The sequence below is a fragment of the Polypterus senegalus genome, chromosome 14, assembly GCF_016835505.1.
Source record: "Polypterus senegalus isolate Bchr_013 chromosome 14, ASM1683550v1, whole genome shotgun sequence".
NCBI lineage: Eukaryota > Metazoa > Chordata > Cladistia > Polypteriformes > Polypteridae > Polypterus > Polypterus senegalus.
Genome location: NC_053167.1, coordinates 65,608,934 through 65,742,168, shown reverse-complemented (window position 1 = coordinate 65,742,168; position 133,235 = coordinate 65,608,934). Strand labels below are relative to the sequence as shown.

General features: G+C 37.9%; 1 protein-coding gene and 1 long non-coding RNA gene across 7 annotated transcripts; one reads left to right on the top strand and one right to left on the bottom strand.

Moving 5' to 3' along the window:
- Positions 1-14,445: 14,445 nt before the first annotated feature.
- LOC120514370 lies at positions 14,446-25,438 on the bottom strand. The gene is made up of 3 exons (XR_005630447.1): positions 25,250-25,438; positions 14,757-14,872; positions 14,446-14,480 (listed from the first exon to the last, which is right to left on the bottom strand). It is a non-coding gene; the product is annotated as an uncharacterized LOC120514370 (long non-coding RNA).
- On the top strand, positions 23,562-80,874 carry sec16b (SEC16 homolog B, endoplasmic reticulum export factor). Of its 6 annotated transcripts, none has more exons than XM_039734697.1 (25): positions 23,562-23,630; positions 30,236-30,621; positions 32,469-32,560; positions 33,527-33,653; positions 35,047-35,140; positions 41,028-41,169; positions 41,478-41,629; positions 44,938-44,999; positions 47,608-47,746; positions 51,425-51,667; positions 54,114-54,211; positions 56,422-56,503; positions 57,635-57,752; positions 59,993-60,104; positions 60,189-60,294; positions 61,970-62,107; positions 67,553-67,666; positions 69,724-69,808; positions 72,491-72,733; positions 73,040-73,089; positions 74,800-74,904; positions 75,014-75,115; positions 75,528-75,639; positions 77,879-77,939; positions 79,139-80,874. In XM_039734697.1, exons 2-24 carry the CDS (start codon positions 30,299-30,301, stop codon positions 77,890-77,892), a joined length of 2,853 nt encoding a protein of 950 aa, XP_039590631.1. In that variant the 5' UTR covers positions 23,562-23,630; positions 30,236-30,298; the 3' UTR covers positions 77,893-77,939; positions 79,139-80,874. The 6 variants fall into 6 exon arrangements, with proteins under 6 accessions (XP_039590631.1, XP_039590635.1, XP_039590633.1 ...); XM_039734701.1 differs by lacking the exon at positions 23,562-23,630 and adding an exon at positions 24,225-24,291 and having other exon boundaries at positions 60,038-60,104; XM_039734699.1 differs by lacking the exon at positions 23,562-23,630 and adding an exon at positions 24,225-24,291 and having other exon boundaries at positions 75,531-75,639.
- Positions 80,875-133,235: the final 52,361 nt, after the last annotated feature.

The window sequence follows — 133,235 nt, the reverse complement described above, 5'->3', positions numbered from 1 at the left end:
GCAGTTAATTGTAAACACGATGCTGTGACTTTCAACCACATTTCGTTACTCCAGAGGAGGTTGTCTCTCTGTTTTTAATAGCCAGTGCTTCTCCATTAACTGGCCAAAACAATCTGCAGATTAGCTGCTCCTGATATCTATCTTTCTCCGGCCTTTAACCTGCATAACATTGTGTTTCTTGATCTGCTGCTTGTATATTTCAATCTCATATTCAGTGCAAGTGACCTTCTAATTTATGATAACTGTAACAGGTAATTTTTTAATGATTCAGCACCATTATCTACTTACTCATATGCCATCCAATTAGCGGAGTTGTTCATCCTTCTTCATTACAGGGATGTGGATGTGCTTAATGCCATAATAATCTTGTTATTGTCCTCAATGTAGATCCCATGAGGTGAATTGGAATCACTGCCCACGTTCTCATGCAACACTTTGCCTGTCTTGGCAGACATGTTCTCCAGTCACTTCTTGTGCATGGCCACATTGAAAAGATGGACAGACCACATTGAAAACATAAGTGAGCAATACCACATGGTCAATCCAGCACAATAGGAACATTTTTCATGCACCCACCTAAATATTTGGTGTAGGTCTGAGGCAATTTCTTCTCAAGAAGTAGCTGACTAAGCTGATCGATGGAGTTCTGCTGGTGGCCACAGTAACATAACAGGGTCCAATCTGTTACCTCCTCTTCTTTTACATAGTGGCTTTCATTCCATCACTCTAGACTTTCCAAGAAATAAGCCTGAATATAGGCAGTACTAAAAATAAGCTGCCTGGATAATAAAAGGACATCCATTGCCCTACCTGGTGTAGAAACTTTGGGCATGGAATTGGAACCACTTTAGGGATGTAGATCAATACACATAGAAGAAGACTGGTAGTGTGATGTGTTCCATTTACCACCTGCCAAATCTTTATATACAGGTGCATGCTTGACAGGTTGTGGATGAAGTGTGGTGGTGCCTATGTGTGTGGCAGCTATTGCAGTAGCTATTACTGTAGATAGCGAAGTGGTTGTATTAAACACGTGCCAATGTCACACCCTAACGCGGGTTCATTTTCTGCAGTTGTATTCTTGAATAGAAGCGCACTTGTTCTGTTATATTTGTACCTTTTGTGAAAGTCTTTATTCGATATTTGGAAATCAGGCCTAACAAATTAGACACTTCATGTCAACATTTTGCCAATGAGAAAGAAAAAACTTAAACCCTTAATTTGTATTCCTTTATGAAGAAGGGCTGACCTCTGCTACTATCAGAACTTCCCTGAAGAATGTAAGATCTTTATGGACTATAAGAATGTTTAAGTCAGTTCTAAGAGAGTGGGTGCAAATACGAAATTGTATTCATAGGGCTTCAAATAAGCATTTTATTTATTCTGTTTTGAGACATTTGGTATGACATAGAATTAAGATTTACATGTATAACCTTCTCAGAATAACTGCTAGGGAGTTTTCTTTTCAGAGATATAAAGAGAACGTTTTACTTTGGGTATTCTGTAAACCTAAATCAGTCGACTGAGGTTGAAAGAGGCGATCTCACATTCTCTCTACTCACCAGAATTAGAATAAAAGAAATTATTTTACTTTTAATTGAGTTTAAGTTCTTCCGTTGTTTCCGACTTCAGCGCTCACAGGTTTGGCAAGCCCACCTGGGGAACGGAGAGACAGCCAAGTGACGCTCCTTGAGCAGGATCGTCCAGAGGGACGATAAAGGACTGACACCCGGCCGGGTCGGGGAGGGACCAGATCTGGAAGCAGGACTGGCCTGCCTCGAGCGACTCCTGCATGGGAACTCCTTGACCTCCTCTGATTCTTCCTGAGAAAGTCGGGGTAAACTGGGAACTTCAGGGGCGGGAGGAAAAAGTTGTGGTGAGTGAACCAGGAAGAGTCCGACCAGGGGGAAAAGAAACCAGGCAGTGGAGTGGACGGGAATGTATGAATATAAGCTCTCGAAATAAAACAGATGTAAAGATTATGAATGTTAAGGACATGAGTTAGTACCTCCTAGAAATAAGAGAGAAGTCTCTTTAGAGCTTAAAGTAAAATAAAGGAAGGGAGTGGGAAGAATAGATAAATAACGCTTCGAACATTTAAGTGATCGGGAAAAAAGCTTGCTATTTATGGAGGCGGGACTCTTTGCTCTAACGGTCTGGTTATATTCTGAACTCAACGGGTCACTCAGGGAAATGATCACCTTAACATGGCGGTAACCAGCGGCCGGGAGAAAGCTGTCCGGTCTACTAATCAGGTTGTTCGTCCCGGTGGACCGGGAACAGGAGGACCGGGGGTGAAGTGACAATTGGGGCTGGTTTAGCAAAGAGTGCGGAAAACTCACTGACCATGGGGAAAACTAACAGAAGCCGGTTACAACTCTTTTACAGAAACGAAAGCATGAATTCGCATTGCTCATCTGTGTGACGAATAGAATACCAATTGATTGAACTATTCTGTCTTCCTAGGGTGTTACTTCCACTGTTTTATTTGGCACCAGAACGGTTTCCTTCACGTTGGAGAACCGAGTGAAGGTCGCAATTGTGAACAAGGAATAAGAATCGGTGATAGCCTGAGGCTGGTGCTTTACCCGTCGGAAGGTGCTGAGACGTGGATTAAACCTCTTGGAATGAGGCAGGTCTTAAGGAGACTTATAATTAGAAGGAGAGGTGGAGATTTAATAAAAGGAAAGTACCTCCCGATGAAAATTCGCTAAAGAAAGAGATGGAAAAACAGGGTGAAAATGAGGCCTCTGTTCCGGATTATTTATTTTTAGGAAAACATGCCAAGGAAAAAAAAAAAAAAAAAAGCTCAAGACACATAGAACAGAAAACTGATTTGAGTTAAAAAAAAAAAAATTATGGCAGGTGGAATGAACAGAGCAGAGACAGATGGCCAGTGAGGCTCTGGTGATGCTAGTCAGACTACAGGAAGTTAGGTGAAATTTGTACTTTTCAAGATAACAAAGAGAGAGATTCAAGATATGAAAAGCAATTAAGATAAGGCAATAATATTGAAAATAAGCAATAACAAAACAAGGTAAGGTCAAATGGCCAGGAGGACAGAAAAAACAAAAAATAAATTTCAGTTAACCTGGAGAATAAAACAGAATCTGCAGTGGTTCTAATGCCAAAAGACCACCCAGACCCCACTTGGCACACATACATACAAGTCTAAAACTACAGAAAAAAGTATAACAGAAAGGATTACTATCATTCCCAGCATTCCGCTTTAAAAAACAAGCAGCACCAAACAAAGTGCCTTACATAGAGGTAAGGATTTCTAGAGACCTTTATTGGTTGGCAGTATGCAGCTGTTCAGAGGTGTCTTCTGACAGCCCTGACAAGTTCTTCAACATCTGCACTCCTAGTACTCTGTGGCCATAAAACACCCGCCATTAACTCCACCAATGAAGGTCTCAGGCCCCGCTGAAAAAGGAGGATGGCAGTCACTGTGCCATGGTGACTGGAACTGTGAAACCAAGGAAAACAGGTTGGAAACCACATGGATATGAACAAAACTAATTTATGCTGGCAAGAAGTGGACTACTGGTCAACAAAGAATCAAACTTGTACAACATAATGTGGAACCTCATATTGCTTCATGGAACATTTGAACTATGCACAACGTTGGCCATTATTGCTCAAGAACTGTTGGCTTGCAAAATCACCATCACTACAGTATCAGAATTAAGTCCTCATTGGATCTGGATTACTCAACATCCAACCACCATCATCTGACAACTCGATAATTCTTTTTTACTCTGGCAGCAATAAACGCAGAGATGGGATTGGCTTTATTGTAGATAATCAGGCGGCCAGAATTGTGATCTCCTTCCAACCTATCTCCAATCGACTGCTGACAAACACTATCAACGGTACAATCAAAACCCTTATCCTCTTTGTCTATGCACCTACCGAGAGGAGGAGTCAAAGGATGACTTCTGTGACCAACTCCAACACATGCTGGACTTCATTTCCCAAATGGAGATCATTATTCATTCATTCCGTTCATTGCTCTAAAGACATTCAAGCAATGCAGGGACTAGACTGTGGCTCTGACCACTACCTCCTCCATGCCAAACTCTGGTTTCAACTTAGACCAGACCAAAAACCCGCTTCTTTATCAAGCAAGATTAGGCATGACTGAGAGACCCAGCCACTAGCCAGTTATTCCAGATCACTCTGTTGTGAAGAAGAATAAAAACCTTGGAAGAAGTTTTCCCTTGCCCGGACGCGGGTCACCGGGGCACCCCTCTGGAGCCAGGCCTGGAGGTGGGGCTCGATGGCGAGCGCCTGGTGGCCGGGCCTGCACCCATGGGGCTCGGCCGGGCACAGCCGAAGAGGTAACGTGGGTCCTCCTCCCCATGGGCTCACCACCTATGGGAGGGGCCAAGGAGGTTGGGTGCAGTGTGAGTTGGGTGGTGGCGGGCGGGACCTTGGCAGTCTGATCCTCGGCTACAGAAACTGGCTCTTGGGACGTGGAATGTCACCTCTCTGAAGGGAAGGAGCCTGAGCTAGTGCGCGAGGTCGAGAGGTTCCGGCTAGATATAGTCGGACTCACCTCGACGCACAGCTTGGACTCTGGAACCAATCTCCTTGAGAGGGGCTGGACTCTCTACCACTCTGGAGTTGCCCCCAGTGAGAGGCGCCGAGCAGGTGTGGGCAGACTTATTGCCCCCCGACTCGGAGCCTGTGCATTGGGGTTTACCCCGGTGGACGAGAGGGTGGCCTCCCTCTGCCTTCGGGTGGGGGGAAGGGTCCTGACTGTTGTTTGTGCGTATGCGCCGAACAGCAGTTTGGAGTATACACCCTTTTTGGAGTCTCTGGAGGGGTTGTTAGAGGGCATACCTTCTGGGGATTCCCTCGTTTTGCTGGGAGACTTCAATGCTCACATGGGCAATGACAGTGAGACCTGGAAGGGCGTGATTTGGAGGAATGGCCCCCCCCGATCTGAACCCGAGCGGTGTTTTGTTATTGGACTTCTGTGCTCGTCATGGATTGTCCATAACGAACACCATGTTCAAGCATAAGGGTGTTCATATGTGCACCTGGCACCAGGACACCCTAGGCCTCAGGTCGATGATCGACTTTGTGGTCGTGTCGTCGGACTTGCGGCCATATGTCTTGGACACTCAGGTGAAGAGAGGGGCGGAGCTGTCAACTGATCACCACCTGGAGGTGAGTTGGCTTCGATGGTGGGGAAGATGCGGTCAGACCTGGTAGGCCCAAACGTGTTGTGAGGGTCTGCTGGGAACGGCTGGCAGAGTCCCCTGTCAGAAGTAGCTTCAACTCCCACCTCCGGCAGAACTTCAACCACGTCCCGAGGGAGGTGGGGGACATTGAGTCCAAATGGGCCATGTTCCGTGCCTCTATTGTTGAGGCGGCTGACCGGAGCTGTGGCCGCAAGGTGGTCGGTGCCTGTCGTGGCGGCAATCCCGAACTTCGTTGGTGGACACTGGCGGTGAGGGATGCCGTCAAGCTGAAGAAGGAGTCCTATAGGACTTTTTTGTCTCTGGAGGCAGCTGATAGGTACCGGCAGGCCAAGCGGAACGCGGCTTCGGTTGTTGCTGAGGCAAAAACTCGGGCATGGGAGGAGTTTGGAGAGGCCATGGAGAACGACTTTCGGACGGCTTCGAGGAGATTCTGGTCCGCTGTCCGGCGTCTCAGGAGGGGGAAGCAGTGCAGAGTCAACACCGTTAATGGTGGGGATGGTGCGCTGCTGACCTCGACTCAGGACGTTGTGGGTCGGTGGGAGGAGTACTTCGAAGACCTCCTCAATCCCACTAACATGCCTTCCAATAAAGGGAGCCTGGGGACTCTGAGGTGGGCTCTCACATCTCTGGGACTGAAGTCACCGAGGTGGTCAAAAAACTCCTTGGTGGCCGGGCCCCGGGGGTGGATGAGATATGCCCGGAGTTCTTTAAGGCTCTGGATGTTGTAGGACTGTCTTGGTTGGACATCGGGGACAGTGCCTCTGGATTGGCAGACCGGGGTGGTTGTCCCCCTCTTTAAAAAGGGGGACCGGAGGGTGTGTTCCAACTATAGAGGGATCACACTCCTCAGCCTCCCTGGAAAAGTCTATTTGGGTGTTCTGGAGAGGAGGGTCCGTCGGATAGTCGAACCTCGGATTCAGGAGGAACAGTGTGGTTTTCGTCCTGGTCACAGAACAGTGGACCAGCTCTTCACCCTTAGCAGAGTCCTGGAGGGTGCATGGGAGTTTGCCCGACCGGTCTACATGTGTTTTGTGGACTTGGAAAAGGCATTCGACCATGTCCCTCTGGGAATCTTGTGGGGGGTGCTCCGGGAGTATGGGGTACCGGACCCCCTGATAAGAGCTGTTCGGTCTCTGTACAACCGGTGTCAGAGCTTGGTCCGCATTGCCGGCAGTAAGTCGAGCCCGTTTCCAGTGAGAGTTGGACTCCGCCAGGGCTGCCCTTTGTCACCGATTCTGTTCATAACTTTTATGGACAGAATTTCTAGGCGCAGCCAGGGTGTTGAAGGGGTCCGGTTTGGTGGACTCAGGATTGGGTCACTGCTTTTTGCAGATGATGTTGTCCTGTTTGCTTTATCAGGCCGTGATCTTCAGCTCTCTCTGGATCGGTTCGCAGCTGAGTGTGAAGCGGCTGGGATGAGAATCAGCACCTCCAAATCCGAGAGCATGGTCCTCAGCCGGAAAAGGGTGGAGTGCTTTCTCAGGGTTGGGGGAGAGATCCTTCCCCAAGTGGAGGAGTTCAAGTATCTCGGGGTGTTGTTCACGAGTGAGGGAAGAATGGAGCGTGAGATCGACAGGCGGATCGGTGCGGCATCCGCAGTGATGCGGGCTCTGCATCGGTCTGTCGTGGTGAAAAAGGAGCTGTGCCGTAAGGCAAAGCTCTCAATTTACCAGTCGATCTACACTCCTACCCTCTCCTATGGTCATGAGCCATGGGTAGTGACCGAAAGAACGAGATCGCGAATACAAGCGGCTGAAATGAGTTTCCTCCGCAGGGTGTCTGGGCTTTCCCTTAAAGATAGGGTGAGAAGCTCAGTCATCCGGGAGTGGCTCAGAGTAGAGCCGCTGCTCCTCCGCATCGAGAGGAGTCAGATGAGGTGGCTCGGGCATCTGATCAGGATGCCTCCTGGACGCCTCCCTGGTGAGGTGTTCCGGGCACTTCCAACCGGGAGGAGGCCCCGGGGAAGACCCAGGACACGCTGGAGGGACTATGTCTCCCGGCTGGCCTGGGAGCATGGGATTCTCCCGGAAGAGCTGGAAGAAGTGGCCGGGGAGAGGGAAGTCTGGGCCTCTCTGCTTAAGTTGCTGCCCCCGCGACCCGACCTCGGATAAGCGGAAGAGGATGGATGGATGGATGGACTCTGTTGTGACGATGCGGGTTCGGCTCCATGCTCCCATCACTGTTTGGAAGCCGTTGAACCCAACACCGTCGATAATGTCACCGAGATGAGCTAGACAGTGGAGGCAACAGCTGATCAAAAGGATGGTTCAAATGTGCAAAAGTGCTTTTATTTAAAACAGTCAAATCAAAAACAAAGTGTTCAAATAAAGTGCAGTGATCCAAAGTTTTCATTAAATAATCCAATAAAACTTGTGGAGGTAAAAATATACATCAAAAAAACAATCCTTTAAAATCGAGGTTAAAACATTCATACAGGAAGCAGTTTTTTAAAAACCAATGACAATGCCAAGCTCGGTGCTCTTTCCTGTTAGCATTAGTGTCTCACCTCTCCCATACGGGCCCTTCAACAGACGAGATGCTCTCTCTGCAGCTGCCCTTTTCTCCTACATCCATCCACACAAGACTGGAGACCTCCCGATCCCTGGCTTCGGTCTGCCACTCACCCCAGTCCCGAAACTTGGTTCACTTCCAACGGCCAGGACGCTCACATTGGGGAATCCACCACCAAGCCTCCCGACTCCCGCTGCCTTTCCAGCCTTCCGTGGCCAGTCGCCTTTCCCTGGTCACTCCCGCTACCTGATCGCTCAGCAGGAGCGACTTCAACTATGACTCCTGGGCGTCGGCCTAACACCCAGGCTTCCTCGCCCATGAGCACTCGTTCGCTCGCTCACCCACACGCTCCGTGTGTCTCTCTCTTGCACCGACTTGCTCCCTCGCTCCCTGTAACCTCTGTCCTTTTCGTTCTCTTTTTTTTCTCTCATCCCTCCCAACTGACTTGCAATTCTTTTTATATTGCGAGGGGCCATAGCAGCCGCAGCACATTAGCCACGGGAACAATCACGGATGTGGGCAGTCCCTCACCTGTGCACTAGGTGAGAAACGCCCACACTGCGGATCGCCCCTTGGCTTGCTATGGCCCAACGCCCCCTCACTAAGCCGCAATGAGCGCGATGATTATTTATTCAAAACTGAAACGGCCTTTGCTGGAAGAGCTGTGGACCCATAACACCACATCTGTCCAACAAGTTTGTGGTGCTCGATCCAACCAATGATGTCAACATAGAAGAAAAGAGGATATCCTCATCGATTCTGGAATGCACAGTCCCTATATGCCCACTGAAACGCCAACCGTTTGCAGCCTTGGATCTCAGATGATGGCCTCAACCTAGTCAAACATATCGATTTCAGAAGGTACCAAAGAATGAAACAACAAATTAGACAGATAATGAAAGCCAATTGCGAAGAATACCAGAACAAAATCGTAGCCAACCCTGAGGAAGTAGCATCTCAGAATGAATATTGCTTCCTGTATGAAACCATCAGAAGGTTGAATGGCATCGGGAAAGCGTAGTGGAACCTTTGTAAAGTCATCCAAAGCACGCCGGCTGAGGTAGAAATAATTCTTCCAAGAGCTGCTAAACCATGATCCACCATCAGGATCATCATCAGAACTGCCATCTATCATTCCACTCAATCTACCATTTCCCGGCAACAAGCCAATGACTCTCCATAAAGTCATTGAAACATGGCAAATCACCTGGAGTAGATCAAATCACTGCCAAAATGATCAAGGCTGGTGGTGATATCCTGCGTGATCAAATGAATCTATTGTTGTGGACAATTTGGAATATGGAGAGCATCCCAATTACATGGAAGAAGGCCATCATTATCCAATCATGAAGAAAGGTAATAACAAAGTGTAAAAACTATCACAACATTATCCCCCTTTCTGCTGTTGGCAACGTCTTTATGAAGGTTATTCAGTCAAAGCTTCACAAATATCAAGATCAGATATGCCGAAAAGAACAAGCAGGCCTTAGACCAAACCATGGATGTTGCGGCCAAATCTTTTTTTTTTTGCAAACTTATGGAAAACAGAGTCAGAAGTGGTAAGTGGACAATTAGCATCTTTATCGACTTTAAGTCAGTCTTCAATTGCATTCAGTGGCCAGCCCTCTTGCGAAAGTAGACCGAACACATACCTAAGAAGATCATCCGCCACCTACAAACGTCTTATGATAGCTCAGTGAGCTGTGCGTGAATCCAAAATGAACTGTCTGAAGAATTCCCTGTGCAAACAGGTGGCTGGCAAGATGATGTTATCTCTCCTCTATTACTCAACACAATGATCAATGCCATCATAAGAAAAATGACCTTTGAAAATGGTGTGGGAGTCCAGTACAATGATCAGTGACAGACTTGATGTTCACTGAAGATAGCGCCTTTTTCACTGAGATGGATGCTGACGCTACTGATACATTATACGCCATTCCCCAAGCTGCCAAACCATATGGTCTGAAGATCAAGCCAGATAAAACCAAAGCCCTTACCATCGACAGATTACCTGCTACTATTCACTTGGATGGGATCCAAATCAAACAAGAAAAAGAATTTAAATATATGGGTTTGATCATTCAAGAAAAGAAGATAGCAGCCACAGCTGAGATAAACAGCAAGATCGGCCAAGAAACTGCGGCATTTGCTGCTATGAAATGGTGCCTTTGGAAGAAAGCAAATATTTCCATTCGATCTAACATATGCCTCTTCTGAACACTGATTCTATTGATCCTCCTTTACGGATCTGAAACTTGGAATATGCTCAAATCTTAGCTGAATTAGCTTGATGTCTTTCAAATGCGCTGTTTATTCCAAATTCTGGGCATCTCCCTCCATGATCAACTTTGAAATGAGACCATAGTAGCGTGATGTGACAAACAGCTAATGGTAGAAGTGGAAATCCAGTTAAGGCAGCTACACTGGTTTTTACATATCTGCAGAATGGGCAACAACTGGATGCTGTTTAAACTCCTGAAAAGTGCAAAGGGTGACGCCAAAAAAGATATGGATAAAACAAATCGAAGGCAACCTAACCAACCATTGTATTAGCCTTCTGGACGTCAAAGCCTTTGCTTTGGACCATCCAGCTTGGAAAAACATAATCAAGGAAGTTCAATCCCCTGCGTCACCCACAGCAGTGAACGGACTATGTAGGAAGCCCCAATTTATCACCAGCTTGGGACAAGAGGACCCTCCAAACTGCCCAATAGGTATAGGTCTGCTCCCATTAACCTGTGGCTACAATATAGCAAGTGAAGTTTTAGGTCTACATGCAATATTGTCATGTGCAAGAACAAAGAGCACTGCAGTAAGGTTTTAGGTGATTCAAGAAGCTGAGGTTCTGGGCCTTGTGAGGTAGCAACAGACTAGAAATGGAGATTGTGGGTCATTGTGAGCCTTGTGCTCTTGTCCATAGTGAAGAGGTCTGGGCTCATCCATTCTTAATGCTCTTCAGGAAGTGATGTCTTTCATTGGTCAGCAACTGAGAAAAATACATCAAAGTGTCTTGTTCACGTTGCTTTTTCAGAAACCCATGGTTCTTCAGTTCACTTCACTTCATGCCTGTCTGTATTTGTGTAGGCCCACTAGCGGATCAGCCATCACTTGAGTGCACTGGGGTGCTTTGCGGCTTGAGTGAATGAGGACTGAGACGCAGGTGGAGAAATGAGGATTAAAAACAAAAACAAATGCACCACAAGAAAACGTCATAGAGGAAGACTCCGCCAAAAAAATGACAAGGAAGGCATTCCTCATTGTACCGCCTCCAAGTCTTAAAACTGGTGCAAGGCAAAGGGGGGCAGTTACAACCTATTTGGGGATGAATATTAAAGTTTTCGATTGGATTAAATATTCTGAGATAATTCTAGTGTAGTCTTCATGAGAGTTAAAGGAATGATTTTGAAATCACTAAACATTTGGCTAACTGTCATGACCTGGATTGGAACTGGAGTTGCTGTGGTGGAAACGCAGAGTTATGACTACTAGATAAACACAGTACACAAACCACGTCCACCAGAAGATGCTGACTCCCATGCCAAGACAAAAAGCAATTCTGACCCTCAAAAATTCCTCTGTCCCCCAGTTGAGACACTGACCAGAAAGGAAGGTGGATTTCCACGGAGGAAAAATATCTTCAAGGTCAAAAGTCATGGGCTCTGATGGGTATCGAGTTCACCTCCTAGCCTACATGTGAGGAATCAAGTTGCTGGCTTGGGGTGTCTCCTGCCTGAATATTTGACGCTGTAATGGTATTAGCAGGCTGGGCTTTAAATGGGACATCTTGAGACATGTACTTGTGGTGGTCTTAGTGCTCTTGTCTTGAAGTGAGATGACACACCATGGGAGTCAGTGAGTAAGCTATTTTGTGATGGTCAGCAAAGCTTCAGATTGAATAGAATATTCTGGGATTATGTAAGAGAACCAAGCAAAAAACAGCAAGACAGCGTCCATTAGACTAATGGACTGTGGTTGAAAGTCACAACATCTGTGTAATACCCAAGCTTTCACATGTCTCATATGAATCCCTGATTTGCACCCAGGTGGACTAAATTCAAGACCTGGTATGGGAATGCTGTTTGGAGCTGCCTTCTGCATCAGAGTTGTGTTTTTCACCCTGCCTTCCCATGTTTTATTCCAGGCTATTTTGTAAACCATTGTTTACAGCAGTGGTTCTCAAACTGTGAGGCAGGCCCCCCTAGGGGGGCATGAAGTAACAAAAGGGGTTGCGCAAGATGTGAAAAAAAAAAAAAAAATTGAAAATATGAAAAATGCATCTACTGAAACCAAAACAAATTAACTTAGACTACATTCTGATACTAGAAAAAAATATATAGAGTTAGATAAATGTCAATAAAAGTTAAGTAGGTATAATAAAATACGCTATGATATATCATTAATTAAAAAAGAACAAATTGGTATCAGTGGGCTCCTTTCATAAAAACCTTAGGGGGCCGCAATTAAAACTGTTATGAAAACACAGGTTGCAAATACTTAAAGGTTGAGAAATGCTGGCTTACATATTGACCTCATTTAATTAATGCTGAGTATCTTTCCTGAATAATGCTAGTGTGGGCTTTATACAGGAGACAGCATAACCATCACAAGTCCACAAGATCTGGATACAACTCACATCCGCAACCACAAGAAGAAATGCCACGACATGACAGTTCCTGATCAGGTGGCAGGGCATGGATTAGAAAGCAAGGCACATAAAGAAAGGGAAAGGTGCCAGGTAAGATAAAAACACCACACAAAATAAGGTTTAAGGTTTCTTTATTTAGTCATGTTTACACAAGAAAACATGAAATTTGCCTTCTCAGTTGCATCTAATAACAGACAGAATGAAATAAAACAGACAAATATCAACAAGAAAGGTGAAGGTAAGGCAGTTAGATAATTCATATTTACACCAAAAAAAAGGTTACAGGATATATACAAAAACCTTACTCATTATCTCTGATATTTTTTATTAAAAAGTCGTATGGCACTAGGAAGAAAGGAGTTTCTGGAGCGATTTGTGTGGGTTTTCAAAGCGACTATCCTTCCTGATTTACTGAACTTTAGTTCTACATGTAATGCATGACTGTCATCAGCTGAGATGATTTCCAGTTTCTTTAACATTGCCGTCTGACACACACTAGTCAAATCATCTATATCAGAACCAATAATTTTAGCTGCATATTTCATAATCTGCTGGAGCTTTTTTGAGTTTTGGTTTGTCAGACTATTTAACCAGGCAATGAAAGTGAAAGGTGACCACAGACTGGATCATACTGTGATAGAAGGAGAACATGAGGTCCTTGTCTACTTTAAATAGTTTGAGTTTATGGAGGAGAAATAAGCACTGGTTGCATTTAGAGAATATTTTTTTTTGTATTTGCATTCCAGTTAAGATTGTTATCTAGGTAAGTTCCTAAGTATTTATATTCAGTCACTACTTCTACCTCCTCTCCCAGAACTACAATAGGTGAACATACAGATTTCTGTCTCTTAAAATCAAATATCATTTCTTTGTTTCAGAGTGAGAGAATTTTTATTGTAGCAGTTTACCATACAGTCCACTTGATTAAGATAGTGGCTTTCATCCTCCCCAGATATGCGTCCTATGAGAATGGTGTCATCCACATACTTGATAATGGAGTAGTGGTCAAGTCACTTGTGTACAGAGTAAACAGTAATGGATTATAAGACACACCCCTGCGGACTTCCTGTGCTTGAATGAATGACTATTGAAAAAGTGTCCTGAACTTTAACTGTCTGTGAACGGTTTAAAAGAAAGCTTTGAATCCATAGTGTAATAAATGGGTTTACATTCATACTGCTCAATTTCCCAATCAGTATATGAGGCTGTATAGTATTGAACGCTGAAGAAAAATTTAAAAATAGTGCTCTGACATATGAATCAGGCTGATCAAGAAAGGTGTAGATTTGATATAAGATAACAAGCAGAGCATATTTCACACTTCTGTTTGCACAATACCCAAAATGGCAGCACAGAATCAACTGTCAGAGTTGCAAAGTCCATAAAACGTACGATTTGATGAGATCGGATAAAATACTACCACACTCTGGCTCACGCAATTGTTTCTATGTAAATATTTTGTTTTATATTTATAAATAAAACATATATACTTAAATTTTATTTATAATATACATATATTTTTGGTTTTTTTTTGCAATTCTCAGCTTTTGGAGCCCAAAGCAAGTGGTGTGATCATCAGAAACGACACTGAAGCATGTTTCAAATGAAACGGCAGGTGTTCAGGTGAGTCTTGAAAATGTGAGCAGTGAAACGTTTGGCTAACTGGTTGCTGCGGCTACAATGCAGATTCCTGACCAATATATGATTACGGCACAAAAGGCAAAACTGAAGGGAGAAGCTTGCTCACATGCCCAGCGAATCCGACCCTCGAGCACTCTTCAGTTTCTCTGTCCCCTGGTTGAAACGTGGACTGGAGAGGAAGGTGGATTGGAAAAGAAGTAAAATTCTCACTCGGTCTGTCCAGTCCCTAGCCAAGTCATGTTTTTTTTTTTTTTATAACAAGTCATGAGTTTCTTTTTTTTTTATAACTTTTATTGAATTTATTTAAAGTCAACACAGCCACAGGGGATGCACAAACCAGTGTGTTTCTTTGTGCCGGTCCCAAGCCCGGATAAATGGGAAGGGTTACGTCAGGAAGGGCATCCGATGTAAAATTTTGCCAAGTCAATATGCGGACAACGTAGATGATCCGCTGTGGCAACACCTAACTGGAGCAGCCAAAAGAAGAAGAAGATTGAATTCATTTAAAGTCATGTAACATTCCATACAATCAAGCCAAACTTAACAAAACTGAATTCAATTCAACCCCCGCCCATGAGAAAGAAAGAGAGGTGAACAACCAGATTGAGACTTTTCAAAGTAGTATAGAGGGAAAGGAGTCTTTCTCCCCAATATAAGTGATTAATCTAAAATACTATTAATTAGATTCTGCCAGGTTTAAAAAAAGTTTTTTTCCAATTCAGATAGTATATAACTTCACTTACCCATTGATTTAACAGAGGTGGATTAGGGTTCTTCCAGTTGAGTAAGATAAGTCTTCATGCCAATAGTAAATTAAAGGAAATTACAGAATGTTTGTTCTTCTCCTCTGTAAGCCCATCTGGAAGTACACCAAACACAGCTGTTAATAGATTATGAGTGATTGGGACACCAAGGCTGTCGGATGGGATTTAAAATTAGGATTAAATTAGGAAACATAATTAAAAAAAATTTTCTCCAGAATGATGTTAATTTGGTACACGCCCAAAACATGTGGCCTAGTGAAGCTGGAGCTTGATTGCAACGTTCACAGGTCGGATCTTGCCCTGGAAACATTTTGGACAATTTGAAATGGGATAGATGTGCTCGATAAAAAAAGTATAAGTTGAATAATTGAATGCTTTGTGCATATAGAGCTTGAGTGAATTCTGGACATGGCTGCCTTCCACTCCTTTTCTGAAATGTTGAGTAAGAGGCTGTTTTCCCACTGTACTTTGGGTCATGGGTTTCTGATGGGTATCAGGCTCGCCTTATAGCATACATGTGAGGAATGAAGTCATTGACTTGGGATGTCTCCTGCCTGAATATTTGACATAGTGCCAGTGTTGGTAAGCTGGGCAATTGGTAGGCAAAATGGGACATCTTGAGACACGTATTTATGCCAATATTAGTGTCCTTGCCTTGAGATGAGATGACACACCATGGGAGTCATTGAGAAGCTATTTTCAGGACAAAGGAAAAAAAACTAAGAGCAACTTCATCAGACTAATGGATTTTTGTTTGAACATCACAAATAAGAAATGATCACATAGTGCTAACTGACATATGTGGTCTAGCTATTAGGATTCTTTGTTTAGAACGGCGGTTCTCAACCTGTGGGGTGCATCCCCCGAAGTAACAAAAAAGGGGGCACGAAGATGCGAAAAAAAGAAAACAAGAATCAAAAATATGAAAAATAGATCTATTGAATCTAAAACAAATTAACTTAAACTACATTCTGATACTAGAAAAATAAATATAGAGTTAGATAAATGTAGATAAAAGTTAAGTAGGTATAATAAAACTTGTAGCAGTGTATCGGCAGTAAAAATATAGGAATAAATTTTATTAGGGTTTCAAAGAAGCGTTAGTGGGACACGATTACTGTTATGAAAACTCAGGTCGCAAATACTTAAAGGTTGAGAAACGCTGGTTTAGAATGCCCGTGTTTGAATGCCTGTATGGGAGAGCCCTTCAAACTTCCAAATGTCTTTGATCAACAGATCCTTCCCATGTTCTCTTCCCAGCAAAGTTATCACTTCCACTGCTTATAGTTTGAATAAAGTGGCATTCCTCTAGAATGATTCTGTGGGCTCCACCCAGTGGCACAATCAGTTCCTGAATGTTTCAGGAAAGACACATCTAATTTTTGTAGACCTAAACTTAAACTTCTTTAATTCTTAAATACAATATCCTTCAGGTTGTGTAGGACTAAAATGTTTCTTTTATTTGATTAATTGGTCATTGAATGGTTTTAAAATAAGGCAAATTAAACAGAACTTACAGAGCATAAGTAAGAAAAACCCATACTCTCACAAACATCTGCTCTATTCCTCACACCCATTCCCCTCTCTGAATCAAGGAGTAAAACAAGAGGTGATTAGTATGTAAACCCATATTGGTTTAATGAGAGTCCCCAAACTCTAAAACTAGAATGCCAAACAGAGAAAATAAGAGCCAAAATTTGAATGTCATCTCAGACATCTGATCTTATTCTTTTAATATTTAACTCTCTATTTGTCCACACTGCCTTAGGAATATTAGCTTATCAACAGGAAATAATTGTGTAACTCTAAGTTTTTTAAATGAAACTCAACCTGTCACCATTCTGGCAACATCCCTTCTTAATATCTTTATCGACTGGCAAAGTTCCTAATGCACTTAAAATCCAATGAGACAACTCAGAACCAGTCAATTTATTAGGCAACACAGATGGCCACCTAGAAAACTGTCATCCAAATAGATTCTGTTTATAAAGGTTAAGGGGTGTGCGTTCCACGCAATGAGGGGCACTGTTTATGACACTCCAAAGGAACACACCCTTGAATCCCTACAACCTCTCATACTATGGATGCCACCTAGGGCTCAGTACTGGCTTTGAAAGCCACTGAGACTACTGTCTAAAACAGATCAGAGCTAGACTTACATATATTCAGTTACAGCTATTAAATTCTTTTTTTCTAAAGTGATATGGTGCTTGCTTACATTTTTAAAGCTATTCCTTGGTCTATAAAATATTTGAAACATTTATTTTGGGGGTTCCTAAGTTTATTTGTTTCAACAGATTTTTAATTTTAAACATGAAATGCATTCTTTTGCAGAGAGATCTTTGTTTTTTATGACCATTGTGGACCTGTTGACAATTGAAATGTCATTGCTAACTAAATAAACAAGAAATGTGTGACTAGTGAAAGCATCAAGTCCAAGGTATAAATGTCAGCTTATACATGTCCTGGTTGTCCAAGTTTGTGGAAAGACCTAGAAAGCTACTGTTTTTCTGGATTGTTAGTATTATTATTATTACTGACCATGGTCAGAAAATCTCCTGTTGTGACTTTGTCTCTCTTCTTTGACAAAGACTTTGTCTTTCATTTTTGCTCTGATTATACAATTTATATTGGTTATCAACTCCATTGCAATATTCTCTTTGAATTTTGTTTCAAATTATTCCCTTTATTTACTATATCCTTGCTTTTCTACTCTGAACCCTTGTCTGTTATATTTAGCTCATTTTATCTCCTGATGCCCATTCCGATTAAGTATTTGCTTCAATCCTGCCCTGGCAGTACACAGTGTCACTTTACTCAACTTACCTGAAACGTTTTTGTCTATATTTTGCACAACTCACAGTAGAGAAATTGCATGACTTCATGCTGTAATTTTAATTTTAAGTTCTCGAAATGAAAACATTGTTACATCATGTTGTTCAAATGAAATACAACTTTTGAAGCTACAGTTGTTAACTAAATTAGTTTAGAACACAGACATAAATGTTATGTTGGGGTCTCAGGCATTATTGTTGTGTGGTTTAGGTTAATCTTATCAATCAGTTTCACTATTTATAGAAATATGATGACAGTGTTTCATTATGAAATTAATAGGTTAGGTATGGTGTCCTTTAGGGCTACATATGGGAATTGTTACTTTTTTTTTTACTTTATCTGCTGTTTTAGAAAATATATGTTATAGGAGAACATACACTTTTCAAAAAATTCTCAGCTTTATCTTTCCTTCAAACAAAATATTTATCTTATTTTGTCCTTAATTTTGTGTCCAGAAGTTTAAAGAAACTGACAAATGATAACTTCTTGTCTTTGAATACTAAGAAAAATAAAGATATTATTAATTAGTATAAAATTGCCATCAGAAACGAGACCAATAAACCTAAATCAAGAAATAATAAGGTTTTTGTAGTATGCTAGATATAGAGAAAATTATTTCTAGTATGTTTGACTACTGCTCACATTACATTGTTTGTTCATTGCAAATAAGTCAAAATGCTGTTGCAAGAATCACAGCTACAAATAAAAAGTATCAACATATAACTCCTGCTCTTGAGTCTTTACACTTGATCCCAGTTAAGTTTAGGGCTTATTTCAAGATGCTTTCACTTGGGTCTAAAGTTATAAGTGACTTGGAGCACATTTATTTAGGAGAACCTGTCAACAAATACATTCTAGAGTGTACACATTACCATGTTTAAAGGAAAAACAGAAATACAGTTTGAAGCTGACCTTCAAGCTACAGGCCCACAAAGCTATGGAATGGTCTGCCTGCCTGTGTAAAGGATGCCCCATTGTTATTAACCTTTAAATCTGGGCTGAAGAATCAGCATTCACTGACTACAGCTGCTAATTAGCAATGTATATAGCAACTATATGAATCATTTGTTTAAAAATAAAAGCTTGGCAATCATTATGAACTGTTGCTGACACTTCTCATGTCTGCCTTTCTTCTTGGTATGCTGCTGTGGTACAAGCTGTTATTCCACCCCATGGGATACTACACCAGAGGTACTCTTTTAACACTGTCATTTAGATATGATATTGTAGAAGATGTGGGGGGTGGACAGCAAGTTGACCTGTCTCATCAGAATCGCTACTTGTTTCTGTTAAAACTGACCCTGGGGACCCTCCATAGCTTGTTGATTGAAGAATTCTATTGACTGTATTTTTATTAGCCTCTCCTCCCTTGTCAATTTGTCTTATTTTAGTTTTAATATTAACTGACTTATTTGTTAAAAATGTAAAAAAAAAAATCACTCTAAATTTAAAGTGATTTACTGGCTACAAATTGTATTATTTCCAGAGTATATTTCTGTATCATAATACTGAATATTACAACAAAAATACAATATTAATTAATTATTTAATTTAAAGAGCTTTTGTAAAAAGACAGATTTTCCCCAGGGGACAAATAAAGATCTATCTATCTATCTATAGAATGACTTCTCAGTGAACCTAGGCCACGAAAATAATGTGATGTAGCAGTACCCTGCTATTGAACTACAATATTTTCCAGAATTTGTATGTTAACTGTAATAGTACAACAATTCAGTAGTTAGTAATTTACTGTAAATTTACTAAATCAATTTTAGCTAAGAAAACACTTCTCTGTATCCTAACACATAAATTACTTGCAATTCAGCTGTCAATCATTTTGCTGTCAGACATGCAAACCTTCATTTTTATCGATTGATACAATTTCAATGGTTAGTTGAACTATTTCATGTTGTCTGGTGGAAAGGAAAGGTTACTTTTTTAGTGCAGAATGCAATATAGGTTCACCTCGTTTTCTGGAAAAAACACACCATAAAGCAACATCTGTAACCACAAAAAAAACCTTCAGTACACACAGAGAAATGACTTCCCAAGCTGTCTTTACATTTTTGTTTCTCACAGTGCAAAGAAGGGAGAAGGAGTCATCAGAAATAACTTACAGTGTTGACTAACTTTATGCAAATTTAGGTTTCTGTGCTATACAATTCATCATGAAACAGTCTTGCACAGTGAAACAATTATTTGATATTGATGGCTAAAACACTGCATTTACCTTTTTAACATCCTTCTTTTAATCATTTATTGTATTTTTGTTTTTTACTGTGAAAATACAGTTATTTAATTAATTTTTACAGGATGTTTTTAACAGCATGCTCACCTATTTTCCCCAAGATGTTATATCAAGTTGAGTTCTGAAGGTCCTTGAATTCCTTTTCATGTCCCCCTCATTTGGTCACTTACTCTTTGTGTCTGTGGTTCTCTTTCTAATATTTTTACAATATGTAAAAGATATTTCCAGGATCCCTATAGCCATGACTGCACACACATCTCACCTCACAAAATAGTGAAAAGGCATGAAAATGGCAAACTGAAAATTTCCAATACAACATAGCCCTGTCCAAATACAATTTTAAAGTAATGTGCTGTCTTACGATAGAAGATAACTTAGCCTGTTGGGATTACATGATACGTTTTTCATTACAGTATTTTGTGGTGAAAAATTATAGTTAACTCCTGTGAAATGTGGCAACTTTTTTACATTGCATCTTTTATGTTAACTGAGCTTGAAATTGCTCTGTTTAACTGTGTGTTTAATGTCTTTTAAGTGTTTCTCTGTGTTGATATTGTAAGATTAAGCATTTTACTGTTATTGCATAACAGCTGTAACTTTATACAAGAACTCTGATGCCCTTCTTGGTGAAGGATGTTTTGCAAAAATACTGTAATTCAAATATAGAGACCTTTCTCTTTCATTTTCAGTTCACAAAATGTGAGCAAAGGTAACACTATAAGAGAAAACTTATTAAATGTTATTGGTTTTGTGTGGAAACTTGTATTGTCATGAAATGCCCTGTATGTGATATGGCCTTCTAATTGGCTTTTACTTTGGAATGACATAAAAATGACAATACGCAGAGGAAGAATTATGGCATAAGAAGATACCAGGAATTATCATGATGTTTTGTAATCATTACAAAGCATTAATAAATGAGGGCATGTGTGCAGCTTACCCGTAGACTGGCAAATGAACATATCTGAGTCTGACAACTTCTGAGTTAACCTTTCTGTCACCTTTAGTTCTGATGTCTTGCATAACAATATGGTATCTTCAATATGTGAAATTAGGCCTAATTTAGAATGCCTAGGAAGTCTATAGAATGCCGAAAATGGAACATCAATGTATCAAACGATTACATTTTAAAGATTTCCTAGGCATATGCAGTGCCAAAAGGCAAACCGACAAGTCATTCTGTATAATACCTAGGTATTATATACAACCTAGGGAAAGTATATACAGTGCATCCAGAAAGTATTCACAGCGCATCACTTTTTCCACATTTTGTTATTGTACAGCCTTATTCCAAAATGGATTAAATTCATATTTTTCCTCAGAATTCTACACACAACACCCCATAATGACAACGTGAGAAAAGTTTATTTGAGGTTTTTGCAAATTTATTAAAAATAAAAAACTGAGAAATCACATGTACATAAGTATTCACAGCCTTTGCTCAATACTTTGCCGATGCACCTTTAACAGCAATTACAGCCTCAAGTCTTTTTGAATATGACGCCACAAGCTTGGCACACCTATCCTTGGCCAGTTTCGCCCATTCCTCTTTGCAGCACCTCTCAAGCTCCATCAGGTTGGATGGGAAGCATCGGGGCAAAGCCATTTTAAGATCTCTCCAGAGATGTTCAATCGGATTCAAGTCTGGGCTCTGGCTGGGCCACTCAAGGACATTCACAGTCATCCTGAAGCCACTCCTTTGATATCTTGGCTGTGTGCTTAGGGTCGTTGTCCTGCTGAAAGATGAACCGTCGCCCCAGTCTGAGGTCAAGCGCGCTCTGGAGCAGGTTTTCATCCAGGATGTCTGTACATTGCTGCAGTCATCTTTTCCTTTATCCTGACTAGTCTCCCAGTTCCTGCCGCTGAAAAACATCCCCACAGCATGATGATGCCACCACCATGCTTCACTGTAGGGATGGTATTGGCCTGGTGATGAGCGGTGCCTGGTTTCCTCCAAACGTGACACCTGGCATTCACACCAAAGAGTTCAATCTTTGTCTCATCAGACCAGAGAATTTTGTTTCTCATGGTCTGAGAGTCCTTCAGGTGCCTTTTGGCAAACTCCAGGCGGGCTGCCATGTGCCTTTTACTAAGGAGTGGTTTCCGTCTGGCCACTCTACCATACAGGCCTGATTGGTGGATTGCTGCAGAGATGGTTGTCCTTCTGGAAGGTTCTCCTCTCTCCACAGAGGACCTCTGGAGCTCTGACAGAGTAACCATCAGGTCCTTGGTCACCTCCCTGACTAAGGCCCTTCTCCCCAGATCGCTCAGTTTAGATGGCCGGCCAGCTCTAAGAAGAGTCCTGGTGGTTTCGAACTTCTTCCACTTATGGATGATGGAGGCCACTGTCCTCATTGGGACCTTCAAAGCAGCAGAAATTTTTCTGTAACCTTCCCCAGATTTGTGCATCGAGACAATCCTGTCACGGAGTTCTACAGACAATTCCTTTGACTTCATGCTTGGTTTGTGCTCTGACATGAACTGTCAGCTGTGGGACCGTATATAGACAGGTGTGTGCCTTTCCAAATCATGTCCAATGAACTGAATTTACCACAGGTGGACTCCAATTAAGCTGCAGAAACATCTCAAGGATGATCAGGGGAAACAGGATGCACCTGAGCTCAATTTGGAGCTTCATGGCAAAGGCTGTGAATACTTATGTACATGTGCTTTCTCAAATTTTTTTATTTTTAATAAATTTGCAAAAACCTCAAGTTAACGTTTTTCACGTTGTCATTATGGGGTGTTGTGTGTAGAATTCTGAGGAAAAAATGAATTTAATCCATTTTGGAATAAGTCTGTAACATAACAAAATGTGAAAAAAGTGATGTGCTGTGAATACTTTCCGGATGCACTGTAAGTAACACAGACATTTTATGCTTTGTCTAAAAACATCATGCATAGACATTCTATACAATACCTGCTTTTGCCTGTAACATATACACAAAACAGCCCTACAAAAGATAGCAGTCTGTCACTGAGACAAAAGGTACTTTAGAATATTAAAAAGCAGATTAATATATAGATATAACTGAAAGAGTTCATCTTTAGTGCTACCAAGTTGCCTTTAAAATAATAATTTGGTTACTCTCAGTTTAAAGACAAATGCTTAACTTTATTGAAAAGCTTACAATTTAAACCTGGTAGTGAGATGACGTGAAACTCTAGAAAGCACCTTAATTACTTTGATTTCTTGGAAAAACACTTTTTTTCGCAGAATATAGGATGCCCCACGTACTCACCAGTACAAACGTGGGCGATTAACTTCATTTCTGACCACAAGCCAAAAGTGAAATATCATTGATGTCAGAGTTTGACTGACATTAACCTGTCGGAAGTTATATAGGAGCGAGTGAAAGATGAAATTCTGCCCTCTCTAAAAAAGTAATGGCACACACACATACGTACCCAAATAAGACTATCAGCCTAGCACCCCTGACATGTAAAATGATCGTGGCTGAAATAAGATCAGCAGACTAGTTCTTAAACTTCTGTAAACTGCATCACCGCCTGCACTGCTCGATTAAAATTGAAAAGCTCCTATTGATTCACAGGTCAAACTTTCCATTGGTTGTATACTATAGGCTCCGATACCTGTCAGTGCACTGCAAGATCGTGTTCTGCTGGCGCTCACCTTAAATCACCTGCTCCCGGGTTTGACAGCTGTGCAGCCCCGCCCACTGCGTCCGCCCACAAGCGGATTGCACAAGGTGTCCGCCCAGGTTTGGCAGTCAGTCAAAGTATCTCTGTGCTCGATTCCTCTTTACACAGTAAGTATTTTGTATATTTGGTGTTCCAAAACATGTAGAATGTAAAATCTGGCTTTAGAAAATCTAATATGTGTTTTAATAGCATTAGCTGATATTGTATTTTTACTTGTTATTTGTGAGATTTTCGATCTCGCAAACTCATTGGAAATTAATATTTTAGAGTTAAAAGGCTAACCGACAAAGTGGCTAGGCATTGATCAAAGACTATTTCTGTCTTAACGTTACAATTCCTCTTACTTCAATTTGTCAACAGAAAGCACTGCGACTAACAGAACATCATCACAATTAAATTGTGCCGACTCAAGCTTTTTTAATAATCACACTGGAATATAAACGTATATGTTAATTGTAACTCCGCAATACTTTCACTACAAATTCACAGCTTTTTTATAGGGTACATTAAGTTAAATATCCGTGTTTTATTTTACTTCCAAAACTTTCACTATTTGTTATACTCTGAGAACTTCTAAAATTTGATTCTGAGAATTTCAGTTTCCCTTCCAAACATGGTTCTCTCAAACGACCGAGCCCCGGATTGCTTTTCACATGCATTTTCGTTCTTAATTCCGCTTGGGTACAAATTCCTCCGAAAATGTTTCCGAGCCAGTGACGTGGCCTGGAAAGATCGGCTTGGACTTACGCTGAGACATTCTTTGAAACGGTATGTTTGGTTTTTAACCTTTCTTTTTTTATTTTTATGCAGATATTACAGAAAGCAAACATAACATGACGAGATTTTTTAATATAAACACATATAAATGCATATATATTTTAAATACTATAGGTTATTACTGTCCTGCCCGGGATGCACCGCACTTTACAATATCGGAAAATCGCACAATCTTCCTTTTTAGCATCCTCAGCTACATAAACGCAGTCATATATGTCAATAATTTAAAAGAACGGCTTTATACGCGAACACCCAGAAGTATCCATCCCTTTCTGAACTTGCTTAATAAAGTACAAAGGCACGGGCGTCCAGCGCCTATCCTGGCAGAATCCGGCGCAAAGCATGAACCAAACCCAGACTGGCACTGGCCGCAAGTCTTTAGCACTGTGGGCACATTTCAATACCCATAAATAACATAACGCCCGTTTAAATGGAGAAAATGTTAAAAAAGAAAAAGATAAGGTTTGCCGGACGCAATGCTTCCCCACCTAATCAAGTGTTTCAACTTTTTTACTCGAGTTAACATGTCGTTGTAAATTAAAGTACAGCGATAAAGCTATATTTTCTGTTATTCCTTTCAAGTTTATTGACTTGACGTCTACGGGGCAGCGTCAAAATTAAAGGTCAGAAAAGTGTTATGTATACATTTAACATATCAGACACTCCCACCCGCGGAGTTAGAGAAGCAGAACAAACCGACGCATCTGAAAGACCGGAAATGTTTAAACTATTTTTAACGCTCATTTTATTCGCAAATAGTAAAATCTTTTACCAGAAATAAAAGAAGACGTTAACTTCTAGATAAATTATCTTATTACCAAGTTGAAACACACCAGTTGCTTTTCTGTTCCATTTCTCAACAGTTTATATTTATCATTAAAAGTCAAATTCCAATATACACACACAAACTAAACTACAAGCCTACAGTGGTAGTAAAAAAAAGGCAGACCTGTGAAATGGCTCTTTGATTCACAGTTAGGGTACTGCTGTGTGGAGATTACTCGCTCATCTTGTGCATCCTTCTTGTCACTTTAGGTTTTTTGCCCAGCAGGATGAGCTGTTCTTTGAATACTTTTAGGTAACTTGTGATAAACTTACGTCCTTATCATGGCTGACTCCTAGGATTGTCCCTGATACTGCTGAGAATACTGGAACAGCTGAGGTCTACAGTATATATATACAAAAAAAAAAAAAGCTGGAACAGGTTTATATCTTTGTTACTGTATACTGTATATAAATTCTTTTATGCGTATGAGTGTGCCTACAGTTTTTGTTTTATTATAAATAAAATGGAGCACTTTGTTCTTGAGAAAAGGTCATTTTACTAAAGGTGTGTCATTATAAATAACATAATTACTTACCATACAGGTTTAAATTTGTTAAAGAGGAGAAACAAACAGGTGACAGCAGTTCACACCTTAAATTTACCAAAGGCAATAAGAGTACAAGAATACTGAAGACTGGCACAGAAAGTCATAATTCTGATTAAATACCTAAAGAAGAATAATTTTGAAAGACAGCAGATATTAAACTTGTACAAAGAAAAAAAATGAAGTTAAAAACTTTACTGTTTTTTCCAGAACATGCACTGATACCATAGCTCTAACAGGACATTTGGCAAAGAAACTAAAAATATTGACTCATTAAAAGTAACAATTAAGATATCTAATCTGTACAAATATGCAGGTGTACTTTGGCCAGAGCTGCTACCCTGAAGCAAAAGAACACACGTGTGTTCACTGACTGTTGTCATTTGAAAGCCTGCCGATGTGGAAGTTGTACTTTGACATTGTGGGAAAACTGGATGTGATACCTAACGACGCTTAGCTGTGTAAGTTTGCTTTGTAATAAATCAGAGAGGTTTTTTTTTTTAATTTTATTTAATTTTTTTGTCTTCCACCTACTTCGAATATGCTAATGTGTACTTGGGTCAAACCAGAAATAATTTGGATAATGGTCTTTTTTAGTTTTCCTCAAAGTCATACTGTTAAAAGTAAATGTGAACTGAAGAATCTGAGTTAACAACAGATAGTGACATGTTTTTATTCATATAATTAATAATTTAAAATTAAGTAGGGGAATATTCTATAGCCAAAGCACAAATCTAGCAAAACTGTGTCATATCAAATATGAATTAATGACAAAAACTGAATTTCTAAAAATATGTAGGACTAGGGCTGTAGTTTGAAATTCAAATTGACAAGTTGTAATATAGTATTTCATTAAGAATTTTCAAGTTTATTAACAAACGTTTTATTGACTGAAGTTAGTGCACAAGGATGAAGTTGGTGAGCTCTGCTGCTCTTTAAATAATTTATTGTTCACTTGATATTTGGCACATTGGTTAGCCTCCTGTATTCAAAACCTGTTAACTCTGTAGAGTTTTGATATTCTCCCTATGTCTGTTTCTTATTCTGTCCAAGTATTTCTCCAGAGGTCTGTGTTGGGTTAATTGAATGCCCAAATTGTCTCAGTTTGTGAGAGTGTTCCTTGTGGTACGCTGGCACTCAGTCCTTGCTTAACTCCTGCCATTGGGCTGATGTTGCTGGCATAAGCCCAGTAAAAGCAACTGCAAACTGTTTTCAGAAACATAGAAAATGAGTGTATGTGTATTTGTTTGGTTAGTATAAGAAAGTAAGGATGATCACATAAGAAAGTGAGGGCAGCAAAATTTACCATGAAATGTTGTTTCAAGTTCATCTTTTTAAAGCAATTCAGCTCTTACCTGAGTTTTTTTTTTTTTTTTGAAAGTTATGAGTAGTTAATTTCTCCTCATATGATTCATAGCTCATGTCATAAAAGATTCATTTGTCTTCAAGTGGTTATGTAATATTTATAGTTTTTAGACAGTTACGCAAATTTATATTCCATCATTTTGCTCTATGTACTGTATATTGATGTTTGTGGTGCACCATCTATTGAAATTAAATCTATTTTGATCTATTGAAGTTTGGAGTGCATGTAGTAATAACATGAGAATTCAATCCCAAATTTACTTATATTTGAGACAAAAGAAAAAATAGTGCTATAACTTACTAATGGAAAATGCAATAAAAATATAGGAAACAAAAAGGAAAGACAGAGGGAATGCTAATATCATTCAATTATATGAAACATTCTGGTGATTTGCCACCAGAAAATGTAGAAAAATGAGAGCAGGGATGAATTATGTATGTAAGTAAACAACAAATTCCATTAACATCTATTAAAAGGGTACACTTGAATCCCAGAATCTGAGGTCGAGACCCCCATCCCCACAGTCGAACTATCAGCTACTTCGCACTGTGTGATGGTCAATAGGACACCAAAGAGTTAAGTTCTGTACCTCGGTCAGCTTTTTATGTCTTTTCTTCATCTGTATAAAATTTGCTTTATTAAGTTATAGCATCGGTCGTATATATGCTATCTTTTGTAATGAAAAATGAAATGCATTGGAAAACAAAACAGATGTCTTGGAATGGGTGTGTCAAGAAAGACACCTTTGAGTGAATGTGGACTGCAGTTGTTTTCAATTAGTTGATGCTTCTACAGTTCAATTTAAACATCAGACAATTTAATTTGAACTGTGTATATAATGTAAATAACTTGAAGTAACTAATGAAAATTTCCAGTTTTGTTTGTCTTTTTTAGTAATGTTCTGTTAACTGACTTTCAAAAGTTTCTCTTGACAAAAGAGAAAAATTATTACAGGAACAGAGGTTGGATTGCTTATGTAGTTGCAATGGTGGATGTTGAATTTATGCATATCTGACTGTACTAGCCTCATCCTTCACACACTCTTTTTACTCCTGGATTATCTCTGGCCTATGGAAATATGAACAATGTCCACAGTGTTTTAAATGCTCAAGAACCAGAATGCAGAATTCCAAGTTTTTGTGCCACCTTGCATTCTGCTTCTGTGCTGCAAAGTGGAATTGACTGTGATTGATGTTTGTGATGTGGGAGCAGAAGCCAAGTGGTGCTGTGAATTCCAGAGCCAAAGCTGAAATCACATTGGTTGTCTCCCATAGGCTAAATGTGTTTTGTCCCCCAATTCTTGAGTTAAAGTAATGCTGGAAATGTGAAGAGTGACACACACAATTTCCCCAACCTGAATTACTACTTTCTCTTGTGTTGGGTTTGCAGATTCCCTGTGTTCATGCAAGATTTCACTGTGTACTCCATGTTTACCAGATCATTGCATATTAGGTTAACCAATGGCTCTAAAATGTCCCTGAGTGAATGTCTGTGAGCATGTGCACCATGATTAACTGGCTGTGTGGCCAATGCTTGTTCTTGTCTTGAGCCCAAGGCTTACCAGAATTAATCTTTGCTCCCTGTGACTTTTTGCTTCAGTTTGTAAGTGACTTAATTGATGCTACCTGCACCCTAGAACACTTTTAATGTCTGAATTGACTAGTCTTTTTCAATCACTTGACTTACTTTAAGTCTGCCTTTTCTGATCTGTCCCTAACATCCAAAGTGAAGTAAATGTATCACAGGTTTATCACTTTTGTAATTTGCTTTGTTTGTTTTTACTCATTAATGGAATTAATTTGCTTTATATGAGTGAGTGTGGGTGATTGTATATGCATACCAGGATTGGTTTATGGTCAATGACTACTGTGGCCAGGATAGGCATTGGTCCTCTGAGATCCTGAACTGGATATTCTAGTGAATAAATGGACTGATTGGTTTTCTTTCATCTTTGTTACTTATTTCTGTTTGAATGTCTGATGTCTTCCAATAGCTCATTGCATGTAGTTGGTTGAATGTTGACAGTTTTGTTTGCTTAACATATTTAAATGAATACCAGCTTGTTTGATTTCTAGCAGAATAAGCACATTTTGTAGCTGGCTGCCTATTGCAATCTATAAACACCCTAGTAACTGTCGTTCCTCCTTCACTGACTCATCCTAACCAGAATGGAACATTTTATTTCTGGCAGCTGGATGCCAACACGCTGCATTTACATGAGTGTAAAAAAAGCACCTAATATACTTTTCTTTGCACATCACTTCATTATAGATATTTTATATGTCATGGCTGCAGAATCCACAGGCCATAGCTGAACCATGACATGGAAGCAGAAAGGACAGGTAATGTTGCTAGCTTGCACCAAGCCTCTAAAAGCTCCTGCTTTATTTTAAATATTTAGGTTCCTCCATTATGTGTTTTGTAATGCTTTTATTTCAGAATTCAACTCCCATTTCTTGCAGATTTCCTCTCTGCTCATGAGTAGCAGTCATCCACTAATCCCCTCACTTTGATAACGGTCTTGAGCATGGTTGTATTCTGCTTGTTGTAATTTTTTAAGTATTTTTAATAGAGACAGTCCTTACGCTTATTCACCAAACTTTAGGGCCCCTTTAAGTCCACATTAGTTGCCCAAAAGTTCATGTTACAGAGACACTTCACCCTAGTGCCTTTATGAACTTCTTCCCAAACATCTAAAATGTATTCTCTTCTTAGGTCTGAGGTTTCTCTCATATACTGGGCCTCAAATCCACCTTCTGTTCTTAATAGGCAGGGCACTCTATGTTTAATTTACTCCTTTCCTATTTTTAAATGTATTTTTTCTGCTTTCTCCTTATTTGCCTTGTTTCACTTTAACTAGTGTGGCTAATCGTTCTATCTGGGAATTATTCTCAACTTGCCCTCACAGGTGTCAAAATGAATAGCAGCTCCTCTTGAGCTTAAATTGTAGGAATGGATATGAAAATGCTTTGCAGTATAGATAAAGTGACTAATTCAAATTATTTTATTTTGGTTTTTTAAGCTTGACTTCATGCATCTGTTGTTGTTTTAATTCTTTCTCCTTTGTGTCTTGATTTTCTTTTTCTATCAAGTTGAATTAAAAAGTAGAATGAATGATTGTGACTGAATATCTTCTGAAAGGTATATTAATTTGTATCTAGTTAATGAGTTTTGATTATTTTTCAAATTTTGTAAACAGGTATGTTTCAGATTGATGATATTCCAATAAACCCTACCTAAATGAGAACAAAGGAAAACTGACATGGATCCAAGAGATCATCTGTGGCATAACCAAAGGTCACACACTCCGTCACACTACACAGGGAACCCCCACTATTTTGGCAGGCCTTTCTCTTGGGATGTCTATTACAATGGAAGGTCATTACCAATGCCTGAGCAGCCCAGGGATGTCTACTACACTGACGCAGATACAAGGAGCAGGACATGGGCACAATATGATCCTAGGATGATGCACTATATCAGCAGTCCAATACCCAGACACAATTATGGAATTAACACCACAAGAAGACCATCTTCAAAAACTGACCACTTTACAGAGATGCCTGAAAATAGTACTTTTTCCAGGTGAGATGCATTATCACCTACTGAAAGAATACTCTGTTGTAATACTTTGCACCTAAAATCTGACATCATTCCCAACCATCCTACTGTAAAAGGGAACTAAATACAAAAAAATATCAGTTAAAATAAGCCCTGGCATCACTTCCACTCAGGGTGACCATTTTTGGCTACAGGTACAACAAGCTAGTACTCTTTTTAGCATCCTCAGTGTTTGTTATCTTCATTGTTAGCTTCATTGGCTATTGTAAACAACTGTGTGTGTTCTTTATTCTATTTCTATAACACTGTCTTACCAAAATATACTCAATCTGAAATTCATCCTGTGTCTCCTGGCTTAGTCCATTTGTATCTTCTTCTTTTTTCAGTCTTAAACCATGTATTAGTAATTTTTTTTTTTTTTTTCCAGATAAATCAATTTGCCTCTCTCCTCTTTCATTCCTTTTTCATATATATATCCTCAAAGAGGGAAAATGAGTCACATATCTTAAAATGTTTTTTATTCCTAAGCTTTCAACAATCGACCAGGTGTCATATCAGAGGAAAATGATTAGACATGCAGGAATCAAAGGCAATACATAGCAGATGAAGGGGTGGGGTGGGGAGAAGGTTGTATGGACATTTTTTTGTCTGTTCACATCAAACAGCAACCCCAGGACATTTATTAAAAAATGGAGACACCCCAGACCTCAGCAATCACTTGGTCCCCTACCACACCCTCCCTTATCACTTTGGCATGTCAGAAAGTACAGCATTTGTCCTGTCCTGACCTGGGATCAAGATAGCATACAAACTGGTAAATACTTTACAGGCTGTCTTTTTCAAAGCCAAAAGCAAAAAATTCACCACAGAGACAAGAAACACAGTTTACAGCATTCCATGAAGTGCATGCCCAGCAGTATAAGTGGAACAAATATCTAAAAATCTCACAACACATATACAGGAACATTACAATACCATCAGAAAGAAAAGACCTATGGTCTCTGATTTAAACATTCAATATCCACCTGACACATGTTAAACTGGGACACTGTGAAAATAAAATTCAGGGCCAATACAGAGAGTGCCAGAGATCTGGCTGAATCGTGGCTCTCTAATGAAAACTCCATTAACAGACACAAGGACTTGAACCCAGCATATGCAGACTTAAAAAGAAGAAAATTCAAATAATTACAAAAAGATTTGTAGAACACCCCTATGTAATAATCAACCCCAACCCCGATTGCAACCTCACCCCACCCTATAAAAGCTATTTTAAGATATGTGACTCATTTCCTCACAAGCTGGATTTCTAGCTACAACTATGCAAACTGTATCGGAGACCATCACTTCCACACACACACACACACACACACACACACACACACATATATATATATATATATATATATATATATATATATAATATAATCGAGTAAATAATTTTTTATAGACTAGTTTCATTTTTTATCACATTTTTACTCTTTGACCATTTCATATGATACTTTTATTCTTCATTTATTCCTCCATCCATGTGCGTTAATTTGTTTACATTTGTCCACATTTTGTTCCATGTCGCTGCACACTGTTGTCTTTTTGATAATATTGGTAAGTGGAGATGAGTCAACTACTGTAAAGTCTCTTTTATTTCTGGGCTACACTGCCTTGCACCTAGAATATCTAGTCAGGTGTTGCCCTGAAAAAGAGCATGCTATACTTAGCTGCTTTCTAAAAATGTTCTCTGGTTCTCTTTGTCTTTATTATGTTAGCAATACCTATTGCTCAAAGCAGAGAGATGCTTTTAAAAGATATTAACACCTCATTTTTCTTATGTTTCCTACTGTAATATCTACATTTGTTTTCTGTGTTTTTAGACAAAGAGCTAATTATTACGAAGCTTTGGAGTTAAGAAGCAATCATGCAAGTTATGATAGAGAATATCACAGGATGCCATATGCATATGGAGGTATTAATGATGTTACATAATGATAAAACTACATTTTAGTGTTCCTAAATAATTAAAAATATTTACTAGTTATTTTCATGAATTGTTGCTTAAATATAGCTCCAATGGAAGTGTTTTGAAAGTGCAAAAAATAATTGGTTTTAAAGAAAAAACATAAACGGTAACAAAATATAATTCAAAACAAGTTTGGCTAGTGACCATTTAGCTTAAAGGCGCATGAAGTAACAGCATATCCCTTCATTATGATTTTCTATTGTAGTACCACTACAATAGCACACTTTATAAAACAAACAAAACTACAATACAAAAGAAAGTAAGCTTTTATGTAATGTTAGCCATAGCGTATTTATTTATGTCCACGTTTAGCTCAAACTGATCTTTTTACTTCATTCTCTTTAAGCAATGTATTCTACCAGTGGCCTACTAGCTTTCAATGTCATTCTGAGTATCATACTACAATTTGAAAAATATAGTTTACAATTTCCTTTACTTGAGTTTTGTAAAATTGTCCGAACAAAAGCACAGCATGGTCAGTAAACCTTTATTGATGCAATAATGTCTGAAATTGGTTGTCTATCAAGAAGGAAAATGAGGTTCAATCATATTTCTGGTACAGGAAGGAGACAAGTGTAATTTTATTGGTTAATTTTGCTATTGTGTTGCACACATAAAGCTCACAGGCTTTCAGTACACCTCCCAGCATCCATATACATCCAGACACCTACTGTAGAATACTTAGTTGCAACTAGTGAGTGAAACATATTGCAATACAAATGCACACCAACCTTTTGTTTGCCTTGTATAGTACCTTATGATGGAGAAAATCACTCAGTCTGCCTCTGCCCTAATATTTGAACAATTGTTTTGAATCTAAAATGTTGAACTTTTTGATGTACGATACATTTGACTGAGGTTCACCATTTATTGTGTTACATGAAGTTTAATTGGTTAATCCATATTACTCAGATGCTGAGAGATGGAATTATGCTTCCCAATATCAAGAATACACAGATAACAACCAGGAAACATATGAAGAAGTCAGACATAGACAGGACAAGACGCACTTCTCATATATGGAGCTGGAGCCACTAAGGTAAGATACTTGACATAGTTATTACTGTTGTTGCTTAGGCCTTATCAGTTTTTTGCCTCCTTAGTAGTTCAGTAGTATAATAGAATAATACATTTCTTATTATGTGTGTGGGTGTGTGAGTGTGCACATGCATAAGTGTTTACAGTATATATAGCAGGTCAAGATATAAGACATTTTAGAAATAATTAAGTAACTAAATACTACAGAAGAATGAATGCAGGGTGAACACAATTTTAAAAACTAAACAAAAATAATTTAGTAATCCTGTGACATTTTCACTTTGCAAATAACATACCACTATAAGCACACCAAATCACACTTCCTCACTCTCTCCCTTTCTTTCTCTAACCTCTTTCCCTCTGTTCACCTGAATCCTTGCGTAAGACTTCCATTACAGCCGTTTTCTTTTTCTGTCTGCTTTAAAATGAATCATGTATTCCCTTAAGTTTCAGCATGCACGAGGGCTCAGACACATACTGTGCAGGTCTTCGTATCAAACATTTGATCTTGGCAGCTATTCTTGCTGATTTCTACTCTGTTGAGCATTCAACCTCATCCTTAAAAATGACAAACATTACACTGAAGAAGTCATTTCCAATCAGTGGCATACGTTAGTGTAATAAAAGGATTCATGCAATGTTCATATATGCAATGCTTTCAACACAAACCTTAAAAAATGGCTGCATTTTTTAATTTCAGCTGTTCTGCTACATATTTATATCATATCCCATGTTAAATATGGTTGATTGTTTAAATTTTGTATTTACAATATAATGTAAGTCTCACATTGACACATTTACAAGTCTGAAATTATGAAAAGTACATAAATATTGTTAATGATATTTAAGTTACAGAAAATATTGCTTTCTACATTTGTCTGTGTATTTTAATTGTGGTAAAATAAACATTTTCTTGATCTATCCATGCACCCTTTAAATCTACAACAGGCACATATAGGAACAATCCCTGGACCAAGTGCCAGGCATTTGCAGGGTGAACACACACTTCATCTGTGGACGAGTTAGCATCACCAGTTACCCTAACATGCGTATGTTTTGACTAAGGGAGGAAACTGAAACAAACCCACACAGACCCACATGCAAATTCCACACAGGAAGCACCCTGGGAGATACCCCTGGACTCCTTACTATGAGACAGCTGCGCTAACACTGTAGTTCTGTGCAACATATTCGCCAGTCCCCTCTGGTCTCCCCTTATACTCTGCATGTGCATTTTCAGTAATAATGCATTTAAAAGTTAATGGTTTCGCTAAATGAATTTTTTCCATTTTTTTTAAATAACTGAAATAATATGGTGTTATTTCACTGTTAATTGTGGCTTTTGACAAGTCAGCTGCTACACATGTGTTAACAAAAGGAATAATTATTTTTAGCATAAACCAGCATCCAGTGAGAGACCACACTTATGACAGAATTGCTGAAGATAATTTTGGGAAACAGTCAGAGGAGAGTGCTGATCACAGCCAGGTAAATCTTAGAAACACTGCAGGTAAAGTAATGTCATTGTTTTATAAATTGCCTGGGACAGGAGTATGGCTGCCTTGGTAAGAGTAAATTAAGCCTTGATATGGATTAATTAAATAATAAAGTATTTTTAAAATGGACAAAATAAAGTTAGTAATGGTTCTGTTAAAAAAATGTAGACCATTTACTTTAAGTACAGTATAGCCTACTCCCATGCAACTCCACATTATTTCTCTGTTACAATATGGTTCCAGGGTTTAGTGTTTAGTGCCATTATGCTGTGTCTTTCTCTGATTTTATTGGTTGACTTTATTAACAAAATGAGAATAGTGCCTCTCGCTATAAAATGTCGATTAGTAGATGTCAGGTCACTTGGTATAAATCTCAGAAAAAAATGTAGACCTCAAAATATAAGACAATAATATAATGAATTCAGCTATTTTTTATTGTAGTTTATAGTGAAGCGAGAGAGTTTGTTTTTTTGTAGTAGAACACCTTTGGTTATAACTGACAAATTACCTAAGTATCACCTTGGTGCACCTACCCAAAGAAATAGCATAAGTCTAAACTCAAACTATGTCCTTTATTACTCTATAAATAAATTTTAAAAATAAATCATGAAAAGTCTCCTAAAAAATAAAACATGAAGCAATCTAAACAAATTAAATAAAATTTATAACACATAATTTAGCGATTCAGATGTGCGTAATGCTTCGATTCTGAATCTGTTTCTCGGAGAGTTGCAGTCATGGCGGCTGATGGAACAGTCCTTACGGATGACACTGCAGTTGTGACCTACTGGGCTGGCTACTTTGAGCAGCTGCTCAAAGCTGATCCTCCGGCTAGGACGTTGGATATCCCTGGATCCATGGTTCTTAAGGCTGATCCTCTGATTAGCTGTGAACCACCCAGTCTCACTGAGATTGCACAAGTGTTGAACCAGCCTTTGGGGGAAGGCTTCAGTGATCTGTGGTATCCGGGGTGAACTTCTCCAGGCTGGTGGTAAGGCTGTCCTCCTGGCATTGCAAGCAATCTTTGCTTCCATTTGGGAGACTGGCATCATCCCAACTGACTGGAAAACGGGACTTGTCGTCCCTATCTGAAAAGGGAAGGGTGATCACCTAGATTGCAGCAACTACAGGGAGATAGCACTGCTGTCAGTGCCGGGTAAGGTCCTTGCTAGGGTCGTCCTCAATAGGAAACATGATCACTTTCTCACCTATCAGCAACTGGAACAGTCTGGTTTTACGCCTAAGATGTCTGCCATTGACCGCATCCTGGCACTGAGGGTTCTCATGGAGCACAAACGTGAATATCGGCAGAGTTTCTTTGCAGCCTTTGTCGATTTTCTCAAAGCGTTCAACTCAGTTGATCAAGCTGCCCTGTGGAACATCCTGAGGGTTTACGGGATCCCCTCAAGGTTGCTGGAAATCATGGCCGGCCTTACAATGGTACTGTGAGTGCTGTGCAGAGTGGAGGCAGGACCTCTGCGTTTTTCTCAGTCGATTCTGGGGTTCATCAGGGGTGTGTTCGTGCACCTACTCTGTTCAATAATTGTATGGGCTGGGTATTGGGCAAGGTCATGGGGTCCAGTGGCTGTGGGGCATCTGTTGGTGAAGAAAGATTCACAGATCTTGACATTGCTGATGATGCTGTGATCTTTGCAGAGTCAATAAAGGCTCTGATCATGGCGCTCAAGAGACTGAGAGAGGAGTGTCTGGGCTTGCGAGTGTCCTGGATAAAAACCAAGATCCGGGACTTTAATAACCTCTTGGGCACAGCCATCAGCAGTGTGTCTGTTTGCGGAGAGAGTGTTGACCTTGTTGAGAGGTATACTTACCTTGACAGTGACATTCATGTCTCTGGTGACTTCTTGTGAAGTCAGTAGACGAATTGGGAGAGCATGGGGAGTCATGGGGTCGCTGGAAAGAGGTGTGTGGCACTCCCGATATCTATGCAAAAGGACGAAGGTCCAAGTCTTTAGAGTCCTGGTGCTTCCTGTATGCTATATGGTTGCGAGACATAGACACTATCCAGTGACCTGAGATGAAGACTAGACTCCTTTGGTACTGTGTCTCTCCAGAAAATCCTTGGGTACCAATGGTTAGACTTTGTGTCGAATGAGCGGTTGCTCATGGAGTCCTGAATGAGGCACATTATCTGAATTATGAGGGAGTATCAGCTACGGCGCTACGGCCATGTGGCGCGTTTCCCAGAGGGTGATCTGTTCGTAAGATCCTCATTGTTGAGGACCAGGCTGGACCAGGCCAAGGGTTCGCCCACGTAACACCTGGCTGCAACAGATAGAGGGTCATTTCTGGAAGGTGGGACTGGACCGTGCGTCTGCCTGGGGGGTTGCAAACCGGGATCCCGAGTTGTTTTGTCGTGTAGTGGGTGCGGCAACGCACTGTACCAGTTCATGCTACCCAACATGACTTGACATTAATTTAGCGATGAACAAGCCCCCCATCAGGGATGGTTTTTAGCCTCTGACCACTTGCTACTCATCAGTCAAAATGGATAAAATACAAAAATATTTCTATACACATATTTATTTTTTCATAGGTACGAACAACAGATATGTATTTACCTCTATGGTAAAATAATCAAAGTGCGAATACAACTGTTTATAAACAACACATGAATAAAAGTAAAATAGCTTACTAATGAGAGGGTGTAATTAGAAAAGATCAAGGCCCACAAAAAAGACTTGGCTAGTGTTCAAGATCCTGTGGCTATATAGGCATTATATAGGCATTAGGGTATAACTTGCATCAGTGAGCATATTACTTTTTGTCACTATTTAAAATTTACTTTTAAGGAATTTTGTTAAAATTAGGAAAATGTAACAGCTGCTTTCAGGGATTCAGAGTACAGGCCATTGACACCTAAGCATTGTTCCTATATTTTAGCACTAGATTAGAATGCTCCTGAACTGCTTGTAAATTTACTTGCCAGTCTTTTCAATGACTCTATTCATCTATTCATATATATGCATTTTAGCAGTGAGCATTTTAGAAAACTCCTGTTTGCTAAAGTTTTCAAGCTGCTTCAGCCAAAACATATGTTCCATTGAAAGTAATGATAATCTTTATAAAATGCTGGTTAAAAAAATAGCTCATTGGCATGAGCAAGGAGTGAAGCAGCTCAGGAAGAAAAGAGGAAAGAGGAAGAAACACTAGCACTGTCATGCACATACGTAATTTGGTCATCTAGTAACAGCTATTGAGGAAGAAATGAGCAAACATTATAAGTATACAGTTAGTATTAATCATCATAAATTTTAGTAAGTTTAGTCCAGATGTTTTAACACTGATAATAGCACAGAGCTTTCATTCCTGTCTCACAGCAGTAGGGTTTGCACAAGTTTTGCATGTTCTCCTCATGGATTTTTGGATTGATTGCTATCAATCAGTGCATTTAAATCTGGATGATTACCTGTTTTAACAATGAATACTAGAAATGTGTCAGGGATTCTCCTCAATTAACAAAATGTGGTTAGTCCATCATGTGCTCTGAAGTAAATAACACCCATCCCTTTTTTACATCCCTGACCTGAGCCCATAAAGTTTCATGATAGGAAAACTGGTTGTTGCACCAGCGGATTATACTGTTTTAAAATATCTTTTGCAAATACAGTAATCCCTCCTCGATCGCGGGGGTTGCATTCCAGACCTCCACGCATTAGATGAAAATCCGCAAAGTAGAAACCATATGTTTGTATGGTTATTTTTATATATTTTAAGCCCTTATAAACTCTCCCACACTGTTTATAAATATTCCCTGCACAGTTATACAGCATAATTCCGTTGTATTCTCTTAGATATTAGGCAAGATTAATTGAAATTATGTATGTAAACACACTGTTTATATACAGTAAAACCTAAATATTATTTTAAAGATATCAAGTGTCTTCGATATCACATATGTTACAGCCATTACGATAGACAGGCCACCAGCAATAAATACGTACAATGCAAGAAAAATTGTATACAGTAAATGTGTGTACAGTAACACTAAACATACGTACATGTACTAAGTACTGTAAGTAGAAAATTAATTATGGTTACTCACCAACAATGACACGATGACTTGTCCGATAACGATGAGTTTAATTTTACTGCACAACAAAGGAGAGTGTTACAGCCCATCTAAAGGAGCCACTTTAGGCAACTGTGTAGCACCGCCATTGTTGTTCTTCTGGCAGTCTTCAATCCAAATCCCTAAAGCAGATTCCATCCAGACTACTGCCTTATTACATCCACTTACAACTCATTTTGCACCCTGGTTAAAAGGACACTGCGGCCGTAGATCTTATATTCCTTTCCTACTTTTTAAATAAAAAGAATCGTAGCCTCATTGATGCTGTAATGGCGTCCTACAGTGGTGTAGCTTTTTCCTTCCTTCAACAGATCCAAAACGTTTACCTTTTCGGCAATCATTAACATCTTCCATTGGCGCTTGGGCACAGACCCTGAAGCAGTAGCAGGAGCAGATCGTTTTGGAGCCATAATGAAGGGCAAGATAAACACAAAAGAGCAAAAAAGTTAACTCTTTACGCAGCGAAACACATTGATGCTGAATGAGCGAGACGAGATTTCCTGGTTAACATCGCATTCAGCACACAGGAACTTAACTGCGTGATCTGATTGGTTAGCTTCTCAGCCATCCGCCAATAGCGTCCCTTGTATGAAATTAACTGGGCAAAACAACTGAGGAAGCATGTACAGGAAGTAAAAAGACCCATTGTCCGCAGAACCCGCGAAGCAGCGAAAAATCTGCGTTATATATTTAGTTATGCTTACATATAAAATCCGCGATAGAGTGAAGCCGCGAAAGTCGAAGCGTGATATAGCGAGGGATTACTGTAACTGAATTCAAATAGGTTTGTGTTATTGGATTGCATGCAGCACACTCTTTTCTGATCAGCTGTACAGTTGTGTCCTGCAAAGGACTGGTGTACCATTCAGCACATTTGTTTTTTGCCTTACACTCTGTGCTGCTGCAATAATCCCCGGCTCCGTACTACACTGTAAACTAGGTGGGTTAAATTTATCCCTGAGCATATAAAGAATTAAATGTATGTTTTTAATGTCTGTTCGATTTTTGTCACTTGCTTAATCTCTACCTTACTAGGTGTCACTAGATGGCCACAGTATGTCTATGTACAATGTTGCACTGACCACAGCAGGCAATATCCTTGTGAAATAATGCAATACTTTTTTGTACATGAGGGGCAGGAATTTCACAAATATCATAAAGACACTGTCACATATCATTATACTTATGAGTTTATCTATGTGTAATCCTGGAAATTTTCAGGATTCTGTCTGATTTCTTCACAGACAGTACAGAATTGTCCTCTCAGCTCCCTTTGCAGCAGAACAGGGTGAACCCAATACCTGAACTTCCTTTTCAGTACTGTGATCACCCAGATTTAAAGCAGTAAAGTCATAGAACACATTCTGGAGGCACAACAATCATGTCTCAACACTAGAGCGCCTCATGGCCCACAAAATGGTAACAGGAAATGATACCAATCATGTTTTCCCTGCAAAAGGCTTCTTTGAAAACACTTGAAAAACAGCTAAAAACACATGAGAAACACTTGCAAAATACCATTAAAGGCTTAAAAAAATCTCCAACAAACACTGGAAATATTCAAGATTACCCTAAGAGAATCCACAAATTATTTGACTAATTTTATACTGTGCTGATTTTTAGCTTAATGAATTTCAATAAAATCAAATGAAAACATTGACTAATGCCTGATAAAAGAAGTATTACGAAAGTGTGCACTTTAAAGAGTCTGTAACTTTACCTAATACAGCTTCCAGTTATATGATCCTATTTATCCTTATGTCTAATTCATATTCCTGTTATGTTATAGTTATCCTTTTATGGGTCTGGACAACTAGCTAACTGTAAGATTTCTGGGCTGTCTTCAAGCAGTCATGAACTCAGCCAGTACATGGATTCTTCCTACCAATATGATGCCGAGCCATCAGTGCAAAGTGCATCCCTACAGCCAGGTGAGCTGGTAAACACTCAATGATTGTTGTCCTTTTTAAAATCAAATTCATTTTTAAACCTGTTCTATAGTGCCCATTCTGGACATTCCAGAGGAGCAAACCATTATATTAAATGCAAATTTTGTCTTAACTGGCAGTTCTGAATAAATACCTAATAAATCAAGTCAATTCATCCATCCTTTAATCTATTTCATGATTATAGACTTGTACAAATGTTGTTTTTTTATTTATTTAATTCAGAAATATGCTACATTTAATTTACTGTATACTTGTATACAATACTCGTAACTTTTGTATATTTTTTTAAGAGTATGGCATAAAATCTGAATCTGCTTCTTCGTTGAAATTCTGTCTTCCCCATGTTGCGGTCAGCTTTGGCCCTGGAGGTCAACTGGTGAGAGTGAACCCACATATGCCAAGCGAGGGAGAGCCGGCACTGGTTGAAATTCATAGTCTGGAGGTACATTTTATATATCATTGTAATGTAAATCTTTATTGTAAAATCTACACACCAAAAGCAGTACTTCTATCTACCATGTATTTAGTAGGGAGTAGAGGTTTAAGGTTCCGATAGCAATTATGAGTTGAATTACATGAATTACATAAATTTAATACCTTTAAATTATCCCATCATATCAGGGGTGTGGACAGCCATGGATGACTTTCATCTGTTTTTGTGAATTGCCATGGTTTGGCTAATGAGTTTGGTTTGTGACAGAAATGATGCAACTATTAGGAAGAACATTAAAAATAATCTTGCAAATATGATGGCATGAGGTATGAGCAAGTAGACATACCTGTAGAGTTGGCCCTTGTGGTTTATTAAGCCATCATTAAAGCTAAAAAAAACTGTCAAAATGAGCTTTTGTAAGTAGACTTATTTGACCAATTTATTACATGTACTTACTTGGCTGATGCCTTTATCCTAGGCAACTTACAACATTTATGATTACATTTTGGCTGATGCCTTTATCCTAGGTGACCTACAACATTTATGGTTACGCTTCTTTTGGTTTTCCAATTTTCCATTACTTTCAACTTGTTCACTATAACCACTATGGTATGTGGAATATATTTAGAAAAATAACTACAAGTTAGAATGTTGTCAACATGTTTTGGTGGTTGCCATGCAGGGACCAAATGAGTTTCATTATAGGAGGTCTTACTAGAATATAAAATGTATATTTGAAAAAAAAAGAAGTTTGGATTTTCAAGCTTCCAGTAGTCAGGCATATGTATATTTGGTGCTATGCACTTCTGCCTCTTATATAGACATAGCAGAATGCTCCCATAAACTGTGTGCACAGTTATATAAATTCAAACTTTAAAAGAATATACTCATTGTGCATTATCAAACACATTATTATTAAAAACAACTTGTGCTGTCCCACAGTTTACTTTCTCCTGCATCTATACTTGAAGTCTTGCACATGATTTAAATTAAGACAATGAAAGAAAAGAGAGTTACATTCTATACATTTGTATCATCAGTGATTATTAAGTAAAAAATTATGATTATGCACACATGTAGAATCTTTTACAATTGATTAAAGCCTGGATAGAGTTTGCTAAAAGGTATTTGAGAAATTCTGAGACCAAATAGTTCCAATGAGGATTCTTCTCTATGTAGAGAAACCCAGTACAGAGAAATCCTAGAGGCAAATCCTTATGCGGAGTGGTGAGGTTATGGATCTGCACTGGTACCCAGAAGGTTGCCTGTTCAAGTCACCATTACTGCCAAAAGAGATCCTACTCTACTAGGCCCTTGAGCAAGGCCCTTAACCTGCACTTGCTCCAGGGGCGCTGTGCAATGACTGACCCTGCACTCTAACCCAGAGGGATATGTAAAAACTACCAAATTTCTAATACAAGAAATTGTATAAGGTTAAATAAAGAACAAAAAAAAAATGTTTCATGCGCCAAATGAATAAGACACCTTTCAGCACAACAATGATTCAGAGGATGCAACCTTGCATAACTGGAATAGCTCAGAAAAATCTGAAAATTCTAGCCCCTGGCTCAATTGAGATATGCAATAAATGCTGATAATTACTATAAACAAATGACCCCCATCCAACTTAAGGATCTCAGGATATTTTGGGGTATAACTAGATGGAATTGTTGGCAATGTCCAGTATGCCTGCTGCTGATACATTTGTTATTAATTTAGAACAGGGGTACTCAATTCCGGTCCTGGACATTCACAGTTTTAGTAATTAGAAGCCAGACCTAACAGAAAGTGACTCTATATTTAATTAAATGGCTTGTTAGTGCTTTGATTCTTCCAAGGCAAATCTTTTTCACATTATAGATTTTCTAGGAACATTATACAGTGGTCCAGAACAGATTTGTACCTCTTGGTCCTTCCCTTCTCTCTCGTTTATTTCAGAATATTGTATTAATACAGACCCTTCATTATGCATATACTTTTAAAATGAAAGCATGTAAGCTGGAGAGCTAGTTCCTTTGTCACTTGACCCTTATTATTAACTGATGGCTGGTTAAGAAAACAGGCAACAATTAAAACCTTGATATAGTATTTTAAAAGTAAAAAGGCAAATTAGGGTTCAGAATTGTAACAAGTGAACTAAAACGAAACCCCAAAAAACATATTTCTTTAGTAGTAAATAAACGGCTTCTAAATAAAAAATTGAATAAAGCAAACACCTTCAACCAATGCACACCTCCAGCTCTGGACTTGAGCCCCCCGATTTAGAAGTATCTGTGTGTTCATTTATCTGGTGACTCTGTACAGGTGTGTGTGATTTCCTGTGACCCGTCATTTGCGCGATAGACATATGCGCGCCGACAAAATAGCGCCGATTAAAATGTGCCGTCAAAATCGCGCTGACAAAATCACCTCGACAAAATCGCAAAAGTTTCATTAAATATGAATTACTAGTTTAAAGCATATATAATAATGCTTATTTTAGAAGTCAATATTATGTTATATTATTATGCCATCAGCACGGCACGCAGATAGTCCTTAAGATCACGCCCTGCATATGTAGGAAGGATTGCAGCAAGGGCGTCCCACTCTCTTGGTCTCTCTCGCGATTTTGTCGGCGCGCATTTGTCGAAAACCAGTTAGCGGCTTTGTCGGCGCTCAATTGTTGGTCGCAGTTTTGTCGGGGCGCATATGTCTATCGCGCTTTTGTCGGTGAACCGTGATTTCCTTGCTTCCTGTCCAGGGTTGCTTCCTTTCTTGCACCCACTTCTGTTATGACAGCCTCCATCTTTCCATGTCTCTAAAAATGGTTAAAAGGGCTCATAAAGAATTTTTGTTTTTACTTTAAAATTCTATAATTTTTCTAGTTTATCATTTACAAAAAATACTTATTAAATACATTCACATTCACAGTACACATTGTATGAAAATCCAAGGGAAAACAAAATATATATGAGGAGTTATCATTTTTCGCTTTTAGTTTAATCTGTCAATTTTTTGGATTTTTTTGTCTTTCCGCAGATACCCTGCATATTTTAACCTATGAATATGTGCAGATCAGCACAATAAAACAGCAGGGAGCTCTGATGCTTCTCACACTTCAGTCTCACTTCTTGCTGTGGTGCTCTTCCTTTGTTTATATGGGTTCTGACAAATCATTGAGAATATGATTTGTCGTTATGTGTGCTGAGGGACTTCTGGGTGCCCTTCAGGAAGTTGAGTCTTACCTGCACTTGTTCCTGATGGGGTAATCTCTCACTCCCTGGGACTATAATCAGAAAATTATGGATATAAAAATGTATATTTCTGTGTATTTGCAGGTTATTCTTGTTAGTACTCAAGAACAAGAAGAGATGAGGCTCTTCCCTGGGCCTTTATTAAGGTACTGTGAATAAAAATGTTAAGTTCAAAATATTCTGAGGTAACTGCCAGATGGATAAATGTATTTCAGCACTTTTTACACCTTTTTAATTTTTTAAAAATTTTTAATTTTGAAAGATTGTTTATTTTCTTGCATGCTGACCATTGTACTCTAACGGTCTTTAATAAAATGACAGTTTTGAATTTGGAAAAATGGTAACTGGCTTTTTTGTCAACTCTATTGCCAGTGCAGAGTTGAAGTGAATTGTTTTAGTCTACAGACTCGTAATATGAATTGTTAATCTGAGATTTCTGCATCTAAAAGTCACATTTTCTAGTTTTGGTACCTGCTGCATGTATTTTTCTAATTATTACTCATTTTTAATGTTATCCCAGTAATATCAGCATGCTGCTATTTTTCATTTTTTCTTTTTTGTGGACACTGCCAATTTGTACCATATTTTATAGGTGAATTGGTGATCATGCCCATTTTTAGTCAAGTGACCAAAGTCATTGTGTTGAAGACATGATAATGGTGCAGTACTTTGGAACATAGCTTTGCAGTTTATTTCTATGAAAAAAAAAACTGAGTGCATAGCGATTTTGTGAAATTTAGGTTTACATGTTAGTTTTGCCCCCCTAGTCTTGTTGTTTGACCTTGATGTTACAGTAATGATTTTTTGATGATGTGCATTATCATGTAATATTACAACAATATTATCATAAAGCACAGGAGGTTGTTGGTGGGCAGCATGGGGAAGGAGGCATTTGTGCTCTGCTGGCTGTGTATGATTATAGGTAGCACCATTCAATAAAGGTTTGTGCTAAATGTACTTAACTCCCATTAGACATTCAATATTATAACATGACAGATATTTTAGATTTCCTCCTGCTCTTTTGACCTCAGCCTGTCACATTGAGTATGTTCCTGTCTGCTAATTCTGTTTTGTTCAACCCCATGTGGCACTTGTGAGTTTTTGGCAAAATCATAACAGCATGTAAAAATGTAAGGACTGAATTAAAGGTCCTCTTTAAAAGGTCAAGAGTTTGTGGATATATTTCTTAGTGGAGCAGGAGAGATATGTGCTTTACAGTATATAGTGCTGGATCAGAAGTTCTCTACACAACCGCCTGGCTTACAGATTTTCACCATTAGCAGTTCCTGGCTCAGGGGCTGCCACATCCTTGTAAAATAATGTCAGCTATGCTGTATATCTGTTTAGTGGTTTAGGACGCTCATTTAAGCAGGCTTTGCTCATTCATTATTTCTCAATCATTGAGCCATTTTCTCTAGCCACAAGAATCTCTCTAATTTTGGGATCCTTTTCTGTTTTGACTTTTAAATCAAAATTTTTATCCTTGTCCTCTTGTTATTGGATGGATTCTATACAAAAACAGTAAGAATTGATTTTATTACCATACTTTTTAGTATGTAATTGTATAAATATATTATATTTACCATTTGTTTAGGATTATCTGTACACAGTCATATATAAAATTTTTGACCAGACTTTCTGGTGGTGTACTTTGCATGGATCACTTGTGTAGACCTAGGCATATATAGTCACAACATACTGAAGTGGTCAGAAATCTCAAATGACCTACGCCTGGAAATTCTTTAGGAGGCAGTGGAGATTACTGATGAGGACTGAAGAGTTTGGTCTGCTCTCCTTAGTCTTCTAACATTGCGATCCTCACCAGTACCATTGGCATGACACAGGACATGAGTTATAATGAACTCTGATATTTAACATTTTTTATGTTTTAGATCTAAGGTGTACAGAAACAAAGGATTCAAAGAAATGTACTGAAGCAAGTTAGCAATCAATCTAACAAAAGAAATCTCAGTGAACTCCTAACACAGTTGAAGTAAAGTTGTGATTACAACAAATTTATGATATGAGGCCTGCATATTATTTAGCTTTTAAAGTAAATTTTGTTTATTATGAATCTATTTCTTATTTACTAAACCAATATACACTGTACTTATGCTAAAATTCATAATGATGCTTAATCTAATGGGTCACAAACAGACTAGAATTCTACAAGGAATGATATATTATCTAACATATTTGACATATCAAAACTTTCTCACTGTTGTAGAGCAAACTTCACATTTTCTGTGGTTTCAAATGTAATTGGCCCCTCTGTGCATGTGTGCTTGTAAATGGCAAAAAAGAGGAATCATTTGTGCACAGTAAAATGCCAGACATGGCGCTTCTGGTGGCGTTGAATAACTATTCTGAAGACTGGTCTGTATTAGGGAGGTGGAATTTTTCTTCATTTGTGGTTTTTGGTGGAGGCACAGCAATGAGACCTACTGACTCCAGAGCACCAGAGACAAAGAGCAATCTGTAAAAAGCAAGAAATGTGCAGCAAAGGGAGGCACTGAATTCTTCTCACAGCGTAAGAAATGAGCACACTTTTCATGCCACATCATGATTTTAAATGGGAACTCTGAGTCTCTTTGTTAATACAGACAGCATGTATTCTGAGAGTATGCAATTAATAGGTTTCTTCTTTGCCAGTTAAGATCTTGTATGAAAATGAAAAATAATATTCTCTGCATGTCCACCAAGTTACAATAAAATAAAATTAATTATTCACACTAATTTGCCTTGTATTGACAGAGAGGATCTGCACAAAGTAGATGTATTAGCCTTTTGCCAGCACCAAATCAGAATTTGTCCAAGCGGTGATACAAGAAGGGAGGACTCCTGTGTTGCCATCCTCTGGAAAATGTTGGAAATGCTCTGCAGACAAAATGGGGTAAGATTTTTGAAATGCAAATGTTAAAGGCAGTAATTATAGGGTATTAATAGCTCTAAAGTAAAATTATAAAATGAAAAATCTCGTAGTATTTTAGGATTATAACTGCAAGGGAACACTTTCATGTTTACCATGTAAATCTCAGCTGGAGTATACACATGAGACTATTCAAGGTAAGCTAACGTAAGAGTAATATGCCCACTTCTTAAAGTAAGCAAGGAACTTTTCTGTTGGTTGTGTGCTTGAGGGGAGCCTACAGTGTGCCGGTGTTCCAACTGAGACTGATTCCTGCCTTGCACACAGTACTTTAGAAATAAGCTCCATAAGGCAGGATACCACTCTGGACAGCAGGCCAGAGCATAAAGTACACACTTTTGCAAACAGCCCTTCCAACTCATTCCATTCCAACTTATTTATCAATCAACTTATCATGTATATGTTTTGGGAAGGAGTGGGGACTAAAACACCTCAGAAAAAATCCACACAGCCCTGAGAAGAACAAGGACAGAACAGGTCAGAAAATTAACCCTAGCACCTTGAGCCAATGAAAAGCTTCAACCACAGTTTGTCCTGCAGCAGACCCAGGAAGAAGATTAATTTTTTAAATGAGCCATAACAAAATTATCCATCTTGAAAAGCCACAAAGGACTGTCATCGGGAAACCACAGTAGCCAGAGAAAACTACATTGGCACAAAAAGGAACATACAGACTGGTAATGATTCTTTACATTTATATAGCACTTTTCACACCACTCAAAGAACTCTCCACACATGGAGGATCCAAGACACAAACCCTTGATCTCCTTACTTCAAGGCAACAGCACTACCACTACACCACCTTGACACTCTGGGACCTGCATTTATGCCCCACAGTCGTGAGGCAGTCACAGTAGCCAGTCCACCACCACGTCACCTTTTCTTGCTGGCATTTAACCTGCTTTTTCTTCATTTACTACATCCCATAGTCACTATTAATCAATATTAGAACATTAGCACAGTACGCTAGTCTTCAAACCTCTAGTCATAATTTTCAGTTTGTGCTGTTCTTTTACTATGTCCATCTGTGCACCGAGTTTAATAACACTGATTTGTACAGATTTTAGGATGCCAATTACAAATCTAAATTGCTCCATCACATCCATTTTTTGACAGATGAAGATTTTAAAAAAAGCACACTATTTTATAGAAAAAAAATCACATTTTTAAAATGAATTATTTTGATTTGAAGAAAAAAAGATAATTTACCGACATTGTTTTAAATACCATTATTACGTACTAAAAAACAGTCACTTGGTAGTTTGTTCCTCTTATAATCCTCAGAAGTTGTTTCACAGTGGAATGGAACAGCAGCTTTCTTTCATTTGAACAATAAAAAAAAATCTTTCTAACCATCTAAATATAAATTCCTGAGAATTTTGAAGGAATGAGGAGAAGAAAAAAAATACTGAATAAAAGCAATAAATGTGTAGCAAATACTTGATTTGTGGTTGTGTCTACCTCAACTAAAAGTAAGAATGTGAAAAACTGCCACTTTTCAGCTCAAAATATACTTCAAATAATAATCTGAGTTTAAAAAATACAGTACATATCCCATAAAACAAATGTAACTTATCTTTATGAAAAAGACCATTTATTTTCAAAATGGCATTTTCAAATGAATCTGTTATCTCAAAGAAATAGATTGTGGTGGAGAAATTCCAGTTTTAGAATTAGAAATGGATTCAGAACACCCAAATCTACAAAGTAAACCACTTTTTTTTTCTTTTTTCTTTCTTTTTTTTTTTTTTTTTTTTTGCATGGGAGATTTTTTGGCACCAATCAAACTAATTTTTAGCTAATCTATTTGTGATTAATAAATTTTGCTTTATATGTGTAATTAATTTCCTCTTAATATCTTAAAGTGCTGCTGCAGGTGCATTTCTTTCAATTATTGTATTTTAATGTACTGATTATATTTTATATTTAATAAAGTTTTTGGTCTGCAAAGTACAGTCGGAAGGTTCATGGCATTAAGAGTAAAGATGAATTAACTGTTAGTCTGTACTGTACATGTTTTGCACACAATTGGTCAAATCTGACTGAGAAGGGGTGAAATTGCCCTGCCATGGACTAATGTCTTGTCCAGCATTGGTTTCTACATTTCTCTTCATAATACCTCCATGAACCTGAATTGGATAAGCTGGTATAGAAAAAGTCTAGGGGGTTGATAATGTATTGATATAGCATATAAATGCTTAGTACCCACGTAAAAAATCAAAATGCTGCTAGCATTACTTCCAGTTACTGATTGCAAAATATTGTGGTCATGACTCTCCATTACAAAGAAATTCTTGTTTTATTAAGCAGATCTGACACATGACACTTAGGTGTTGCTCGTAGTCATATACATTTATTCTACAAAGACTGAATGTGGAACGTCGTGGTGGTTTCTTTTTTATATCATGAGACATACAGTTATACCTCGTGTCTTATCAGTGCCAATAATACCTATCTTCCTTGGGATTTTGATGCATTAGATTTCAGTTGATTTGTTCTAGGGTTATGGGGTTGCCCTTCAGTACATGTGACTGAAATTTTCAAAGGGAGATTGATATCACAGTTCAAGAGTGGCATACCAGACTGGGAATTCCACAGATTCACAGTATCAATCATAGACAGGGTTCTGTTACTAGAGTACTGGTCCAAGTCTAGGTACACTGGGCTCAGGGATATGCAGGAGGCTCTGTTCCTAGAAGCTGGCCATTTCTGAAATCTGTTAAGATGTCTGGTCCTGGATTTGAACAAATAAAATGGCAATTGCCTTACTTGATTAGTGGTTATAATGGTAGGTGATTTGTGTTATTAACTGCCACAAAGCATGATTCTCAAATGTGAAAAGGTAAAAATATATCTGCTTTCTTTGGGCTATTATAAAATGAGAATTAATTATTCTACGGTGGGCTGGCGCCCTGCCCAGGGTTTGCTCCAGCAGACCCCCGTGACCCTGTGTTCGGATTCAGCAGGTTGGAAAATAGATGGATGAATTAATTATTATGTACGAGAATTTATCCTGCTTTCCATTAATTAAACTTTCTTTGGCAGTCAGCTTGATTTACACTTTATCTTTTATGGTTGCTCATCCTGTTCCCAGAGAACTTTTTATACTTGCTTAACTTCACGAGTCAGATTCAGGGAAAACGCTATTGTTTGTGATTGTTTGAAAACTCTTCTGTCCAGCAGTCTGCATCTCCATCTTGTGGCCAATACTAAATTTGCAGCTCTAATCTCCTCGTATACTGAAGTTCATTGTGTTCCATTTTCCAGATCTACATATAATTACACATAATTACAGGCTACACATAATTAAGTGTTGACCTGCTGACTGTCCTTCCTCAGAGAAATTATTAGGCTAGAGGTAAACCTAATATTCTGTTTGCCATCGTCCTTTAGACCAGAAACTTTTCCTGTAGGCAGGAAATTCTGTGATGATGGGTAGTGTACTCTATTAGATAGATAGATAGATCTGTATTTGTCCACGGGGAAAATTTTATTTTTAGAGAGCCTAATTAAAAATACCATGCTGCAAAAATTGCTGGTGGGCAGAACTGTGTCTTCTTGCTTGCAGGATTCTCATGATGTAAGTTCAGATTTGGGCAATGTATTAATGTAACATTATTATTTCAATCACTTCCTTTTCAGAGAATTGTAGGTTCAGATGTTGCTGAGTTACTAATGAAAGACTGTAAAAATCCAAGATACTATACGAAGGCTGAAACTGTGGATGAATCTGGGAGCCTAATAGACCTATCAGATGAGATGACTATTCCAGACAGCATCCAAGATGGCACAGATCTACTTACTGGAGAAAGAAAAAGTAGCACAGAATCATACTCTGAGTCTCTACAAAGATATACCAGGCTACTGCTGTCTGGGAGAAAGAAAGTAAGACAAGCAATCTGGTTGAGTGGATTGAAACTTTTGTGAAACCATACAGTAATCCCATGTTTCAGTTTTCTTCACACTTGATCCATTATTTACAGGTAAAAATCATGCAAAATGGTGCCTGTAACCACTTTCCAACTGTGTCCCTGTGTTCTTGATGAATTAATTTTAAAATAACAGTCTCAATCCACTGTACTAATTCCCTTCATAATTTTAAACACTTCAATCATGGCTCCTCTTAATCTTTTTTGCTTAAACTGAAAAGGCTTAGCTCTTTTAAACTTTCTTCTTAATTCATCCCCTGTAACCCAGGAATCAACCTAGTTGCTTTTTTCTCGACCTCTGCTTGTGTCTGAACCAATTTTGCACCCAGCTACAAACATTTCCCTGAACTCCCACTTCTTTCAGTTTTGATGTTCAACCTTTCATGTGGCACTTTTTCAAATGCTTTCTGAAAGTCAAGATAAATAATATCATAAGCTCCACTCTGATCACACCCTTTTGTTGCTTCTTTGTAAAATTCCAGCATGCTAGTAAAACATGACCTCCTTCTTTTGAAGTCAAGGTGACTGTTAAATAAAACTTATGTTCTTGCTATGTGTTGCTTAATGGTTCCCTTAATAATTCCATCCATTTATTTTCCTGTTGTGCACATTAAGCTTACAGGCTTATAGTTGCTTAGAGCTTTCCGGTAACACTTTTTATCTAACGGGATAGTATTTGCCATTTTCCATTCCTTCCATCCCCCAGTGCACAGTAACTTCCTGAAAATAAGCATCAAGGGTTTATTTATCTACTTATTAACCTCCTTAAGTACTCAAGGATAAATATTATCTGGTCCTGGAGATGTAATCTGAGCAGTAGCTCCTTAGTACTCACTTATACTTGTAGGAGACCATCCACTTCCTCACATGTGAAGACCTCAGAAAAATGCAAGTTTAGAGCATCTGCTATTTCACTGTAGTTTTTAATTGACTTTTACTATCACCACCTCTCTTTTTCTGGGATCTGGATTTGAGGTGGCCCGTTGGGGCTCCACATCCCTTCCAACCACCTCAGAATCCTCAGAGGCACCATCCAGCTCCGCAAGGACCTGAACATGGTTTGACACATCCAGCTCTGGGGTTGATATCCCCAGACAGTGTGCACACTTTACCTTACACCTTGTAACCGTGACCCATCTATCTCTACCTGTCTGGTCTGGAATCTTTTCCTGCACCACCTTAGGGACACCATCTCTCTAAAGGACACCTGGGCCAGGTCTGCCAGTTCTCTACTACTATGTAAGCTGGCCAACTACCCCTCCTATTCAGCAAACCTGGATCAGCTGGCATCTCCTGCAGATGTAACCCCCATAGAAGAATGGCTCCTCCAAGCTGTCATCTAAAAAGATTTGTTTTGCACTGTCCTCATTATTAAAACTTGATTTTAGAGATTTGATTTGATTAATAAAACTGCCATAACGATTTTTATTTTACACCTTTTGCCAGTTAAGCTCCTGTAATATTCTTCCCCTTGACTGCCTGCTGTTTGCACTTCAATAAGGTTAACTTTGCTTTTCTCTGTCTGTTCTCCTAACTTTGTGCTCCTCTTATTCTTTACTTAAAAACTCTCCACTTGCACCGTTTGTACACCTTCATATTAATGAACCCTTATGCTGTCACCCTCTTAACTGCTCTACTTTCCTAACTGCTAAGAACTGTTCATTGTAGAAAAACTTAGTGAATATATGCTACTAGTTAATTTCTTACTGTCTTGTCTGCTCCTACAGCTGCTTGTGAGGGCCTCCTGACTATGTACCACTGAGCCTTCTCCTTTACTGCTTTGAAGATAGATGCAGCATTTTTTCACACTAAGGAATCGCTGTTTCAGTTTCTTATAAACTGTTTGTTGCTATGATGGCAGTGTATTTGCTTTCAGATACTGCTTACTGCCATGCCTTGCCGACGCTAGTTTGAATACAAACAACAAGAACAAGTACACGTAACAAGTAACTTTTCCAAAAGCACCCCTAAACACCCAACTGCTTTTACTCCTGTGCAGGTGAAAGAAAAGCAAAAAAACCCTGTAAAGGGAAAAATGCTTTAAAAAATTCCAGCATGGCTCCTTAGCGGCAAACCAAACACACGTTTGTAGGAGCAAAATGTATTTTTTAATAAACTTTCACACCACTGATAAAAACAACAACTCTCAGCTGCTTCTCTCTAGTATGCAAAGATGACGTTAGTACATTAACAATTCTTTTTAAGGTTAGTCTTACTCTGCTTAAGGTTGGTTCTTGCATAATGCCAGGTGCTGCTGGAATTGTCTCCTGCTCTTGAATTAGATTAATGAATTGTTTAGTCATATTCAGTTACTGGAACAAATTTAAATCCTAACTTTTGGTTTTGTTGTATATTACATATAAAAGATTTGTTTTTAAAGTTGTTCTTTTTTCCCATACTAGGAGGCTCTTGAGGCTGCAATGGGGAATGAGCTCTGGGGTCATGCTTTCTTTTTGGCCAGTAAAATGGACAGCAGGACATATAGCAATGTACTAAACAGGTAATGGTCACTTAGTCATTGGACTTATCAATAAAAACAGTGAGGTTGTTTTTCATAAGAAACAACGTGGCAAGTGTGATTAGAGATCTGTGAACAAGTAAGCACAATCTTACCGTAGTAAGTAGTTTTATATTAGATTAGATTATATGAAATTAAAATTTTAAAAACATAACATATTGGTGTTAAGATCTTTTGTTTTTTCATAGCTCCAATGACATGGGTTTGTTTAACACTTTCTGTATATAGTTGTCATGTTCCTTCATAACTTGCACAGCTTTTTTTCTGGACACTCCAGTTCTTTCCCAGACATGTAAAGGTTAGGTTGAATGGTGACTCTGAACTGGACAGAGAAGTCTGATTGAGTGTCCCATGCAAAGCTGGCCCTAGGCTGTAGCTCTGTGTAATTGTGCATTGGAAAAAGTGGGTTCAGAAAATGGTTAAATGTCAGGAAGAGCACCATTGCAGGATCTCACAGTGCTAAAGCCATACCAGTAGGGAAAAATATTATTTTTCAAATTCTTTCTAGTGGAGGGTGTTCTGGAGGATTCTGAGTTCTTCCATGGTTCAGAGATATGCTCTTCATTTGAGTGACTAAATAATTGTCCTATCATAAGTGAGTAAAGGTGATTTCTTAAGGGTGTCCTGCAGTGGGCTGCTTTCTGCCTTGCACCTGTCACTCTCTGCGACCTTCTGTCGAAAAAAGTTGTTCATAAGACAAGTAATGAGGAAAATAATTAAGGGATTTCCTTTTCTGTCAGTTTTCAAATTACATAAATAATAAGGAGTTGTATTTTCATTCCTCTTTACCACTAAAATCTTGAAGCTTAGCTAATTTCTGGCTTCATTTTTGTTTTCCTAAGACTCCTAGAACCACCCATGGTTGGTTTTTACTCTGTATGTGGAACTTGGACCTAGCCAGCAATGACACTTAAGCAGCTGTGTCATCATGCAAATAAGAATCTTATATTTGAAGTGTTGTTGCTTGGCACAAAACAATCATTTTAGCCATTTGGCTTGGTGGACTGCAGACAAAGCACAAGCAATTATGGACAGGGCTTAACATGACTTTGAAATTTTCAGCTGTAATGAAATTGATAACAAAGGTGAATATCAAAGAATCTGTAGAACAAATCATCTTTCTAAGCAATTACATTTACTTTTACTCTAATTTGTTTAGCAGACACGTTTATGCAAAGCGACTTACAAAAGAAGTCAATATAATTGAGTAACATCAGTTTGGGACAAGTCTGATAAGACAAGGGTACATAATTGATCATCCCAATTGAAGAGCTCAGAATAAAATACAAGTGAGTTACAAGCCCTACATTTACAAAACCTAACACTTAATATCAGTTAGATAGAAATTCACCAAACAAGAGAGTCTTCAAATGTTTCTACAGATCATTAACAATCTGAAACAAAGCTGTAAGGAAAACAAAAACTCAAACAAAAGCATAAGACAAGATAAAGCGGAAATCTTTATCTTATCTGCTATTAGGTTGTTATGCCAATATCCATTGTTTAGTTTGATGTAGTTAAATCCAAAGAACACCACCTGTAGATTCTTACTCATAATAGGAAAGCACCTGGACCTGGCTGGCAGCTTTGTTCTAGTACATTATAGTTCCTGTTCTGATGGAAAAAAACAGTAAGAAAGTAATTTAAGAAGTGTAACTGTGGGTTGTTATCATGTTATAAATATAACGCATTCATTTATCTATCCATTGTCATGTCCACTTAATACATTTCAGAGTCATAGGGACTAGAACCCATCCTGACAACAATGGATGCTCATTGAGAATGTCTTTTTCACACAGAGAAATGTAGACACATGGAATAAGTTAGCAGATAGTGTGGTAGACCATAGGACTTTAGGGACCTTCAAAACATGATTTGATATTAGTTTGGAGGAATTATGCAGATAGGAATGGTGAGCTTTGTTGTGATGGATGTCCTTTTCTTGTCTAAATCTTTCTACTGTTCTAAAAAGCAGGAATAATTCCTGGAGTGCTAAGCACATTGTAGAACACACTTAAGATTACTTCCACACATGCTCATTGAGTGTGGCCAATTAACTCAACATATATTTCAAAACATGTTTATTTTCTTGTTAGGAAAGGATTTTTTGTTTCCTAATGAACTTTTCATTGTATTGGCATGAAAACTTCCTGTCTTTATGTTAAAGTGCTGTTTCTAACTACATCTTCCAGGTTCACCAATAGTCTGGCCTTGAGTGATCCTCTTCAGACACTGTTTCAGTTGCTCTCTGGAAGAACACCCATTGCATCTACAGTGAGTGAGAAATGACTACCTATCACTGTTTTAAAGTGGTATTCTATGCCTTATTGTCACATTTGCTTTCAGCATGTCTGTCAATGCACACTTGTGAACATGTGTTATGAAATTATTCTGTAAATATAAGAACTTGTCTGCATTAGCACTAACAAAGGAAATTCACACAATCCTGACTTTAGAATAGGAATAGGAATGACACTGAAAATGGCCGTTACCAAGCCTAGTTAGTAAGAATTCTGATAACTGGCATGCTTTTAGAAGCACCAGATTACAATGTATTGGACAGGGCACATTATAATCAGACCTGAAACCAAAAAAGGGAAGAAACCAAAATGTGATGGAATGAAATTACATTAGATTATATCACAATTCATATTACATGTTATTTGGGAGTGTATACCATGGCCATATTGTATATTTAAGGCCATAAAAGGCAGATGTTAAAATTTTCATAAAACATTTGCCAGTTCAATGGACAGGACCTTCACTTGGCAGTTAACACATCCAACGCTAATCATAAAACAAGTTGCAACAGATTTCTAGTTGTAAAATTTGTGTTTTGTTGAATATTTATTAAGCATTTAATGATGCAAGCATTAGTGTTGTCTAAAATTTTAATTGAAACTGAAACTGTGTCAGCCTTCAGATGAAGAGTTATTTTGAGTGAAACCATGAATAACATTGCATCTATAAGGCAGTGAAAGGCAAAATATATTATCAGTACAAAGTAAAGTCTACCAGATTTCCAGATGCTCTTCCAGCTTCAGAGAAGGAGTATGTCATAATTAATGTCTCTGTTTCATAACTCCAGCTGCATGTTTTTGCTACATGGGATTCGTAGAAATATAGGTAAACTGTAGTGTCTTCTAACGCCCAGATGCTTATTCAGTTCAGTTAATTGCTCTGAGAATCCTTCAAAATTTAATAGAAGATAAACTCAGAATTCTACTCCCAAAGTTTTATAATGATTTGCTACACACACAGGCAAAAAAATATATTTTTACCTAGTAAGTCCCAAAAGAGCTTTAGTATGAAAATGAATAATAATGCATTGAAAGAAAAAGAATAAAAATAAAGTCTTCCAGAAAAAGAACATTGTATGTACACACATATTTTATTAATGTTTAGAACTGTGGACATGACAGATGGGGAGACTGGAAACCTCATCTCGCTATGATGCTATCAAACCAGACCAGTGATCCTGAAGTTTATCAGAAAGCCGTTATTAGTATGGCAGATACTCTTGGTAAGGAAAGTGAAAAGGTCCATTATTCCCTCTGGGATTCTTGACTTTTTAATAGATCTTTATTGTAAGTATACTAAATGTTTTCCTGATTCATCATTGACATTGTGTTTAATTAAAATTGACCATAAGATGTGCAGTTATTACATACTCTCTAGAAGCAGTGTCATGTACATCTACTGAATAATCATGATGTGTGTTGTTATTAATTAAAAAGTCTTTATGGTGGCCTGCTGTACTATTTACAGGCATATCATTAAGCATCACTATATTTAGTGCCTTTTGAGTAGTGGTTAGCTCTGATGCCTCATGCATCCAGTGCCCTGAGTTCAAATGCGACACCTGGTCCTTGTCAGTATGGTGTTCACATGTTGCCTCTGTGTATATCTGTGGGTTTCCCTAACACATTCCCAAGACGTTCATGTTAGATTAACAGACTATTCCAAATGGATACCATGATATACTGGTCCCCAGATTAGAGCTCTCTGTGACTATGTGCCCTGTAATTCCAGAATAGACTGGCCCAATGATACTGAATTAGACTAAGATGGTTTGAAAGTTATTTTTTATCAGTACTGCCTCACAATGGTAGGAGCCTGGGGTCTCATTTATCAAGCATGCGTAAAACAAGCTCTAAACTAGTGCGTATACCAACAGCCGTAAGCACAAGAAAGTTGGGAGTTATCAAACGTGAGTATGCACAGCTGTACGAAATGACTGATGATGAATCGCACTCCTTCTAAATTGTGTGCGTGTGCATAGTAATTTAAATTTGCATACAGAAACGCCCTCAAATAAGCTTATTTGGTAAACAACCTACCTTATAAAAACCCAATGCCGCCAGGGCACTATAGAACCGTTATCATGGATCCCATGAAGAGAGGAAAGAAAAAAAACTTCACAGACAACGAAGTGGAAGTGCTTTTAAATGAGGTACAACGTAATAAGACAGTTTTGTTTGCTGCTTTTTCAGGCAGAATGTCAAAGAAAAAAAAAGACTTGGCGTGGGGACAGGTTACTAATGCGGTAAATGCCGTCTCACCTGCATGTAGAACTACTGCAGAAATCAAGAAAAAGTGGTTTGATTTGAAAGTGTCCTCTAAAAAAAGAATCGCAGCCCACAAAAGAGACCTCTGTGCCACAGGAGGAGGCCAGAATCTTATTTCAGTGTCACCATTGGATGACAAGGTAGCGGCAATTATTGGTGAAACGTCAATGAGCGGAGTAATCCCCGATGGTGACACCTAAAGTGCAATTCCATCAACTGCAGGAGAGGCCGAGCCATCTGAAAATGGTTAGAAGGTTTTCAAATGTTTGTGTTGCGATATATTATTCATAGATAAATAACACTCACAATGCAAATGATTTGGATTGTTCATTTAACATTTATTTTATAGATCTGCCAGTTTTGCCAGGTCCTGCTCCGCATGCCACTTCAGCACGTCCGATGCGTTTCGAGGCACGAGTCCTGACTGATGCGGTTCTGAAAACACAGGAGGAATTAGTGAGAGGCATTGTAAGCATAAAAGAGGAACTGCACCAAATCAATGTGAACTTGAGGAACATTAGTGATTCACTAAATGCATCATGCAAGTTCAATAAAAGCTCCAATTGATCTCACCATTTTCTCACAATTACTCCTTATTGTGAAACAGATTTAGAACTATGAAGTATAAGGGCACTGGGTTTATATGTGATTACAGTTCTCTACCACTAGGGGATTCTGCTTACGCACAGTCAGGAGTTCTTCTAAATGTGCGCACATTTTCACACACACGTACAAATTAATGAATCGCATTCTATTAGTGGAATTGTGTGTACGCACAATGAGTCCCCTGGATTGTAAACTCATCCTAGTCACTTTCTGTATGAAGTTTCCTTTGGATATTGCAGTTTTCTGCTATGGTCCAAAGGCATCCCCCCGTTCACAAACCCCCCATCCTTCCAGGGTTTTTCCTGCCTTTTCTCATTGCTGTTCGGATGGGCTCCAGCACCAATTACCCTGAACTAATTTATACAAATTCAGTAATAACATACCTTGTGATGGACTGGCACCCCATCCAAATTTGTTTTTACATTGCACTTGTTGCTGCAGTATTAGAATAAGCAGGTCAAAAACAAAAGGATGGTAGTGACATGTGTAACTGTAACAAATAGCTTGCAGTTCCTCTAAATTGTTTTCCAGTGCATTAAAGTAACTTGCTTCTTCAGATTTTAATGTAATCGTATTTGTGACTTTTTAGCTTCAAAAGGTTTTATAAATTCAGCTCATTTCTGCTACCTAATAGCTGGAGTTCCCTATGGTAATTATACTGACAAATCAGAGAAGATGGTCCTTTTGGGCAGTAATCACAAGTGAGTATAAATGTTTTGTTTCTTAAAAAAGCAGATTCAACTACTGGCAGAATTTATAATATTTTTTTTTTCATTTTCCCCAAGTCTTCCTTTCCTGAAGTTTGCCACCACATCAGCCATCCAGCTCACAGAAGTGTTTGAGTACTGCCAACGACTTGGAAATCCAAGTTTCTCTATTTCTGCTTTCCAGGTTCAAAAGTTCTTCTATTTTAATCCTTTACTCTCATATATAAAGTTAACCAACTTTAAAAACAAATAAGTGTCCTTTGAAAATTCAAACAATAGTAGAAACTATGGCTGGTCAACATTTAAGGGCCTTTGTAATTCAGTCATGCTTTTAAGGTATGAATTAGAGAAGAATCTTCTTATCTTTTTTTCACATCTGGTTTCTGACCAAACTAGTATGGCATTAATGTGACTCTCATTGTACTTCCTATGCTCAAGAAGGTCAAAGTTTTGGAATGCATAGTACTTGGCTCATTAGCCTAAAAGAAGTGACCGTAAACCGTTCACTTGTCAGCTGTTTCATGTCTGCTGTTTATTCCTGCCATAAAAGACTAACATATTGATGTAAATTGATACAACAGTGAAAATAAAAACCACACCAACACAATTAAGTTATTATAATTGGCAACTTTAAACTGGCTCCATGCAGGTGAGTGTGCAAAAAATTATTTATGTATGGCTATCACTTGATCATCATACATTACTTAAAACTCTTAAATTGCATACTTACATCTAGACTCCTCAGGGACATTAAATTATAAAATCAATCTTGTCCTTCACCCCACTGTCACAACAATGACCAGTGCTCAAGACAACTCAACCTTTTTTAAGGTATGGAGCACTAGTAAATACTGGCATGCTTCTCACACAAATAAAATCATGTAGTATCTCTTGTCAGTTAAGGAGGTGATGACAGTTGCTCCTCAAGGAATGCAACTGAAGAATAAATATGCACAATCTGTTGCCAGTGAAAGAGCGAGAAGTATCTCTTTCAATGCTGATGGTGATCTATACCTTTAATCTATAAATAGGGGCCCTAAATACCAGACAACTGCCTTCAATACAAATCCAGGATAATATAACATTTTTTTATTGAATAACAATACCTCAATAGGCTTACCTCCAAGCATACACCAAGTTTAACTGCATCCTTTCCCTCCACTTCTGCTCATTTAGCATTATCCTCCGACTCAGCGAGTGAAGGGAGATACCTCCTTTTATATTGGATATGGGAGTACTTTAGGTGCCATGGCATTTCATGACAGAAACACTTCCAGGTTATATGGAAGCTATCCAAAACGGGGGGGTTTGGGGGGGTCGTCTCCCAGAAGTGTCCCCTGGTGGCACCCAAGGAACCGATGGGCTTCCTTCCCAAACTACCTATCTCAGGTAGCCTTGCGGGTGTCCAACCTAGAACCAAGCTAGAGGAGCACTGCCATCTCTCAAATTGGGGGATGAAGTGCTTTTGATAAAGTGTCTCCCCCAGGCCATCTGTTCACTCCGACTGGGATATGAACCATCAACAATATTGGCAAGGTTGCACTTCTATCCACATGATCCTTCCATTCAAGGTTCCTGGCTGGGCAAAGAAGCAGTCTTCATCCAATTCAGGATGCCAATTCTTCCATTAGGAGTTTCACAATATAAAGAAATATAAAATATCTAAGGAAGCTATTTGCAATATTATTACTTAAATCACATCAGGAAAAGCTTTGTCATAACCCTATCCCAATTACATCTGAGGCTTCAGCAAGACTGTGTTCTAAAAATGCCAGCAAAGAAACATTTTACATGCTTTGAAGATAACATACTGTTTGGTGCGCACAAGGACAAGTGCATTTTCTTGTAATTAACTACAGGTTTACAAATTTGTATATGCCTGCCGACTGCTGGACTACGGACTTGCCTCACAAGCTTTTCACTATTGCGAGGTTATTGGCAAGACCATTGTCGAACAAGAGACATGTTCACCTGTACTTTTGCAACAAATCATTATGGTAAGCAGCTGGAATCAATGATATTTCTTCACTTTAGACTAGGGATGGCTAACTCTGATCCCGAAGAGCCACAGTTGCTACAGGTTTTCATTCTAACTATCTTTTTAATTAGTGACTAGTTTTTGCTACTAATTAACCTAATTTAATTTATTTGCTATTTAAGACCCAGACCATTTAGAACAGTGATGCGCCGCAGGGGCTTCAGGTTTTTGTTCCACCGAATTGCTTCAAGAGAAATCATTCATTGCTGATGAAGCACTTATTGCTCAAATTACATTTTTCTGCTTCATTTTAGCTATCCAACTAGTTAAGATTTTAAACCCTTAATGGCTTATTTTAGTCCTAAACCGCAGTATTCATTGTTTTAGCTGCCCCTTATCTATACTAATAAAAGGCAAAGCCCTCACTGACTCACTCACTGACTGACTCACTCACTCACTGACTCACTGACTTATCACTAATTCTCCAACTTCTCGTGTAGGTAGAAGGCTGAAATTTGGTAGGCTCATTCCTTACAGCTTACTTACAAAAGTTGGGCAGGTTTCGTTTCAAAATTCTACGCATAATGGTCATAACTGGAACCTATTTTTTCGTCCATATACTATAATAGGCGTCTGCTCGATGGCCGTGGGAGGCGGAGTTACGCCTATTATACGCATATTCATAAGTGCAACTACTGCGGAAACAAAGCACATGGTGGAAAAAGTCAATGTCCCGCTAAAGGAAGACAGTGTAAAAAAAAAAACCCGTGCATGCTGTGTGTCACGTCTCAGATAAAGAGGAAGACGAGCTGTTTATTGATGCAGTAAGAAACGAATCGATGAATGAAACCTGTAATCTTTACAACGATTGACAAACACGGAATGTAACTTGAACACAACACATCCTACAAATACAAACCTGATTGAAAGAAATAATGATAATCAAATCCTTGATGACAGCAACACTCATAACACTCGCAAAACAATTACTGTATATTGACAATCATGTTACCTTATTTTTAAAATGTTCCTTTTTCTTTTTCATAACTTGTTTAACACACTATTTCTCCGCTGCGAAGCGCGTGTATATATATATATATATATATATATATATATATATATATATATATATATATATATATATATATATATATATCCCGATCTACATACTCTCAAATAGACAAACCACACACCGTGGCGCAATGGAAGAGTCTTTGCCTCTAGTGCCGAGGTTAGATTCCCGAGAGGGGGTGCACTGAGTATGTACGCCTGAAGACCCCAAAATTACGGAGAAACACGTGTCGTGTACTCTTTGCATTATTTCACAGTAAAACTATTTCAATATATATATATATATATATATATATGCACACATAAATATATATCAGCGCTTCCCAATTCATTTTACCCTCGCATCCCCTTGGTTTGAGACGTATGAAAAAATATGCGGTTAACGCAGAAAAACAGATCACCAATTGAAGCTTTATGAATAATAGATACTTTATTTGCCATCAATAATTGTTTTGGTAAAGACATACTCAGTGTAATCATTAGATGAATGGTAAAAAAGTAAGAGCAAGGGGAGGGTGACTTATTGAGGCACGCAGGTGAAACCACAATAGCACGTGAGCTTGATGTAGTGCACGTCAACTCGATCTGAATTGTGCGATCACATTCGAAAAAATATATCTTTTCAAGTTCTATTTAGTCGACACAAATATCTTTGGTTGGAATCTAAGGTGAATTTACTCTTTACATTTCTATGGTGAAGAAAAATGTATGCAATGATGCCTACATTTAACTTGCATTCCTACCAAAGACATTTCTGTCGACTAAATAAAAATTCCTTCTATTTAAAATTTAAATAGAAATTGAACAGATACGATAGTTCATAATATCCACGCAGACTTGCACGTAAGAGCGGGAGTCATCCGTTTTAACAAGCAGCGTATTGCACTGATACGAAATACCCTGGCCATTTAATTATTTAGGAATGGATAAATAAATTAAGATTTTGTACAAATAATGTTTTTCATTTTTCTTCCTTGATGGATTCTGGCACCCCCGCAACAGTTGCTCGCACCCCAAAGAGTGTATGTGTATATATATATATATATATATATATATATATATATATATATATATATATATATATATATATATATATATATATGTATATATATATATGTATGTGTGTATATGTGTATATGTATATATATGTTTAAAATGTGTGTGTGTGTATGTATATATATATATATGTATTTGTGTGTATATATGTGTGTATGTATGTATGTGTGTATGTGTATGTATGTGTGTATATGTAGATATGTAAGGATAAGTATATATATATATGTTTATATGTGTGTGTGTGTGTATATATATATATATATATATATATATATATATGACAGCAACACTCATCACTCACAACAGTGACAAAACAATTACATTGACAATCATGTTACGTTATTTTCATAATGTTTCCTTTTCGTTTTCATTACTTCTTTAACACACAACTTCTCTGCTGCGAAGCGTGGGTATTTTGCTAGTATACTGTATACAGTATACTGTATGTATGTATGTGTATATATATATATGTATGTGTATGTGTGTATATATGTTGATATGTGTACATATACAGTATGTATATATATGTAGATATGTGTATGTGTATATATGTTTATATGTATATATGTTTATATATGTGTGTGTGTATGTATGTATATATATATATATGACAGCAACACTCATAACAGTGACAAAACAATTACATTGACAATCATGTTACGTTATTTTTAAAATGTTTCCTTTTCTTTTTCATAACTTCTTTAACACACTACTTCTCCGCTGAGAAAGCAAAGCCCTCACTCACTCACTCACTGACCAACTGACTCATCACTAATTCTCCAACTTCCTGTGTAGGTAGAAGGCTGAAATTTAGCTGGCTCATTTCTTACAGCTTACTTACAAAAGTTGGGCAGGTTTCGTTTCAAAATTCTACGCGTAATGGTCATAACGGTTGACAACGTCCGCCATTTTGAACTTTCTTATTTATGGCCCCATCTTCATGAAATTTGGTAGATGGCTTCCCTACGCTAACCGAAACCAATGCATGTAATTATTTCTGTGCTTTGACGCCACTGTCAGCCACCATATTGAACTTCCAACGGTCTTTGTTACTTATGGGCCCATCTTCAAGAAATTTGGTACGCGGGTTCCCAACGCTAACTGAATCCTACTTGCGTACATATATACGTCCAAAGCCTGTAGCTCGGTCACCATGTGAGGCGGCGTTGGGTCCCCCATCCCAACGCCTCCCACGTTGTTGGCTGCCTGCCTATATAGGGACATCCGTCGCTCCGGTCTCTACATTCCCTTCCTTGCTTCGCCACGGGATTCACGTCTCCCTGCTGATAACTACAGCCTTTTTATTTAATCCACGGCTTCTCCGCTGTTTTATTGTTCGTTTATTATGATTATAGTTATTGTGTAGGTATTTTAGATTTACTTTACATTGTTCAGGTACCCATTTCCTTTATCGTTCCAACCATACCCCTATTAACATGTCTATCGAGGTGATCACCATCAATCAAAGAACTGTCACTAACCGAGTGGTTTCCATGCCCGGAGATGGCACCTACCTTTTCCATTCTGTTTGTTACATATTGCACGGCCATATCATGCTCACTCTTGATATCCGGAGGAACATTGTGTCTTTTGTATTGAATAACTGGGACAGGTTCAAGGTGTGGACTGATGACGGTACAGGAGATAATTATACTACACAGGAGCACTATAAGAGGGAAATGCTTAAGCCCTTCACCTATGGTTCTGCATGTGAGTTGATGGCTGCCGTTGAATTGTTCGGTTGACGCATTCAAGTGTACCGAAATGGCCAAATATTTTACACCTTTGGACAACCGCCAATGTCTCTTAAACATGTTAGATTCACAGGTGACGATTTCAGTAGTGGACACTTTGATGTTTATGAATGTTTAAACTCTCAAAAGCTGGATGTGAAGTTATCGATGAAACCGGTTGTATACTTACAACGCTTGACAGATGCCGAATGTCACTTCAACACAAGTCCTGCAAATACTGTCGTAATTGAAACAAACCATGAAACTCAAACCGATTGTGACAGCAGCAATCCAAGCTGTGAGATTTGAAACAACATTACTTTTCACATGGCCAACTGTACGTTGCATGCTCAAGAGTAAGCTCAGCGCACAGCTTGGTCATATTACAACTGGAGGGCCGAAATGACAATGTGGTATACAAAGAGATCCTTAAGAAATAATTATTGGTATATTTTCCCTCAGTTTAAAAAGGTTTAATTTTCTTCTCAATAAAAATTTTAAGGCAGTACTTCGCCGCTGTGAAGCACGGGTATTTTGCTAGTTACCAATAAGATGCAAATTACAGAAGGAAACCGAAGAGGAAGTGAAGAACTGAAAATTACACATTTTAGACTTCAAATCACTCGGATGATACATGTATCATTACAAAGGAAAAAAAATCTATGATTTAAGAATGAACTGACATGGTAGAGCTAAAACATTAACAAGCTATGAAATTAAATAAGATCTGTTATTGTTGAGGACTGGCTTCTAATTAAGCAACTTAGTTGGAACAAAAACCTGAAGCCACTGTAGCTTTCCAGGATCAAAGTTGCCCACCCCTGCTTTAGGCATTCATTAGGTTGCAAGTTCTGGTACTTTTCTTTGTTTCATTTAATATTGGGCAAGATGTGTACTAAACACTAGAACCAATACATCTTTATTTGTGAATAGAATAAATTAAGTTATGAAAAGAATTACTATATCTCAACATACTATCTTCTTCTTTTCTCTGAATTCACTGTCGTAATCTTCTTTATTTATTTATTTGGTTTGTACAATGCTATATACTGTATACCCTGCCGTTCTTTCTTATATTCTGTAAGTGCCTTGAGCATGGGAAAGGCGCTATATAAATAAAATGTATTATTATTATTATTATTATTAATGCATAACAGAAGGGTCTATATGGATGCTAACATTATAGTTCTGTGTTCTGTGTATTGTATTGTATTGACCCCCTTCTTTTTGACACCCACTGCACGCCCAGCCTACCTGGAAAGGGGTCTCTCTTTGAACTGCCTTTCCCACGGTTTCTTCCATTTTTTCCCTACTGGGGTTTTTTTGGGAGTTTTTCCTTGTCTTCTTACAGAGTCAAGGCTGGTGGGCTGTCAAAAGGCAGGGCCTGTTAAAGCCCATTGCAGCACTCCTTGTGTGATTTTGGGCTATACAAAAATAAATTGTATTTTATTGTATTATAGTCTCAATTTTCATGAATAAATAATTTACTGTAATTATATAAATCTATAAATAACCCAGTCTGTACTGGTGAATGTTTAGTTTAAAAGTCGTTACCATTTGGTTGTCTTCTTGAACTAATAGAAGTTTTTCTTGCATTTCTACAGCTATCCAACAGACTGAAGCTATCAGACCCTTTGTTTCATGAACGATCTGAATTAGCGCAGGACTTGGAATCTGATTGGCTAAAAAGGCTACGGCAAATGCACGTGCAGTCTCAGGTGAGCTACTCTTTATCTAGATCATTCAATGCTATGTATTACATATATACTATAATACAGAGCTACAATCATCTGTGATGTGATTTTTCATCTTGGGGTGTTGCAGATCAGTTGTGATATTTTTATTAATTTATTTGTAAACCAAAAACAAAAGTGAGTGAGAACACAGGTTTTAGCACATGAAGTAGTTTTCTTGTTCATAGCAGTGGCCTTCTATAAGAGTTACTTTGTTTTGTTTTTTTTCTTGTACGCACACTTTTTGCTTAGAGATTCCTTTTTTCCACAACTCTGAGGTTATGTGGACTTGACTATAAACTGGCCTCCTTTTAATGTGAACCACAATTTATTGGCATCCAAGGTAGTGTAGTATTTATTTCTTGCACTTGATCAAAAACTAAAGAGATACAAATACACTGAGCAAATGTGCACAATAGATCAGCTGTGAGCATGAATGGCATAGTTTTGCAGTGGTTAGTGCTGCTGCTTCTGAGCTCCAAAGTCTTAGGTTCAAATGCTCGCAGAGGCACACCCTGTGTGGAGTTTACATGTAGGTCCCAAGGCACAAAAGCAGGTAGTCTAGGTTAATTACTGACTTGGCTCAGTATGACTGGCTTATTTCAAGAATGATAGTTATGAGGAAAGATGGATGAGCTTTACATTATTCAGCTTACTCAAGCTGGGATTGAAAGTTGTTATATTAGAAATAGATGTGTTACTTACATTAGGAGTAACTGCAACATAGCAAAACATCTTTTTTGAAAAGCATTTAGTTCATTTATTTATTTTTGTCCCTAATAAACATATATATCTCTTTAGCATAAAGACATACATTTTCTCATTGAAGTTGGCAAAGATTATCATCCTTTACAATAATAAGATGTTTGAAAGTGTTTGTGGTACATAGTATTAAGATTTCTAAGTAAAGGCAAGTATCCCTAATATCAGTCATTTACCAGGATTAACCTGCATCATCATACTAAGACACTAGCCAATTTCCCTCAAAGTCAGAATGTAGCTGCATTTACCCAAAATTACCAAAGTTCTGCAGCTTTAGTTTGCTTCATGGGATTCTGGCAATAGCCTGACACGTTGAAATGATTCCACAGACAAAATATCTTAGTTTTTAAAAGCTCTAGTAAAATTTCAAAGTAAAACAGTTTACACAAAATAGAGAAAAAATGAAAGTTCTGCTTGAAGCTTATATATCTTGTTTCATTCTTTAAATTTGCTCATACAGTTGAACCATTTCTAAACGGTCAGAAAATTGTATGCTTATCCCATTTACAAACTGCAAATGGGTCTTTGAGTCCATGCTAGCCATGGGACTAATTCCAAATACACACACACACACTGTATTACAAATATAGCCGGGAAGGTTCTATTTCATGTTAACCACAGGGGGTTAAGGCTATACCATAATCTATAGCTATGAAAGAAAATTATATTCTATTCAAATTCAGCAAACAGCTAATAGAAGTTTAACTTAAAGCATTAATTTTCTAACTTTGGCTCTTACATAGACTTTAATCCAGAAAGGGAAGAGTCAAGAATTATAAAGAGAATAAAGAAGTTGCAGTTTCAGAAAATGTGCAGCTATGTAAAAATTTTAAACAGCATCATTTTATTATTGTTCAGCACTTCATGTAAACTTAAATGGCACAATTTCCTGTCAAATGTAGTTATTTTGTTTATTTAGTTATTTATGAAAAGAACAGATCAATTCTTTTCCCTGCAGCAGTCAATGTATATACTGTGTGTGTGTATGTATGTGTGCGTGCATGTGTGTGTAACTTAAAATGTACTAATGACAGATAGTGTTGAAAACTGTTCAGATTTTTCAAGCAAGGTGTGGTTTTACTCAGAAGCCATCGATTATCACATGCAAGTAAAAATTTCATCCTACTCTGTAAACTTGAGAATGATAACACTCTAATCTTCTAAATTTGTTGAATTGAAGTACGTCATCAAGTTGCCTTTTATCCATAATATTGTCTTTGGGAGAAATTAATAGGAAAAAAGATGTATTTTTTAGCAAAGTGCATTTTTATTTTCTTTAGGTGGAAGCCCAAAACCAGTGTGGCAATCGTCAAAGAGAAACTATTGCTTCTGTTTGTACTGACCAAGAGATTAGAGTGCAAAAAGGTAAAAGCTGTCCATTTTGAATACATTTAATTTAGGATTTCACATGGTCAGTGCCACTGCTTCACAGCTGTATGGACTTGGATTCTATTTCACAACATCTTTCTCATATTTGCATGTGGTACTCTGAATTCCCCCCAAAATTGGTGAATTTCAACTGAACAGGAATGGGAGAGTGTTGGTCAGAGTGTGAGTATTTCCTGAATTCCATCTAAAGTTTGCCCATAGCTGGAGCCTGATCCTACTAAAGAAAACTTCTGGTTTCACAAGAAAAAAAATTTAGGAAACTGATGCATGGATAAATGGATTTAAATTAAAATTAACTTGCTTTTTTCCCCAAATGCAACAATGTGAAATACTTTTTTAAAAACTGACTAATATGTTTAGGAGTGGCATTCTTGCCTTTTATGAAACTCTCTCTTTATTTTTATAGTTTCAATTTCTGTTGTTCCACAGTCATAAATACAGTATTACAGCATGTGCTGAATTTAGAGACAAAATTGGAAAGATTCACTTCCATAGTTTGACTTAATTTTATTCTACATATTTATTCACATCCTTCTTTCTTGAATTATTAATGATTCCTAAACAGTTTATTTTAATTAAACTAGAATTTGCTTAAGTAGTCATAGTATTGTTATATACTACAATGGAATTCTTACTTGGGTGACCATCCAACACAATAATGGGCTGTCTGAAAAAAAATGCTACAGTAACCCCCTGCTTGTTTTTGATCTTATCTGGGACTATGTGCAACTTTAATACTCAATTCATATCTGTATTTCTGTTTCCTCAGACACACCTAAGACATGCACCCACTGGTTGATTGGCTGTTAGACTGAATGTGGAATCTTGTACTAAGTTACTACAGTGGACTTTAGATGAGGTCCCATATTATCCCCTCTCTCCATACTTAATACTGTTGTGACAGTTGTGGAAACCTTCATGTTTCTGGGATCCATAATCTCCCGGGACTTGAAATGAGAGACCAATGTAGGGGCCATCATTAAAAAGGCACTACAGTGACTGTACTTCCTGCGACAGTTGAGGAAGTTCAACCTTCCACAGGAACTGCTTATTTGGTTTTACACAGTAGTCATTGAGTCTGCTCTCAGCTCATCACTAACATTGTGGTTTAGACCAGTGAATTAACATAACAAAAACAGGCTACAACGAATAGTCGGGACTGCCAAAAATATCATTGCTGCCAGTGTACCCACCTTTCATGACCTGTACTATTCCAAAATCATGAAACGGGCAGGAAATATCATCACTGACCGCTCACAGCCAGGCCACAACCTTTTTGAACTTTTTCCATTAGCCTAGCGTTATAGATTAATATACGCCAAAACAAGCAGATATTAGAACAGTTTTTTTTTTTTTACAGGCCATTAAACTCACAAATGGTTAATTCAGCTTAATCAGACTGGGGACCCCAAGGAGGCCTCGCAGGTTTTTGCACTACTCTTTACATATTGTTAAAACTTGTATTTTTGTGTTTATTTCAGTATTTCTTGCACTGAGTTGCACTCTGCGCTTTGTATGTATATATATATATATTTACATTCTCTGCCTTCTCTGGTTTAAAATCTCAAGTGTGTAATTAACAGTTGAATGTATGTCGATTATGTAATTTATACTTGCAGAGGCATCAAAACCGGAGTCAAATTCCATTTATGCATGCATACTGGGCCAATAAATGTGATTCTGATTCTGGTTTTTGCTAACAGTACATTTCCTGACTTTATGCGACCCTGTGTGAAAATGAGAAAATGATTGGAAATTAAATTAGAGCACCTTCTTAAGAAGAAGGGGATCTGTCTTTTTGTGAGAAATTTTTATAAAATAGCAGGTGTGAATGCATGATTTAACACAAAAAAATAAACAAGGATAAACATTAATTGCACATAAATGGAAAGAATTGCTCTCTGATGAGTAAGTTGGGTTTTCCACACACATCCCAATAACATCCATTAACTGACAACCCTAAACTGACTTGTTATGAATTACTGTGGGTGGTATTGATTGTGCCCTGTGATGGATTGGCATTCAGTCATTGGTTAGTTTCTGCCTTGCAGATAAATATGCCAAGATAGGCTCTACCTCCACATTTCTGAACTGAACGAATGGGCTGATTAAAGTTGTGTCTCTAGTAAGGACCTAAAGTTCCAGGGGCTGCCAAGGTTTCAATGTACTTCATAGTCATAGCACTGGTTTAAATCGCTGGAAGTACTGACCATAATGCAGCATAAAATGTCAAGAGGTATTTATTTATTTATTATTGTTTTAACCAGACTGTGCAATGTGTCCATTCATATATCCATCCAAAACTAGTAAGTAGTAGTAATGGTTCTCAGGAACCTACTCTAGCAACATCAAATATAATGGAGGCATCAACCCTGAATTGAACTGCAGTCTGACAAGGGTGCACTCATGTGCCCACCCTCATCAGCAGTTCTGAGCCAGTTTACAGTCCATTGCCAATTGTGCTTGTCCTTCAAATATGGGTAACAAACCGGTGTATCCATGCAAAGATGAGGAGAAAGTGTAAAGTCCACACAGGCTGAGTATCAAACCCAGTGTCCTCCAGCTGTGAATCAGTGTGGCTAATCAATGCACCATCATGCCGTGCTTGTGACACATGTTTATTTTTTAATCTATCTTTCTTTTTTGCAATTGTTAAAGATGAACATATAATTCCTAACACCCAAGACCACTGGCTAGATGGAGCCTATCACCACTATGATCATTGGGATCCTGTTGAGGAGAGTGCTTTCACGAGTCTGACACGTCCAGTGCCTACCTTATACAACACAAGCTCTATGTCATCCAAGATAACTACTGAACCTTCAGAGTGTGTGCCTTCAAAGGAGTGGATGACCGAAGACCAAATGGAGTCCATGCATGGCAAGATTAATGATACAGCAGGTGTGGAATGAAGTTCTTTTACATAATGACATTTGAGTAAGATTTTACAGACCTTTTCTGTGCAATAGCTCTATGATATGAATGTACTGCAATGTCTATTGAAAAATGCTTTGTTGTACTTTCATCAAAAAGTTTGTTATAACTTGTTAAAATTGATCATATTAATAATATATGAATTTAACTAATCTTCTAATAAAAAATGCTTGTTGTCTTTCCTGTGATGGGTGGTGTGCACCTGTCATTTTGTGGTGTCCATATACAGTATTTATTCCCTAATTGTTTACAGATTTATATTTTTTGTTATAGGTGATGGACTACCTGCAGATTCAAATGAAAGCCAAGTTTCTCAAGAGACTGTAAGCAATGATTAACTAATTTAGACTTATAAGTAACTGCCATTTTCTAAAGCAGTGGTGGACAACTCTGGCCAGGGAGTGTTCAAGTTCTACTTTAAGTTATTGTTTTCTGCAATTAAAACAAGTAATTTAATTCATTGATTGATCCTGTAGGTGCCCTGTCCATGGCTGGCCATATCTAGGACAAGCTGTGGTCCCCACAGCCCTGAAATGTGCTAAGTTGGTTTCATCATGGATGGATGGATAAGTTAATAATGTTTTCTTTAGTCAGCCATTTCACTTCAAAAACATTTAGGTGAATCAGAGCAGAGTTGTACCTCAACAGTTTATCTATAATTTTTTTCTTCTTTACTGAAACAGCATCCTCATCAAAATGTTGGCTTCCTTTTATTTGTACCTCATTGTCAATTGCATTTTGGTTAAGCAAAGTGTGTAAAAAAGAAGGAAAAAACATCTTAAATATAATACAAAAATAGATTTTTTGGAATTTAAAGCTATACAAGAACTACTGTAATGTCCATTTGAGTTTAAAAATTAAATCCAATTTTAAAGGTTTGCAGATTGTGAGACCTCAAAATAAGAGCGGAGACAAGTCATCAGGTTAAGCAAAAAATTCATTTAGCTCATCTAACGTCCATAAGTTGGCCAAATATTCTTAAATATTTTTAGGTACATATGCATATGAAGTGATCTTCCACATGCCATGAGCCCACTTCCATTCCCATTTCCAAGGTCAAGATATTTATTCATTTTCTTAGTAATTTACTGTATAAGCCTTATTTTCATTTTTCATCTTGAACATTAGGGTGATTTTTTTTTTTCAGATACCAATTTCTATCTACAAACAATTACTCAGCCTATTTTCACTGTTTTCATCTTAGACTTTCTTCCCTGACATCAGAAAACTGTATTATAAAGAATCCATTCACCTCCTGATCTTGCCTTGTTCAATTCAGGAACTTTCCTGAAAGTAGCAGCTACAAAGCAGAACCCATTTGTGGACAGAGAGCCGTTTATATGAAATATCTTTCAGTCTTTTGTTTCCTAATACTCCAACCCTAAACCCTAAGGGACGAGTCTACTGCAGGCCACACTCAGGTACACACTCACTTCTGCCAGGCCAGTTTGGAGACCCCATTCAAACCGACTTGGATGTGTATGCTTTTGATTTTATTTTTAATGTAATGGAGGGAGCTCTGAGTCCAGATGATAACATAAAATCTCAAAGACAGCAACTTACAATGTTGCTTTAGCACAATTACCATTGTCCTACCTCTGATATTTAATACCCTTGTGCCCTAGGGCCAGAAAAAGGTCACAATCCATCCTGTGTGTTGTAAAAGGCAACTAAAGGAAGCAGGCGTCAGGAAGGCATCCACTTGTAAATATTTCTGATCTGTCCTTTTGAGGAGGGTAACCGATCAGTCTGGGTGAACCTAAAAAATGGCTCTTAAACCAGCAGGGGGAAAGTGAGAGAGAGAGGGCGCTTCTGATATATAAAATGATAATTGCTGAATACTATTTCTGGTTCTTTGAGTACAGTCTAATGTTTGATTTTGAAATCTGTGAATAGAAAGTTATTTCAATATCACATTAACATATTACTAGAAAAGAAGAAGTGGCCACGAATGGCTACCATAGTAGTCAGCACTGTGTTGATAATGTGTAATTTTATTCACTTGGTAAAACTACTGCCTTCAATTTTTTTAGGATACCCTGGATGGAAAGACACAAATTATTACAAATGATCCTGATGAATCTTTCAGACCTTTGACGAACAAAGAAACTGGCAAAATGGATTTGCAAGCCAATAAGGTGCCAAACATTGACCTGAAGCTTCCATTGGTTAATAAAGGTCTTGTACTTTCTTTTCCCAATATCAAGAGTGCTTACTCCAGTAAGAGAGTCTTGTGTCACTTTGCAGGAGCCCAGGCGTGGCTGGTTTGGCTGGTTTAGATCTGCAGGCAAACAAAAAACAGAAGCAGCTCATAAAGAGGTGCCAGGAGACACAACAGCTGAAAATAAGGCAGGTGGAACAAGCATATCAGGAGTCATTATATGATGCCAAGAAAAGGCCAAAACGTTATTAGAAATTAACAAATTGTTGAATATAGCTCAATGAATATGGCTTTTCTCTATGCCAAATGACATGATGTGCTAACCTTTAAGTGTTAACAGTGATTCAGAGGTGATGTTTTAACTTAGCCCTTTTCTGCTTAACTTAAAGATGCGTTAACTATGTGTTAAGGGGAGGGTGGCACTGTTCTCACTACCTAAGGAAATAATGTGTTACAGAACTCATTTCAGAGGCTACCAACTAAGATGCATAGCTAGCTCTATATTTAATATGTCATTTTAAATAAGCTTTAAGACAGAAGTGTTATGTTTTTGCAATACTCAGAAACAGAAACAGTGACAAGTTATGAATATCTTTTTAGCAGGACATTTCTACCTCACAACTGAATGTCCCGCCGCCTCCTGGACCTATAAACCAGTATTCTCCTCCTCCTCCCACCCAAGATGGAGTGAACCCTTATTCCAGGAAAGCTAGTAAGTTTGCAGTTAACATGAGTATTGTGTGTGCTAAACTAAACTTGACAATAAACATTTTTAAATTATTTAAATAAAACATGTATAAACAGCACTTGTGCAGTAGTAACAGCTAGCGTGTTTTCTACATGGAATACACTTTTCTTTGTTTGCATAGTTTGTACTGCAGTTATTTTATTAAGTCTTCTGGCGGTTTTGGGCTGCTTTTGATCTAGAGGTGTTAGTGGTGGAATTTCCATCTTAGAATATCCTTTTTACTCTTATTTTCAAATCATTGAAAAAGCCCTGTATTGGTATACTGTAGTTTTAATTGAACTTAAACCATTGCATCTTTTTGCAGTATACTTGTTTTAAAACTGCATGTCATTTTAATTTCAACCTTACATTATTTATTATTTAGAATTTAAAGTGATTTTGTTTTCCCATTCAATGTCTTTTAGATGTTTCTTCATTCACATAAAATCTTACATTTTTGTACTGTATCTTAATGCAGTGGTTTTGAGAATTAGTTACTTACAATTCTGTTATTTGTTATTTGAAATTATATATCCATCCATTATCCAACCCACTATATCCTAACTACAGGGTCATGGGGGTCTGCTGGAGCCAATCCCAGCCAACACAAGGCACAAGACAGGAAACAAACCCCCGGGCAGGGTGCCAGCCCATTGCAGGGCACGCACACATACACACCCACACACCATGCACACACTAGGGACAACTAAAATTGTCCCTGCATGTCTTTGGACTGTGATAGGAAACCGGAGCACCTGGAGGAAACCCACGCAGACACGGGGAGAACATGCAAACTCCACGTAGGGAGGACCCGGGAAGCGAACCCAGGTCTCCAAACTGCGAGGCAGCAGCGCTACTACTGCATGACCGCGCCGCCCTGAAAGTATATATGATTTCCAAAAATGAATATATACTTTGTACATTATTTTGACAAGCACTGGAGCAAAGATTACACCATAATTGGTTTTGCAGTCATTCCTCAAGGCACCTGCTTAAAATGTTTTGTTTTGCTGAAGCTTCCCTGTGCTTGGCTAGTTGGCGTATCACATTAGTATTGTCATTTGATTTATCTCAGCTTTTACTCCATTTTCGTGTTAAAAGTCCACTGCAACTGTTTTTAAACATCTGGTTATGGAGCTTAGCAAAGTTTGTAAGCTGTTCTGCATTTGGGCAAGACTTGCTCTACCTGATAGCTTGTCAAGAGATTATTGTGATCTTAATTCCAAAACTGTGATCGCAATATGTAGACTAAGGGAAAGGTGCTATATAAATAAAATGTATTATTATTATTATTATTATTATTATTATTGAGTTAGCTATAAACATTTAACATCTGATTATTGAGGCGAGTTTACTACTTACTTACAACAAGAGCGGCAACTGCTGAATGTTGGGGGCAGTACCACACTTACTGCTAATGCAGAGACATCACTGAGGAACTGTGCCAGTCAATCCATTGGTGACATAAGTGCCAGCTAGGGTACTGTCATTTCACAGGTGCCATTTTTGAAAGCTAAGGGGCACGCTTTCCAGACACCATGCAGGACCCTCCCCCACCTCATGTCATAGAGGTATGATAATAATGTCCTCGGTATGTACACAAAGGGGCATCATTTTTGTTTCTGAAAGCCAATGCCCCAGACACCGGACTATGATGGTACTGAGTGGGCACTGTTTAGGAAAGTAAAAGTGTGCATGCTCTGTACACCAAGGGGCACACAGGTCATTTTATTTGGCTGATGCCTTTATTGAAGACAGCTTAAAACATCTGAGATACAATTGGTTACAGTTATTTTCATTTTCCATCTGGAGCCAAGGCAGGTGAATCAACTTGCTAATGGTCACATAGTGTCAGTAACTGGATTTGAAACCACATTCTTAGGGTTTGAAATCCAAAGCCTTAACCACTATAGGGCTCTCCATATGCTGGTGTTCCTTAAATAGGGCCCTACTGAAGCTTTTGCCTGCTCTCTTCCCCTCTGAAGCCATTATGTTGACTGACATCAGCCTAGCAGAAGATAATGTTCCTTAAAATGTGTGTACAGTTCAGACCTTAACAATAAACATTAATGCTAACAATATTTTAATGCTGTGTTTTAACAATTATAGTAAAAGTGGACATTCTGGATCTAGAAGGACAATCAAGCTTGATCAGCACTCTTTAGATGGAACAAATGTATGAATATCAGTTTTGCCTTATTTTTTTACTCATTTTGCCTTACAGGTTCACTTACATGAGCTCAAAAACTTTCCAATTTACTGTAAAACCATTTGCCCAGTTTCAGGTAACAGAACACATATTACTGTTCATTATATTTTTTTAAAACTTGTATGGTTGCTGTTTTTGTGCAATAAAACAATGTAACAGTTGTAAGACTGAGATGGCACTGGTTTAGCTCCCCCTCTCTGGTGTCACTGGTTCATTGCATGATTTTATATGAATCTCCCTTGGTCTCTGTACGTGTGACAATACTAGTCCTACATCTCTTTGACTTCAGTGTGACATTTTATTATAAGAAAGTTACATTATTCTCAGCATTGCGGGCAACCTACCTGCTTTTGAAAAAATGCCCTTAGCTTATGAGGTAAGTGAATGGGATTCAAGCTTTATTTGACATTTATAATCAGATCATTTTTCTTTCATATTTATTCTGTTGTGGTGTTCAGTGGCTAATCAAACTAGCTAAAATTCTAGCACAGCTATTGTCTCTGCTGTAACTGCACAGCTAAATATCACAGTTTGTGACACTTAAAGGTAGTCTAAAATTTATATATTTCTACATTTTTTCTTCATGTAATTTTGTTAAGTATACGTGTTTGGAATAACACTGCAACTGTTCCCAGATGGCTAATACCTATTCTGTATCATATGTATGACTATGGAGATCAAATCATTGGTACTCCAGGTCTCAGAAAATGACAGCAAAGCAGTGTTTGTATATGAAATGTACAGTATAGGGGAAAACCTGTTTAAACCATGTTGAAGGTAGTAAAACATCTCTTACTAATCAAAAGATACTGCCAGTTCAAAATATAATTTATACCATAAGATGGTCCTTTGCCTTGACTGTTACAATAAATGTGTAATTTGCATGCAGAGGGTTACCTCATAGATCCAATGTCCTGGATTTGAACTTCATGCTTTGTTGCTATAAGTGTAGGTTTTGCATATTTTTCCTGTGTTTGCATGGCTTTTGCTGCAGGTACTCTAGATACTTCAAGTTTTTCTTGTATATTCCCAAAGATATATAGTAGGATGGCTCCAGGTTGGTCCAATGTAGGTGTGAATGTATATGCATGGGTGGGCTTTGGGACAGACTGATACACTGTTCAGGATTCTTTTGTTTCCAATGTTGCCGGTATAGGCTTCAGCCACAAGCCCACATTAGATTAAGTGGATTTGAGAATATTTCATTATGAGATTGCAAATAGTACCCTGTGAGCAAAATTACAAAGGTTTATTTCATTCTTTGGTCTGTTCTAGGGTCCAATAAAACTGGGGTCCATGATGGACTGACATCCCATCCTTGGTTGTTTCCTGAATTGTCTCCAATGCAGCTTGGATATGATTTGGTCCTTATAATTATGAATGGATTAAACGGGTTCAGTAACAAAAGGGTGGCTGGATAAAATCACAGGACATCTCTACCAGGACTTTCAAGCTGATGATCACAGAACTTGAGGATGGATACTTCACATTTCACTTTGGCTGCATTTCACTGTTAAAGTTGTAATGCATGAACACACAAGGCTTTCCAGTGACAAATCCAAGGAGCCTGGTCTCTCAGCACTCTCAGTAAAGAAAATCCAGAAACCAACAGTGCTGTTTAAGTATAGCACACCTATATTTTTCCAAGTAAACAGTATCCACATGACACATTATTCATCTGAGATATAGATGAAAAGAAAAAAATATATAATTCAAATAATAGTTGTTTTGCTTTTTGGTTTTATATTTTCTCACATTAGTCTTATATCAATTTCAATTTCTCAAGTAGAACAAGCAGTGTCCTGTGGAATCCATAATATCTATTTTCTATACCCACTGTTTACCACAAAGGTTATGGGATTTTGGTGTCTATATAAGCAAAATTGCATGGAACCAAACTTTAAACAGGGAGTCCGTCCATCAGGGGTCACACCTTAACTGACCCATGTAGAGCCAGATTAGAATTGCCAGTTCACCTCATCTCTGAGTCTTTGAGAAGTAGAAGAAACCAGAATGCCCAATGAAGAAGTCATGTAAACATGGCTGACACTGGGAAACTCCAGTCAGAAAGCACCAGGGTGAGGAATTGAGCCTAGACCTAGGAGTTGTGAGGCCACAGCGCTAACCACTTCATCACCATGGCCTAATTCTTGAATATATACATATTTATAATCATACAGGTATCTTCCTTATAAAACATGGACTAATCTGTATCCTTACATTCTTAAATTTACTATGAATACTCAGGGATCTAATCTCTAACTTTCAGGAATGGCATTTGTCCATTTTCTTTTTCTGTCCACATTCTCCTGACAGATTAAGTAAAATCAGGGCCAAAAAAAATCATAAAAAACACCTACTGAATTTAATTTTCTTTCTAAAGAACCTTCAAGATATCCAACTTAAAAAGCAAGGAACTGACAGATTCATAATGATTGCAATAAAGCATCAGATTATTTATGTTACATTTAAGTGAAATGTTCTTAGTCAATAATGGAGTAAGCATGTGCTTTATTACTTACATTTTTCATGTAAAAGCAGCAAAGCCTAATGTTACAAATGACTGTAAACGGCTAAAATTTTAAAAACAAGGACATCATTGCACCAATCAACCTCATTTGGTTGGCTAAATATTAACTAAATCTGAAATCTGATTGGGAGGTTTACTTAAAAACTGTCCATTAATGTGGATCCCTATCAACTTTTTGAGTGAACTTCCAACTTGGTTGTACTATTTTTGAACTTCTAGAGATGTTCTCAATTCAGTATACAATATTTAGCTCAGTGACCCCTCTCAGATCACCATGAACAACATAAAAGCTGTGTTATTTAATTAAGGCTGAGATGGACATAAATTAAATAATTACATTTAAAATACCTTTAATATACCAGAAAAGATTACAACAAGCTTCCTTTTATATGAGTCTTGGAGAAGGCCATAAACATTTAATCACAAGATGCTTTTTCAGACAATGTATTTATTTATTGATAAAGTACAGCTTTTCATGATTTAAATTAAGTCAAATAAAATTGATATGGAAAAACTGACCTCAGTTTGTTTTTCCTTTATGTTATTATTTTTTAGTCATCCTGTATAAAACAATAAAGAAAAACAGTTGTAAATTGATTTTAGTAACGTTGAATGCACTTCATTCTTCTTTTCTAAATTTGGAAATCATAGGTAAGTAGTCAAAAACTGAAATTGCACTAGTTGAAAATTGCCACTCTATCCATCAGAGACAGAAACAGAAATGAAACTCTACTCACTATGGCAAGCCAAATTATCATTTAGACATATCTTTAAATGATTTGAAGATGGTAAAAGTTTTTTAATCTCATTTACAGATAACATGGTAATTTGATACGCCATAAACTGCTGCGATCCAATGGCACAGGACAACTGTAGCTTTAAACCGAGCTTTATGTGCCCTCTTGTGGACAGGTTTGTAATTGCTGTTTTGACTCTAATCTATATACAGTATCCTTCTATATAAAAGCGGTCCGGATTTTCACACACGCCCCGTCCATTTTGCAATGCATGATGGGATTTGTAGTTTCGTTTTTCCAGGTAAAAGATGATTTTCTACTCCAGACTGTGCGACATCATCTTCTTCTTTCTTACTATATAAAAGCGGTCGGGATTGTCCTTCCGTCCCGTGAGTGGAAAGTATAGCGGTATTCCGCTTATCACAGACTTACTACTTGCAGCTTGCGGTACGAAGCGACATGATGTGAGCAGAGTTCTGGTGCTCCCATCGTTCCCTTGCTTTTGGGCGCGATGTGCTGGAAAAATAGACAAAATTATGTCTCTGGAAATAATTACTGTTGATGGAGTACAAATGCCTCAAGGCGTAGTAAATATCCAGGGGGTTCAAAAGGGCGACCTCAATATAGAAAAAAAGTTAAAATTTCATCACAAAAATAACAGAAACTACGAGTATTAAAGTAATACCGCTCAAATGCAATATAACCAAATTAATGAGTTTGTATAAAATATCAAATTGATCTACATATTGAATTGCCTTAAGAAGTGGTCAACTTAAAATTCAGTCACCTTAAAAGGCGGGTCAGCCTAGTATATAAAAGTCTGTGTATGTGTGTGTGTGTGTGTGTGTGTGTATATTCCAGCATCACTTCCGAATGGCTGGAGTGATTTTCATGAAACTTGGTACACGTTTCTCATTGGTTGATTAAAAGTTTTTGTGTAGGGTGGGGGGTGATCTTACGGTCTTGTATGCACGTTATCATCCAGTTGACACTCGGAACAACCACCAGAGGGCAAACTGGAGGTGGCTATCAGCTTTCTTTATGTTTGAGCACCACCGCGCCCCTGCTGCTTTTGAAATAAATAAAGTTGATCAGCTCTGAACGTCAACTGGATGATAACATTCATACAAGACTTCAAGACAAGCACATTAGCGAGTCTTCATTGTTTGTTAATTTATTTTTAAAGTTGTTTTTTTTTAATTATATTTTTCTCTAACAATAAAAATAAACACTTTATTTTCCTTCCGGGCAACACTGGGTATTTCACCTGCCTGGTGAGGTGTTCCGGGCACGTCCAACCAGGAGGAGGCCCCGGGGAAGACCCAGGACACGCTGGAGGAACTATGTCTCCCGGCTGGCCTGGGAACACCTCAGGATTCCCTCAGAAGAGCTAGTAGAAGTGGCCAGGGAGAGGGAAGTCTGGGCATCTCTGCTCAAGCTGCTGCTTCTCCCACGACCTAATCTCGGATAAGCGGAAGAGGGTGGATGGATGGATGGAAATTGGAGACTTTTTAGAAGTATGCTTTCAGCTTGATCTTTAACACAAAGACATAGCATTTGTTCTTGCAGTTTGTCATGGATACATTATCACTAAAAGGCATTTAAAACATATATTGAAGTCTAAAGGCCTATTTCATCGTAAGGTCTAAAGCAACATTGGGGATATACAGTAACAATTGCAAAGTTCAGGTCAGCTTCATGGCTACCGATGGATGCACACAAAATATCAAAAAAATGGTTTGCATGTGAAGAAGGAAGATTTTTGTCTGATTTTGAAGGCACTAGATGGGTTTTTCCTATGTACAACTATAAAACATAACTAATATGCATCAGAAATTATGTATAGGTAGCCCCTGTTCAGTTACTGTGCGGTTAAAAGTATCTGGCGCACACTTGAAACTATCTGGTGTTTCAAATCCCCAGAAAAAAAATTTCACCATGTCCCCTCAGGGGCTCCGTATATTTCATATAGTTAATGATAAAGTTGTGTTTTTTTTGACTTTATCACATTGATTTAATATTTTGGACAGCTTGGTTTAATCTCAATATATTTCTAATGTTCCTTTAAGAAACCAGAATTTTTTCTATCTATCCTGTATTGTTCTTTGTGTTTTCACTTATCTGACTTTTTCCCGCCTAATTACATATCTAATACAAAATATAATTTCCCCTTGGGGATTAAAAACTGTACCAATAAATAAATGAATAATAGATATATAATAGTTTGAACTTTATTTTGTCTAAGCTCTGGGGGAAATTTTGCTTTTTACAGAAGCTCTTTAAATAAATACATACATAAGGTAGATAAGTAACTAAATAAATTAATATACACACGCTGGTCTGAACACTGAAGTAAATTAAAAAGAAAGACAACTTCTGCTTGACACACTTGTGCTGAATGATTTGTTGGCTAAAAGTCCTCAGTGTTACTGTTGTAAAAGGTGCTATATAGCGCCCGACCTGGCACAGACCACGCAGAGGCACGTGTATAAAACACACAGGCTTTATTCTTTTCTTCACCCGTGGGCGCACGTCTTACCCGTGACCCACAGGCAATACACAGTTCCAAAGCACAAAACTATAACCAACCCTTTCTGGCACCACCACTCCTCCCAGGCAACCTTGTCCTCTTCCTTCCGATTCTGGCCAAGAATGAAGGGAGGTTGGCCCGCTTTATAGCCCACCCAGAAATGCTCCAGGTGCCTGACCAGCTGGCCTTAATTGCACCTCCGGGTGGGGCTGGCAAGTCGTCCAAGGTGGCGGCTGGCTCTCCGCAGCACCCCCTAGCGGCCACCCCATCTCCCAAACGGGCTGTGGTGGACTCCATGTCCCATGGTGCCACGGGGAAGACTGAGGAAGGACCCACGGCCAGGGAGGCTGCCCCCAGGCGCACCGGGGGAGGCATTACACTGTGCATGGTGGCTCCCCCGGGACGTATGCAGCAGAGGCGTCCCGGGCATGGGACCTGGCTGTCCGTCACACTGTGTTAGACAGAGGATGTGCAGAATTGTTCATAAGGGCACTCATTTTTGTTTTAATTCCAAGTACTGTATGTCACTGATGTTCGGTACATTTCTCTGTTCCCATATAGTGTATAATATTATGACAACTCTTACTATTCTACGTGAAAAACGAAATGGTTTGCAGATGTGCAAGCCTGCTACTGATCATATTATAACTACTAGTATAATAATATTTCTTTTCAGCTATATACAATGGCAGTTAATTGATTTTGAATCCTTGTGTTAAATGAAACTATTTTACCATATTGTTTCTAATATTGGTTATTGCGTTTGGTCAGTAATTTCACTCTTATTTGGACATGTGAAGGTTTTCACATCGAGAAGTAGATGAAGTGGTCTGTCGGGTAAAAACGGGACTTTAAATAACAAGGCGTATGCTTAATTAGTTCATATATGTATGCAATAACATACATTGACATATAAATATATTTGCCTTTAAAGATAACAAGCACGTCACCACGCTAAGCGACCCAGGCAGCCTCCGCCACCACAGGTGGAAGGGCTAAGTAAGTGCGAACTCCAAGGATTCTGAAAGCAAGTTAACGAAATAAGAACGCGGCTCCACTTCGTCTTATATTCCACAGCCTTGTCCAGATGACTTTGATTTATTTTCACCTCGCCATCTTCACATAACACCTTCAAGTGCAGTTATACGCAATGCTATTTCTTCGAAGAAAAACAGGATGAACGTAAAATATGTTTCTGTGAGGAAACGCATGCCCTCTTTCCTTTTATGTGATTAGTATTTAATGTGAGTGAAAAAGTATTTAAGGCAACAACACCTAAGGGCGGTGAAGCACGTGTGAAACTCTGCCCATGGAGTTTGCGTGGATGCATGGCCTTTACGTTTTAGTACTCCTAAAGTTATTGGGAAGCGACGGCTTTGTACTGTAAATGACACGTTCAACACAGTTCTCATCTTTAAGTATGAACAGCAAAAAACAAAACAAAATCGCAACTTTTCAAATCGGATTTAGATCACTTTTCGTATGGGGCACTGTGACACGTGCGTTTGGAGTGTGATAGGGGTTTCAACATTCGAATCTGAATTTTCTGGGAATGTTGCGCACTCCCTAACTATTGTTACTTCGCTGTTTATGTGATTGTCGTCGTACCTTTCTGAAATGAAAATCAAGACGGATGACAGGAGTGTTTGAGTTATTGCATCCTAAGAAAAGAGACCTCCTGCGACAACATTTGACAGTTAAAGGTAAGACTGATTTGTTGGCATATTCGTGGATGGATTTGCACTTTGCCATCATGTTGTGTTGAGGCATATAGAGATGTGAATCACACGGTATTGTGCACTGTGGCAGCGATTTACTGGAGCAGCATATTGTCATCATGCCCGCCGTGGCAGTTATGGGTTGTTTTTATATTCCGTGATGTTTGGTTGTGATGCTTATGGCGCACAGACGATCAGATGTAATTACGCACAGTCTGTTAGCTTATGTACAGTAGCTATGTCCAGTGGGCTGCCATACATTCCCTGCAAAATGTCGGGGTCAAGTCCTTCTCTGCATCTACCTGACGCTTCTGCCATGAACCCTGGCGCTTACCCACCTTATATTTGAATTAAGGGTACTTGGAAAATGTATGATTTCTGTAAATACGAATTAAGAATACATTCTAATATTTTTTTGAACAATTTTCCTAACCTCTTCAAAATTCCCTAACCCTCTCATCCTATCTTTAAACAGTCACATATTCCAAGCACACACCGCCCCTCAGCATTACTTGTTCTCTGGCAGATCAATCTCTTCTGTTGCAAGCGGTGCCCATTATAACATGTGCCCATTTGTCCTACACTAAGATCTAAGGCCCCTTTGAACAGCAGCTTAATTATACCCTAACTGGCACTTGACACAAGTAGAACTTTCATGGCAACCTTTTGCCAGTTCTGCCCCTGAACTAATGAATGAACTCTTATTTTGTCCTGCAGCATTTTTAGCCTTCTTTATATTATTGATCCAGCAGCAACAATTCACACAATTACTGGCCAGATGCTAAAAAACATACCTCAATAGGTCTGCTAATGGGAACTGGGAGGCAATACACAATACTGTAAAATTTCTCTTTCTGGGGTAAAAATGCATATCCCTCCCGATAAGTGAGTGCCTGTGCAATCATGAGTTTATATTAGGATGTCTTGTAATTTAGTTTATTACGTGATAGGTGCAAGTTATATGTTAGGGGAGCCCACGACTTTTAGATGTGTTTCTAAGTTGCTTAATTACTGCAGAGAGGGGCAGCACCCAAGGTAGAAAAAGAAAGAGAGATGGGGAAGAAGGAAAGTGTGGTAATGGAGAAAGGAAGGAGGTTACATTATTGGGGATAGAAAGGAAGAGATACAAGAAAGTATTAAGTTATTAAAGTGGCAGGAAAGTAATATATATTGTGTTTAGAGGTGTGACTCCTAAGATCAGGATGCGTGAGAGTTGCTGACTATTTTTAGACATGATTGTTTCATTTAAAATGCACCTTTTTGGTTCCCGGATTCCAGGTACAAACACTTTCTTTCCCTTTCATTAGTCCCTATAGTAGTTTGCTGACTAGGCCTTTTGAATCCTTCATACCATCCCAAAGGTTTCAAAATCCACTCACCTTCGTAAAGTGCCTCAAATGATTGAATGCCTATAATAAAAGTGGGGCTTTTGTCTTTGAATTGGACCCTTTAACTTGTACTTGTGTCTGATGGTGATTCCCCCACTTCAAGAGTTTCCCCTTCTCCTTTCTTGGAGTGCCCATTCTTTCTTTAGAGGACATCCAGATGTGGTTCTTCGAGGTATAAACTAGAGGTGCTTGCATGCTCAAAAACCAGATTCTGACATAAAATGCCAGATTTGTTAGATAACTACTTACTGCATCATTTCTATTAAGCAAATTCGGTAAAATTTACCAATTTCTGCTTAAAAACACCCAATTAATGCTGAATATTTCAAAAAAATATTTAATGCACAAAGAGGTCAGCATATGTGTATGCAGTGTGTAGAATCTACTGTGCTGTATGTTTCTGCTTGGGCACTAGAGGGCACCAAATTGATAGTTATTTAAATACAGATTTTATTATTAACTTTGTTCAAATTAGTATACAGTAATTCATATTTCATTTTGTAGGAATTATGCAAAAAAATGTAAATGATCCAAAACTAGGTTGTCTAAAACAAAAAATAAGCCTACTATATTTCACAGGTTGTCAATCTACTGTATATCTAGTTTTGAATAGAACCAGTATTCACTTTTGACTCAGATTTGGTGTATAAAGTGGTTGGCACATAAATATGGAGCATATAGCCCAAGAGAATCATTTACAGGTCCAGAGCAGATCGTCTTGAGTGGATTAATAGTTGTACAGAAGAACCCAGTGGCTGAAGATACCATTATGCATCACGTAAGGCAATCATACAGTTATCGCCTGGAATCCTATAGCAATGCAGTCAAACACTGACCAGCTACTCCTCCAAGGCCTTAGGGGTCTAAGGAGCATGTGGAATGGGCTGCAAAAAAGGTCATCTGGATGGCCACATATATGTTCGTTTAAAGGTAGGAACCACAAGCAAGCTAGGAGAGGGTGCTGAAGGGTTTAGCACATGCAAAACTGTTTGTTTTTAAGTTGTGTTTAATTTATGTTCATCCTACAAATCGAGAATGCTCAGTTTATAGGGATGTACTGTACATGTTCCAGCCATTGGCTTATTTTAGCCACTAGGTGGCAGGAGATGTTTAAATATAACACTTCTTAAAGCGCTTACAAGTACTTTAGAAATATTTGTAATATTATGTAAATAGAGATTTTATTCTTAACAGATGCAAGTGCTGCCTAATTTAGTTTTAAATGTGATGATTCCATGTGGGCAACAAAATATTTTCAAAGAAACAAGTTGTGTATAAGGATAAAAATATGTACAACTGGAACTTTGTTTCAGAGAGCAGAGGGCTGTAATTTTGATATTCCTTTATTACTGGCTAATAAGAAAAAAAAATCCTCAAGTCTAGGTGAGATTAAACAAATGGCAGAATGTTTTTTTTTTTTTTTAATCTTTTATAATTACTTCACATATAAGTGCCTTTTAAATTAATCCTGTAAGGTAATTTTCATTGTAAAACAGCTTACTCTAATGTAATCATCTAAAAAAAAATGGTCAGAGGCATAGTCACTGTAACTATTTATACCAGTAAGATTAACGTGATAAATGATGTGTACTACAATAATTTTGAAACATTCAGTGTTTTAATAATACATTATTAGGAGTTTATGGCAATACAACAATTATTTATAAGATGTGCTTGCACACTGAAATTCTTAATTGGTATTTGCAGCTAAAATACTAAGTGTAAATATACATATTTTATTTTTTACAGATAAATGTAACCTTTAATTGTATGTTTTTTTTAAACCATTGGTATTTTTTTTAAACCATTGGTATTTTTTTTGATAAGAGGAGCACAGCAATTCACATTTTTACCACATGTTTCCAGAGTCCTGGGTTTAAATTCCACCCTAGTCATTATCTGTGTGGCGCGTACACATTCTCTCTGTCACTATGTTTTTATTTTTTTTGTTTTCCTCCCACATTCCAAAGACCTGTAAGTGGGGCCAGTCAGCAGCTCTAAATTTGTCCCGTGAGAATAATCGCATGAGCATTCCCTGTGATGGATCTTCTGTTAATTTCACCAGTGATTCTGCTCCTATAACATATGATACAATTTGCAATAAGTTAATCTGTAATATGAGTGTGTTTTTGGAGGAAAAATCTGCACTATATATATCGCACAATGCAATAAAATGCTTTACAACACTGTGCTCTGCCAAGACTCTCGGTGGCTGGCACATTAGCTGTCCTCAAGTCCTCTTTGTTGTTCTCCTTCCTTTCACATCCTTTTTGCTGGTGTGCAGGCTGATGTACATCTCTCAGCAGGCCTTGTATGCGTGTCCTGTTTGTCTAATGTGATGGGTCAGCAAGTCTTTATTCTTAAATGCTTACATGCAATATACCGCTTTCCATTGTAAATCACTTGGTTCCATGTATACATTTACTAATAGTTTGCTAAATAAAGTATTGTTTTCAATATAAGCTGGCAAATATTTGTAGTAGTGCTCGTATGCAATGAGTGTGTTGTTTGGTGAATGAGAGTGCCAACTTTTCTATAAACTAATAGAAACAATTGGGAGTCGATTTTGGTTTTGTAATTAAGCAGCACATTACCTGCAGGTTTTCATTTCTGTATTCAATACTTTTTTAAAATCACTTGTTGCTTTCTTCTCTTCCTTTGGGTGGCAGTGTAAGTTATTCAGGAGCTCCCAGCCTCACACACCAGCTTGTTTTCAGTCTGCTCAGCACATTTACACTACATAGGGAGTCGCATTCCACCTAGGCAGCTATAGGTGAAAGTTTAGAATCATCTCAAGACGGCAACCATTTTGGAAACTTAAACAAGAAACAAATGACCAAATTCATGGGATTTGTATTTTTTACACACCAGTAAATGAGATAAAACAACACTGAACATATTTACCAAATTATCTCACTAGAATTCCAAGCTCCTTAGGCCTCAGATATTAGCATAATTCAAATGTACAAGGTAATACACTTGTTTATTACTAGTAGAAGTTCCTGGCACTGCTTGGGGTGTGGAAACCAACCGGTTCTGCCAGGGGCACCAGCTATGGCTGCACCAAGTAAATTTTAGAACTAAATACAGTAGTCTATGGTGTCTCCCTGCACAGTTGGGTGGAGATTTGCATACAAGAAACACAAGCAGAGGGACTGCCACTGGTCAGTGTGGGGGCACCAAGTAAATTCTGGAATGAAACTGCATTTATGGTGCCCCGCTTGTACAAATGGGGAATCTGTGCAAAATTTGCTGTGGGTCAGTTCAATGGTATGGATTTGCATACTGGACAAACACATATATTTTCATCTTTATATATTAGATTTACAAAACAACATAACAAGCAAAACATAATTAAATGACTCAAATGACTTCTCAACTGTAAAAACAGCATGGTTCTCAATATTATAGAATTTTTTAAATTTTATTGTCAGGCTTTTTGCTTCTTAATAAACAATACTTGTCATTAATATTGCTACATTGTGTTAATATAAAATTAGCACTTAATGATGCTGATATTATATGAGTTGATTTTTTTTAAAGAGAAGTTTCATCGACATTCACCCTAAAAAGATTTTTTTTTAATTGATTCTGTATTGTATAATTATAGTTACACACACACTGTGTAAGCAGCAGCCTTTTACAAAAGCTCAGTGTTTTCTAAAATATATAAATTATTGGCCTACAAAAAAAAAATTTTTTAAAGTTTACTGTCGTGGTTTATAACATAACATTCTTCAATTCTCTTAATCCATTTGAGTTTTTGTGGGAAGGGGGAGCAGAGCCATTACCAGACAGGAAACAGCCCTGCATAGAACACCGATGCGTTGGAAAGCCTACTAACAACTACAACACAGGGTCAGTTTGGACTTGCAGATATCCTAAGCAGCATAAATTCGGAGATGTGGGAAGAAAGCCCTCACAGGTATGAGGTGAACATGTAGACTCCACACAAACAATAATTCAAACCCAAAACATGGGATCCATAAAGATATAGGACACAACCCATTGTGCCATCTTGAACGCATTTATGTCTGACTCAAATAATTTATATAATAATACTATAGTATAACTTCTGTGAAAATGTAAATATGGCCAAGTTAGGACTGTAATGACACTTTGAACAGAATGTGACTTTCATCATAATTTCTTCTTTCACCAAATTGTAAATAAAAAACATTCATATATGCTTATCTTACAGCACAATCTCCATCCCCTTACTCTGTACAAGTGTACCAAACACAGTTTGTACAGAAATACAACTAGAATAAATGCAGTTTGGGTGGCTACAGCTGTGTTAATAGTAGGGACTAACCTGTTTACATTGTGGTTTTTAACGTATGCTTTTAAAAGCTAACATTGGAATAATCTCTTTTGATATGCAGTGTACTGCAGTACTGGCATTTAAAATAAGGTTTAATGCATACTCCAAACAATTCTGGCAAGTACATGAGTTTCTTGTATGGTGCTACATGACACATTATTGTTTGTTTAATATTTACAGATCTGCTTTAAACTTAGTTAGGTGTACAATATCTGCAGACATTAACTACATTCTGGTTTTCCTCCTATTTTAACCTTAAGCCCAAACAGATTTAGGTATGAATCCTGGACTCCTGAGAATCTAGGAGAGGTGTTATATTTACAGGTTCATCTCTGAGTTGGACTTGTACATTTGATACCACCCATGATTTGCCCAGTTGTCATAGATTTTGCTTGGTATTATACTTCCTTTGGTGGGTTTCCAGTTGAGTTGGGTTGAGTATCCAGTCTCAATATGTAGAGGATACTCCTTTATAACCGGACTAGTGGCCCCCTGAGGTTGGTACTTCTACAAGATATACACTTTCTTTCAGTTTACACTTAACATTTTAGTTCCACCTTTCCTGAAGAAGGTCACAAATAATATTCTCCTGACTCGCCAAGGGATATGACTCTGTCAGCATGTCCTTGTTCTGCTTTGGGTATACAGATCTTCTTCTTCTTTTTTTTAATCTGTCAAGTTTGAATATTTCCATTGGGCCCGAGGTCCACACTGCTGGTGATACAGTCACCTGCAATTGCTGAGCACTTTGAGTAGTGAAAAAAACGCTGTATAAATTCAAAGAAGTATTATTATTTCCACCATTATTGTTGATATTATGTTAGAAAGTTAATTAATAGCCCTTAGGGTGGCTGTCAATTTTTTTACAAGGCAGAAAACAAAAGGGGTGTGGATGACAATCAGTTCACTCGCACAATGTCAATTTTCAATTTATGGATCAAATGGATGAACCTGGACAAAGCCTCTGTGGACTAAGGGAGGATCTGTACAGATATTGACTGGGATGGAATTCAAACCCAGGTCTCTTGTCTCCCTGCAATTACCAGAGTGAATTCTTAGGTTTTTGTTTGCCATTAGATTAGTTTCGTTTATATTCTTAGTTTAATCATCATGAACAGCTACACGCTACGGTAATTATAAATTCATTGTCTTCTGAATATGGCATATTCATTGACAACAATATTAAAATCAGTCTGTTTGTTTTACACTCTGTGGATCAATCTGACTGTGTTTCAGCTAACTGAAGCAAGATGATTTAAGAATGTCTGCCCCTCAAATGTTTCGATGCGTATGTGATATAGCAACAAATGTTATTTTTCTCAGTATACGAGACACAAATTACAGAACAGCGATCTGTTTAAATTGGGTGTAAATCTGAAAAATCATATTTGAAAGTGCCTCAGTAAAAGTGATATTAAAGTTCCTGACATAGCCTATTTAAAATTTTATCTATAAAAATAGAGGAAAATGTCATATTTCCTTAAGCTGAGTGATTCCTTTAAAATATATGTACAAAGAGAGAGAGAAAGAGTAACTTACTTTAGCATATAATTCCTACAGTAAAATAACCCACTAAGAAGTAACATTTAAGGCTGGACCTTAAAAGGACTGAAACTGAGAAGAACAGACAGATGCAATAAGGAACCATACTGTATAAAGGGGGTTTCGTGTTATTTTAAGGGGAAACTGTGAACAACTGTGTTTAAAATTGTGATTTGTTGTGGTCTGTTAATGGAAGTGTTTACAAGATTCACCATATAGGCAGAATTCTTAAACTGATGTCCATAACAATACAAATAACTTGGAATTTGATCTAGTGAAGCTCACACAAGTAAAACATCAACACAAACGTACAACATTCTTAAAGAATCTACACATTTGCGCATCCTGTTACTTGAATCTAAGTATAATCATAGTACGGCTTGGGGGGGAAAAAGTGTTTTAGTACATTTGACATGTAAGTCTGCAATGAGTTCTTTATGCACTGTAAATATTTTAATTTTTCAATCTTCAAATGTTTGTTCATAGTTTAAAATTTGCTTATTTACATCCAGCAGTTAGGTATAAAAGCTTTGTGAGGCTTGAATAATTAATCTTTCTGCATTATCAGGTAATAGTTAAGCTCTTATAAGGAAACGGTATGAACTTGAAGCTTACCTTACAGCATCCCTGATAGTCTTGCCTAATACAGTACTGAAAGAATTTATCTTCTTCAATGGTCAGCTGCACAGCATAATGCCAGGTGGTCTTTCATTTTCATTTTTCTATCTAAAACAAGCCATATCTGCTATTTTAACTCCTACTAATTGTTGCCTCTGTTTTTCTAATTGACATTTTCTATATGGTGGAACAATGGTTATCGCTGTCGCCTCAGAGTAATTGACATTTGATTTGAAGCTTGTCACTTGCAGCTGTATGTGTATTTATGTGAATTTGTACATTTGTTCATTGGTGGCTTGAACTGGGAATGGGTATTTGATTGTGAATGGTATTGGGCATTGCTTTCATTTTACTTTACAGTCAATGCTAGAAAGACAGAGTCCCATCCCCATATCTTTGAAATTGTTTAGACCATTTTAGAAATGAATGAATGGATCAGTGTTTTTTAGATTTCACCTTTAGTAGCAATCAATACAACTTGCGTAGACTGATTGTTTGTAAAAGACAAGGGAAATGATAAAGATTTTGGCCCCCAAAGGCAAACCCTGTATATTGTTTAAAAAAAAAAAAAGAAAAGGAAAAATTCATTTAAATCAATTATTGAAACCTCTTTCCAGATGTGAGTCCTAGTACAGGCTGAAGATGGCAGTTTAAGGGGAACCCAAGGTGGAAGAGGCGGGTTCAAGGGGCTGGACTCCAGATGTGATGTCAGATGTCTTCCTGTTGCCAGTCATTGGGTTTGCCAGTAAAAAAAGAGTGTCATTAGGCAACAGCACCAGCTTTTGACTTGGGGTGGAATTATGGAATTACTTTCAGATGAACCCTACAGTTGTCCCCCTATGCTGGCAGTGAACATGTGTATCTAACCTTTTTTTTTTTCTTTTTTAATTTAAATATAGCAGATATTACAAACCTGAGAAGGAGGTCAGAATATATAAATAAGAATATATAAAGGAGCAATGAACAGAGCAGCACATATAAAAGAGAAAAACATAAATCCTGTTGCCTCTTATCAATATTTCTACACGGGTGGTTTCTCTTCTCTGTGCCAGCATTTCCCCTGTGTACCAGGCTTCACAATCACAATATTTATATTTTTATGTGTATAAATGTTGCCTGGTTTTATTTTTACTTGCTGTATTACAGTGTAATGTTTGTGAGCCTGACACCTTAGAATTACAAAAATGAACTGAATTAAATTGAATTGATGCAAAATATTTATGTTTATAGGGTCACTATTCTCATATGTACAGAGTACAATGAAATGTGCTAATCAACACGCAACAGCTCTCCACTCTGCCTTTATTAATAATTACCTTACCTTAAAACCTTTGTTTCTTACCTGAAAAATCTCAGAGATATAACCCTGGTTGGCATGAAGTTCCATAATTCCGTTCTCCTGTGCTGTACTTCTTTCACAAGTCAAATTACATTTGCTGAATATCTTATATTATATTTAAAATGCTACCTCACGCCTGGCCTATTTTACCTAGATCATTTTAGTCTAAAGTAATATTCTCAGACAGACGGTATTGAGTCTTTGATACTTAACAGTTCTCTGTTTACTTATACAACTAACAAATCTTGTACACATAAGGGGAGACCATTCATTCCATTAAGATATATTCACATGGATTAATTTTGCTGGATCATCTTTATTAATGCTTTTGTCAGTTTTGAAAATCTGGATTAGATTCTTTGTTTTCCCTATGCAATATTTCAGTGCCCTAAACTTTTTCTTGTTACATGTAGTTTAAGGATTGGTACGCTTTATGCAGAATGTCATTGTTTCCTGGAATATGCATTCCCATGAATGTAGTTGTCACATGATGAATGCCCATTTGATAGCGATCACTTAACAAGTCCTATTGGAATTTGGCCTGCCCACGCTGAGTTCACTTTACCAATTGTGGATTTGTGTCAGTCCAGAATATGAATCGATTAAAAACAGCACTGAGTCTGAGCTACAGGAGATTGTCGCCACAAAACTAAAACTTAATGATGGACACGCATGGTGAGTGGTTGCTTTCAGATTCTTGGCAATGCAAGCTGAGTTGGTGACATTAGCATAAATATAAAAACAATGTATCCAAGAAGCCAAGAAAAGGGGGAGGAAAAGGCAATACGCATAGAGGAATCTTAATTTTAAAAAGCACTGCACTCATATGACTTGGTTTTCTTGACCTAATTTCTTTACTTCCCCTTTGAAATCTGGTGCAGACCGGAGCATGTGATAGGCGCAGACAGAAAAGCAGAAACTAAACCATTAAATCCTGACCCAGACTTACTCCTGATGTCATCATTTGTTGAAACAAAGGGAAATGATGAGGATTCACCGTTTTACTATAATTCCTCTAAAAAGTGCTGTGCTTAGGTTTCTATCTAACAATTCAGCAAATTAAAAATGAAGTTAAGAGTATTTTGAGTAGGCAGCAGTATGGCGCAATGGTTAGCACGGCAGTCTCACAACTCCAGGGATCTTGGCTCATTTTTCTCTGGGATGTGGTAATTTTTTCTTTAAATATCCCCTTTTTTTCATACTTTGTTTTTCTCCAGATACTCCAGTTTCCTACTAAAATTGTGCTGGCCATATTACTAATCTGTTTTCTTTTTTTTTTTTTATTTCCCCTACAGTTTTTTCCACAGTTTAATTTGTCTGTGTTTCTTTGAAACAGTACAGTAAATATAGTAATATATATTGTAAAGCTGGATGATTTAACTTTTAAATATACAGTGTGTATGTATAATATATAATTAATAAAAGGTGTGCTAACATATTAGTAGGGATTAGTACATAATTTGAATGATATCCTTAAAGAAAAATTGTGATCACTTATATATAAACTAAATGGAAATAGTTTTATCTTTGAGCTGTATTCAATTGGTAGGTTTTTCAGAACTTAGACAAGTGGCCACATCTGTCTAGTAACATGTTGTCTCTTGAATAACCTACATGGCTGTCATGGTGTCAATAAAGTGCTGGATGAATATCTTAAGGATTTTGGTTTTAGATTTTGGGCTACACATTCATGCTACCACTCTCTCATTCCACCTTCTCCTAAAGGTGCTCTGCATGATTGAGATTTGAGGTTATTGCAGGCCCTTGGAGTAAACTGAAGTCACGGCCATATTTGTGGAACTAGCCTGAGGGGATGTGGGCTTTGAAACATGTTCCGTTATTCTGCTGAAAGCATCCATTTGAAAGAGGCAGTTTGCGGCCCAAATAAAAAATGACCAGTAACAATGCTTGGGTATGTGTGCCTAGAAAACATGCTCATGCACTACCACTCTATCGTGGTGACATACGATATAACCACATTAATTTATGTTGTAAATTCAGATCGTGCCATTTTTATGTTGTGTCAGAACTGCCTATCTTTAGTTGTTCAGTTTTGGTTGATCACATACCCAATGTTGCCTCACTTTCCTGTTAATTCCCAACAGAAGTCAATCCTGAATTGTTGTGACTCTACACATTGCTGTTGTGAAGAGCTATTATCAGAGTATTTTTTGCCAATTTGTTAGATTGCACAAATTTGAACTTTGTCATTTTGACCTTCTTTTGTATTTGCTGTTCAGAAGAACAGTGTTCATGCCATATACCTTCATGCCACAGCAGCATTTATTTCAAAGGCTACTTTCTCACAATAATCTCGTTACACCCCGAAATTTAATTTTAACAGGACCAGTCCACCCAACAGTCTGTTCTTGAAATATGAGATGCCAAGTCCCTGCACCACTTACCTGGCTAACACTGCACATGTCTTGAAAAGCTGATGTGTTAACAGCAGCCCCTCTAATAGTCCAAATGGTTGCCAATACCCAGATGCTGCACAAAAATATTTTTTTATTTAGGTCCAGAACACAATAAAAATAACTTTGAAGGAACTGCATTTTTGCAGGCTGTTTTGATTTTTAATTTTCTCACCTGACATACAAGCATATGTCGTATAACAAATGTATAATAACAGAGAGGTTTAACTTGTGAAGGAGACTTCATGTAAGCTGTCTCACTATTTGGATTATTGTAATGAAACAAACGGTTACAGTTAGTCAGCTTGTCATAAATATTTATTTCACACATTGTACTTGTTCAGTAGAGCGGCATCCTATTTTAGAATATTTATACACACGCTGTCCTGTAACTCAAAATATTTTGCAGTTTGCTAATGCTTAGAAATGCTGCACAGAGTCTTGTATAATTAGATGTAAATATTACTTAACAGACAAACTGATGAACCAATACATGTACTCTGGAAGGCAGCAAACTGGTACTGTCCAGAATGAAACAAAAAATATTTTTAGAAACAGTATTAGGCTATTGTTCATGTTGACTCTATTTGTCCAGAAAGTTGTCAAGAGAAACTGCAGACTAATCTGACATCCTGAAAGCATGTTAGATGTACTGATGGCACTAAGTTGGCCTGAGGTGCGTGGGTCTGCAAGTACGCCTGTCTTGTCTTTTAGTAGTGTCTTGTCAAAGGTGGGTTACTGCTCTGCTCTCAGGGGTACTGGGTTTAGACTGCATGATCCTTCAATTGAATGCATTGATTCAAAAAATAAATGGATGGTCGAGATATTCAGCAAAGTTGTTAGACCCCTGACCTGTGATGTCTTTAGGTGTGACTTCCATATATTTTGGCTTTACTCTTTCCCTTTAACAGTGTATTAATGTGTGCATGTTTTAACCCAAGTATTATCAGCCCTGGTGTAGTTTTACTTTATCTAAGGTGAAATGTTTTAATAACTTAATATTAAGGAAATTAACTGCATGCAATGTTAGCCTGAACTTTTTTGTTTGTGGTATTTTGTGCATTGCCATTTATGTGGAGTTCTGTGTGTTGGTTTTCTGTATGTGTGACGGTGCGACCTTACACTGATTTGGCAGATTCAGTCTGTGTTTGGCTTGTTATGTTGGTACATTGCAGTGCCCCACATGGCATCTGTTTTCTGTAATTAGCTGTGTACGCACTCTCTCAAATATTTGCTGTGGGTCAAAAGTACTGTGGGCTTTGTTTGTATTGTATGACCTCTTCCTAAAGACACCAGTGGCTCCCCCACTGAATTTGTTCTGGCGCTGACTCTGGTTAAAGTCCATGAAAACACAAACAGAAAGCCCCAGGTGCATACTCCATTGTCACAGCAGGTAAATGATGAGTTTACAAAATAATGACCTGGGTGTGAATCCTGATGTGGGCAGAAGAATGTTTTTATTTAAAGTTCTCAGGTTCCTAATGTATGAGTTGTAAATCCTGAACCATAGTGCTTAAGCCGATGGTGAGTCAATGAAATTCCTGTCAAAGTTGTTTTTTTATTTTTAATGGCGTTAAATTTTGCCATCACTGCCTCACAACCTGGAGATTGGGGTTCAAAATCTGGTCCTGACACAACCGTCCTCATCAGGTGAGTTCTCCTGTTCATAGGCATATGTCAAAAAAGACATGTGCAATGACAACAAAGCTCATGCCCATACCCACAAAATGGAAAATTATATGTGCAAAGAAATAACTGCTCCTGCCAAGCAATACCATCTTCATAATTTGGAATGTGTCAAAAAGACCAACGTGAACTGAGCAAGCCTGTTGGTGGAGGGATGGCTTGCCTTTATGTGAACAGGTACCATCGGATGAGCAAGGAGCTACTTCTGCTGTGTACTGCAGGTTGTGCCAGTAATGCACGCTTTTTCGTCCTTTAATATACCATGCATTAGGCAAGATACCCACACAGGGAATAAACACTGAAGACCTGATTTGAGAGTGTGAGGGATGAATGATTCCCATGTTTAAATCATTAAATCAAAACAAGATCCTGAATGAAATATGCAGACAAATTGATGCATATACTGGGGTCCAAACCTCCTGCCATGCATGCAGTCCGCATTTGAAATGCCGCCAGAAAAGTTTTCAGTCTTGTTGCCAAATGGCATTTATGTCTCTCTTGAAAAATTTTATTAGAAAACAAATATAACCGAGATTAAAAAAAAAAAGGAACGAGAACAAAAAAGAAGCATATTGTAAAATGACACAAGGCAATGTGTGTTAAAAGCACACCTGAGCCCCCAACAGACATGTTTTCCACCCCCAAAAAAACTTCTTAAACATATTTCATATTTGCCTTTACATGTTTAGTATCTATGTTTTACATAATCAAAAAAGTAAACAACTAAATGAAAAGAATAAAAATGACTGACAAAAAGATAGTTATGTGCCATTTTTTCTTTGAAGCAATTCACTAAGATTTTGGTTGGCACATTTAAGAAAGCTGGACGAAATGGTGCCAAAACAAGCATTCAAATTCAAGGCATTATCTCAGCATTTTTGTTGGGTATTCACAATTAGCCTTTGCCAGAATGCCTGCAAGTTCCCACTACGTCTAGCTAGATGTGTCCATCTTCATCTCCTTTTAAAGCAGTTAATAGCAATTTATGGGTGCTTTCAGTCTATGATTAGGAGAGGAAATAAATAAGCATGAGAGATTTGCATAAGAAAAAGTAAGGTTTGTGTTTTGAGAAAGAAGGGACAATGTAGAAAAAATGAAAAATATTTAAAAACTTATTTGCACATTCCAACATGCCCTTAGGGTGCTCTGACAATGAAATCCAAGATGATTTTCCAAATTCGGATTTGAGATGTCTGCTGTTCAAACCCTGATACAGTTACTTTTTTGTTTATTGCTTTTTCAGAACCTATATTGATATCTGAATAAAGAAAACAAAAACAAAAGCCTGCTCGGTGGTTTAGTTCTTGGGCTATGGACTTGTGAAATTTGATGAATAAAGGAGGCCAGATAAAACCGGCACCCCCTTCTCCATGGTATACTTGCTGTATTTTGGAAAGTATTGATCTTGCATCAATAAGAAAAAATGTAGGGTATCTCTTGGTAATTTTCCTGAAATTTTTGAGTACGAAGTGTGTGGGCAACTGTTTGATTTGATATGGAATGACCCATAATGTTTGTTTATATTCTTACTGTATGTGCTTTTTTGCCTTATTTCATCTTTATTTTTTAATATCATTCTAGCAAATAATTCAGCAGTAAAAAATTGCTCATGAGAAATGTATGTATCTTAATTGAAATTGTACAGAAGTGTACTACAGTATTTATGAAATGGACACATTATTAAGGGGGGAGGTTACTTAACCTTAAATATTTTGAGCGCTTTTGCCTGCGCATGGCAGTTTAGATTAGATTATATTAGTTTTGTGGAGGTTCCATTTTCAGATTTGTCAGATTCAACTTTTTAAAAGGTGGTGGTGTGACTTTAAAGAGAAAAGCCTAAATGATCTATTTAAATAACAATCAGGAGATGAAGTGCATTCAGAAACTGAGCGAAATTTCGGAACCAGGAGGTTCTATCTTTTGACAAAGTCTAAAAAAAAAAAACAAAATTGTAGACAAAAAATCAAAGCTAGAAGTCTTTACATTGAAGGTTTAAAATAAAGTGGACTGCATAGCGATGACTTTCAGTACCGCTGCACAAAATCCATGTGTAACAGGTGTCTAAAATTCTAAGTTTAGCTATTTGGAGCTTCACCAAATCCTGATAATAATCATTATGTTTTTTTTTCTGTTGTATTCCTGTTATTTTTTCCTATTCCGTGTATTGCGTTATGTTCTGTCATCATTGTGAGCCTCTCCCAGTGTTCATTATGTTACTGTGAGAGGAGGTAAACATGCTATTATTCTCTGTATAGTAGAATTAAATTATTTTAAATTGCTTGAGTTAATTTTTGTGATAGTAATGATATGATCTCCGTGTACAGCTGTGTCTTTTAATATTTTGAATGATTTTACATCAATTTTGGTTATGTGTTAATGTGAGCATTCATTGGCCTTTCCACATTTTATTGTTAATAGGAGAAATTTTATTGGCAGAGCTTGAACAGTCATTTTTTTATGCTTCTGTTTTAACATTTCAGGTATGTTATTATTATTTTTTTTTTGTATTTGTATACCGAGCGGTGCATGAATATGTACCTGGTAGTAATTTAGCATCGCTCCCAGTGTTCATTATATTACTATGAGAGGAGGAGGAATTGTATCAGCAGAGTCTGAACAGTCATTTTATTGTTTTCTGTTTTAAAATTTTAGTTCAGCCTGTTAATAAATAACACATTTGTTGCATTACTCTGTGGCGGTTTGTACGGCACGTTTCAAATCGCAACGCAGAAGCTGCAGAGGTTCACTGGATTCAAGGACAGAGCACAGCCGTACGGTGTGTACAGTGAAGGCCAGTTACACATGTACACCTGTAAACCAACCGTGGTGACCGCCTATACAACACCTTGTTATACCTTGTATAATATGCTGGGGTGTCCAACTCTAATCCTGGAGGGCTACAGTGTCTGAAAGCTCAAAATAGGTGCATAAAATGCCAGTAACATTTTTGAAATGGACCAATTCATAACAGTTAGGTTCAGCTATTTTATGTAGCACCAAGTCAATTCACACCCAGTCATTTTATAATTCAATACCCCTTCTTTGTTCTTTAGGCATTTTGCTTTATATGACCATTCAGTTACAAACAAGTGAAACCAGTCACCCTGTGAAAAAAGCTTTTATTTAGGTTTAGCCCCACCAAATATCTTGAAACCATGATACATTATTCTATTTTATTCTTACGAATAAGAAAAAAAGTGTTGTTTAAAATAACAAAGCATTTGACACATAATACCCAAAATAATCGCCACTTATCATTCTGTCTGGGGAGCTTGGGATTTAAAGGTAAAGACCTTATAAAGAAAATATCCATTTGTCCATTTTCTTTATGCTGTTTGTCTGGGCCAGTGTAATGCAATCTAAAGCCACTCTTGACATCAACCAAAAAAAGCAGGAATAACAACATTACAGATTATTTTAAAGTTGTCAAACAGTCAGACACACGTGGACTGCTGGAGGAAGCCAGGGTTGCCAAAGAAAACCTTTAATAAATGCTGTCTGGGTCCACTAGGTGAACTTTTCTCATTTATGGGTGGTTAGCAGATCTCAAACCCCTTGTTTCTTTCAACTTCATAAAGTCTTGCATGTTTTGTTAACAGATGACTTTTCATTTGCCTAGTGTGGGTGGGTGAGTGTGAGTTTGAGTGTGTGTGTGTGTGTGTGAGACTAGTATCTCCTCCATGTTTCTTCTCACCAAGAGATTCCAGTTTTCTATAAGCTGGTAACAGAATGGGCAGATTTAGAAAATGATGGTTGTCCAATCAGATAGAAAAAGACCAAAGAGGACATCGAAAATAAATCAAATAATTTTAGGTGAATTTGAATTCAGATACTGAAACTCAGTGATGAGGATCTGCATTTGGCTAAATTATGAAAAGAAATATGTTTCAAAATTCTAATATTGTATAATTGAGTAAATGATTTCAAAGACTCCTAATTCTTGCATTATTAATGGAATTTTCATTCTTTCAATATAAAAAGTCACCCTTTCAGTGAAAGATTTGTTTTATCAGTAATCATGAGATTAATATATGGAAAAGACTAGGAGGGTAATTTTGTATTTATGTATATTCCTTTGTTTTGGAAAAGAGGACATATTGATAAGTGTATAAAAAGAAAAAATATAGATAGACCCATTTCAATTTGTGTAACTCTGGTAATGTTGGAAAGTAACCACGTTTTTGAAGTTTTCACTCATGAGGAAGTGGGTCACCTTCCAGCAGTAACAGGGACTACTAAGGAGGTGCTTAGTGATTTTAGAAATTTGTAAAGTGATAAGTACTGTACTGCTTAGATTAATTAGGCTATAAGGACTGGATAATGTTTATCATTGAATGTTTAAGGAAGTTAGTGAGCACAGAAACAAAAACTTGACAAATATTTTTAGAAAGTAACTGTGGACTGAGGAAATTCCTAAAGAGTATTAAGCTAGTAAATATTATTCCACTGTGTAAAAGGGTAATCAGGCAGAGCCAAGAAAATATAGGCCAGGAAGCTTAATGTGCATTACAGGGTAAATTCATGGAAGCAAATATTAAGGAAAAGATTGCGCAGCACATGGCAAGAATGAGCATTTTATGGAACAGTTGGCAGACTGTGTTCAGACAGTAGAGACTATACTTTATTAATACTGTATTAATAAATGCTGGAATTCTGTGAGGAAGCAACAAAGGGATATGATAAGAATGATGCATGTTTTATTTATCTTGACTTTCAGAAAGAATTTGATAAGGTCCCACATTAGAGGTTGGGCATTCAGGGAAAAGAGGTGGCCATTTATGGTGTAGTGTGTAGATGGGTGATGCTAAAAGAGATGTTCCTCGGTGGTCAGTACTAAGGCAGCTGCTATATTGAATATCTGTAAATGATTTGGATAAGAGTACAAATAACAAGCTGGTTAAATTTACAAATGATACCAAACTAAAAGGATTGGCAGATAATCTAGAATCCATTGAATTATCACAGTGGGACTTGGACAGAAAACAGGTTTGGGTAGATTTGTGGCAGATGAAATTTAATGTAAATAAATCTAAGCTATTATACATAAGAAGTAAACATATTAGATTTGAATAAGCAATGGGCGTTCTGAAACTTGAAAGTACCCCTTATCAGAAGGATTTGGGAATTATAGTAAACTCATAACTAACAACTTCCAGACTGTGTTCATTATGAAAGCCATCAGAATGTTAGGTTATATAGCACTCTGATATGTAAAGTCCAAGGAGGTTCTGCTCAAGCTTTGTAGCACACTGGTGAGGCCTCATCTGGAGTACTGTGTTCAGTTCAGATCTCCTGGCTACAAAAAGGACATACACCACTAGAAAACTTACAGATAAGAGCAAATAGGTTGATTCCAGGGATAGAGGGATTAAGTTATTAGGAAAGATTAATGGAGATGAATCCTATTAGTTAAAGCAAGCAGAATTTAAGATGAAACATGATTTAAAGTCTTTAAAATTTTGAAAGGAATTAATACAGAGGATCAAGATTGTTACTTTAAAATGAGTTCAACAAAAACACTGGGACACATTTGAAAACATTGTAAGGGGAAATTTAGCACAAACATTAGGACGTTTCTTCACACAGTGAACTTTTAAATATGTGGAATAAGTTACCAAGTAGTGTTGTAGACAATTGAACTCTAGAGACATTCAAAACTGGACTTGATGTTGTTTTGGAGGAATTAAGTGGAAAGGACTGGTGTGTTTTGTCTGTTAGAGACTATAGATAAACTCTGACCTGCTGTAGTATGATGAGAATTACTGGGATATACTTTATTTAAGACTACATAAATACTGTTTTGCTGAACTTGTTATATACAAAGATAAATAAAATAAAATTGTTCTAGTACAACAAAGATGTGACTGTCCGGTTATTTGGTGACTCGAAATTGTCCCAGAATTAGTGAGTATGGGTGTTTGCAGTGGGTGCATCTTGCGTTGAACTGGATTCATATCCAAGATTGATTCATTAAGTCGAATGTTGGGATAGACTCTGCCTTCTTGAAATCCAGTATTGGAAAAGGAGTTTCACAAAGTTGTTATTAAATGGTAAAAGTGAACCTAAAAACACAATATCTTCATACCTCAGTTCAGCATTGCTCGGGTCCTTATAGAAAAGAAAATACATTCAAATGTTAGCCAATAAATGTAGAATTAATTAATTGACAAGCGTTTCTGTTCACCCTTGCACGGCCTGGTTTGAGTCTATAAAAAAAAAAAACTATGTGAAAAATTGCTCAACCATTAATTTGGCAGAACATTCTTTAAATTTTAAGTTCACTCTTGAATTATCAAAAGAACCTTTGTTGACCTTCATTCTGCTTTTCGGTATGACACTTCTGAACACAGATACTGTAGTTAATCTTTGATCTATTAAATGCATTAAAGAACCCCTTTAAAATCTGACAAGCCTCCTGCAAAGAGTTTACATGCTGGCAGAGAAAAGCATAGATTGATTGTTTTGTCCCTCATCATTTTCATTGTGAAACAGTTCGTCACACTTTTTACGGAGTTATATAACCTTTGTATACACAACACACTGTGCCGCTTGTTTTATACAATAACTGTTTTTAATATGCAGCTAAGCATTGGAATTGCCTCCCAAAAATATAATTGCAGCTAAAACAGAAGACAGATTTCTAATGAGGTGATAGTTACAACAAGCGGCATAGATAATTCTTAAAGGAGCTCTTTTCCAGCCACATTTCCATCCCTGCAAATCATAGGAATTAATTATTTTGAAGTGGAACATTACTTTGTCGTAGAATGGAAAATTAATTGTGTTTGAGACATAAATAGATTAGCAGGTTTTTAAAACATTTACAAGTGTATGTTGAATGAATCGGAACTCATTTTCCTTAAAAGAGCTTGTGGAATGTGGCAGTTGATGCTGTACTTCAAACACCTTATCAACATATTCCTGGGAGGTCTGTCAATTGCCATTAGGAGCCATCTTGGCAGTGATGCCCTGGAGACTTGGGGAGCAGCCAGGAGACAAGGTGGTTAGTGATTGTGCCCCTTGATGTCCCAAGGTGGTAGTGCTTCCCTTTGAGCCTGGAAGGTGAACTTCTGAAATGCATGTATGAGAGGTGATGTCTGAAAAAGTGAATGGAGCAACCAAGGGAAATGCCAGCCATTACTTTAACTTCAGCTCTCCAACAAAAACACGCATGTCAGATGATGTAATTGGAAAAGAAGGTGTTTTGCACACATTTTAGGAGAGATTTCTGCACAGACAAACTAAAGATTTATTAAAACTTGTTAGCCAGTAGTATACAAGGTGAAAGTATTACCTTTGATATATTTGATAGTTTGAAATGCTAAATGGATAATGAGCTCTGTTGCAATGAATTTCCTTCCCACTGAACAATTTTTTGTATACATACCTTTGGAAGCCTTTATGTCAGGCATCTTATTATCCATACCACTGTAAATCATAATTTGTGTCTGACACTATGGAACCTCAAATGTATTTTGATGTAGGCTATATTAATGAATAATTTGAATTTTACAGTTTTTTTAATAATAAGATATGCATCTGGTTTGGTAAATAAATGGATAAGTGAATAAAACAATTTGTCTGTGTATGAGGTGCAAGTACATGCTAAAGAATAATGCTAAACAACAGTTTCTCACATCAAAAGAACAACGAAAAGTTGTGCAAAATTAGATACACTTTATGTAAAAAAAAAAAAAAAATAAATCTACACATTGATTATAATGAGGTCTAGTGTTTACATGTGTTTGATCCAGTGTGGAGTCTGTGATTCAGTAGTAGTGATAAATAACTATATGCCTACCTTTCCTAACATAAGTGATTTAAATGGAAGCCGAATGCAAGGGCCTCTAATGCTTTCTGGCATATGTTTACAAGGAAGGAGGCTGTAATATAATGAAGTGTGTGTGTGTATAGATATACATAGATAGATAGATATATATAGATATATAGATATAGATATAGATATATATAGATATAGATATATATATATATAAACTGCTCAAAAAAATTAAAGGAACACTTTGTAAACACATCAGATCTCAATGGGAAAAAGAAATCCTCCTGGATATCTATACTGATATAGACTGGGTAATGTGTTAGGAACGAAAGGATGCCACATCGTTTGATGGAAATGAAAATGATCAACCTACAGAGCCCTGAATTCAAAGAGGCCCCAAAAATCAGAGTGAAAAAATTATGTGGCAGGCTAGTCCATTTTGCCAAAATTTAATTGCAGCAACTCAAAATTGTACGCAGCACTTTGTATGGCCCCTGTGATCTTGTATACATGCCTGACAACATCGGTGCATGCTTCTAATGAGATGACAGATGGTGTTGTGGGAGATCTCCTCCCAGATCTCGACCAGGGCATCACTGAGCTCCTGGACAGTCTGAGGTGCAACCTGGTGGCATTGGATGGACCAAAACATAATGTCCCAGAGGTGTTCTATTGGATTTAGGTCAGGAAAGTGTGGTGGCCAGTCAATGGTATCAATTCCTTCATCCTCCAGGAACTGCCTGCATACTCTCACCACATGAGGCCAGGAATTGTCGTGCACCAGGAGCCACTGTACCAGCATAGGGTCTGACAATGGGTCCAAGGATTTCATCCTGATACCTAATGGCAGCCAAGGTGCCTTTGTCAAGCCTGTAGCGGTCTGTGTGACCCTCCATGGATATGCCTTCCCAGACAATCATTAACCCACCACCAAACTGCTCATGCTGAATGATGTTACAGGCAGCATAATGTTCTCCATGGCTTCTCCAGACCCTTACACTTCTGTCACGTGCTCAGGGTGAACCTGCTCTCATCTGTAAAAAGCACAGGGCACCAGTAATGCATCTACCAGTTCTGGTATTCTATGGCAAATACCAATCGAGCTGCATGCTGCTGGGCAGTGAGCTCAGGGCCCATTAGAGGACATGGGGCCCTTGGGTCACCCTCATGAAGTCTTTCTGGTTGTTTGGTCAGAGACATTCGCACCAGTGGCCTGCTGGAGGTCATTTTGTAGGGCTCTGGCAGTGCTCATCCTGGTCCTGCTGATGGGTTATGGACCTTCTATGGCCCTCTCCAGCTCTCCTAGAGTAACTGCTTGTCTCCTAGAATCTCCTCCATGCCCTTGAGACTGTGCAGGGAGACACAGCAAACCTTCTGGTAATGACACGTATTGATGTGCCATCCTGGAGAAGTTGGACTACCTGTGCAACCTCTGTAGGGTCCAGGTATCGCCTCATGCTACCAGTAGTGACACTGACTGTAGCCAAATGCAAAACTAGTGAAGAAACAGTCAGAAAAGATGAGGAGGGAAAAATGTCAGTGGCCTCCACCTGTTAAACCATTCCTGTTTTGGGGGTCATCTCATTGTTGCCCCTCTAGTGCATCTGTTGTTAATTTCATTAACACCACAGCAGCTGAAACTGATTTAACAACCCCCTCTGCTACTTAACTGACCAGATTAATATCCCATAAGTTTCATTGACTTTATGCTATAGTCTGATTAAAAAGTGATCCTTTAATTCTTTTGAGCAGTATATCTATATCTATATCTATATATCTATATATATATATATATATATATATATATATATATATATATATATATATATATATATATATATATATATATATATATATATATATATATATATATATATATATATATATATATATATATATATATATATATATATATATATATATATATATATATATATATATATATATATATATATCTATATATATATATATATATATATATATATATATATATATATATATATATATATCTATATATATCTATATCTATATATCTATATATACAGTATATGTAACAAATGTAACATGAGAGATTTAAACAATACACATTTTATGAAGAAGGTGAAAGAGTGTTAAACTGCCCCACTTTCTCAAACTGCAGCCCTCACTTTGGATTCTCTCTGTAATCACCCCATGTACTGCATTGTTCTCACCCTAAAGATGCAAAAGCACATTAGCTAGAGTAAATGATGTATTCACCAAATAATATGTGTTGCATCCCACTAATCAACACTTACAGTTTACATCTTGATTGAAGCCAGTAATATTTAAATACGTTTTGTCACACTTTTTAAACTCCCCAAAAACTCTCTAGAGCAAATGTTTGGAAACAGTCCAATCTATGCCTTTCATTTGGATCAAATGGCAGATTGTGCATAGTTCATTGTTAGGAATTTTCAGCTATATAAAGAACAGACAGAAATATTTTGAATGTTAAATGCTCAAAATATTTATTTCTTTGTACCTTTGCAGGCACTGGGCACTGTGCCTATAGGGCCTAGGCTATAATCCAGGGTTGTGCTTGAGCACAGACAACATTTGGAATTCTACTTAGCCAAGCTGCCAGTACAGACATTTTCAAGGGCCCATGATCGTAAACAACTGCCACTGACGTAAAAGGGATTTTTCTAGGAAAACAAATTCAAAACAAACCTCAGAGATAGTTTCATGTGTGAAGTCAATAGAGAAGTCTATCCTTAAATATCTATCTATCTATTGCTTATAAAATAAACGTGTTTATCTTATAAAAATTAAGCATTGATATTCTTTGAAAAAGCAAAACACTTGAAACTGTTGGAAATACATTTCTGTGCAGAAATGTTTGTAGTAGATTACTGTAACATTTCATTGGTGAATACATGAGAGAGTGAAAGTTTTAGGATGCTATCAAGCCTTTCAAAGACATACAAATTGGTAACAAATTTTAATAGTTAACATGTTCTCTGTGAAAGTACAGTTTTCCTATTATCATACTTTTTTGTGTATTTGTCAGCTGTTACCTCATTCACCCAGGACCATCTTTACTCAGGGGCATGTTGGGCGGTTGCCTGGGGGCCCCACATGCATAAGAGCCCCATGCTAATCTACTGTATGTATGATGTGACTTGCTGAGCGGTTGTGCAGTAGGGGTCCTAGTGCCCTGCTTTGCCCAGGGGACTATAATGTTGTTAAGATGGCCCTGCAGTCACCTGGTATTTTGTTTAGTTAGCAGTAATGAAAACCAACCTGAGCTTCTGAACAAATCCCAAACTTCAGATTTCATTATTTATTAAAGTACAGTTCTTTAGTTTTATGCATTGAACCTTAGGTCAGTTTTTTACAAATTCAATTTGTATTAAACCAGCATCATTCCTTAGGGTGCATCTGTAGTTTCTTAATCTGTATACTGCATGCATGCTCCATAAGAACATATTCGTAAGACGGAAGTACTTCATGGCCAGCACTATACAAGGTACTTTACAATGAGAAAGCAGTTTGAGATAATAAAAGCAGTTACATGCCCTTAACTGGTGACATTGACAACACAGTACAAAAGCAGCAAGACTGGTAGGCAACAATCATAAGTGAAAGTGAAATGTCCCAGAATAAATGCATGAGAAGCAGTTTGTTTTAAAATGAAAAAAAAATGTGGGTGTGTTATCAGGATCTTTTAATGTATCAGAAGTGATGGAGCATCATGGAAAGACTTGGAGAGATCCAGAGAGTGCGTTGTGTAGACTTTGGATTTTTGAGCAACAAGAGTGAAGTTAGAAGTTTCAGTTGTTTCACAAGTTTATATGAAATAGTCATTTATTCTTGCTGTTTCAATTATAGAATTTGAAGATGAGTGGCAGCACTTTGACAACCATCCTGAAGCCGGCACAGTCTAACTCGTGAAAGAGTGCGGCCACTATGTCGTTAATGGCTGCATTTTTAATAACAAATCTAAGTACTTCTGTAGCATTGCAGTTTATTGAGGTGCATTTCACTTGGTTTTAAATCTTAATCAAAGTTTCAAAGAGCACCACTACAGATAAAGTCACTGCACCAGAAAATATACTAACAATTTAAGTTTATAAAAAACTTTTCATTTCAACCATACCTTATGTTAGAGAAAGAGTTATAATAAAAGTGAAATTTTGTGTTTTTGATGAGATTACATATTTTAGACATTTCTGAACACTATTGAACATTTCCATCATGAAATCTGTCTTGGTGTGTTTGTGTGTGTGTGTACATATCACATGAAAGGTCAACTAATTGGAATACATTTTGATTCTATTTTTACAATCCCTAAAATAATGGAATCCTTTTTAGTTTCAAACAAAATTAGTTAATGAGAAATACTTTTTTATTAGATAATCCTTTTATTTTTTGCGCACGTGACCTCTGAAAGTTTCTTATTTGATAAGATGTTTAATGGTTGCAGACAATTAAACTAAGCAGAAATTTTGTTCAAAGCACTTCTTAAAATAATTTTGACCATTTCCAGTTTCTGTTATTTTATATTTTGCAAGAAGGATAGTTGTCTATGGAATACCAAGCTTGTTTTACAAAAACTCTTCAAGATTAAAGAGTTTGGAAATAAAGTTCTTTACAGTAACAGGTTACAGTGTTTTTATTTACATGTATCTGTTTTGAGGAATAAAAGTAAATCTCAAATCACTAGTTAGAAGTGCTGATATGACCACTTGGCAATATCCCACCTGTCTTGTATGTCCTGCTCTTACTGGGCTGTGTTTACTTGTGTCAAGTGAGACTAAGTGTTCGGTTTGTTATTTATAAATATTGGCCATGGAGCACAGATGTACTGCCAATGAGGCGGATTTGAGTTTCAGAAAAAAAGGTTCAGTGACCCTCAGGCTAGATTATTTATTTATTTACATTTGTGCTTTGAAACAGAATCTGAAAACAGTTCATAAATATATGAGCACATAGGCTGGGCACAAAGCAGAAAACAACCTACCAGAACAAGGAAAAATGGCAACCCCACCACCATGTGTTTTATTCTCTTGGTGTACTGCCTCATGCCTGTTCTGCACACAACAATGGCCTTCTTGTTGATCCCAAAGACATACGTATTAAATGAATTCCTAACTATCAGCATTGCATTGTCTATAATGTGAATAGTGACATCCTTCACATCTTCTACATCTCTGTGATTTTTCTATGCTATGGTGTGTTGGGCTGGTAACACCAGTTCAGGAGAGGCCCGCCGAATCAACAAGCTCATTTACAGTACACATTCTGGAGCCCCTGGAGGTCGTAGTGAAGGAGAGAATTAAAACAAAACTGAGTACCATTATGACCAATGCTACACAGGCTCTCTCTGACACACTAACACTGAGGACTTTCAGCCAACGAATAATACAGCAGACGTATGTGTGGGGTTCCTTTACACCAACAGCAATATGCCTCCATAATGCCTTTCAGTGACTGTAACTGCTCTTTTTATCTTTAGCCAAGTCAGAAGTTTTTCTTTCTTTTGGTTTTCTTTCCTTTTAGTCCTTATGGTATGCATTTTTGGCTGGGGGTGTTGCAGTTTTTTTATTATATGACTATTTACTGAACTTCTGTAAAAAACAAGATTTATCCCCTGCGGCCAAATAAAGTGCTATTTATCTGTCTATACATGTCAACACACACAAGTACATATATTATATACCAGTACTACAAACACACATGCAATAATATTTCATTTCTTACATGTGTGTGTTTGTCACTGTTGGTACAATATTATTTTCACTATTCTGAGGAGATACGCAAGTAAGAATTTCTTAAGCAGTTTACATGTGAAGGAGACCTGGGTTTGCTTCCCGGGTCCTCCCATGAGTTTGACTGTCCTCCCCATGTCTGCGTGGGTTTCCTCCAGGTGCTCCGTTTTCCTCCCACAGTTCAGCGACATGCAGGTTAGGTGCATTGGCGATCGTAAATTGTCCCTTATGTGTGATTGGTGTGTATGTGTGCCCTATGGTGGGCTGGCGCCCTGCCCGGGATTTGTTCTTGCCTTGCGCCCAGTGCTGGCTGGGATTGGCTCCAGCAGACCCTCGTGACCCTGTATTGGGATATAGCGGGTTGGATAATGACTGACTGATTGACTGTTTACATGTGACAATAAAGTTGGACTTGAACTAATTCGAAAATATCCCAGTGTGCCTTGCAGTGCACTGCCGTCTCCTCCAGGACTAGGTCTGGCTTGCACAAAATGCTGCTGCTGTAATTTGTGCCTCTGTGTCTCTGAAATGAAATTAGCATATTCATAAAATGAATGGATAAACACATTGTACTAACAATTATCAAACCCTACATGTCAGTCGAATATGTTTGTAAGTTTCTAGTTAAAATGGAGTTGCTTTGTTTGTTTCCTAAAAGATTACGTGCAGAAGTGCTTTTTTATGCCAGTTGCTTTAATGGGAAGTCCTAAGAATGAAGGAGGACAGGTGGATTTTAAACTGTAGAAAATTAAAAAATAAACTCTTAGAGCATGCTGCTTCTTGCATTAAAGGAACAAGAAAAACAAAATTCCTCTTGTCATGTGCAGAGATGTGACTGCGGTTGGTGCTACTGCCTTACCACTCCAATATATTTTGTATGACATCTGGCCTGTGTGGAGTTAGCTTTATTTTCAATGTCTGTCTTCTCCAGAGCTTCCCCCCTACATCCCTAAGTCATGTGAGTAAGATGAATTGCGGTCTACAGATTGACCTCTGTATTAGTAATGGGGTGTTAGTCTGTTTCTTGAGGTTAGCTGGTTGTCCCGTCCATTACTGGTTCCTTCTCTGTACTGAATGTTGCTGGGATTGTCAGCAGCTCCCAGGATCCTGCTCTGGCTTCAGCACTGGATGGGCAGGTTATATGAAGCAGTAGTTTTATCACCTTACTTTTTGCAAATTTTATTTAATTTTAAAAATGTCTCCAAAAACTTACTCAAGTCTAGACAAAAGTAAAATAATGTGTAAATGAAACAATCAACTTTTTGATACCACAACCAAGAAAAAGATGCAGTTGCTTGTATATGTGAGTCATAATGAGTGTTTGTATCAATTTTTTTTCTTATTGTTAAGTTTTAACTAAACCATACTTTTTTCCTTTACTATAGATACAATATTCCTGCCCTGGTTTCTTCTTAAATATGACATCCTGCTAAAAGATTCATGTGGTATAAATGGATGATGTAGTGTAGCAATGGTTGCAGCTGATACCTGACAGTTTCAGTAGCCCAGGTTTGTGGTCAGTTTCTTTGTGGAATTGGAATGCATTTCTTCCACCTTTGTAAATTTGTCTTCTAATATTCAAGCTCTCTACTAAAAACCCAAAGCTGTGCATGATAATTAATTCAGAACTCAAAACTGGCTCGGTGTTGGTGACTGTGGTGTATACCTTTTTATGAGCCTTATGATGATTGAGTATTCTGGCCTGGGTGGGTTCCTTCCTTACAACCACTACTGCAAGGATTGTCTATGCCTGAAATTATAAAAGTGGAGCCACAAGGTAATAGTTAAAAGTTTTAATAGGGACATGGTGGCATATTGTTAAGTGACGTTGATTCACTGCTCCAAAGACCAAGTTTGATTCCCAGCCTTAACAAGTTTTACCCGTGTTTGTTTGTTTTTCTTTTCAGGTATTCTGGGTGCCTCTCTTATTTAAATAGTGTCCAAGTTAGGTTAACTATTGACTCTAAAATGTCTCAGATATTAGATACACCTCTATTATAACTTATACTGTTAAGTGTGGCTCCTTGTGACCTTAAAGTGGATTCACAAAACAGTTGAATTTTGTTTTGATGAGACCAAGCTCAAATATGATAAATACAAAAATGTACTGTGTACATTTGAGAACATTATGTGTTTCTTTAGTTTTGGCTCTCATTATTAAATTTCCAAGCGCAAGTCTTGGAGTCACCATGTGCTAATGATTATGAGTATTATCAAAGGAGGGACGTGGGAGACTGTGCCAGGTGTTAATGTTCACTAAACAAAGCTTCATTTCTTTCCTCAATTTATTTTAACAAACTGATAATCTTTTTCTGTTGATTCTTTGCCCCTGTTGTCACTGAGCTGATACCTCATCTGTATGTTAAACCATAATGTTATGTCCTATATACTGATAAGAATGATATGCACCTGGCATCCTCGCTCCAAGCTCTTTCCCATGAATTTTTTTTACTGTGTTCTCCCTTGGGCATTTTCAAGTCTTTATATTATCTATTTTTTATTATTTCCCTTGAAGATTAATGTGGTCACTGTTATACAGTATATTTTTCGTGTCTGTCATATAGTAGTTGAGATTGGGTGCAGAAGTTCCAGCAAAGTTACACTTATTGATAGGAAATAATTATTGAGTCTACAACCTGTCATTTTTCCAGTATTGATGATAATGACGAGATGCCACCAAATATTAAAGAAAGCTCCTCATAGGCAGCCATTCAAATTTTGATAACTTAAAAATGATCAAAAATTGAAGTTGGACACAGGTAAACACCTTTTCTTTTTGTTGTCTTCCTTCATCCTTTGAATTACAATCTTCTAACTCCATCGGTCTGAACTGCCTCAGGGATTTCATATCAGTCGGAGAATAATCTTGTCAGAAAATGTCAAGAGAAATCCATGAATGTATGATGAAAAGTAACTCACAAGCTACTGGTGTAGCGTGGTGTCTTCTCTTGTGTCGACAGACTCCTGACACATTTACGTGTGGTTTTACTTTTACATGCTGAAATTGGCTGTGAGCTTTAATTCATGCCTCACTCAACTAAATATTGAGTTCTACTTATGGAAAGATAGCTGACAAAGCAAAGACAACATTCAAAGCCAAGTAACAGAACCCTGCCTAATAATCCTCCTGTTGTCGCTCTATATTAAGCACTACACTGGAACACTTTACTGTTCTAACATTTCTCATATATAAAATGAATTCTTCAAGTATTTTTGACATAATACCAAAATAAATATAGCTCTGGGTACAATGAACATGGCAGATTACAGCAGCACACTGCATTTTTATTATGAGAGGAAAAGAAAGAAAAATGGCACAGTTTGGTGTGCCTTTCAATGTGTGATACAACACCGAGGCCAATATACAGTATTGGACTGTTAAAGGGATGAATTATGTGGTGTTTATGATAATTTTGATATAAACTATTAAAGGCAAGCTATTGCCGGCTAATTTAAGTATACCAATTCTGTGATCATTCTGTGAAGCTGAAACAGATGCTGAGCGGAGCTTAGCCACAAATATTTTGTGTTCCACCCAGAAACAACATTCTGTCTCTTAGAAACAAGCCACAATCAAAAGCAGTGAAGAAGCCAAGAATGTGAGAGTAATCCTCCACCAATATCTTCACCTAAAACATCCAAGTTTTTGTTGTTGAACATCAGGAGGATCTGCTTATATCTGACATTATTTCCAACACAGTTCGTACACCAAACACTTGTCATCCCTGATCTGGATTGCTGATACTTCCTCCTTAGGGAACATCTGGATTGTAATATCAGACATCTTCATGCCATTTGAGGGCAGAGTGGTGGCTCTGAGGCTAGGGATCTGCACTGGCACGGTTCGAATTCCATAAACGGCAAAAGTGACTCTACTATGTTGGGCCCTTGAGCAAGGCCCTTAACCTGCAATTTTTCCGTCCTAGGTATGACGTTAATCTGCATCCAGCCCTGCATGTAGACCCTTCAGCATGCAGGGAAAAACCTTTGGTTGGTGACAGAATTGGCGCTCCAGCCACCATAAAAACCTCACACTGTTCCTTTCCATCTGAACTAGTGTGGTGCTGAGGTGTCACTCGTTATATGATTGTACTTGGATCCTAATCTGGGATCCTGAGTTGGTTTGTCATGTGGTGGGTGTGGCAATGAGCTGTATCACCGTGTACTCCTAACCTCTCTCTATTCATGCCATTTAAAATGCCTATATTTTTAGCCTATTTTTTTTCTTTACTGCATGCACATTAATAAATCTCTGCTTTAATTCCTTCATGTGTTTGTGATTTGATAGTTACTTTGGATAAAACTATCTTGCAAATAATCAAAACCATCCATCTACTAATCGAATTAGTCAATACTGGCTGTGTGGGTCAAAGCCCACTCCATCATAACTGAGTTCATGACAGTGACTAAGTCTGAATGACATACCAGCGCATTGTGAGGGACACTCACAGTCATTCATGTTAGTCAAACTAATACTGCAGACTTGCCAATTAATCTAATCCGGGGTCTGGGAGGAAAAACTAAACTGTGATAAGTGGTCTGTGGTGCTGTGTGAGTTTTAAATAAATAATCGCGCCCCAAAAAGTGTAGGCTCCAATTGGGCATGGGTGTGTGAGAGAGTACATTTTGCTCGAAGATTAATTGAGGTGCTGGCTGACCGCGCCACACACATTTGCAAAGGTGGATGGATCAGTCGAGGTGTCTCAGTGGTGCCGTGGAGGGAGCAGCTCATTGCACCTATGCCCAATTAGAGGAGCAGTATAAGACGAGCCTGCACAACAGAGAGGGGAAGACATAAAAAGATAGAACAGAATCAAAGCCGTGAGAACAGGCATTGGGTAGAGAGGCAGGACAAGCTAGCCAGCCAGTGTGTGAGAGGCAGCACGGTTGTAGGAACCGCAACTATAGGGGTGGATCATTCCAACTAAATATTGTTCGAGGAGTGAGTGCGATCATGGCAGAATCCTCCTCAGGGATCTGAGCAAGCCAGAGTGAGTGGCCAACACCACTCAAAGCGGCTAAGACAGGGGGTCGGTTGGTGAAGACTGCAGCTGCTGGTGTCTCTTCCGACCGAGCATGTAATGGGTGAGCCAGGGAGAGAAAGTGAGAGTTGTGCTGGGCTCGTTGGATGGAACATTGTCCCAGTGACTGTGTTGGTTATATTCTTGTTTTAAATTCTGGATTTTATTTCACGGATGGTCACTTTTTTTATGGATTATTTATTTATTTATGGAAGACTTTTTGAGCACTGCACTTTTGAACACTGTTTGATTTTGGAATTTTAATAAAAGCATTTTATCACTTTTGCACCTACCCCTTGCTGTGTCTGTGTCCTTATTTGTCTAGCTTATCCTTGGTTACATTATCGACGGTGGTGGGATCAAAAAGCTTCCAAAGAAGAGTGGAGCTAACTCACACCAGTAGTAGCAGGAGAAAAAAAAAAAAACAACTAAAATATCCAAGCTTGACTTTGACAGTGGCCTGGCCAGAACTGAAGCTATGACACTGCAGAACAAAACATCATACCTCTCTAAATGCAGTGTAGAATTGCTGAGAACATTTCAATATAATGACTTTTCAAGTCATTACATAATTTTAGCAAGTGACATGTACTGTACCTCTTAATATTTTTTGAATAACCATAGCTTCAATAAATCAAGATTATGACAGCAAGTTATTTTGTAATAATTAACAACGTTAGATAAAATTGAATCCATAAAAATATTGATGATTATTATGATATGAATTATTTTTCTTCATGGTGGTTAACATAGTATAGTAGAGGAAGGTAAACTCACTGGATGTTTTCTTTGTGAGAGATTTCAAGTAAAAACAATCAGTGTGCTTAATTGGTTTGAAAACATCTCGAGTGTATAGTGGTATAAGGATTGCCTTAAGAAAATGATTCAAAGTACAGTGGAACCTCGGTTCACGAACATCTTGGTATACGTACAAATCGGTTTACGACCAAAAAGTTTGCCAGACTTTTGCCTCGGTTCACGACCACACACTCGGTATACGAACAAACCAGTTTCCCTTTTGGTTTGTATAAGTTCAGTCTCTCCCTGTGCATTTCCTGTGCAGCGAGCAAATGAGCAAGAGAGAGAGAGCGCGATACTACACAAACACACACACACACCCCCAAAATGCGCGTGCGCACACGAGAGAGACACACACACACACACACTCACACACACACACGCACACACACAGGCCCGTGAGACAGAGGCACACAAACAAGCGCGCAAGACAGAGGCACACACACAGGTGCTCCAGGCTCGGGAAAGAGACACACGCACACAAGAAAGAGAGAGAGAGCGAGCGAGAGAGGGAGGGCTGGACGCATAAAGTAGAAAAAGTTGTTCATTTTTTTCCCTGTGCTTAAAACTCTTTTTTTTTTTATATAAAAGTGTTTTTAGTGGCGTTCCTAGCACTATAGCAAACTATTGCAGTGTTAGTTTTCTCTGTTGTTCAAGGTTTTCTCAGTGTTATTCAATGTTTTTACATTTAGTTTACTATTATGCTGTTCATTCTATGGTATAATTAACAATATTTGTGCTTAAAAACTAAAAAAATATATATTTACATACAGTTCGTACAGTCTGGAATGGATTAATTGTATTTACATACAATCCTATGGTGGAAATTGCTTCAGTTCACGACCAAATCGGTTTACAACCACAGTTTTGGAACAAATTATGGTCGTGAACCGAGGTTCCACTGTATGTTCATCTAGAATTGAATACAAGCCAAACTTTGTGATGTAAAGGGTCACCCTCATACCAAGATGGCACAAGTCATGAGGACAGTCTCATCATGATTAACTGTGTGAAACATATACACACACAGAAAAAAAGCAGTTGATTTTGCATGATATTTTAAGCATAAAGTTTCCAGTGAAACAGTTTCTTATTGTGACGGCAGCCTGTTATGACACATTTCAAGCAGACTGATAACCACTGCTGCAACAGAATGCTGGATGGAAATGTCCAGATGAAAATACAGTCTGTGCGGCCTTTGTGTATGAATCAAGTCTCTCTGATTCTTCCAGTGGGAATAAGAATCTTCCTTTAAGCTTCATTACTTGCATCATTCTATCATCCAACATATAAAAAGCAGTGACTCCATCTTTAACAAACTCATTTTTGGAAAGACTATTGCGTGCTTCCCTAAGGTGTTCTTAGTGTGCTATAGTGGCATTACAATCGTCACAATGTCAGCATGATTCAACCCTGTTGTGGTGAAACGTATTCGGGGTCTGTGGCGGTGTATTGTTTTTAAAGTAAAAGTAGTGCAGCAGCTCCGGTTTGGTGGGTGTGACTGTATGTGGCAGCGAAGCCAGACAGACCTGAGGTGTTGGTGACGAAACTAGATGTTCATTCACATGCAGAAGCGATCAGTTTTGCTGATTTCATCATTAGTGTTCTCTCTACAGGTCGTCATTAAGGCATCTGCACCCAAAAGGTATAAAAAGCCTGGGGATGATTAACAGAGGGAAGGAAATGAACAGACAGACTGAAGTGAAATCAAAGGAGTGGTTAAAAAAAAAAAAATTACCAGGATCATGGAAGAGCTGGTAAAGAAGTTGGGTGGTATGATGGTCGGGGAAGAAGCTCCCTGCAGAGCTACAGCACTCCAGGTGTAGTGTCACTCCTGTTGAACATCGCAGAGGAGAAGGAGAGCCGATTACCCTGCAGAAAGTCCCCTGAATGTTTAGGGGTGACGGTAGGACAATGGAATATGGCTTGCAGGGTCCCCACAGACACCAAGGGATGATGGGGGGGTACACAAAACATTAAGGGTGGACCATGCTTGCCATAGAGCATCTCCTTTTTCTGCTGAAAGGATCCTAGGGTTGAGCAGAGGACGTGTTTGTGGAAGGATTCACTGGAGCTTGAGACATGCAAAAACTGATCCATGCTGTGTTTTAAACTTAGAATTTAACCTACGATTGGATTATTATTATTTTTTTTTTTTGGATTTTAACCTCCATAGAGACACTGTCTTATTATGGATTATTTACTTATTTATTGAGAACAGCACTGCACTTTATTGTTGGCCACTGTTTTGAATAAATGCACTTGTACCACTCTTGTTGCTAGTGTGTACTCATTGCACTAGCCCATCCTTAGTTGATTACTATCAGTGATCTAGGTTCAAAGAGAATGTGCCAGCTGCGGGAAACCTGGGCATCACATCTGTCCAGTTATTGTTCTTTTATTGTGATCACAGTTCACTGATCTCTGCTACAGTATATAGCAGGTTATGCTACATTTATTTTACAATATTTGCATTGTTTAAAAACAAGTGGTTTCCGAGGGACTGTCAAGAAATTGTAAACATTTTGTTAAGAAAACAAGTAGTATGGGTGTCTTTCTAATTTTAAAAAATATGATGAGTTGTTTACTTTAAAGGCCCTTTACTGTATAAATTAAAGTATACGTTTAAACAGCAATGGTGTTAATTTGGCTTACAAAATGGGGAATTGAAGATTGGCAGACTGGAACAAAAGTAACAATATGTCTTTTAATGTGGACATGGTAAAAGAGACAATTGTTGACTTCAGGAAACCTAATGCTCTCCACACCCCACTGCATATAAAGGGTTTTGCGATGCTATTGGTCAAGAGCAACAAATTCTTTTGTGTGCATATGGCAGCTGACCTATCTTGGTCAATTAGCACCATCTCAATAGCCAAGAAGGTGTAGCACTTCCTTTGGCAGCTAAAGAAGGAAAACCTACCTCCCTCAAACCCTCCAAGTTGTCACCACATTTTACAGGGGCACCATCGAGAGTTTTCTGACCAGCAGCATCTTTGTCTGATTTGAGAAACATAGCGTTCCTGACTGTAAGGTCTTACAATGAATAGTGCACATAGCAGAAAAGATCATTGGGACCTCTCTGTCCTCCACTGGAGACGTAACAAAGTGTTACATCTGCAAAGCCTCCATCTAGCAGAAGGCACTGTAATATCCAAACCAGTTCCGTGACAGCTTCAACCCTTGGTTGCCAAACTCTGAGTTCTGTGTTCCCCAACTGCCATCAGATCTGCTCCTAGTAATTTGTTTACAAGCAGTAACATTTGTTACACCTTTTACTACTCTTGTGTTTTATTATTAGTTGTTGTTGCAGTGTAGTATAGTATAGTTCTTCGCCTGCCTGCCACTTGGCTTGTGTTTATGTATATGTTGCACCACAGTCTTGGGGATTGTTATTTCATGCCACTGTACATTGAAATACTGTGTAGGGATGGTATGACAATAAAGCAACTTGACTTGATGTGGCTTTTCTCATACCAGCGAATCAGGAGGTGCTGGACAAAAAAAACTGAAATGATTTCAAAGTGCTCATACGTAATTCTTACAAACACAATAATATGAAGATCTCATGAGTTCTAAGCGTAAACACAGTACTGGTATTTCAAAGAATCTGGAAGGAACAGTTAGCATTGAGATGGCATTAAGAACATAAAGCATACAGAAAAGAAAGTGGAGACTTTGAAAAACATATCTGTTATAAATTTAAACCATCAGGAACATTATAAAGTATTACTGAGTAAATGAATAAATGAGATCCAAATTAGTTTACACTTAACATTGAGTGGATGGCAAAAGAAGCAAATGGCTTAAGACTGAGTTTTTAATACAAGCCCAAGTCCAGTTCTAATTATTACATCATATGGTATAATTATTTAGACAGTTTTGATTAATTCAATATTTAATGCCAAAGAACAAAGAAGTAATCGGTGCTCAGGGTGTCTACTGTATGTATTGTACTGTACACTTAGCAGGATAAGTTGGTCACGAACTTAGCAGATAGGAACGGCTGCTGACATTTTCCTGCTTTGCAGTATCAGAGCTATGATTTTTTTTTTTTTTTTTCCTTTCATCAGCTTAGCAAAAGTGAAGGACAAATTAAAGCTCAGCACTTTTTTTTCTTCTAGTTAGCAGTGTTTGTAACTTGAGATTATAAAAGTTCCTCCCTAAAAGCATTTGTTAGACACACTTTTTGAACAAAGACAAAGTGGTCCTGTACATTAAAAAAAATGTAAATCATAAATGCCACATCTCTGGCTCATTTCCAAATGGGAGCAATACGCAACTCAAATGTTTGGCCTGTCAACAGAGGACATTTGCAATCTAATCACTTTGTGGGCATAGTGCCATACTGTATCAGTCAAATGAGGTGTTGTGACTTTTTCTCAGTTCTCTCTGTTCCTCTCATTGCTATGTAATATGTTTCACCCATGGCAGTACATAACTGGGCCTGAAATGCTGCATTTTGTCTTGATAAGGAGGCACAGTTTTGAGGCACACTATTCTTAATCTTGCTGTTTCAATTTTATTATCTCTTTTTGCTCAGCCCCTTTTGGGTTCATTTTCCTCTACAGAATGTTGAAACACAAACTGACTGTTTATGTGCTGTGGCAGGCAGCTGGTGTCCATGTCCAGCCGGGATTCCACTGCACACTATATTCAGGGGGAGCAGCCCTGGACACTGCAATACCTCACCCTGGACGCTAGATTTCCACCCCCCTGGGCTCTAGCGGTGTCTCTGTTTCCCCCAGGGCTCCATGGGAATTGGAGTTGGGTACAGCCCTGTTGGGTCCTGCCGGCACCAGCAGGGGGCGCTGCATTTGGGACTCCTGAGCCCGTGTGGGCAGCAGGTTCATCACAACCGGAAATGCAGCCAGAACTCAATGATCAAGCACCTGGAGCACTTCTGGGTGAACTATAAGAGGAGCCAGCGACCACCCACTCAGTGGCCAGAGTCGGGTGGAAGGAGGACAAGGTTGCCTGGGAGGAGTGGTGGTAAAAGAAGAGTGTGTTGACTTGTGATGATTTACTGTCTGTGCTTTGGGACTGTGAATAGCCTGTGGGGTTCACAGGGAAGACGTGCCCCACAGGTGAAGAAAAATAAATATTTTGATTATTTTACCCATGCCTCCCTTGTCCAATCTGTGTCGGGTTGGGCTCTATAAAGCGCTCATCTTACAGTGTCTAGAGTTTGTCTGCATGGTTTGTTCAACAGCTTTAAATCCTGAAGTTCAGTCTATGCAGCAGCGTTTTTTTCTGTTGAGACTTTCTTATTTTTTACATTACGTGTATGCCATTGTGTATTAATTCTTTTAGGTCTAGTACATGCACCACTCTGTGGTGGTAACCATTTCAATATAGCTTTACGGTGTTATATGCATTTGTTTTTCTTTATAATTGACATCTTTTAATGTTGAATCCTTTCTAAATGAACACCTTTGTTGGCTAGTGTTTATGATGGGCATAAGGAAGTGCGATATGGTGTTCTTGCAAGGGAAAAACTAGATAGATAGATACATAGTGTGGTAGATGGGGGCGCTCTCGCTCCCTTGAACCCCTGTCCACAACTCCAGACACCAGGTAAAAGTCCAACAGTTGACTTTATTTTGTTGCCACAGTGCAGAAAACACCCTCTCCTCCATAATACTCATTAAATACCAATCACTAACAATAATACAATCCTCCAGCTCCCAGACACGTTGCCACCCTTCCACCCAGCTCAGCTCGCCGTCTGGGAGCTCCCACAGTCCTTTTATAATCCCTGACCCGGAAGTGTTCTCAATCCCCAGTCCATGTGATCCTCAATCACTTCCGGGTCAGGTAAAGTTCTTTCTTCACCCCGGAAGCCCGTCGCTCTTCCTATGACGAGCTTCCGGGTCATAGGCCACAAATGAGTCCTCGGTGCTCCCTGCAGCACCCTCTTGCGGCCCCTGAGGTATCCAGCAGGGCTGAGAATAAAAACTACATCGTCCATGATTCCCTGCTGGTCTTCGGGGCACCTCCATACTGCAGGGAGGGCTCCATCTGGCGGCCTGGAGGTATTGGCCAGGATGATAAGCCGGCCAAATATCACAATAGATACTTTATTAATCCCAAGGGGAAATTCACATAATCCAGCAGCAGTATGCTGATAGAAAAAAAAAAAATTAAATAGTAATAAAAATGCATGTAAAAGCAGACAATAACTTTGTGTAATGTTAACATTTACTCCCCCGGGTGAAATTGAAGAGTCGCATAGCGTGGGGGAGGAATGATCTCCTCAGTCTGTCAGTGGAGCAGGACAGTGACAAAAGTCTGTCACTGAAGCTACTCCTCTGCCTGGAGATGTCCTTCATCTTTATGCTGCCTCCCCAGCACACTACCGCATAGAAGAGGGCACTCGCCACAACCATCTGGTAGAACATCTGCAGCATCTTATTGCAGATGTTGAAGGATGCCAACGTTCAAAGGAAGTAGTCGGCTCTGACCTTTCTTACACAGCGCATCAGTATTGGCAGTCCAGTCCAATTTATCATCCAGCTGCACTCCCAGGTATTTATAGGTCTGCACCCTCTGCACACAGTCGCCTCTGATGATCATGGGGTCCATGAGGGGCCTGGTCCTCCTAAAATCCACTATGTAAGTGATTAATAAATTAACCATTTGCTAATTAAAACTTTAAAGGAGAAATCCTTAAAAAAGCCAAGACACAGAAATTTATTGACTATAAAAATGTGGACAGATGCCTAGAAACAAACTTTTAATTATTCATCTTCTTAATGTATTTAACAAAAGAATTTGCCACTTAGTACCTTTAAAACATTTTTTATGCTGTACGGAATTCTTTAGGTTCTTTGTATTAACTATAAAACTATAAAAAAGTAATTGACAGTCTAAACAAGTGTTCACCGTCCTGCTATCACAAATCTCAACAGCTTCATGTGGAACGTGTTGTATTTAGGAGCATAATAAATAGTTTTTCTAATGTTGTCCACCAGTGTCCTGTTAAGATGTTTCATATGAGATCAAGACCTCAGTCTCTGGGAAGTGTCACAGTTGAAGAGAACTGCTTCTAACAAAAGCTGCAATAATAACCAACAAGATATTATTTTTTACAGCTCCTTCAATCCTTCTGAAGGCAAATAGCATGTACAGATTCATAGTGTAACTTTTTCTACGTATATTGTATTTTTACAGTTAGAGCAAGATAAGTGTCACACTGTTGTCTAAGGAATACCAATTGTTTAGTTTGGTGTAGTTATTTAATCCTTGTTTTTCTCCCTTATCCAAAAGATGTATGCATTCGGTAAATTAGCAAATCTGGCTGATGGGTGTATGTGCCCTGTGATGGATAGCCATCTCACCCATATATTCTTTTCAAACCCACTGCTCAAAGTTATGGTAATAGACTTTGTGCCTCATGCAACCCTAACATTCAAGGAAGCAGGCCTGCAATGGACAGATATTTTTTGTACAAATGCTGTCCATGCAATTTGGTTACTTATTTTCCGCATTGTTACCTGTCTTCACTACATTTTTCACATACATATGAAATAGAAATGCTGAGTACATTGTCTGTTCAGACATTAGTCAGTCAGTCAGTCAGTCAGTCATTTTCCAACCCGCTATATCCTAGCACAGGGATCTTCAGACATTAGTACGTTTTAATTGTCTGCTTAAAACATGTGGCATGGTAACCTGTAGTCTAGAAAGCATTTCTCATTGTGCAATCATGAATTGAAAGTCGGTGAGTTTAATGGTCATCTTAGTTTTAACAACATATACATCAATGCAAATCTAAAAGTAAAGATGTCTGTAAACAGTCACATCGATTATTATTTTGATATGGGGTTCATTGGAAAAGGGAGGTCTCTAACACTGAGCAAATCTACCTTTCCAGCTTCTGTGAAGGGAGCTATTTCAAGCATATGTGGTGTGGTAAGAAAGGTGCAATCATGATCACCATTAATACATTGGGAAACTGTGTCAAGCGTGTTACACCCTTGGCTACAGCTCTGATGTGATGTGGGCTTTAGTACAGTTGCTTTTGGTCTCTACAAAATCACAGCTTGTAGTATATCCAGAAGGCCACTTGTTTAATCACCATTCTGTTTATGATATTTTTAAAAATAAACTTTTATATCTGGGAGTATGCATTAAAGTGGAAGAGTTATATAATATAACAAGCCATGTATTCATTGTTCCAAGAAAATGATTAAAAAATCATTCCCATCCCAAGTGCAATCAAACTAGTATATTGTAGGAAATGTTAAGATCCGTTAATCTTTAACAACACTTTGTTATCTTTAGTTGTTCCTAGACATTATATAAACATGTAAATATTGCAATGGAATCCCCTCTGAAGCACCTTAAATAGAAAATAGGCAAGCATTTTCTAGAGTGTTTTTAATTTACCCTCAAATTCTATCTATCTATCTATCTATCTTAAACTAATGATATTTTTAATTATGTGTTTATTTAAGATGTTATGCAGAAGAAAAAGTTGTTTTTTTTTTTGTTTTTCTTGTCCATTAAATTACTTACAGTACTAAATATTCTGCTAGATCTTAGTTGCAGTATAGACAAAGTATATGTAAAGGTATTGGCCAATATGAAACAAAAGATCTGCATGCTCTGTACATGTCCATGTCCAAAGCTAGTTGCTATTAATCTTAGGCTTGTCTTTACAGTATATTCCCTGCTTCATGTCCTGAATCTTTCTCTTCAGTCCTTGCCCATACACCTTGCATGGGGAGGTAGTGACTAAATGTCAAAAACACCTCAAATGTCTCCAATGTGGACTAGCAGCAGTTCTAGTTCTTGGTCCTTTTGAATTTTCATACTCCTTTATGCTGTGCACCAAGGATTGTAGTAGCTGAGGTACTTAACTTTATATTCAAAAACTGAACGTTTAATTCTCTGGCTGACTCTGAGCAGCTCATTTAACCTGCCCCGCTTGCTTATTTTATACAGGGTTGGGCAAAAGTAGGTTTACAGTTATGAGAACGTGAGACCGGCAGTTTGAGCACTTACAAGATGGTACCTGTGCCATTGTGACATTCATTTGAGTTAATAAAGTTAATAAAGCTTTTGTAATAATCATAACCGGCATGTTTTTTTTTCCATAAGAACAACTCTACACATATTTTTGCCCACCCCTGTATATAAATATCTGTTGTATGCTCTATCTCCATCCTTGTAAAGAACTTTTATTTTTACAAAGATGCTACGGTATGCATAATGAAAGATTAGTGACAATGAGCTGTGTGTACTGCTTGTTTCCACAAAGTCATCCTTTTTGCCATTACCTACAGCTCATAATCATCAAAAAGGAATCGACATACACTGTTAAATACAATAATACAATGCAATTTATTTTTGTATAGCCCAAAATCACACAAGGAGTTTCGCAATGGGCTTTAACAAGTAATGTGTAATGAAGGCCCCCAACCTTGACTCTCTAACAAGACAAGAAAAAAATCCTTGAAGGAAAAAAAATGGAAGAAACCTTGGAAAAATTGATTTTTAAAAGATTAAATTCACCATTATGAAAATTTTTATGGGGCAGGACTTTAGCGCAATATTCACGCCTCACAGCCTTTGGACGTACAGTTTGTTTCAAAAGCTGGTGCTCCTCTTGTGGTTATGCATTCTCTCAATTTTTTCTGAAGACTCTAAAGCAAGCAATTCAAAGAGAGTCCCCTTTCCAGGTAGATTGGGCATATGCAGTGGGTGTCAAAAAAGGGGTTAATACAATACACAGAATGCAAGTAATCCTCAATACAATACAATACTACAATAGTAATATTACAAGTGTAGAGCAAAATTCAACAGTAGATCAAATCGCCATTTTAGGATTTGCTTCATCATCCCCATCAGGTATTCCGACAGTGTGGACGAAATCGCAGACCCGACAGCAGGTGCGGTTATAAAGCAGCTTTATTTTTAGAGTCACGGTGAGAAGAGTTTCAGAAAAGCAGACAATCAAATGTACATGACAGCGTCAGGGCTCTTCTGAACCCCGTCTGTTGGGTGGGGTCCAGTTTTATACCCCTAGAATGCGTAATTTAATATCATTATAAAATGTAACAGTCAACACTTTATTATACACAATCCTTGAGCCCCTTCAATGTCCCTTATGCAACTTGATTTCTTGGCCCCTTTTGTTATGGCGTTCAGATGTAAGCTAAGGGAAAACGTGATAAGGCAGACTTATGTGTGGAATGCTCAGACCTTGAGTCCTTTGCACAAACATTTTTCTATTTGCTAAAACAAAGCATGCTGTTACTTGGTTTCGTAAAGCTTACTTCTCAGACATAAATTAGTACAAGGGAACGAAGAGAACATTCGTCTTCCACAACAGCCACACTGTCAAATCTCCACAGGTTCTTTGTTCTATCACACAGTCCACTTAGCTGTACGCAAATACCTACAGTAAATATCTTTATTTAGAATTGCTATTCCCCCGATACTACAGACAATAACATTAATGAGAACGAGACATAACTTCAGATTAGAAGGTGCGGATTCTTGACGCAAACCTTCAAATGAGCTAAGTCGCTCCAGCTGTGCAGATCCACTGCGTGCGCTCACCACTCGGAGGGTGGAGGATTTGAGGTCAGAGGCAGTGCCTGCACAGAACAAATCCAGATGGCCGAGCCTCTGGCAATGGAAATTGTCTCATGGTATCTAGAACTTGTATTTTTCTAATGCCGCATTTACAAAAATTAAATCAAGGAAATTAATCTTTTTTTATATATTATTTATTTTTTTCAGAATCTGTACTATTGTGCTTTCAGTTTAACAGTGTAACATTTTGTGGAACAGTAACTGAATAATGTAAGTTATGAAAAAATCCTATATTGTAGTAGTACCACTGCAAAAAGTCTGGTGAATATTATAAAAGCAGCACACAATCTAGAAAACAGTGTGAACAATCTTACTGTGATTTTAAAATTCTTATAAAAAAATAAACCAACAGCCTGCAACCTGTATAATCAAATTCAAAGGGCTAGAGCTTGTTCCCGTAGCAATGGGTACCAGACAGCAACCAGTCTTGGAGAATGAACCAGTCCAATGCAGGGCCCACTCATGTCTACATGGGGCCAGTTTAAACTAACCTGGGCATCTTTCAAATGTGGAAGAATGACCAGAGTTCCCTGAGAAAGTGAAGTTGGAGAGAACAATGCAAACTGCATACTGCATACATAATTATGGGATTTGCATCTACTGGATATCATGAAGCTGTCAGCATTAACTACAGTGCCACCCTGACATGAAAAGTAGGGGATCAAATATGGGAAGATCTGTATCACTGTGCAATGTAGCTGTCTAACTTGGAATAGATTAAACTTTCTGGGGCTAAAGGTCTAAGTTATGTCCATCATAAATACTCATTTACTGAATATCGATATCTTCATTTTTTACAGTATTTCTGTACATTTTTTTTTACATTTTTCTCAATACTGAAGCTTACCAAATGTTCAACATTTTAAATGGTGGTTATAGTGAAACATATTTAAATAAACAAAAGTAAGTGCAACAAACTGCCATAAGCATTCGTGTGTTCAGAATCTCATAGGGACCAGTTTTTTAAGAGGACAGCTAAGAATGGTAGTGGGGCTACACAACAGACTGACTGTACTGTATATCCGCTTCCTCTGTGGCTAGAAGGACTTTGACCTGGATGGAAATATTCAAGTCTGCCTGTGACCTGCATGAAGCTGCAACTCTACAGGTCTCTACAGGTTATTGTCTCAAAGTAACCTCAAAATGATTTCAGCAAGACCCACCGGTGTATCTGAAGAACAAATATACAGCTTTTATTTCTAACTTTTGTTTTAATCTCTATTGTCTTTATGGCAATTAGTGGGGGAAATTCTGTTTCAACCCTTCAACTTGTTTGGTTTTTTTTTCCAGCACATATCCTGTATACATATGGATATTTCTATAAACATACACATCTTAAATACATATGATTATCGGAGGCAAACGATACCACCCTAGGGTGAGAGGAGCACAGACACTAACTTTGTTGCGTCTTTTGTCAACCACAGCAGCAAGAAGACACCCACTGAGGACAATTGACTCCACACCTAATTGTAGGAGGACTTCAAAAGACCGCCCCGAGAATGGCCTCTTATATCAGACCCAAGCTGAGAGCAGCACGGAGCTCCCACTGAGCTGAAATTTGTTAAAGAATTCAAGAGAACTCCTTTTTCTTTTATTTGCATTAGCTGATTATGGTATATGCCATCCAGCATTCTTTCACTTGATCCAGCTGGCACCCCAACACTTCATCAATTTTTCAAGTATCCGTTTAATTGTCCATAAGTGTGTATTATACACACACGCACACATATAGTAATGCATTTAAATGTATTACATCACAAAACCTGTTCATTCAAATCCAGGTTCAAGAAAGGCTTTGGGAGTAAGGCTGGAAGGACCCCTGGACATGCTGCCAATCCATCACAGTTCACATTTGTAAAAGAAGTTAGAGTAAGTCCATTTTACATTTGTGAATGAGAAGCATTCTGCAGCACCGGCAAAAGTACCAGTGCTTCTAATTGTTACTGACCCAAAATGCATTATCATTTAAGTGTTTTCTGTGGGCTTTTTAATGGGTCAGCTGGACCACTCAGCACTTCTTCTTTTGCTGTTTGCAGTTACTGTCCCACATTGTTGTATCACGCTTGGTCAGAAATGTAACAGAATGGGCAATGGTTCATTTTAACAGGTGTGTTGTGCTATTCAGAAATGAAAATAGTTAAGAGAATTGTGAAACCTGTCTTTGGTGGCTTAGAAGTGTTTTAAGAATTCATTTGGAATGAAAGCCAGATGACAAAGTGCTGTGAAATTCTTATAAATATATTTTACTGCCATTCATTTATACTTCTGGGTTTAAGGTTACAATTGAAAACAAACACAAAGCATGTCATCACATGGTTCTCATTTCGGTTTGTGGAACTAAACTGCAATTTCTAGATGTTCCACAAACATTTATTGAAAACAATAGGCTGCTTGAGGGACATTTATGTTTAAGTACTCCTTAAAAAAAAAGCAAAGCACCCTGACTGTTTCATATTTGTTGGTGAAGAAAGAATAGAAACAATTTGATTGTGCCTGTGATAAACAAGTTGCAGTAATAAAACTGACCAGCAGAGGGCTGCAAGCATCAGAAAACATATCTTGGACTTGCTGGAGAAGATAAAGGGAACGGAAAAGCAAAACATGAACCCAAGAGTAAGCCATTTTAAAAGGAGATTTTTATTTTCCAAGCTTATACAAACCATCTAAAAATAAAGAAAAACTAACGTATACATATAGACAGACTGAGACACACTCTTTAGTGTACTGTAAGTTACAGAAAAAAGACTTTTCTCACAAATTGACTAATTTATCATGATTCCTTTTTAAAAGTACCAAAACAAATTATTTAAAATATGTACTTCTGTACTTAACATGAATAAAATATATAGTATAGGGATAGAATCTAGAATTTAATTTGTGTGGTGCTGCAGTCGGTAGCATTCTGCTTTACAGATCCTGGGTTTAAATCTGGTTGACTCTGCACACCCAGTTACTACGTTTTGTATAAACACAGCAGCTTTCTTCATACATTCAAAAGATTTGAAAAAAAACTGGACAGTCTGAATTGGCATGGTGTATATGTGTGCCTGCCACACAACTGACCTCCTCCCTGTCCACAATTCAACCTATTGCAGCCCCAAATTGAATTAAGTGGGTCAGAAAATAGATGGAGCAATGGACAATATATTAACAACATATGAAATCCATTTTGTCATGCATTTTTATAATTACTTTGTCTGGGTTAATATTGCTGGCATTCTGACACATTCCTGGCAGAAGCAGGTAAACCTAAGGAACCTAATCTGAATGAGGGCCAGTCTATCACAGTACACGCTCATACTCACACCCATACTCACTCATTGGGTTGAGGAAATTTGAATGCCAGAAGGAATCCTGTGTACATACAAGGAGAACATACAATGCAGACCCCATACTGGCACCCATTTATGAACGAAACTGAGAAACAGATGTAGTAATGTTCAAGTTAATCTGTTTATAGATGAAGTGAACTTAAAGAACAAACTTTATGGAGCCACAATGAACATTCTTCAAAGAGCAGATACATTTTATCTTTAAATATTGCTGATAATAAGGAGTTGACATCTTTGAGGTAGATGACCAGTTTATCTATGACAATGTTGTGTATAATGTTAGGGTGTCAGGATTTCAATAAGAGCAGTTCGGAACCTCGACATATACCCTAGGAGGGAGCCTGCAAGATCTTCATTCAAATCTGAGGAAATTGATGAGACTTATTAGATGTAATGCAGACCCTTAACTTGTTAGGATTTGTATAACATTGTGTAGTTACATTAAATTAAACAGACTCAGCACAAAGCATACATCATTGGCCTTTATCATTCATTAATTATATATCTAATTCATTCATGCGTAACTGCGACCACTCATGCAGCACTAAATTAGAGGGATGAGGAGTGCAAGGAAAGGCTAGATGAGGAGTGTATATACTACAGGAATGGTGAGAGGATGGATTTTAGGACCAGCCAGGCCTTGTTTAACATCATCAGACATACTGTAGTGCTAATGAAAAGATACAATACAGAATCCAGTACGCTAAAATGCTGCAGTAGTTTCAGTTACACATCATTTTTAAATGAAAATTTTCAAATCAATGTTATTTCTTCATTACCATGGCACATATTATATTAGAAAATACATTGCCTGTCCAGGAATTTTACAATGTAACCAATACTACCAAGCACGTGGCAGGAACAGTTTAGTGTGATTTTTGTCTTTCGAGAAGAAACCACACCTTAAGGGCCGAAAGGTTATTGCAGGAGAAGACTAGCACTGAGGTAGTGTGCACAACAGGTCTTCACTTAAAATGGCAGAATTTTTTTTTTATGTAAATTAAAAAGGACATGTATAAGCTATTTTACAATGTGTGTATAGTCTCAAGATGTTTCTCAATGTTAAGCACCTTTATGGCTTGTAAAATAACCATAAAATATTACCATATTTGTTAAGGTTTTCATCTTTTGTTTCCCACTTGCACCCATACCCAGATGTTTCCATTGTAAAATGTCAGGAAAAGATATATATTTTTTAATTTATAGAAAACACTTAACTTAAAACACAATTTTGCATGGAAAGCATATATATCATGTTTGTGAAGATATAACTTTCCT

Bases quoted from the DNA above. Each gene is read 5' to 3' on its own strand.
- sec16b (XM_039734697.1), top strand. From the start codon at position 30,299: ATGGATCCAAGAGATCATCTGTGGCATAACCAAAGGTCACACACTCCG. The intron at 56,504-57,634 runs GTGAGTGAGAAA...ATTAATGTTTAG, and splicing joins GAACACCCATTGCATCTACA to AACTGTGGACATGACAGATG. The intron at 60,105-60,188 runs GTGAGTATAAAT...ATTTTCCCCAAG, and splicing joins CTTTTGGGCAGTAATCACAA to TCTTCCTTTCCTGAAGTTTG.